This window comes from Salvelinus namaycush, chromosome 16 (assembly GCF_016432855.1).
Source record: "Salvelinus namaycush isolate Seneca chromosome 16, SaNama_1.0, whole genome shotgun sequence".
Taxonomy (NCBI): Eukaryota; Metazoa; Chordata; class Actinopteri; order Salmoniformes; family Salmonidae; genus Salvelinus; species Salvelinus namaycush.
Window position 1 is genome coordinate 17,102,299 of NC_052322.1, and position 144,179 is coordinate 17,246,477.

Consider the following 144,179-nt stretch of genomic DNA (forward strand, 5'->3'; position numbering starts at 1 on the left):
TGTTAAACACTGTTATCGCACACAGAGTGAGTGCACATTTTTACTCCTGAACATATTTAGGATTGCCATAACATATTGACTCAAGACATTTCAGCTTTTCATTTTTAATTAATTTGTAAAAAAATAAATATATATATATTATTTAACATAATTTCATTTGACATTATGGGGATTGTGTGTAGGCTAGTGACCAAAAAAATCTCAATTTAATCCATTTTAAATTCAGGCTGTAACAAAAAGTCAAAGTGTGTGAATACTTTCTGAAGGCACGCACACACTTTGTGTCTCTCCACAATGATTGTCTCCTCACACCATCAGTAAATATGTATGGTTTCTGACCCTCATCTGAATGCAGAGATTCCATAGTAAACACTACTTGTCAGCTCTCAACCCACTTTTCACACGGGTTAATTACTAAACCCTCACATAGGCTACTTTAGACATATATACCTCTTGGGAAATTACAGTGTATAGAGTTACCATGAAATGAGCAGCTACAAAATATATTTTAGCCCTCGCTCGTGTCTTGTGGCTGTGGTAAAATGTGTCTAACACTGATAGAGGCAGTGCTCTTCCCCGGGCGCCGAAGACATGGATGTCGATTAAGGCAGCCCCCCGCACCTCTCTGATTCAGACGGGCTGGGTTAAATGCGGAAGACACATTTCAGTTGAGTACATTCAGTTGGGCAAATGACTAGGTATCCCCCTTTCTCTTTCCCTCCTCTTGGGGAGGGTGGGATTGGATGTTGTGAAAGACTGGTGAGTACAGCAGCAGCGTTGCTAGGCGATGGCACAGCGGAGAGGGGGGTGGGCTGGAGAGTGAGGGTAGGATGAGAGAGAGAGCTACTTCCTGGCTCTAGCCATCATCTAACTTGATTCTGTGACTTATCAGCCGTGTATTGTGAGTGTGACTGTGTGTGTCAGCCATCCATCATGCTGTGCTTGGCCAAGTAGACTACAGTACATCTGGCCGGTGATTGCTGCCTGTGTCTAACTCTGGCTGTGTTGGATTCTCCCTGGTGGTGATGGAGGGGGTTTCCCATCTGTTCTTATAACCAGGTCCAAAACAGTTAAGGTTTTCAGGAATAGTTCACAACATGAACAGTACCTGATTATTCCCTTTGAACAACCCTTACAGTACAAATCAATAACGGATTTCAGTAACATTCCAGTCATCCAAGATGAATGAAAGATATGCATTGCTGGATATTCCATGATGGTATTGTATTGTTGTGTATAATTTAGCATTATTTTAGAGAATAACTCAAAACAATGAACCAAATAATGATTTGAATGTCAACGTCAAAACATCCTATTTTGCATGAAATATTTGAATAACATTTAAGCATCAGCACATCGACAAAGCCATAAAGCCCTCACAGCAAATATATGGATCAAAATCCCTTTCAATAGTTATGCTTTCGAATTTTGCTTTTACTATCAGCGGAATGGCTTGTTGCTGTGCTGCAGACAATGACATGACCGGCAGTAAAGGACATTTGATTTGTGTTAAACGCCCTCCAGTGTTGAAGAAGAGTCAAGACACCCAGAATAGCATATCAAATGCACTGACAAGTGCCACCAATTTGACAAGCTTAGCATCATTTAGTGAGGACACAACCCCCAGGGAAGTATCAAGGATCCAATAAACTATCATGCAAGTTCAGTAGAAGATGCAAGTTCAGTAGAAGATGCAAGTTCAGTAGAAGATGCAAGTTCAGTAGAAGATGCAAGTTCAGTAGAAGATGCAAGTTCAGTAGAAGATGCAAGTTAAGTAGAAGATGCAAGTTAAGTAGAAGATGCAAGTTCAGTAGAAGATGCAAGTTCAGTAGAAGATGCAAGTTCAGTAGAAGATGCAAGTTCAGTAGAAGATGCAAGTTCAGTAGAAGATGCAAGTTCAGTAGAAGATGCAAGTTCAGTAGAAGATGCAAGTTCAGTAGAAGATGCAAGTTCAGTAGAAGATACAAGTTCAGTAGAGGATGCAAGTTAAGTAGAAGATGCAAGTTCAGTAGAAGATGCAAGTTCAGTAGAAGATACAAGTTCAGTAGAAGATACAAGTTCAGTAGAAGATGCAAGTTAAGTAGAAGATACAAGTTCAGTAGAAGATGCAAGTTAAGTAGAAGATTAAATAGTCGGTCAATTATAAAGTAAGTCAATCTTAAACTGACCTTGTGGCAATGGCATGGCTTGCTTGTGTTGACAGCTAGTCCTGTACTGTTATTAATTAGGTCTAGCACCTTCAACAAAAAATAACGAGGCAACGACTTGACAGGATGGTGGGTGTCTGATACAACCCACACACTGAGGAGCACAGTACACGCACTGAAGGTTTCCTGTGTAGCTTGATATAGCACTGAGCACCACCCACTCACACGACAGAGCTCACAAAGAAATTTCCAAGCCCATGACACCAAGCTCATATGAAGGTGTGGGGGAAAACAGACAATGCATGTGTTTAGTGCTCATGTTTATTAGCCTACTGTGTAATAATTCGCGGACTCTTTTTTTGGTGGATTTGTGGATCCAGCAAGTGTTCTTCAGAAACGCAAGTACTTTTTTCTTTAAAGATACTTTATCTTTTACCAACACAGTTTACTTTATTTAGTCATAGTTAAGAATTGTAGCCTATAGTCACAGAATACACATGGTGTTCATAAGTGGAAAAATATCTTGATAGTTTCAATTCGATGACTTAAATGTAAATCAGATAAAGAAATTCAAACAGCAACTTTTTACAATGGAAGCTATGATTGTATTGGTGAATTACGGCATGATAAGTCAAGCAAGCAGAGGATAGGATGAGAAATCTCTTCTGTAAAACATCAACAGTGATAATATCTGACTGTGAACACTTTCACCATAGGTTCCATAATCAGCAAAGGAAAGCAGAAGTAAACTCTCCCACTGGCTCTGTCACCTACAAGCTCATTTTGATTATCCGACCTGAAACAATGAATACATCTGTTGGAGATTTACCTGGCAACTGCAGTACCCCAGCAGACTACCAGTTATACCTCTTCCCAGCCGTCTACAGTCTGGTGATGGCACTGGGCCTGCCAGGAAACGTGGGAGCCCTCTACATGTTCATCTTCAAGATCACTCCCCGCACGTCCTCTAACGTGTACGTGATCAACCTGGCCCTAGCCGACACAGCCATCCTCTGCACCCTGCCCTTCAAGATCCACTACTTCCTCAACAGAAACGACTGGGTATTCGGAGACATGGCTTGCCGCATTACAGGAACACTGTTCTTCGCCAACATCTACATCAGCATCGCCTTCATGACCTGTATCTGTGTGGATCGATACACGGCCGTCGCCCATCCTCACATCTATCTGAGGCTCCGGAACTCGTGGTATACTGTAGTGGTGAGTGTGGCGGTGTGGGTGGTGGCGGGGGTGGCTGTTCTGTCTTTCATCCGATTGGGACCTCTGGACAGCAAACCTGGCGGAGGTCTCCCCCATCGCCGTAGCTGCTTTGAGAACTTTTCAAAGCACGAGTGGGACAGGCGTGTGGCGCCGTACAGCTTATTCAGTCTCGTCTTCGGCTCGCTACTGCCCTCTGTGGTCATCCTGGTGTGTTACCCTCTGGTGGCACGGCGCATCGCTCTCATCCGGACCAACATGGCCCGCGGAGCCCTGAGGGTCATCTACACCATCCTGGCTATCACCCTGCTCTGCTTCATGCCGTACCATGTGGTTCACTTCCTGCACCTGCTCCGCCGTCAAGGGGCCATCCATCACTGTCCCCATGCCAATGCCATCTACAATGCCCGGCAGGTGACCCTGGCTCTGGTCAGCCTCAACAGCTGTCTGGACCCCCTGCTCTACTACTTCACCACTAGTCGCTGTAAGTGGAGTCCCTCCATGGCCAGGTTCAGATGGATTTGGGCCAGGAGGAATAGGGGGCTCTATACCATTGCTGTAGGACAGTGAATGGTTTGGATAAACTGGCTCCAACTGTATCCTATCAACTAATGATATTTGTATGCTTTATATATTCTACTCACAAACTCTGAAGCCAATTGGTGAAGCAATTTTTGCCATCGTAAACCACCAACCTTTGCAAACATGTACAGTTGAAGTTGGAAGTTTACATACACCTTAGCCAAATATATTTAAACTCCGTTTTTCACAATTCATGACATTTAATCCTAGTAAAATTTCCTGTCTTAGGTCAGTTAGGATCACCACTTCATTTTAAGAATGTGAAATTTCAGAATAATAGTAGAGAGAATGATTTATTTCAGATTTTATTTCTTTCATCACATTCCCAGTGGGTCAGAAGTTTACATGCACTCAATTAATTCCTCCTGACAGAGCTGGTGTAACTGAGGCAGGTTTGTAGGCCTCCTTGCTCGCACTAGCTTTTTCAGTTCTGTCCACAAATTTTCTATAGGATTGAGGTCAGGGCTTTGTGATGGCCACTCCAATACCTTGACTTTGTTGTCCTTAAGCCATTTTGCCACAACTTTGGAAGTATGCTTGGGGTCATTGTCCATTTGGAAGACTCATTTGCGACCAAGCTTTAACTTCCTGACTGATGTCTTGAGATGTTGCTTCAATATATCCACATAATTTTCCATCTATTTTGTGAAGTGCACCAGTCCCTCCTGCAGTAAAGCACCCCCACAACATGATGCTGCCACCCCTGTGCTTCACGGTTGGGATGGTGTTCTTCGGCTTGCAAGCCTCCCCCTTTTTCCTCCAAACATAACGATGGTCATTATGGCCAAACATTTATATTTTTGTTTCATCAGACCAGAGGACATTTCTCCAAAAAGTACGATCTTTGTCCCCATGTGCAGTTGCAAACCGTAGTCTGGCCTTTTTGAAGGTAGGCCTTGAAATGCATCCACAGGTACACCTCCTATTGACTCAAATTATGTCAATTAGCCTATCAGAAGCTTCTAAAGCCATGACATCGTTTTCTGGAATTTTCCAAGCTGTTTAAAGGCACAACTTAAAGGTCAACTTAAACTTTAAAGGTCAACTTATTGTCTGTAAACCTCCGACCCACTGAAATTGTGATACAGTGAATTATAAGTTAAATAATCTGTCTGTAAACAATTGTTGGAAAAATGTCTTGTGTCATGCACAAAGTAGATGTCCTAACCGACTTGCCAAAACTATAGTTTGTTAACAAGAAATTTGTGGAGTGGTTGAACAACGAGTTTTAATGACTCCAACGTAAGTGTATGTAAACTTCCGACTTCAACTGTATGTATTCAAGCTTTGTACAACAGACATACTGACCTTTACAGAAAGCTACACTGAACAATGGGATTATATTGAAGACGATCCCGATGGAAGTCCTTTCTTCAGCAGAGTAGACAGAAAGCTCCCCAGACTGTCATCCTACAAATAAAACCAGGTTGACATCATTTGGATTGAAATAAACCATCTGAGAATGTGATGGAGTAGTTTGACTTGTGATTAGTAAATCTTCTCTATCAGGAAACATACTAACCTAAAGTCTATTTTGATCATATCATTGACATTTACATAGTGTTTATCTAAAAAGGGTTAGATTCGAAAAGGTTATGGCTTGTGGTCGCTACATGTACTGCTGTAGCTAAATGTTTTTGGTCAAATAAATAGAAGTGCATCACAGGATATGGCGACGGTGACTCAAGCAACAAGGTATAGAAACCACAGGACTCTTTAAGGTTGTGGGCTGCGCCATAATGTGTATAGTACAACAGGGTTCAGATAGTACCGTAAGCACACTCCAAAGCTTGAACTGCCTCCAATCACATCGCTTTTCAGTGCAACTGGCTAGCTGGTTGTCAAACAGATGGTCACGCGTGTTTGCGATGCAGACCCTGGTTTGAACCATGAATGGACAGTGTACCCAGACATACTAGCAGACACTGTGGTCTGGCACAATAACACTCATTTCCAACACCCGTCCTCCTTACCTGATAGCTCCAGGAGAGCAATAACACCTTGGTGTTGGGCTCTTCAGCTGAAGAGCCTGGGAGGTGCTGGATGGTGTAAACTTTCAGTAGACTAGAACAGAGGCAATACAGAGAGAAATGGGAGAATGAATCATTCATATTAGTCCTTTTACTGTAACTCCTTTTTTGTGATACATATATACTTTCTTTTGCTCAAGACATAGAACAAACTTTGTACATTTTATGCCCAAGCTTTGCCCAAATAAAAATGGTCAACTTTGTCTTACTGTACCCATTGAGGTGTGTGTAGATCCTGGTGAGGGTGTCGGGGTCCCTGTGCGCGTCGTGGGGCTGCACTCGTCAAGTGAAGCGGAGCTGGTGCACGTTGAGGCCCAGCTCATTGAGAGCTTGCTCTGGAGAGACCAGCCGAAGACTCTACACCCAGGGAGAGCAGGGGAACAAATGGGGGAGAAGTGAACCAAGGGCAATAATAGAACAAAACTTGCAAGGCCAAAGGCAGAGAATAAAAAACCCTGAATTACAAACACTAGCAACTGGTCATCTAAATTGTTAAGGTTTTAAAAACAATTGTAATAAATGCAACATTCTTGGACAATGCATGAAAACTCCAAACTATTCACAATTTTGTCATCTATCAGATATCGACTGAATTATAGCACATAAAACATTTTACTGGTAAGTAGAAATAATGAATGGAATTCTGTGATTCGGGTGGGAATTCAGGTATTCAATTCACTGTCAAATGTCACTTCTTTTGTATACTTTTTCTTATTGAATCAGGTCTTTTTTGTGTGTGTGTTAGAAATCAGGAGATTTGTGTCTCATCTGAATAAATACATTGGGACCATTTGTATATACGAATAAATTAACATAAAGGGGAGGAACATGGCTACAAACACCTGTAACGGCAGCCTTCCCTCTCTTCACTAGAAGAGGGGGTGAAACAGGGATTGGACCAACACGCAGCGTAGCCAGTGCTCAACATGTTTAATTAAACAAAAAACAGTGAACACTAACAACGAACAAAATAACAAAGTGTGGCAAACCGAAACAGTCCTATCTGGTGCAGAACACAAACACAGAGACAGGAAACAACCACCCACAATCCCCAACACAAAACAAGCCACCTATATATGATTCTCAATCAGGGACAACGATTGACAGCTGTCTCTGATTGAGAACCATATTAGGCTGGACACAGAAACAGACTAACTAGACACACAACATAGAATTCCCACCCAGCTCACATCCTGACCAACACTAAACAAGCAAAACACATAAGAACTATGGTCAGGACGTGACAGTACCCCCCCCCCCCCCCCCCCTGAGGTGCGGACTCCGAACGCACCCCTAAACTCAAGGGGAGGGTCTGGGTGGGCATCTGTCCGCGGTGGCGGCTCCGGCGGTGGACGAGGACACCACTCCACCACTGTCTTTGTCCCCCTCCTTCGCGTCCTTTGAGTGGCGACCCTCACCCCCGACCTTGGCCTAGGAATCCTCCCCAAGGCCCCCACATGATTTAGGAGACAGCTCAGGACAGAGAGGTAGCTCAGGACAGAGAGGTAGCTCAGGACAGAGAGGCAACTCAGGACAGAGGGGCAACTCAGGACAGAGGGGCAACTCAGGACAGAGGGGCAACTCAGGACAGAGGGGCAACTCAGGACAGAGGGGCAACTCATGACTGGAAGGCAGCTCATGACTGGCGGGCAGCTCATGACTGGCGGGCAGCTCATGACTGGCGGGCAGCTCATGACTGGCGGGCAGCTCATGACTGACGGGCAGCTCATGACTGTAGGGCAGCTCATGACTGGAAGGCAGCTCATGACTGGAAGGCAGCTCATGACTGGAGGGCAGCTCATGACTGGAGGGCAGCTCATGACTGGAGGGCAGCTCCTGACTGGCTGGCGGCTCTGGCAGCTCCTGACTGGCTGGCGGCTCTGGCAGCTCCTGACTGGCTGGCGGCTCTGGCAGCTCCTGACTGGCTGGTGGCTCTGGCAGCTCCTGACTGGCTGGTGGCTCTGGCAGCCCCTGACTGGCTGGCGGCTCTGGCGGCTCCTGACTGACGGACGGCTCTAGCGGCTCCTGACAGACGGGCGGCTCTAGCGGCTCCTGACAGACGGGCGGCTCTAATGGCGCTGGGCAGACGGAAGGCTCAGATGGCGCTGGGCAGACGGATGGCTCAGATGGCGCTGGGCAGACGGATGGCTCAGATGGCGCTGGGCAGACGGATGGCTCAGATGGCGCTGGGCAGACGGATGGCTCAGATGGCGCTGGGCAGACGGATGGCTCAGATGGCGCTGGGCAGACGGATGGCTCAGACGGCGCTGGGCAGACGAGCAGTGCAGACTGCGTTGAGCAGACGAGCAGTGCAGGCGGGGTTGGGCAGACGGCCGACTCTGACCTGCTGAGGCGCACAGTAGGCCTGGTGCGTGGTGCCGGAACTGGTGGCACCGGACTGGAGACACGCACCTCAAGGCTAGTGCGGGGAGCAGGAACAGGGCACACTGGTTTCTCAAAGCGCACTATAGGCCTGGTGCGTGGTGCCGGAACTGGTGGTACCGGACTGAGGGCACGCACCTCAGGACGAGTGCGGGGAGAAGGAACAGTGCGTACAGGGCTCTGGAGACGCACAGGAGGCTTGGTGCGTGGTGCCGGAACTGGTGGTACTGGGCTGGAGACACACACCATAGGGAGAGTGTGTGGAGGAGGAACAGGGCTCTGGAGACGTACTGGAAGCCTGGTGCGTGGTGCCGGAACTGAAGGTACTGGGCTGGGGCGGGAAGGTGGCGCCGGATATACCGGACCGTGCAGGCGTACTGGCTCCCTTGAGCACTGAGCCTGCCCAACCTTACCTGGTTGAATGCTCCCCGTAGCCCGACCAATGCGGGGAGGTGGAATAACCCACACTGGGCTGTGTTGGCGAACCGGGGACACCATGCGTAAGGCTGGTGCCATGTACACCGGCCCGAGGAGACGTACTGGAGGCCAGATATGTAGAGCCGGCTTCATGGCACTTGGCTCAATGCTCAATCTAGCCCGGCCAGTGCGGGGAGGTGGAATAACCCGCACCGGGCTATGCACACGTACAGGAGACACCGTGCGCTCTTCCGCATAACACGGTGTCTGCCCGTACTCCCGCTCTCCACGGTAAGCATGGGAAGTGGGCGCAGGTCTCCTACCTGACTTCGCCACACTACCCTTTAACCCCCCCCCCCAAGAAATTTTTGGGATTTCCTCTCGGGCTTCCTGGCCAGCCGTGTTCCCTCATAACACCGGTTCCCCTTCTCAGCTGCTTTCGCTCTCCTAGCTGCCTCCACCTGTTCCCATGGAAGGCGATCCTTACCAGCCAGGATCTCCTCCCATGTGTAGCAACCCTTTCCGTCCAATACGTCCTCCCAAGTCCATTTCTCCTGGTCCCGCTGCTGCTGCTGCTGCCGCTGCTGCCCGTTGCTACGCTGCTTGGTCTGAGATTGGTGGGTGGTTCTGTAACGGCAGCCTTCCCTCTCTTCACTAGAAGAGGGGGTGAAACAGGGATCGGACCAACACGCAGCGTAGCCAGTGCTCAACATGTTTAATTAAACAAAAAACAGTGAACACTTACAACGAACAAAATAACAAAGTGTTGCAAACCGAAACAGTCCTATCTGGTGCAGAACACAAACACAGAGACAGGAAACAACCACCCACAATCCCCAACACAAAACAAGCCACCTATATATGATTCTCAATCAGGGACAACGATTGACAGCTGTCTCTGATTGAGAACCATATTAGGCTGGACACAGAAACAGACTAACTAGACACACAACATAGAATTCCCACCCAGCTCACGTCCTGACCAACACTAAACAAGCAAAACACATAAGAACTATGGTCAGGACGTGACAACACCAAACAACATTTGCTCTGTCTACACTACCTGCACTCGCATGTGCGGTCTTGACTGGCTCATTAATTACTGTTGTTGTCACATTCTCTTGCATAATTCAACAAGTGTGTCAATAACAGGATACCCTCCGATTAAAATTCAGCACACGTGGCTCTAGGTTACACCTATCTAAACATATTTTACATTATTTGTGAGATCAGACATAATATCACTATAATCCAAGTGTTCATTTTCGGACGTTTCATTTCAGTGCATCGACTGTATTAAATTACTTTTTACACATCCACAAACAATGAACACCGATCAAAATAAAGTTATCTTTCGTCTTTCTTGTGATGTAAGTGTCGAGACGGTGCATTAACTCCCAGACAAAGCTTTAGCTTTCTTATAGATTTAATGAAAAGCCAAAGTATCCCACTGAGCCCATTTCAGCCATTAACAGGGTGTGTTAAATTAGCAAGGCAAGGCCCTGGTTTAACGTTTTATATCATAAACAATAGAGAAAGCAGAATATTTATTTTGTATGCATGGCAGTTGATGGAATTCAGAACTTACTTTATCCTTCATGATCAGGGTCCCATGCATGGTACGAGACTTCTTCGGGTCAGGTAAGGGGCCTCTGAAACATCACAGTGAATAACACACACATTAACTGAGAGTGACATAGATCGAGACTGACTCAGGTGTACTGAAAAATACCTCTAAGGGCCATCTCCCTCTTGAGCAGGTTGAGTGAGATGTCCACCGGGACACTGGGGTTGGTGATCACAGTGGTCGTCTCACCGTTGGCTGGAATGAATCAGTTGATGCCTGTATTCACATAGAATGACTGATGATGGTAATACCAGGGCTGTTCAGTGGGGAGAAAAACCTTTCAAATGGAATAAAACGAGGGAGGTGGAAATGTGAACTTGTCTAATAAGAAGACTGTTGTTTTCTGTTGCAAAACATTTTGCTGTGCCCTACTACTAAACACTACCCAGTGCTCCTCAAACATGTGGCACACACTACAATTCTATATCCTTTTCTCTAAACCCCTGACATTCTTGAAACAGATAGGGTTACAAGGACATCCTGGTGTCACTCCCTGAACTGCTCAATCTTGTCCTTGAAGAACTCCATCTTCTTGGCCTCTCCGTGCACCAGCAGCATGTTGTGAGGCTCTGCCATGCGGATGAGCTGCATGATGCCCTTAGCGTCTGCATGGGCGCTGAACGACATGTATTCCACATGCAGATTCACATCCAACTGCAGGGGTCACAGACAGAGGACAAACTCAGCAGGTTGGCTCACCGATCTCAATTTCAACGTATCCACTTGATATCTATTACTGCAGTAACATCATGATTATACATAAAGTTCAATATAATCTCATCTTGCATTACAGTTTGTCTATTTTCCATCTCCAGTTTCTTTTGACCATTCAGGATCTTGTGTCTGATGGTGCCTTGCACACAATACCCAGTCATGATGATCTGATAAACATAAAATGAAAAGTAGAATTGTTTAAATCATTTTACACACTAGGGATGTGACAAATGGACAATTTTGCTTAACATTTGTTTAACAGGCAGCTCAACCGGGCGGTTGACCAAGTCTTTACAACCAATATTAATAGAAATTAAACCCAAATTTTGTTTGGGATATATTATCATCTCAACAAATACTATTTTGTAAAATGATCATATGGATTTCATTATCGAACTCCCATATTTTTTGAAGGCATTCAAAGTTCCTAGGACGTGAACATGAGCAAAACCAAACCTAATTTATCACACGTTTAGTTTACTAATTGTGTTTAAAATGGGAAATGAGAACGTTGCAAAATGTTGTTGACCTTTAAAAAATTACTTCAGAATGATTAAATTACTAATATGTTGTTGTTTTACAATTTGAGGAACTCTTGAAAAACATGCTCTACCAGTCAGTTGAGTTGCCCATTAACGGAATGGTATTAAGTCAAAGCTAGAGATAATGTACAATGGAGAAATATTATGGGATTTTTAAAATCTGTGCAAATCCAAAAATCCTTTCAAATCCATATCATTATTCACTGTATGACTGTTATCTTCAATATGTTTCACAATATCATTCAGTACGTGTAATTGTACTGGTATTCTAAGCATATAAACTGTAAACGCATTAATTTACATGCATTCTAATATTCATATTTTTACATGTATCATATTTTATTAATATCTGATATTAGTCCTAACTTCCATTGTAAATTAATGAAGCAGACATAATGTAAAATGTATGTATGTATCATTTTTTAGATGACTGAAAAAGTCTATGCAAATTTCAGTACAAAATTAGTTTACGCTAATTGGGCAACAACTGGCTGGTTGAGATGTTTGTGATGCATTATCAAAGTTTAAATCATGCAAACAAACAACATCTTAATTTATGGCCTATATTGAGGCTACATACAAATTTAGCCAAAAAATACATTTTCTCATACTTTTTCTTGGTATGCCAGTTAAAAGGTTAAAAAGCCATTTTTTAAAAACAGTTTTTCCATTAAAAAGGTAAGAAAAAATCATAAAATTATACAAAAATTCACAATGCAGAATAAAGGTCCTATTACGTATGTATGACCACTAGGGCAGGGCAGGGCCAGGCCCGCCTCCAGCCTTTTAGAGGCCCTACGCGAGATTTGATGGTGGATAATATATATTTTGAAGTTAATTCAAAAAATGTCAGTCAAAAACAGACCCCTAGAATTATCCAACATTTTGGTACATTACAGACTTATTCTAAAATTGACTACATACAATTTTTTCCTAATCAAAAACACGTTTTTAGAATAAAATAAAACTACAGAAATACCTTATTTACATAAGTATTCAGACCCTTTGCTATGAGATGTCTCTACAACTTGATTGGAGTCCACCTGCGGTAAATTTAATTGATTGGACATGATTTGGAAATGCGCACACCTGTCTAGATAAGGTCCCACAGTTGACAGTGTATGTCAGCGCAAAAACCAAGCCATGAGGTTGAAGGAAACATCTGTAGAGCTCCGAGACAGGATTGTGCCAAGGCACAGATCCTGGGAAGGGTACCAATAAATGTCTGCAGCATTGAAGGTCCCCAAGAACACAGTGGCCTCCATCATTCTTAAATGTAAGAAGTTTGGAACGACCAAGACTCTTCCTAGAGCCGGTCGCCCAGCCAAACTGAGCAATTGAATGGCCAGAATGGCCTTGGTCAGGGAGGTAACCAAGAACCCGATGGTCACTCTGACAGAGCTCCAGAGTTCCTCTGTGGAGATGGGAAAACCTTCCAGAACCACCTCTGCAGCACTCCACCAATCAGGCCTTTATGGTAGAGTGGCCAGATGGAAGCCATTCCTCAGTAAAAGGCACATTACAGCCCGCATGGAGTTTGCCAAAAGTCACCTAAAGGACTCTCAGACCATGAGAAACAAGATTCTCCGGTCTGAAGAAACTAAGATCGAACTCTTTGGCCTGAATGCCAAGGGTCACGTCTGAAGGAAATCTGTTACCATCCCTATGTTGAAGCATGGTGCTGGCAGCATCATGCTGTGGGGATGTTTATCAGCGGCAGGGACTGGGAGACTAGTCAGGATCGAGGCAAAGATGAACAGAGCAAAGTACAGAGAGATCCTTCATGAAAACCTGCTCCAGAGCACTCAGGACCTCAGACTGGGGCGAAGGTTCACCTTCGGGACAAGTCTCAATATCCTTGAGTGGCCTAGCCAGAGCCCGGACTTGAACCCTATCTAACATCTCTGGAGAGACCTGAAAAATAGCTGTGCAGCGACGCTCCCCATCCAACCTGACAGAGCTTGAGAGGATCTGCAGAGAAGAATGGGAGAAACTCCCCAAATGCAGGCGTGCCAAGAAGACTTGAGGCTGTAATCGCTGCCAAAGGTGCTTAAACAAATACTGAGTAAAGGGTCTGAATGGGGTATTGTGTGTAGATTGATAACGAAAAAAACGATTTAATCCATTTTACGATAAGGCTGTAATGTAACAAGATGTGGAAAAAGTCAAGGGGTCTGAATACTTTCCGAATGCACTGTATTCCATATTTTGTTATAGTCTGAATAAAAAATGTATTAAAAAAATAATCCCCCACCCATCTACACACAATACCCCACAATGACAAAGTGAAAACATGTTTTAGAAAAAAAATCAAATTTATTGAAAGTTAAATACAGAAATCTCTAATTTACATAAGCATTCATACCCCTGAGTCAACCTTTGGCAGCGATTACAGCTGTGAGTATTTGTGGGTAAGTCTCTAAGAGCTGGGCTGTACAATATTTGCTACACCGGAGTAGCTTACCAAGATGACATTGAACGTATCTGAGTGGCCTAGTTAAAGTTTTGACTTCAAACGGTTTGAAAATCTATAGCAAGACTTGAAAATGGCTGTCTTGCAATGATCAACAACCAACTAGACAGAGCTTGAATAATTATTTTAAGAATGTATATTTGGCAATGTGTTTTAGGTTATTGTCCTGCGGAAAGGTGAATTTGTCTCCCAGTGTCTGTTGGTATGCAGACTGAACCAGGTTTTCCTCTAGGATTTTGCCTATGTTTAGCTCTATTCCGTATATATTTTTATCCCCCCCAAAAAACAGTCCTTCCCGATGACAAGCACACCCCTAACATGATGCAGCCACCATCATGCTTGAAAATATGAAGAGTAATACTAAGTGACGTGTTGTGTTGGATTTGCCCCAAACATAACACTTTGTAGTCAGGAAATAAAGTTAATTTCTTTGCCACATTCTTTGCAGTTTACTTTAGTGCCTTATTGCAAACAAGATGCATGTTCTGGAATATTTGTATTATGTACAGACTTCCTTCTTTTCACTCTGTCATTTATACTGAAGAAAAATATAAATACAACATGTAAAGTGTTGGTCCCATGTTTCATGAGCTGAAATAAAGATCTCATACAAAAAGCTTATTTCTCTCAAATTTTAAGCACAAATTTGTTTACATCCCTGTTAGTGAGCATTTCTCCTTTGCCAAGATAATTCACCCACCTGACAGGTGTGGTACAGTGGCTTGCAATAGTATTCACCCCCTCCAATTTTGTTGCCTTACAACCTGGAATTAAAATTGATTGTTTGGGGGTTTGAATCATTTGATGTACACAACATGCCTACCACTTTGAAGACTGTCGTGGAAAATTGCAAGATTATGTTATAATGCTTGTATTGCATTATAATGGTTCTTTTATTCGACAAAATAGAGTATGCTGTTAACTATTGTGTGTGTGTTCCACTGAGGATGGGCCTCTATGAGATAGCACTGACAGAGGAGATTTACGATGTCTTTGGGTGATAAAACCTAAAGAGCATTCCAGATAACATGAGGTAATGTTTTTGTGCTATGAAGTACCAGGAACGAGATTAGAACCTCGTCTTAGGGATCAAACTGAACGATAATTTATAGCGAATGCTATCTGGCAATGGGATACTCCTCTCTCTCAAGTAAAAGTCTTTCTTTGTGAACAGTTCCTAAGATCTGTAGTTCGTCATGTAAGTTGAGAGGGGTGTATCTTGGCTAGAAAAGATCTTTGTACTTTTCTGTTGACACTTTCAATGGTTCATTAGAGATAGCGCATCATTGAAAGTCAAAGGCTATTGCAAAGCTCTTATTATTAAATATGTAGTTTACGTATAACTCTGACTGGTGTGTGAAGTTTGTAACTCTCCTCATTTGGTAAAGCAGAAATATGCCACCACAAGACACACATTTTTTTGGGGGGGGGGGGGGGGGTGAAACAAACAAGAAATAAGAAAAAACAACAGAAAACTTGAGCGTGCATAACTATTCACGCCCCCCAAATTCAATACTTTGCAGAGCCACATTGTTCAGCAATTACAGCTGCAAGTCTCTTGGGGTATGTCTCTATAAGCTTGGCACATATAACCACTGGGATATTTGCCCATTCTTCAAGGCAAAACTGCTCCAGCTCCTTCAAGTTGGATGGGTTCTGCTGGTGTACAGCTTTAAGTCATACCACGGATTCTCAATTGGATTGAGGTCTGGGCTTTGACTAGGCCATCCCAAGACATTTAAATGTTTTCCCTTAAACCACTTGAGTGTTGCTTTAGCAGTATGCTTAGGGTCATTGTCCTGCTGGAAGGTGAACATCCGTCCCAGTCTCAAATCTCTGGAAGACTGAAACAGGTTTCACTCAAGAATTTCCCTGTATTTAGCGCCATACATCATTAGTTCAATTCTGACCAGTTAACCAGTCCCTGCTGATGAAAAACATCCCCACAGCATGATGCTGCCACCACCATGCTTCACTGTGGGGATGGTGTTCTCGGGGTGATGAGAGGTGTTGGGTTTCGCCAGACATAGTGTTTCCTTGATGTCCAAAAAGCTCAATTTTAGTCTCATCTGACCAGAGTACCTTCTTCCATATGTTTGGGGAGTCTCCCACATGCCTTTTGGCGAACACCAAGCGTGTTTGCTTATTTTTTTTCTTTACGCAATGTTTTTTTTCTGGTACTTCTCCACAACTTTGTCCCTGACCTGTTTGGAGAGCTCCTTGGTAGCCATGGTGCCGCTTGCTTGGTGGTGCCGCTTGCTTACCCCTTGCTTAGTGGTGTTGCAGACACCACATTGGTCTTATGGAGATATCCCTGAGTGGTTTCCTTCCTCTCCGGCAACTGAGTTAGGAAAGACGCCTGTATCTTTGTAGTGACTGAGTGTATTGATACACCATCCAAAGTGTAACTAATAACTTCACCATGCTCCAAAAGAATATTAAATGTCTTTACCCATCTATTGGTGCCCTTCTTTGCGAAGTATTGGAAAACTTCCCTGATCTTTGTGGTTGAATCTGTGCTTGAAATTCACTGCTCGACCGAGGGACCTTACAGATAATTGTATGTGTGAGGTACAGACATTAGGTAGTCATTCCAAAATCATATTAAACCTTATTATTGCACACTGAGTGAGTCCATGCAACTTATTATGCAACTTGTTAAAGATGCACTACGAAGAAATTGCTCCACCATTTCCTGGGTGCTAAATTTTTTATAGTTTGCCTAATTTCACTTTATGTGACAAAACAAGCAAGTAGAGCGTTGTTCCATCTAAACAGCTGTGAAATATCTTGTCCATAGGCAAAAGTATTGTATTTTCTAAACTTAAAAACGGGATCATAGAAATAGCACACATAGAACAGATATAACACTTCTTAGACTTGCTTTCAATAAGAATGACAGATCTATAACTCACATTCAATGTCAATTTTGTCAGGTCACCCAAAAAGTTACATATATTTCAGCTTTAAGCAAATTATTTATGCTTGCCATAACAAAGGGGTTGAATACTTACTGACTCAAGACATTTCAGCTTTACATTTATAATTCATTTATAAAAGTTTCTAAAAACATTATTCCACTTGGACATTATGGGGTATTGTGTGTGGGCCAGTGAAACATATCAATGTAATGAATTTAAAATTCAGCCTGTAACGCAACAAAATGTGGAAAAATTCAAGTGATCTGAATACTTTCTGCAGGCACTGTATTTTAATATTTCTAAGGAAGTAGGTAAAGAGCCACAGTCGAGTCTCAGTTCCTGGTAAGGTCAGGTGAGTTTCTTAGGAACTAGGGTAGGGAGATACGTGGCATTCATCACCGAGGTAAGGACAAAGTTGAAGAGAGAAGAAACCTCTGGGAGGGGGGCTAGAACGGCACATCCTAACCATGCGCCAAAAGCAAGCTTTATTTATATTGCACATTTCAGACATGAATGCAATGCAATGCACAGGAAAAATCAGATAAAACTATGAAAAAAACAGATTTACTACACAACAAACATAAGAGGATAAAAAAACAAAAGTAAACAATAAAACTGAAAGACTAAAAAAGCACCCTAAGGAAAAGCAAAGCTAAAAAGTTGTGTTTTAAGAGCTATTTTAAATATGTCCACAGATTCTGTCCCACTCAGGTTCTCTGGCAGACTATTCCAGAGTCTGGGGGCATAGTAACTAAAGGCTGCCTCTCCGTGCCTCTTCGCCATAGGCTTTGAGATAGTTAAAAGGCCAGTGCCAGAGGACTTGAAGGACCTACTGGGTACATAACTCATAAGCATGTCTGATATGTATTTGGGGTGCACAATCGTGGATTGATTTAAAAACCAATGGAAGAATCTTAAAATGTACTCTAAAACTCACAGGCAGCCAGTGCAGAGACTTTAAAACAAGTGTAATTTGTGCTCTTTGTTAGGTCTTGGCCAGTACCCGTGCTGCAGCATTCTGTAGGTTTTGCAGTTGACCAATGGCTTTCTTGGGTAGACCAGACAGGAGAGCATTAAAGTAGTCAAGTCTGCTTGTAATAAAAGCGTGGATGAGTCCCTCTGTACCAGCCTGAGAGAGAAACATCCGCACCATGGCAATGTTCATCAGGTGGTAAAAAGCTATTTTGTTCACATTCCTAATGTGTCTTATCACACACACATCCCTGCCCACGAAGGTTCTGGACTCAGGCTGGCCCACGCTTACACCAATAGGAGGAACAGACTCAGTTCTTGCCTAGCAACAGAGACTGATTGTTTATCCTAGAAATACAAGGACTCCGCCTAATAGGAAGGTATAAACATATGCTTGTATGAATTGTATGTGTGCTTTTGCAGCTGCAACACTCAGTGTGGTGAATAAATCTACATTGAACTTTGCAGCTCAGAATCTCCTAAGGGAGGTGATTCCATAATGGCAGAATCAATGTTGTCATACTATCAGACAATGACCCATGCCTTGCAGTGTGTGTATTCACAGATGAAAGTAGCACACAAGCAACGGAACCCCAGGAGATAACCTCGAGCACGGCCTGAGTCTGGGGGACCGAGTGTACATCAAAGTCCACCAAGCCGGTGTGTTTGAAAAATAAACGCTGTTTCGGACCCCAAACGGTACCCCTGACTGCGCCTACAGCGGTGAAAACCACAGCCTTTCCCTGGTGGGTCCAGACTTCTCATGTGAAATGAGATCCGGCTGACTAATGGGTAAGCTGGAAGAAGCGCTGGAGAAAAGGAGACCGGAGAGTAGGCGTTATGTTAAGAAAAGTGTTGTCATAACAGCATCCGTGTAGTGATAACCGTATTCCTAGCAGTAGTGATTTAGGGGAACAATGATAATGACCGCATTTCAATGCCAGTACAATGGATAGGAGAGTGGACAGATGAGAGGGTGCATTGGGTGAGAAGTGCTGTTAATGTCACAGGTGCGAAACAGAAAATTAATCACTGTGGACATGTTGTGTGGGTTGTACTAGGAGAGTAAAAAAAAAACAGTACTCTGAGGGTGGGTTCTGCCCCGGGTGGAGTAATTGTGTTGCAGAAATGGATCTGGAGAGAGCAGAACGGCACTTCACGTCTGAAGAACTAGACGAGACTGTCCCTCCTACTGTACCTGCGACAACACCGCCCCTGTGTGGAGGAAGCGGTGAAAATGACACTCTTAAAACCATATGCTTTCACATCCTCCCAGAGAGAAGGGAGCAGGAAACCCACCCCAGACACTTCACAGATGTTCAGCCTTCTGAGAGTAGCTCAGGGCTGAGTAGTCAAAAGAATGTTTGTTCCCCAAATGCCGATAGTGTATCAAGTTAAAGATGGAAACACAGACTCTCTTTCGGGGGAAAGCTTCTCCTACCCGATACAATTCTGTTCTGGGATAACACAACTTTAAGAAACATGTTAACCAAGCAATACGCTAACAAAACTACAATTGTAGTGAAACGCGTTGATCAAATCAAGTTTTATTAGTCATATGCACCGAATACAACAGGTGTAGTAGACCTTACAGTGATATGTAAGGTCTACTACTAATATGTGCGAGCAAAACACTACTGGCAGCATAATTTTGGAACAGACGGTTATCTAATGGAAGAGCCTAGAAGCAGATAAACAATCTTATGGGGTGTTAGAATCAGACATGGGTGAACAGGCAATAACAGCACCTTCCAACCATGGTGGTGTTCACCAAGGCACTAGTGGTGAATGACACACCTATAAGAGAAGTGAATGTCACTCAAATTGAATTCATTACAAGTTTCGACTAGCAGCGTGAATAGATTCACCATGTCATTGATAGTGACTGCAGTTGTGGAGGGTGGAAGTGTAAAAAGGGGTAGCCAAATCTGTTCGAGATGCAGTAGTAACCACATGGTCATGGACTATGGGACAAATTATGTGGATAGTTGAATATGCAGCTTGGGCAATGCTAGACAATTGTTATATTGATGAAAGGGGCCTTATTTTACTATGCCATCAAAACCTTAATGTTGAAGTGCATTAATACATATGTCTGGCCGGACTACACGGTGCAATTAAGTAATTACAAAGCTCGTAGTTTGCTATGACACCCAAGTATGAGGATGAAGGAGAGGGAGCGAGTGTGTTCTCTCTGATGATCTGAAGCCAATGTGGGAAGTCTGGGGTAACGTGTGAGGGAAACCAATAGGGTCCCATTTTCACAGAGCCCAGCAGAAGAACTAACATCCCATTGGCATGGAACAGATTAGGTAGATGGTCCTTGTCCCAAACTAATTCTCATCAAGGGTGGTGTGAAATTATTAAGACGCATTTTCTTTCTCTGCTCAAGTCATTGTGTTTTATAGGTGGTGTGGAACATGTGAGTGATCGCTGGTCCAGAGGGAGGACTTTTGAGCCCGTTTTAAGTTGGGTGTATGCTACGTGATTTTGGCCCTGGTTTCGCTGTCCCAGACAAGCTTTTGATTAAAATGAAGTCGTTTTTTGGGGTATCTGTACTTTACTATTAATATTTTTTACAAATTTTACTTCACTTCATTCCTAATGAAAATAATGCACTTTTTACTCCACACATTTTCCCTGACACCCAAAAGTACTCGTTACATTTCCAATGCTTAGCAGGACAGAAAAATGGTCCAATTCACTCACTTATCAAGAGAACTTCCCTGGTCATCCCTACTGCCTCTGATCTGGCGGACTCACTAATCCCACGTTTCGTTTGTAAATTATGTCTGAGTGTTGGAGTGTGCCCCTGTCTATCCGGAAGAAAAAAAACAATAGTGCAAATCCTGTCTCTACCATAGATGGTTCACAAGTTACTCAGAGAATTTAGCATGATTAGTGTGAATAGAATGTCAATATGACCGTGGTCAAAAAGTGGTCGCTGCTCAATAGAACTCTGCCACTGCTCTGCGGCCAGAACAGTGCTAACTTCAAAAATCAACTGACAAGCTAGCTAGTGGCTGCAGGTTCCTGTGTGATAACATTGGGTTTTTCTAAATTAAATCTGCAGAATACAAAACAAATTGGGTCTATGTATTTATTGATTTATAAAGCTAAACAGACTGAATTTCAATATCTACCCTCCCCGAAGACAATCGGTCCAGTTGATTGGTCCAAACTGCGGAAACGCCTCATAATGTGACTCCGCCTAATTGGAAGGTATGAATATATGCTTGTGTGAATTGTATGTGTGTTTTTGCAGCTGCAACACCCAGTGTGGTGAATACATCTATAATGAACCAAAACTATTTTACTGAGTTACAGTTCACATAAGGAAATCAGTTAATTGAATTAAATTAATTTAGCCCTAATCTATGGATTTCACATGACTGGGAATAGAGATATGCATCTGTTGGTTAAAGATACCTTAGAAACAAGGTCAGTGGATCAGAAAACCAGACAGTATCTGGTGTGATCACCACTTGCCTCATGCAGTGCAACACATCTGCTTTGAACAGAGTTGATCAGGCTGTTGATTGTGGTCTGTGGAATGTTGTCCCACTCCTCTTCAATGGCTGTGTGAAGTTGCTGGATATTGCCGGGAACTGGAACACGCTGTCGTACACATCAATCCAGAGCATCCCAAACATGCTTAATGGGTGATGTCTGGTGAGTATGCAGGCCATGGAAGAACTGGGACATTTTCAGCTTCCAGGAATTGTGTACAGATCCTTGCGACATGGGGCCGTGCATTATCATGCTGTCCTTGTGTTATGTAGAAATCTGGGAATCGTCTCTTGAAAGACATCAATGGCACAATAATGGAACACCATAAGGACCAAAAGATTATCTGAATTACATAATGGGACAGTGACATTGAAAATCATGCAGCTACTTACATCATCATTGAAACCCATGTGCATCCCACAATCAAGCATAATATTTTTGCCCCCAATCGAGACAAGGATGCAGCTGCGGCCAACATCCAGCACCTGAGTAGGGACAGATGGACGAGGTACAAACAACATCTCATCCATAATGTTACTGATTTCTTAAACGTGATGGCAACTGACCATTAAGATTGAAAGTCCAGAGCACATGCATAGGATAATCTGCACTACGAACCAAAATTAGCAGTCATTGCATTTTAGTACACCAGAGGTACATTCATTTCCAATGGAACGTTGCATTTGCCTCGCAGCATTGCATTGCTTTGTGGTGCATACGTTGGATTTGTTGAATATATGCGTCAAACTGTACGTGAATGTTGAACTTCAGTTGCACTTATCCAGATAATGCTGCGTACCATTTTGCGCAAAAAACGCTGTAGGTGTGATCAAGGCGAAAGGAATGTAAACTGCATGTGCTTCCAACGCATGCGCATTAACCAAATCTAGCTAGCTCTAGCCAGAGAGAAAGAGGCTTCAAGCTTCACGCCTCGATCACACCGACAGTGTTTATGCGGAAAGTGGTACACAGCATCATCTGTATGTGTGCAACAAAAGTTACACATTCACCTTCTGCTACCATTTCTGTCAAGCCATCTATGCATATGTTCGATACATCCAATCTGTGCACCACACAAGACGTACTGCAACTGCCTCTGCAACGTTCAATTGGAAATGGATGTACTTCTGGTGTACCAAAATGCAATAACACTGTCGGTACTTAGGTAAAAATACTTTAAAGGTACTCGTTTTTCGGGGGGGTATTTATAATGGACTACTTTTACTTCACTACATTCCTGATGAAAAGGTGTTTATTGAACTTTTGTTGCACACATTTCTAGATTATGAAAAGTACTCTTTTGCGAAAAGACACTGTTGGCGTGGTGTAACTGGACCCACAATTGGTCTTCTCCAGCAGGTTGCGTTTTTTCTGCACACCAAGCGATGAGTTTTTGTATGGAGCTCAATGAGAGTTGTTTGGATGTTAAATGACGAGACAGAGTCCTTGATGACAGTAACCAGTCTTGTTCGTGCCATCTTACACCCAAAACAAGAGTGTCTAATTTAGTTTAAAAAAATGGAATGGCTTATTTGCTCGAATATAAATTTTGTAACGATTTGGTTGTTAGGAGTGTACCGATATAAGTAGGACACATGACATCCCGGTAACTTTGAGGAAAAAAACACTGTCGGAGTTGTGCCTGGTCGTCACTAATTACCACGACCATAGTCATAAACCCAACCCATTTCTGCAATTTATCTTCTTAAAATGTGATTTTATACCTAACCTTAGGACCAAAAAGCAAATGTAGATTTCATGGCAACTAGTGGAAACAGTTGTGCCTGTTGTTCCTGCCCTCTCATTGGCTAGAATGGTCTTCTGTTTTTGAAGAAAGGTATTTCCATTGTTAGAGCGGCCACTAGGACGGCATGAAGCGAGACGGTGGATGGAAGAGCGCGCTTTGAAATGGAAAAGTGTTGCGGTAGTGTCACGCCCTGACCATAGAGAGCTGTTTATTCTCTATGTTGGTTAGGTCGGTGTGTGATTAAGGGTGGGTTATCTAGGGTAATTATATATCTATGTTGGCCTGGTATGGTTCCCAATCAGAGGCAGCTGTTTATCGTTTTCTCTGATTGGGGATCATATTTAGATAGCCATTTCCCCATTGTGCTTTGTGGGATCTTGTCTAGGTATAGTTGCCTGTGAGCACTCGTTTGAGCTTCACGGTTCGTTTGTTCGCTTTATTGTTTTTCCCCTTTGAGTTTTCTATTCCAAATAAAAGGATGGAAACATACCACGCTGCGCTTTGGTCCAATCATACTGCATTGTCAGAACTAGAAGCACAAGCATTTCGCTACACTCGCATTAACATCTGCTAACCATGTGTATGTGACAAATCAAATTTGATTTGATTTGATTTTGATCATTATGACGAACGTGACTGGTAGCTTTTGATAAAGAATAACATCAAGTGAGATGCAGTGTTGAGCGCCACATCCCGAGGGGTTCGAGCTGATTGTGACAGACTGTTAAATGGCGTCCCTCGAGAAGACAAGAACAATATGTATGTCAGAAGTGCAGTATTATCATAAGGAGACGTATACTTGGAATACGGAGGAGGAATGGAGGTCTAAGAGAGAGAGGGGGAGTATGAGTCGGTTAAAAAAGGGAGATGGTTTGTTAAAATAGAATGGTAGAAAGCCTTCCAATTTCTCGCATGGAATAGCCTTCTTTTCTCAGCACAAGAATAGACTGACGAGTTTCAGAAGAAAGGTCTTTGTTTCTGGCCATTTTGAGCCTGTAATCGAACCCACAAATGCTGATGCTCCAAATACTGAACTAGTCTAAAGAAGGCCTTTTTGTTTTGCTTCTTTAATAAGCACAACAGTTTTCCGCTGTGCTAACATAATTGTAAAGGGTTTTCTAATGATCAATTAGCCTTTTAAAATGATAAACTTGGATTAGCTAACACAATGTGCCATTGGAACACAGGAGTGATGGTTGCTGATAATGGGCCTCTGTATGCCCACCCGACTAGCATCACTACCCTGAATGGTTCTGACTTAAAATATGTGGACAACTACAAATACCTAGGTGTCTGGCTAGACTGTAAACTCAACTTCCAGACTCATATTAAACATCTCCAATCCAAAATTAAATCTAGAATTGGCTTCCTATTTCGCAACAAAGCCTCCTTCACTCACGCCGCCAAACATGCCCTCGTAAAACTGAGGGAGACTTGACATCAGAAGAGTTACAGAATGTGTTAAGTGGTGGTGTCCCATCCTTTCAGGTTGTTGGCCTGAGGTAGGACTAAATAGATTTGAATAGTAGAGTAGGGTGGTGTAATTTTGTATTTCTTTTGTGAGTAGTGTTAGATGGTAGGGTATTTACTTATTTTTTCATTCAAAGTATATGAGAGTTGTACTCCAGTCTAGCAGGTGGCGGTAATGCAACATTTTATTGGATGCCAACCGCCGTTAAAGCTCAGCTAAGAAGTAGAGAGCGGCCACTAGAGTATCTGGTCAATATAATATATAAATATATAAAATATTATCTGTGTTCCGTCTCTTTAATGAGTGTGAAATCACAGGCTATAGGAGAGTTAGCTAATCTGGCGGTAAACAACGTGCTCAAAAGTTCGTAGCTAGCTATATTTCTGTATTTTGAAGAATTGTCGATTTACCCAGTGGTGTCACTTAACTTAGGCGTCCTGGCTGGGTGTTCAAACTAGAATGGGTCGAAAAGTAGCTGACTAGCTAGCTAATGTAGACTGATTTGCCAGCTAGTAGTTAACCCTAGCGGCTAAATTATGATGGACAAAGCCTTCCCTGCAAACAAATTATTTAGCTCGCTAGATGGCTGCAAGAAGCAGTTTTGTTTTAGAAAGATTGGTTAGCAGCGTGTGTTGTTGCTAGCTAGCATTGGCCCTTATACCAAAGATGGTCTCATGAGCTTATCTGTGTTTATACTGTTTGTTCCAACGCGCTTCACCCATCATTATCGCCACCAATTGACGAGGATGTGCAACTGTACTGCAGTCCCCACGAACTTCGGACCTGCGCAGGGCCGTTCGCAGTGTTTTGGTCTTAAATAGCTTCATAAACCCCGCACATTTCTACAATTTCTCTTTTTAAAATGTGATTTAAACCTAACCACACTGCTAACCGTATACTTTGTTTTTTGTTATTGCAATTTTTGCTATTTTGTGGCTGTGGAATCTGACTTTGTTGCTAGAAGCTAGTGGAAACCTAGCTAGTACTTCGGTGGGACGACAGAGTTTGCAAGTACGATATCAGAATGCAGTTAATTTGTTAGCAATTCTAATAATAACAGGTTATTAAGGATGCCCACAGGTTGAATATAAAACATTCATATGAAGATCTGTATTGGCAAGTAAACAATATTGTATAATTGCTGCACTCATATCATTTTTCACTTCCGTGTAGCCATGGCCGATTCTGTAGCAGTAGAGGACCCGAAATTCACTTTACAAGAGGTTCTTGACACTTTTAAGTCATGCCTATCTGAAAACAAAGAAGTATTCCTCGAACATTATGTAGCAGGGTGGCTTGGTCTTGTAAGGTAAGTCGTTTAAATCTATGCTAGCCTAGATTCTTAGCTAACTAGGTAGCCCTGGGCTAACATTAAACATACAGCTGGCAAATCATTGTGTGCACATAATCTAGTTATATGTACTAAAAATAAATCTGCTATGTACATTACAGGGATTAACATTAAAGTTAGAATCCTTAGTTGAAACAGTAACAAAGCGTAACCCCACCTTTGTTTTGATAAAAAGCTGAGAGATTGGCCTGGAGAAGTGTTACCACAATCAAATTCGTAGAAAGAGCTATTTATGCAAGGACTGACCATCCCTGATATCAAAATTATAGTTTGAACAATGTTTTGGGCCTATAGCAACAGTGTTTGTTTACATTGTTTACAAATAAAGTAAAACTAGCTCATGTTTAGGTTCTGATGGGGTACAACAGTTGAACTAAGCTCAGGAGGCATTTATAAGTTATATTCTTCAAGAATCAATGGGTATACATCGTAATTGAATTATAAAATTTTTAAAAATGGATGTAGCAACTAAGGACTCTAGCTTTAAGTGTTGCCCTATTGCCTGGGGCAAGTGAAGGGAGTTGTCACACAAGTTGAGCCTGCTCTGAGATTGCACCATTGTGCATGTTCATTTAAAAAAAGACAAAACAACCAAACTGCAAAGAATTCCATTAGCCTAAAACTGATCTTTCTGAATCCTCACCATTGTTTAAGTGAAAGACAGACAATGTATGGTATTTATAGACAGGTTGGTTGTAACAGACGGGGTTGGCGTAGACTGTTGATAACATGTAAACTGTATTTAGTCTCCATGTTTATTGAAAACATACATTTTGACAATGAGCAGTTGTTTCTCAAATATATCTTTACAGTTGTTGGTTAGCTAGCTAGCAAATTTGAGCCACATTGGCATATACATGACATCAGTCAAAACAAGACATGGTATCAATAACAAGCTACGAGCTGAAACGAGCCATCTACGATTTCCCACATGGCAGCTTTTTGTCATTGATGCTTGCTATCTGACCGTTCAGAATCATAAGAACGCACGCCACATCAATGCGCACACATAATTTTCGTGATGTCAGCCAACCCGGGCAAGTTGAGCCTGCACTGAGAGTTTTTTATTTACTGATAACAACACAAATACAAAATCCCAGTACTGATCTTAATGGTTCCTTGATGTCAAACCCTGAAATGATTATGGTTGTCTCAATATAGTGCCATTTAGCATAAGGAAACATTTGAAGACTCTTCCAATAAAAAAGCTTTTATGTTGTATTAAATGTGTTTATTGTCCTTTGTATCCAGATTCATGAACAGCCTGGGGAGTGTGTTCTCCTTCATCGCCAAGGATGCTGTCAACAAGATCCAAATCCTGATCAACCATCTGAACGGTGAGAATGGGGCCCACTACGTCACCGTCCAGTCTATGGTCAAATACGAACTGGACAACCAACTGGTGGACCTGACTAAGAGAGGCAGCTTCCCCGAGTCCGGCTGCCGCACCCTTCTGAGGCTGCACCGTGCACTGCGCTGGCTGGAGCTCTTTCTTGAACGTCTACGCACCAGCACTGAGGAAAGCAAGACCTCCGTCATGTGCTCTGAGGCCTATAATGAGTCCCTCTCCCAACACCATGCATGGATCATCCGCAAGGCTGCCGGTACAGCTTTCTGGGCTCTCCCAGGGCGTGCTACGTTCTTTGATGTGATGAATGTAGGTACCCCAGAGCAGGTAGTGGCCATGCTAGGGGATGCCCTGCCGCTCATCTCTGAGGTGTACCAAGTGACAGAGGACCTCTATGCCCAGAACAATATACTGGACTTGCCCTAGTAGGCAGGAAATACTGTAGTAGTAGTTGCCTGGTGGTCCCAGATCTGTGTGTGTCATCTTGCCAACTCCAATGGAATTGTTTATAAGAGTTGGCAAGACAGCATAAATAGATCTGAGATCACCAGGCTACTGTAGGCCTCGTAGTCCAACCAGCACATCAATGCTGGCAAGCCGTGCTGCTCCTTATTGTTTCTTGGTGACAATTTCTGGTGTATAGAGATGGGTGAATTACTGTATGTACATTACATTATTATGTAATAAGGCAGCATTACCCATATATTTATTTCTAATTAGATTTGTGAAATGGGATTTCTATGGCATTCAGTGCTGTTTTTGTGCAACACATCTTTTTGCATTTAAGTCTCTCCTTAATTTGTTTAAGTATGCATCAGTTTTTATCGCTCAAAGTAGGTTTTGTATTACGAGAACAGTATGATTTCATTGCGAATGCAATAGCATATTTTTAGGTTGTATGTCTGTCTTGTCTAATCTAAAGATATGTCCTTAATTGTCCCCCCACAATGAAATTGGGGAGGGGACTGTGGATCTGTCTCTGTCCGTTAATACGTTCGTTCGTCACACTTGATATCTCGGACCGCACTGGCCCAATTTTGACAAATCGACAGCAATTTTGTGGAATGATGCGTCTTGCCATAGAAATCAGGCATTTACAAAATTACAGTGATTATTCAGATGGCGTGACAAAGGAACTGCAGCCCATTGTTCAGATGGGTTAAATGGAAACTGAAATCTGGAGACTGACTGTAGGTCTATAACCTTTCACGTAGTCTTAATATTAACTCCTGCAGAATTAAGCATTTCTTGAAGTAAACTGATACACCAAGTTTTACTCTGGAACAGGAGTGGAGAAATATGATTGGTTTATTTCAGCATCTTGAGAGAATGCAAATGTGCAGTCTGTAGAGGTGCTATCTTTATCAGTGTCATAAAAGCTGATAGTATTTCAACCACATAAAATATACATCTAAGTCGAATGGAAATCTTATCAGAAACATGTTGGGTTGTTTTCACAGCTTTCTATTTCCTTACAACCAGTTAAACTGATGTCATTTGGACATTCTGCACAGAAAATCTTTCCCATTTTCTTTTGTTCTTGCATTTTCTCCCTGGTCCCTAAATGTCTTTGCTCTGTGAAAGAAGCAGAGATGACAGGGGAACTTTACCGTTGTCAACTAAATTTAAGCAATCATTCTATCATTTATACAATTCTGGTGAGCAAGGGTTTATTTAGGGTGTGTTTGTAAATTCACTGGCAGTGCCAGAGTGCGCTCTGGGCAATCTTAAATTCAGAGCATTGTCAGATAGTCGGTTCACAAATTCAGAGCGCTTCCCTCTCGGAGCGTTCAGAGTGCACACTGAACGCTTTGGCCGAGAAGTAGGGTTGATCCGAGCATTCTGACCTCACCACAGCACCCAATCTAACTGGCTAAAGTTGGCTAGCTTGCTAGCTACTTCCAGACACAAATGACAACACCTCACTCTGACCATTTTACTTGGCCCTTGCATAGCTGGTTAGGCTGTTTTCATGTTATCTAGAGCATTGGTGACTAACTGTGCTGCTGGCAACAATTTAATTATGTGTTTTTTGCTGACGTTTACTGACACACCTTACAAAAAAAGATTGCCGTATAACTGCAGTATGTTGCAAATACTGCACCCAAAATATATATATTTCTTTATAACTGCAGTGTATCTGCAGTTACAGTGCAGTGTATCTGCAGTTACAGTGCAGTATAACTGCAGTGTATCTGCAGTTATTCTGCAATTACTGCATCCAAAATACCACAGTCAACTATAGTTACTACGCTTTTACTGCAGTTTCAAAACTGTAATCTTTATTTGGAAGAGACCGATCATATTCAACGAGAGTTGTGCATTCTTAAATTCATCAGTTATTCTGCACTCAGGCATACTCAGAGGTAGTGCTCTGAAATCTTAGTAGATAGCCAGAGTGAATTTACCAACTCACCCTTAGTGTTCTAGGGCAACATAATGACAGAAGAGAAGGTGCATGTAGGCCTATCTAAATATTGACAAGTTACCTAACAAATAGCCTACCAAAATGTTGGAAATTATAAGCAGGAACATATCTAAATTAGGCACACAAAAAATCCTGCACCTCCTGTCAAAAACGTATTCTGCGGTATGACTGTAGCCTACAGGGCATTTTCTATATTTGCTGGTTAGGGTCAGGTGCGGGCCTCAGATTTTCACTTTAACACATATAGTCAGTGGTTGCGGATGGGTTATTAGCAATTGCGGGTAGGTACGTGACAGGTGAACAAACTTCTGAATCGTGCACCACTATCAGACAAGACTGGCTGATTTTTGAGGAAACTTGGGTGAATGATGAGTCTTGCCCAGTGGCGTTCAGTGCCGTTTAAGATGAGGGAGGACAATTATTTTTCATGAGCATGGCCTTATTTCTATTACAGCATATTGGATGACTCTAATTCATATTCCATTCACCTAGTTCAATGTAACAGCGATAGGTTTAGACTACTACATGATACTCAAATTTTCCCTATACCCATCATGAGGTTGCTACAACCTAGCCTATGAAAGACATAGGGTGTCTTAATTAGTCCAACAGTTGCAGACAAGAGTTTCTATTGGACAAATTCAGGTATGTTTGTTTCATTTGATTCCATTTAAGAAACGTTTTTCAACAGAATTGGCTGAATGAATACACCTCTGATAATGTGTAAACACCGTTCACTTTCATAACAGCCACGTTGTATTCCTTCTCGCATCTCCTCTCACCTCTTCCCTTTGTTGTGGACTTCAATGCACAACACATCAGCTGTATGTGACCAGGTGGAAAAAACCTTTCCAAGCCAAACCGCTACACACAGCCTACATCATTGTCACCATATTAGCTAAAGTAATGTCATAGTCAGCATAGATAATAGAACTAACGCGTTAGTAAACCCGCTAGAGTAATTCAGTAACGCTACAGTGTACGGTCAGTAAGAAGTTACATCAAAGAGGCCCCGGGGCAATAAATTAGTAATACCAAAAGCTTACCTTGGAGAAAAAAGAAAAAACAACTTGGAGTTCCAGTGTTAGGTTGGAAAGTCATAGCCAGCTAGCTAGCATAGCATCCCTCTGTTTGAGAAGGGTGTTTCAGTAGGCTAAACTAGCCAGCTGCATTTGCTAGCTAAGTGAAACTGAAAGTGGGGAAAAAGGACAATCTCTATTTCTCTCTTGCTTCCCCTTAATTTGTTAACTGTTCCAACTATTGTCTTTCTCTTTGAGTCAACTACTCACCCCATTGTATACACTGCAGTGCTAGCTAGCTGTAGCTTATGCTTTCAGTACTAGATTCATTCTCTGATCCTTTGATTGGGTGGACAACATGTCCTGTTCATGCTGCAAGAGCTCTGATAGGCTGGTGGACGTCCTCTGGGAGTTGTCATAATTACTGTGTAAGTCTATGGAAGGGGGTGAGAATCATGAGCCTCCTAGGTTTTGTATTGAAGTCAATGTACCCAGAGGAGCACGGAAGCTAGCTGTACACCGGCTATACCATGGAACTATACTACAGAGTGCTGTTGAGGCTACTGTAGACTTTCATTGCAAAATAGTGTTTTAATCATTATATTTAGTATAGGTTTATCTAAAAAGGATAACTTTTTAAATGTTTTACAATTTACATTTTTCTGAAATTCACTGAGGAGGATGGTCCTCCCGTTCATCCTCTGAGGAGCCTCCTCTGGTTTTGCCTTAAAAATCTGTCATTTACAAAATTACACTGATTGGCCCAGGGGGGGGGGGGCTGCATCATTCGTGGGGGATGACATGTTTACTGTTGCCTTGTTTGTTTAAAATATGTACCACTTGATCTTACAGTTTGGCATTTTTTCTGTTGACTATGAATGAATGAAATTAAACACTGAGACCTGATAAGTCTAGACTTTGTCTTTGTTCTATTTCTGCAATGATTTATGTTTCTTCATAATTGTGTCATGGTATTATATAACCTAAGAATGAAGATGGATATTAGCGTTAAATCTGGTGCAATGTTTCAAATACAGTTTGCATAATGCAAAACATCTCTGTCTGGAGTACAGTTCCAAAATTACAGAAACTTTCAATAAATTCTCTGGTATTCCCTAAATCTCAGTTGGAGGGAATCAGGAGGGAATACACAGGAAATCCAGAATCCTCTAATCAGGATTTACGAAAAAACAGGGAATTTATTGAAAGTTCCTGAAATCTTGCAACCCTAGTCTGGAGCAGTGTGATTAGAAATGAAATAGATACGACTGATGCTGCACGCTCCTTGACTTGCACCAGGGGGCAGCTTTGTTGATGTGTGAGGCAAGCAGCGTTGTCAAGGTAACTATAGCTGTGTCGGTAACTGTTACGCTGCCTGCTGAAAAAGCTTGAAAACTTCCCTCGAGTGTTGACAAGCAAAAAAAGAGACTGATCTATCAGCTGAAATGCAAGGTATGGTGCATATGTTTGTTAGTGCACGATAAGAATACTATCTGTAATTCTAGTGGCAAGTATGTCCCCTCTTTGTCACCTACTTGGATCGGACAGCTTAGTTAGCTAACGTTAATTTGGTAACGTTAACTGGTCAACAAGGAAATCAAATGGAAGACATTTTCTGTCATTTGCATGTCAAGATTAGTAAACTTTCAAGCTGGCTAGTGCTCTCAAAAAGGGTGGCCAGTCTCCTCCTTAACAGCTACTGGGCATGAAGACTTTTGCGCCAACCCTGATGAGCAGACCGTAACAGAACTTTCAGCAGGGATGTAACAAAAGCCTGCACACCCAGTGGCTCTCCGCAAGAATGCCATTCACAGTGTGACTATGATGAGAGAGAATGTCACAGAATAGCTATTACATTTATATTTCAGTTCTCTCTTAACTATCTTCCATCTTTTAGAGTTGAGTCACATCTAAAACACTCGACTGCTGTGGAGAAGAATGCATTTGACCAGGCCAAAGTCCTCGAAAGGGCGTAGTCGACCCAACCTGAGCCACACGCCAAACATGGATGTGGTTGACAGCTTCCACAACACACCTCTGATCCCGAAGCCTCCTTCAATGGGCTACGACAGGTCCGGTCGTTGCCTCCGCTCCCACTCTCGCTCTCAATCCCTCTTCAGGCAGAGCAACCAGCTGAGCGTGAAACAAGACCCAGACTACCTAGATACGGTTCCCGAGGTACCCTCTCTTCCCTTCCCTTGGAACAAATACAAGCCCCTCCCCTCCATTGAGAAGAAGCCGTCAGAGGAGGGTGTCTCTTTGAGGGGCATGGAGGAGAAGACATCCAAGCTCAGCCTGTCCGACAGCCTCATTGTCCAGGCTCGGCAAGGGCACGGGGAGCATCAGCTGTCCTCAGTGAGGATCCGATCAGTATCCCGGAGCAACCCGGAGATAGGCAACATGTCAGAGGTGCTTTGCAAGGTCTGCCCCACTCCCAACCCTCCGGGCCTCAGCGTGATGGCCACAACCCCAGAGGCAGAAAGCCCACCAGTATTCTCCCCTGGCACTCCTGATCCTTTGAGCTTACTCCTTGCCATCCGGGCTCCGTGTGGTAGGAGGTTTGAGTACCACTTCCTACCCACAGACACCCTACTGACGGTGCTTGCCAGTGCAGAGGCCAGATATGGGGCCAGATATGAGCATGGTTACATTGAGATCGTGGATGGCTACGTTAAGAGTGGTGCGGATAGACCCCTCCGAAGGACATTCATAGACCTGAACATGACTTTGGCCCAATGTGGCATCTTAAATAGATCAGTACTGTGCATCTTTCAGGAGGATATGGACTCTGCCTGAACTCAAGATAGATGACACAGTATAACAAACATTAAAGTCATCTGACAAATAGGCCTATATATATTAACAATGAAGCCATATGTTTTTAGAGGAAAGAGTGCTTGTTTCCATTGTAAAGAGGAGCTTAGGAAGGTGTGTTTTGTATTTAAGGTAAAACAAAACTAGCCTTTTCGCACAGCCACTGTGCCACAGAATAAGCCCAGACAGACATACTTTAGGTAAGTAATCTTTATTACAACCACCATTTAGAAGTGACAAAACCAAAAAAGTGCAGAAAGTATAAGAGAATAGATTCAGCAGAGGCTATTTTAGCTTTCATAGCCAGGGTAAACACTCTAAACTCTTGTTTAGTTCAAGCAGTCCAAATATAAATCATATTCACCGAGGTACAAAATAAAACAATTCAATGGTGTTTTGCTCAATAAAGCTTTTCCTCTTGAAATAGATCTATTATTTATTCCTAACAACTTAGGTATATTCCATACAATCTTATTTTACTTGGTAAAAGTGACCAACTTCTGTCCGTTGACAGAATAAGCTTGAATGTGACGGAACAAAACTTGTTTCCACTGAAACAACCTCCCGCAATAGAGATTTGCAGAACCTATTGGGGGAAAAAAATAAAAATAAATGAGGGAGCAACTGCTCCAATACTTGCAGTATTAATACAATGGAATCTTTGGATTATTGTGAAGCACACATCTAAATGATCAAGAATGTATTTAGTGTTGTGATCCTGAAATGCTTTATATCACTTGAGGATTGTTAGTCTAGACTGATCATGAGTTGCCTGCCTTCTCATTAATAAGGAATGGACATTTCTCCAGTTTGATTACTACTTCCCATTCACTCAACTTCAAATCACATTACCTTCCACTCATATTATTCTATAAGAAAAGGGTTTTTAAGACCAATCAGCATAGCAAACGTCCCCCATTCTAACAATTGCAAAGTCTTGTTTGATTCAATATATTGTATATTGCTAACAACCAATGGCTACCTATACATGCCTCAGAGAGACTTCAAGATCTAGAGGGTCAAATATTAGTTTAGTGCAACCACTCAATAAAAAAAAAAATATATATAGCAACTGAACACCAACCGTAATGCTAATAGTATCAATGAAGATATCCTGCTTTTGTCAGATTTTACTTTTCATAGCAGGTTATGAGAATTAGGTTAAGGTTAGGGTTCGCTAAAATACAAAAAAAATTCTACTTTTGACATTCATTTGAAAAAAGCTGGATCCCTCCTAGCCTTGACCTCTCTTTGGCATGAACTATTGTCCTGAAAATGCTAAAATGCTTTGCATTTAAGGCATGGCTAACATCTGTAATTTAATGTAAACATTCAAATAAATCCTTAAAGTGACAAGTCCAAAAGCCCAAATGAGTTAATAGTCCAAACTGCATAAATAGTTGCATTAAATGATTAGTGATCAAGGTTAGCAGCATCTAGTTGCTGATTTTCTCGATTTCATCGAGATCATCAGTGTCAAGCTTATTGATCTTCTTATCTATGGAAAAAAAATACAGGAAATTATTAGAACATTGTCTTATAGATCAAAATGTACAACCTTGTGAAGACTTCTAGAAACAGAGTGACGTACTGAAATGTTCCTCGATTTGGTTGAGAATGTTCATGCTGTGTTTGCTGTCAATCATATTGACTGCAAGGCCCCTCTTGCCAAAACGTCCTGTGCGACCAATCCGGTGAAGGTATGTCTCGTTGTCAGCGTTTCCGTCTTTGTCCATGGGCAGGTCAAAATTTATCACCACAGAAACTTGCTCAACATCAATGCCTAGCAATAGAAAGAGAGAAAAAAAACATGCCCGCCCTTAGGCCTATTCAATGTAAAAAAATATATAATTAAAAATGAATTAAACACTCATCCTCACCCTCCTACATGGGATAAATGGTACCATTAATCTAGCTTTCAATGACAGTCTTTATACCTCTGGAGCATACGTTGGTGGTCACCAGGACTTTCTCTTTGCCCTCCCTGAAGCGTTCGATGATGGCCGCTCTCTGTTCCACAGTCATCTCCCCACTCAGCAGCGCCACCACATGGCCCTCCTTGGTCAGCTCTGCAGCCAGCCAGCCAGCTGTCCTTCGGGTCTAGAGGCAAAGAAGCCTACTTTATTTCTTTACTTCATTAGTTTATGTACCGTATCAAATCAAATCCCTCAGAGAATTCCTTCAATCCTAGGATAAGTTGAGGACACTCACGTGACAGAAGATCATAGCTTGGGCGATGGTGATGGCGCCGTAGATATTACAGAGTGCTGTAAACTTTTCCTCCTTGTCGCTGCAAAGCACGTAATACTGCTTGATGGTGTCCAGAGTCTCCTCTTCACGTTTCAGCTTGATGACGTTGGGGTCTGGCACAACCCTCTCAGCAAACTTCCACACGGAGTCCTCAAAGGTGGCAGAGAACAGCAGCATCTGACATTCCTTTGGCAACATTCTGAATGGGGGAAAGAAAAGTCCTTAGATAACTAGACTGTTACACTGTTATTGAGTCAAATAGCATCTGAAAATCATCAGTGGTCATTAAGAGCCCTTTTACAGGTGTCTGTAAACAAAGTTAAATGGCAGCACTCGTGATTACTGGCCTGCAAGATGAACTTGTCTCGTATCACTTAAGTTCTGCTAGATGAGAGTACTGTGCATTTACAACTTTCTATATGGAAAACTCACCTTTGGATCCGGATGCTCTGGTCCTGGTGACCTTGTGTGGCGATCATGACATCAGCCTCGTCCAGGACAAAGACGCTGATCTTCTTGGGGTTGATGATCTTCAGTTTAGAGCACCAGTCCAAGACCGTGCCAGGTGTCCCGATGACAATCTGCTCCTGAAGCTTCGCCCCTCTGTCCACTGCTCAGCACCCAGAGACAAACAGGACAGTTAATGATATTGTTACAATGATGCTTTTCATCAGCATCTTATATTTACAGAACATCAACTCTATAATACACGTGTGGCATTTTCTTCATTGACAGTTATGCTTTCGACATGAAATTTGTGAGAGAGCACTGGCAGTGACAGCATAGGCCTACCATTTCCCCAGTGAAATTAGGCACCCAAACATTACAGGTTGTATTCAAAATAAAAGAGGAATGTTTTGAGACTTACATTTATTGCCACGAATGGCATATGCCAATTTGACCTCAGGATAGAATTTCCCCATCTGCTCAATGACTTTACCAGTCTGCAAAGCTAGCTCGTACGTTGGGGCAATGCAAAGACACTGAGGGGGGAAAATAAGAAGTTTCAGTAATAAGAGGCTTCCATCTACAAAATCAACAAAAAAAGCAACACATTGTGATAGATGTTCTCTAAACTAAGACAATTTCCTGTAACTCTGATCTGTAGGTGCTCTTAATAAAACAACCCATACAAATCCACCTAAAGAGCAAACTCTTTCTGACCTCACTGATTACCTGACCTCTTGAGGTCTAACCTCTCTCATAGCCTGAGTAATGCTAATGGACCATAGCATTGCTGAAGATGGAGATGCCACTCACCTGTGCCCATTTGTTAGTTGGGTCGACATGGCTGAGCATGGCCAGCACGAAGGCAGCTGTTTTACCTGTGCCGGACTGTGATTGGGCAATCAGGTTCTGAGGTCTGGAACCAGAGGGATAATACACGCTGAAGAGAGATTAATGGGGGACTAAAAGGTAGATTCCATTAATTTCACAAATTCAATCAAACAACTATATTACTGTGTACATAAACAATGGTTAATAACTAGTTTGACTACATCTGACTGAAAGTTGAAATTAAATGTGTAACCTCAGAACACACATCACAACAACACCTTCAAATGTCCAGAATATCTAGGCTATTTCCTCTATTATTGATAAATGGGTACTCACGGCTCTGCCAGCATCATGGGCAGGGCATTCTCCTGGATCTTAGAGGGTCTGTTGAAGCCCATGTCATACACTCCCTTTAGCAGCTTATCTTTCCTGAGATGGATGTACAATAAAAAAAAAAGCATTGAGGCCATGAAAAGGACAAAATATAATAAAAAGGCTGACCAAACACCACATGATGCCACAAAAAAAAGCAATGTTGCGGATCCTAACTCAGGTTGAAATACACTGTATAATCTAGGCTTCATGTGAGGTGTAAGCAATGGTGAATTTGAAATCAGATATCACTTACAGTCTCAGCTCTTCAAATGTCTTGACTGAGTAAAGAGGAGAGTTGGGATCCCTCTGAAGAACCTCTACTTGATTGGTAGTGTTCACAAGGCTGGTGTGGATCATCTTATTCAACAATGACTGGGCCGCTTTGTCCTCTAAAAGACAAGAGTGACAGGTGAATGACCTGTCCGACTACACTAATTGAATGGAGACATGACAGGGAGATGAGAATAAACCCTAAGAATTCACACCTTTTTCTTCCCCTTCTACATTGGTGCCATTCTCCACTTGCTTTGTGGTACCTGGCAGAAAAACAAAAACTCATCACTGTATCACAAAAATGTAATGGACAATACATAGAAGAATATCAAGAGCAAATGTTTGATTGACATCAGTGATTTTACCCTTTGACTTATTAGGTGCAGCATCACCTCCACCTCGAGGTGGAGATCTTATCACCAAGGAGCCGAACTGGTAAGAGAAACAAAAATGTTTTATTAGTACGCAAATATCTAATCTCAGAATGAAAGTTTCCCCTCATAAAATCTTGGCAAGCAAGTGTCAAATTCGACCAACAACAAAGCCATGACAAACACAGCTACAGTCAATGACAGCGCTTTCAAAAGGTGTGTCACTAAGTGGAACACCACCAGCACATGGTATGCTAAAGTAATAACTCGGCCACAAATTGCCTCAGTTGCAGTTGGCTGGGCTCGCAAACTAGCAGCCTAAAGTTAGATACTTTTCGTAAAGCATAGCTGAGAATATAGCTGTCTAGCTAATTGTACCAAGCTAGCTAAACTTGCTAGCCTATACATTTAAACTTACTGAGTCAGTCGAATATTCCTGTTTATCGACAGCAAGGGCCCAGGAGTCAGTAGCCATTATTAACCTTTAATGTATATTATTTTAGACCAAGTTTAAGAAGTTTTAGAAACACAAACGATGCAATCAAGCTGGGCGTCGAAAGAGATGCTGCCTGCCAAGCCAAAGAAGCTACCGCTGAAGCGCACCGGCTGTAGCTAACTCAGCTGCACTCATTCCGATGGAAACTCGGAAGTGGAATTCTGAGTTCCAATCAACTTTGTTTTACCCCCAAATGTGTTTGTGTAGGAGGTGGTTTAAAATTAGCAATACCACAGACTATATTGGAATAATACAATCTTTATCAGATAAGCAGGTTTGGCTATTTTTTACTTGTCAGTTTAAACTGTTGTTTGTTAATCGTTAACGTATTACGGCTATAAATTATATGTAATTTCTATCGAATTTGATATGGTTTATTCTTTTTGATTCGTCATCTGGACCCAGACAAATTGAGTAGGAGGAGAAGAGATTATGGATGTCCTGATCAGTCCTAATGAAAGTGACCCAGCCAGGTAGACCTGACAGTCCACATCACTCTCTCTCTCACACACACACACACACACACACACACACACACACACACACACACACACACACACACACACACACACACACACACACACACACACACACACAGACACAGACAGAGATTAAGAGAGGAAAGAGAGAGAGGGGGGTTATGGCCAGCATTATGCTAATTTAATTGAGGAGCGGATGCAGCTTCAGCCAATACCCTCCACCCACACAACCCCCTCCCTCATGCCAACCAAAATGTCTTTTAAGATGCCAGTAGAACTCTATATTGATTGTCATGGTTACCTCCTCAGTGGAAAATAATAAAAGGTGGATCAGACTAACAGTGGCCACAATGCAGACAGCTAAACTCCCACTACCCACATTAGAATAAAAACATTATAGGCTTTCCAATAAACCAGAGACAGAGCACTTGTCGGCGATGGTGAGTGGGAAGGTTGATGCCTGCCCTGGGTGGAGGCAAGAGAGACATGCTTTATGTGTCCCCCCCCCCCCCCACTACTCCTTCATGCCTGGTGCTGCATTTCATCTATTTAGTCTGATCCCCCAGCTATCAAAAAGGATCCATAAATGGGGTCTCCCATCATCGATTGCAGGGAAGAAGAGTGGTGTTGCAGATGCTATAAATGCAAAGAGGAGAGGTAGTAGGGGAAAGGGATGCTAATCTGTTGCAAAGGACTGTCTGTCTCTCTCTTTCTCTCTTTCTCTCTCTCTCTCTCTCTCTCTCTCTCTCTCTCTCTCTCTCTCTCCGTTAGCGAAAGCCTCTAACTCCAGCCACAAGGAGGGAGGACAGCGACTGAGCTGAGAGATACTTTTTATAACCACATGTTGCTGTGCTGACTGAATTGCCGCCACGGTTTCTGCCTGTCAACTGTCCTTTGATTTGTTTAGTCCCTCTGTGAAAAGCCAGAGCCATTTAATTAATAGTAACTCTGCCCACCTGTGACAGCTGGCATTTCCTCTACGCCACATACTGTAGAGGCAAGAAAAAAGGGAGGGAAGAGAAATAGAAGGGAAAGGACATCTTTCATGAAAAGTGGGCATCCAAAAGACAGACATAATTTCACTCCCAGTTGACACAAATGAAAGGTAAGAAGACGTGTTGATATCAGATGATGCCAGTGATTGCTTGACATGATGCTGCTTCCATTCTCTACATTCTAAATATGATTTGTATATTTTAAAAGTTGCTAAATATTGTGCATGTATATTGTATAATGGCATTGATATTTTTTGTAATTATAATGGTCTGCAATGAAATCCAGCAAAAGCAATCAACAGGTGGTTTTTTCAAACCTGTTTCCTTGGAAAGCTGTTGTATTGTGATGTTATTATAACTACTGTATTAATGGTGGCTTCTGGTATATTTATAGTGGATGAAATTAGGTTATGTTTGGATGAACCTTTCTGGAGATTTCAGAATGATTCATACGACAAGAAGAGGGGTCTCATGGGGTCTATCACTTGGACACAATCAATATCATGACTTGTCAGACTGAAAAACAAAAACTCCCATTAAAAGAGAAACGCTAATGGATTGCCTTATGACCACTGGCCAGAAATAATTGGAGCAAGTTTCTAGAATTATTGAAAGGGGATAGTTTTGTTCATAAGATAAATCAAGTTAATTGTGAACATTTTATGTGAACATTCCCCCTCAATTTGAGTTCCTGTTCTCATATTTTATATATATGTGTGTATATATATATGTATGTGTGTGTGTGTGTGTGTATATATATATATATATATATATATATGTGTTTTTTTTTCTTCTTTTCCCCCACCTTGATTGCTTAGCATGGCTATAAAAAAAAGTGGATTTAGTTTATTAATCATGTTTGCATTATAACTGTACATCAATATGAGGCTATCTGATTTCACAATGCATTTCTGTATTTTCCAAGCGAAAACAGTTTACAGTCCGGTTATCCTGTTCAATTTATTTTTAGAATAAAGTAAGAATAATGGCATCAATGTATGCTTCATTGTACTGTGAGAGATTTTAAGTCTTACAGGAACAAGACACTGCATCTCTACCACATCAATATTATAATATATATAATATAATAATATAATTAAATATAATACTATATCAATATTCCCAGCTTGTGCCCCTTAGGACACATGGTGGCACGGTTGACACTGATTGCAGAACAGAGCAGAGCAGACATGAGCAATGTTGATTCATCTGTCTGACCTTTTCCTTTTCAATAAATGACAATGCTGTGCCGGCCAGCCAAAACCTCCTTTTGATTAAGTAGTACGAGGAGGGGGAACGCATTTTGTCAATGAATTATGGATCCTGTAAAGTGTGGCTGCATTATGACAACAGACAGAGTGGTCTGGTCTGTTAAATGTTGTCATCTTATCGAGTCCAGGGAGTCCGGGAGAGCAACAATCTTGAGCTCCATCATGTAGATAATTAAGATCTTGAGGTTTCACAGAAAATACTCTTTGTCTGAAGAAGTAGGTAGAGTTGTTCACTATGTGGAAGTATTGTAGTCTGTGTAGTCTTATAGCCACTAATACTGGTATATTAGGCAGGCAGCCTCTCAGTTTCTATGGAAATTGCTTTCCTCACAACACCTCGCATAAAGCCAGTGTTAGAATCTCAGGCAATGGCTCTCCGGACATGACAGACCCAGAACACCACATACAGTACCAGTCAAAAATGTGGACACACCTACTCATTCAAGGGTTTTTCTTTATTTTTTACTATTTTCTACATTGTAGAATAATAGTGAATACATCAAAACTATGAAATAACACATATGGTACCATGTCATAACCAAAAAAGTGTTAAACAAATCAAAATATATGCATTTTATTTTAGATTCTTCAAAGTAGCCACCTTTTGCCTTGATGATAGCTTTGCACACTCTTGGCATTCTCTCAACCAGCTTCACCTGGAATGCTTTTTCAACAGTCTTGAAGGAGTTCCCACATATGCTAAGCATTTATTGGCTGCTTTTCCTTCACTCTGCGGTCCAACTCATCCCAAACCATCTCAATTGGGTTGAGGTCGTGGGATTGTGGAGGCCAGGTCATCTGATGAAGCACTCCCATCACTCTCCTTCTTGGTTAGATAGCCCTTACACAGCCTGGAGGTGTGTTGGGTCATTGTCCTGTTGAAAAACAAATTATAGTCCTATTAAGCACAAACCAGAAGGGATGGCCTATTGCTGCAGAATGCTGTGGTAGCCATGCTGGTTAAGTGTGCCTTGAATTCTAAATAAATCATAGACAGTGTCACCAGCAAAGCACCCCCACACCATCACATCTCCTCCTCCATGCTTCACGGTGGGAACTACACATGCGGAGATGATCTGTTTACCTACTCTGGGTCTCACAAAGACACGGCGGTTGGAACCAAAAATCTCAAATGTGGACTCATCAGACCAAAGGACAGCTTTCCACTGGTCTAATGTAATTTGCTCGTGTTTCTTGTCCCAAGCAAGTATCTTCTTCTTATTGGTGTCCTTTAGTAGTGGTTTCTTTGCAGCAATTCGACCATGAAGGCCTGATTCACGCAGTCTCCTCTGAACAGTTGATGTTGAGATTTGTCTCTGTGAAGCATTTATTTGGGCTGCAGTTTCTGAGGCTGGTAACTCTAATGAACGTATCCTCTGCAGCAGAGGTAACTCTGGATATTCCTTTCCTGTGGCGGTCCTCATGAGAGCCAGTTTCATCATAGCGCTTGATGGTTTTTGCGACTGCACTTGAAGAAACTTTCAAAGTTCATGAAATATTGCGGATTGACTGACCTTCATGTCTTAAAGTAACGATGGTCTGTCGTTTCTCTTTACTTATTTGAGCTGTTCTTGCCATAATATGGACTTGGTCTTTTACCAAATAGGGCTATCTTCTGTATTCCACCCATACCTTGTCACAGCACAACCGATTGGCTCAAATGCATTAAGAAGGAAAGAAATTCCACAAATGAACTTTTAATTTAACTGTATTCCAGGTTACTACCTCATGAAGCTGGTTGACAGAATGCCAAGAGTGTGCAAAGCTGTCATCAAGGCAAGGTGTGGCTACTTTGAAAAATCTCAAATATATATTTGTATAACACTTTTTTTCCATATGTGATATGTATTATTTCATAGTTTATGTCTTCACTATTATTCTACAATGTAGAAAATAGTAAAAATAAAGAAAATCCCTTGAATGAGTAGGTGTGTCCAAACTTTTGACTGGTAATAAAGGTTGAGCTGCCATGTCACATGACATTTGCATGAACATTTTGGCCATAAGCATTGTCCACTTCTCATTGCCACATCTCATCTCACACACTCATTCATGCAATATTCTACCAGACCAGTGCAACGTTGATGTTGATCCTCTGTTTGTTGGATGAGTCATGCTTTTTCTATAGTGGGAACTTGAAATTTTGTGTCCTAAATATAACCTTGGACAAATGTGTTATATTGTTTTTTGCTGCCTTTGCCTTACATGTAGATCAGATACCCCCACTCATGTCATACTACAGTGATCTCTCTATCTCTAATGGTTTTGTTTTCATTTTCAATCACTTTTGTAGTGGATGGACTGAACTGATAGTTTTAATTTCCCTGTGGTTTTACTGTCTGGGCAGGTATGTAACGTTTTGATGCAGGGGTGGAACGTTTTGGGCTCCTGAGTGGTACAGCGGTCTAAGGCACTGCATCTCAGTGCTAGAGGCGTCACTACAGACACCCTGATTCGAATCCAGGCTATATTACAACCGGCCGTGATTGGGAGTCCCATAGGGCGGCGCACAATTGGCCCAGCGTCGTCCGGGTTTGGACGGTGTAGGCCGTCATTGTGAATAAGAATTTGTTCTTAACTGACTTGCCTAGTTAAATAAAGTTTGGATTTATTTCAAAGGCATTTATAAGGCCCACTCTGTTTTCTTTGATGTTATTGCTGGATATCAGAGCTTATAATGAAAGCTGTTTGTTGGTTGATTTTTTTTTCTGAGTTATTAAAAATGTGTCTGAACAATTTGTTATTTACTCCCAGTCTATGAATGGTAATGAAAAGAAACTCAAACATAAAAGAAGCATCACCATGCCAGGCCTGATCAACAAGGAGAGGCAGAATGCTCTGCCTCTCAGTGTCTCTGAGATCACTTCCTGTGTCAGAGGTTACACTCTAGCCCTGACAGCATCCATGACCTACAACAACTTCGAGGACCATCCTATTGAAGGTGAGAACCTCATTTGTTAGTATATACAACAAAGTAAGATCATTACTACAAGTGATCATGAACATTCTCTGGGGGCCTTATACAAGTGTGCTTAAAATTATTATTCTGAATTTACTTCCCTTGTCTCCTAGGTAGTCTCCAGAGCTTCCACAATGCTTCTCAATGTAAACATTTACATAGGCACTGTCCAGGGGCTGTATTAACATAATTGAGTTAGTTTGACTTAATTGGCTGTTTGCCTATGGTTACTTGTCTTCATTTGATGCAGGTATCTTCATTTACCCACTGGAAGAATGCTCTACCGTTGTGGGATTCGAGGCTATGATCTCCAGCCAAATAATAACAGTGCAAATCAAAGACAAGTCCAAGATGGATGACTGTTACTTTGATTGCTGCACTACAGCTAATGGAGCCCTTCAGAGTGGCAGTGGTAAGAATGTGTCTCACGTCATGTCACCTCTGAAGGTTAGAGGAATCGTCACACACTGTCATGAAGTGGTCAGTGGTTCTGTAGCCTGGCCACAGATCTCTTTGTGCCATCTTGCCAACTCCTATGGTCATTTGTGTGACAATGTCAATTGGAGATGGCAAGACAGTCCAAACACAGACCAGTCTAGTGGTTTTGGTTCCAACTATGTATCTAGAATATAATCCAGTGAATAATGATAATATTGCTCTGAAAAATACAAAACATTACCATTTATGTGAGTTGTTCTGCTATGGTATTCCAGGACAGATAGTGCTGGATGAGGACATGGAGAGGACGGTGTTGGTGGTGAATCTGGGGGTCATCCCACCTCTGGAGACGGTCAACGTGCTGGTCAGCACCTCCTCTGAGCTGCCCACCCTGCCTGACGGGGGAATCCGTGTCACGTCACCCTCCGTGTGCACCCCGAGGGTCCAGAGGACCATCAACGAGGAGCAGGGACTCTCCCCTAACTTCCAGAACAGAACGTAATAATTCTGTGACAGTGTGTCATCATCATAACCACAACTGAATGTCAACGCTGTCTTGTCCAAATAAAAAATCTACAGTGCCATTTTGATCTTTAAAGGATACTTGATCTTTAATTTGTATTTTTTTTACCCCTTTTTCTGCCCATTTTCGTGGTACCCAATTGGTAGTTACAGTCTTGTAACTCTTGAGTCTTGAAGTATCCCTTTGACTGTGAACTTAGAAGTTAAGTTATTCACAACCTTCCGGTATTGGACATAAATTATTTTAAATGTTCTAGACAGAGAAAGAGCTGACTCGTGGACAATACATGATATGATTTTGTATTGTGGTATTTTTGCACAGGAGGGATAGGCATAATTGTGCCCTGGGTCCACATGAACAGACACCCATAAATCCCCAGCTGTGCATGGCCCTGCTGCTGGAGGAAGAGGCCATCAACTCCATCGACTATGAGTTTAGCTTCCAGCTGGAGATCAGAGCCCCCTATCTCCTTGCAGGTCAGAGACACAACACACACCCATCTACACATTGCAGTTTATTTGTATAATAATAAATGCAATTTATGTTCTTGACCAACAGTGACTTGCATAACGATATAGACATCCTTCCACTATGAGTAAAAAGCTACCTCCACACACAAACAGGATTTATTTGAGTATTTTTGTATGTGGACACCTGCTTGTCGAACGTCTCATTCCAAAATCATGGCATTAATATGGAGTTGGTCCCCCCTTTGCTGCTATAACAGCCTCCACTCTTCTTGGAAAGCGTTCCACTTGATGTTGGAACATTGCTGCGGGGACTTCCATTCAGCCATAAGAGCATTAGTGTGGTCGGGCACTGATGTTGGGCGATTAGGCCTGGCTCGCAGTCGGCATTCCAATTCATCCCAAAGGGGTTTGATGGGGTTTCGGTCAGGGCTCTGTGCAGGCCAGTCAAGATCTTCCTCACCGATCTTGACAAACCATTTCTGTATGGACCTCGCTTTGTGCACGGTGCCATTGTCATGCTGAAACAGGAAAGGACCTTCCCCAAACTGTTGCCACAAAATTGGAAGCACAGAATCATCTAGATTGTCATTGTATGCTGTATCGTTAAGATTTCCCTTCACTGGAACTAAGGGGCCTAGCCCGAACCATGAAAAATAGCCCCAGACCATTATTCCTCCTCCACCAAACTTTACAGTTGGCACTATGCATTCTGGCAGATTCGTCCGTCGGACTGCCAGATGGTGAAGTGTGATTCACCACTCCAGAGAATGCATTTCCACAGCTCCAGAGTCCAATGGCGGCAGCTTTACACCACTCCAGCTGACGCTTGGCATTGCGCATGGTGATCTTAGGCTTGTGTGCAGCTGCTTGGTCATGGAAACCCATTTCATGAAGCTCCCGATGACGCTGCTTCCAGAGGCAGTTTGGAACTCGGTAGTGAGTGTTGCAAACAAGGACAGACAATTTTTACACGCTTCAGCACTCGGCAGTCTCGTTATGTGAGCTTGTGTGGCCTATCACTTTGTGGCTGAGCCGTTGTTGCTCCTAGAGGTTTCCACTTCACAATAACAGCACTTACAGTTGACTGGGGCAGCTCTAGCAGGGCAGAAATATGACGAACTGACTTGTTGGAAAGTTGGCATCCTATGACGGTGCAACGTTGTACACTCTCGTTGGCTGGCCCTCGCTTCATACTCGTCGCCAAACCCACTGGCTCCAGGTCATCTACAAAACCCTGCTAGGTAAAGTCCCCCCTTATCTCAGCTCGCTGGTCACCATAGCAGCACCTACCTGTAGCACGCGCTCCAGCAGGTATATCTCTCTGGTCACCCCCAAAACCAATTCTTCCTTTGGCCGCCTCTCCTTCCAGTTCTCTGCTGCCAATGACTGGAACGAACTACAAAAATCTCTGAAACTGGAAACACTTATCTCCCTCACTAGCTTTAAGCACCAGCTGTCAGAGCAGCTCATAGATTACTGCACCTGTACATAGCCCATCTATAATTTAGCCCAAACAACTACCTCTTTACCTACTGTATTTATTTATTTATTTTGCTCCTTTGCACCCCATTATTTCTATCTCTACTTTGCACTTTCTTCCACTGCAAACCAACCATTCCAGTGTTTTTTACTTGCTATATTGTATTTACTTCGCCACCATGGCCTTTTTTATATTTTTATTTATATATATATTTTGTTTGCCTTCACCTCCCTTATCTCACCTCACTTGCTCACATTGTATATAGACTTATTTTTCACTGTATTATTGACTGTATGTTTGTTTTACTCCATGTGTAACTATGTGTTGTTGTATGTGTCGAACTGCTTTGCTTTATCTTGGCCAGGTCGCAATTGTAAATGAGAACGTGTTCTCAATTTGCCTACCTGGTTAAATAAAGGTGAAATAAAATAAATAAATAAATAAAAACGTTGAAAGTAAGGACATTCTACTGCCAATGTTAGTTTATGGAGATTGCATGGCTGTGTGCTCGATTTTATACACCTGTCAGCAACGGGTGTGACTGAAATGGCCGAATCCACTAATTTGAACGGTGTCCACATACTTTTGTATGTACTTTTGTATGTCTTTGTCAAGTGAAATCACAGTGGATGCCACTGTTTATTCCGCACTGTAGATTCTACACTGTAGATGCTTTAGAGGTGTTTTTGTGCAGGTGTGGAGAGCCCCTCTCATGCGATCCGGGCCGACGCAGACCCCCTGGCCCGCTCAGCCACCAGCGTTGTCATCACCCTGGCTGACAAATACACCTACGACTGCCCTGTGGAGATCCTCATCTACCCCAGCGGTGGGTACTGCACTTTAGTAGACACACCATCCACCACCCACCACTCAGCCTGGCAGACACTACGATTACTCACTCCTCTTCAAAATACAGTATCACATACCCAGAATAGACCAGTGTTTACCTATCCTCTGTGTTAAATCATCAACTATCTGCAGCAAACCATTCATTTAGCTAAGCCCTGTTATTTATATGAGGACCGTTAATCAGATCACATGGGGGGAATCATCAGCCTCTCTCGCTTTCTCTGCATATCTGTTCACCCTCAGCCCTTCCCCTCCATCGACCCTCCAACTCGTGCAAATGATGAGCTATCCTCGGGCTTACCCAGTCACCCACTCTCTCTGCATATCTGTTCACCCTCAGCCCCTCCCCTCCATCCAGCCTCCACCTTGTGCAAATGTATGAGCTATCCTCGGGCTTACCCAGCCACCCACTCTCTCTCTCTGCATATCTGTTAACCTTAAGCCCCTCCACTCCATCCACCCTCCACCTTGTGCAAATGTATGAGCTGTCCTCGGGCTTACCCAGCCAGCCACTCTCTCTCTCGCTCACTCTCACTCTCTGTCTCCCTCCCTTTCTCTCTCGCTCTCTCTATCTCTCCCCCCTCTTGCTCTCTTTCGCTGTCTATCTATCCTCTCCTGGTTGTCTTGACCTCTGCATGGACCAGTTGTCTCCCAGAGGCAATAATAAATCCCCAGATTGCTTATTCAATAGGCGCTAAGAGATGGCTTTGTCTACAAACAGACCTGGGGCCAGTTGCTCGCTGTGCAATTTAATTCAGCCCGATGTGGTGCTGGGGTTTCAATCTCATCAAGGAACTTGCTGAGCTCAACCAAATGGATGGCGCAGCGGTCTAACTGACTTGCCTAGTTAAATAAAGGTTAAATAAAAATAGAGAGATGAATGGAGTGCTTGCCGGTTTTTCGTCAGTATTGGTATAGCTAAATTAACTTGAATGATTTTGAAAAACGATTGTCGGTTTTCAAAGAAAACGCCATTGATTTAGTAAATGGTCAATAAAAACAGCTTGCCGTAAGTTCACTGCAAAGAGATGTTTTGAGAGATGCCTGTGGAGAGCAGAATTTGAGCAGGAAATAACAGTAATGGGACTATCATTTTGACTCCGACATCATTACAACTTGGAAATCTAAATCCAAGACGGATTTCTGTGACAGAAAAAATACGTACTATATCTAGCCACTATCTAGCTCATACTGAAACATGCTTGTTGTCTAGGTGATAATGTATCACATTAGTCTAATGGCCACAATCTCCTCTTCTGTCTAGATCCTCATCTGCCACATGTGCTGATTGAGGATGGAGACATGACACTGGAGGAGTACGATGATCACCTCGCGGGGAAGAGTGACTTCATCAAGGCCACCAAGAAGGACTCCAGCAATGAAAATAAAGTGAGTGCTGCATCAGATCTGAAATGCATCTTACACAGCAGCCTTAATGAGAGACACAGAAACAGCTGTCAGAAAATAACTTTTAGATTAAACAGGCTTTGTAAAATGGCAAGATGCTGCTTATAATTAAAGAAGAAAAGGGTGTAGCATAATGAATATTCAATTATACTCATCAGACAATAAGACCTTCTGCAAATATTTGTATTTGTATTTATTTGGACCGCAGCAGCTATTCTTCCTGGGGTCCAAACACATTAAGGCACTTGCATTACACATAAAACAACAAATAAAACAGTACATCATATAACATTATTACACCACTACTTATCTACAATACAAAATGTCCCCGCTGTTCCATAAGGTGTATTTCTATCATTTAAAAAAAATATGATTCTACTGCTTGCATCAGTTACCTGATGTGGAGTAGAGTTCTTTGTAGTCGAGGCTTTATGTAGTACTGTGCACCTCCCATAGTCTGTTCTGGACTTGGGGATTGTGAAGAGACCTCTCGTGTCATGTCTTGTGGGGTGTGCATAAGTGTCCAGTAGTGCTAGTAGTTTAAACAGACAGCCCAGTGCATTCAGCTTGTCAACACTTCTTACAAAAACAAGTAGCGATGAAGTCAATCCCTCCTCCACTTTAAGCCATGAGATATTGACATGCATAATTATTGTTAATGTTAGCTCTCCGTGTACATTTAAATGCCAGACGTGCTGCCCTGTTCTGAGCCAATTGTAATTTTCTTATGTCCCTCTTTGTGGCACCTGACCACATGACTGAACAGTAGTCCAAGTGCGATAAAACTAGGGCCTGTAGACCTGCCTTGTTGATAGTGTTGTTAAGAAGGGAGAGCAACACTTTATTATGGACAGACTTCTCATCATATTAGCTACTATTGTATCAACATCCAGGGTTATTCCAAGCAGTTTAGTCACCTAAAGTTGTTAATTTCCACATTATTTATTACAAGATTTAGTTGAGGTTTAAGGTTTAGTGAATGATTTGTCCCAAATACAATGCTTTTAGTTTTTGAAATATTTAGGACTGACGTATTCCTTGCCACCAATTCTGAAACTAACTGCAGCTCATTGCTGCAGTCATTTTAGTAGTTGTAGTAGCTGAAGTGTATAGTGTTGAGTCATCTGCATACATAGACACACTGACTTTACTCAAAGCCAGTGGCATGTCATTAGTAAAGATTGAAAGAAGTAAGGGGCCTAGACAGCTGCCCTGGGGAATTCCTGATTCAACCGGTATTATGTTGGAGGGGCTTCCATTAAAGAACACCCTCTGTGTTCTGTTAGACAGGTAACTCTTTATCCACAATATAGCAGGGGGTGTAAAGCCATAACACATACGTTTTTCCAGCAGCAGACTATGACCAAGGAACACCTTCAGTGCTCGATTGTCTCCACCAATTCTGTCCCCAAACAATTAGATTTTCTGATTTTAAGCATTCATCTTAAAAAATATATATCTTTGTTGACTGTTGCTGGGTGTTATCATCCACCATCAGCACTGGCCTGTACCCCACCTGTCCTATGGTCTCTCCTGGCCCCTTACACTAAGTCTGAATTTGTTCTGCTACGTGACCTAAACTGGGACATGCATAAACCACCTGACCAGGTCCTAAAGCAATGGGACTCCCTAAATCTTTCTCAGATTATTACCAATCCCACAAGGTATGACTCCAAACACCCAGAAAAGGCTACTGTTGTCCTCACAAATAATCCTGATAGGTATCAGTAAGTGTGTTTTTTGTAATGACCTTAGTGATCACTGTTTTACAGCCTGTGTTCGTAATGGCTGCTCAGCGAAACGACCTGTCCTTATTTGTCATAGACGCCTGCTAAAAACCTTTAATGAGCAAGCCTTCCTTCATGACCTGGCCTCTGTAAATTGCTATAGAATCAGCTTTATCCCTTCTGTCGAAGACACTTGGAACTTATTTTTTTATATTTTCTGTGGTATTGTTAACAAACACGCCCCCATAAAGAAAATGAGTTATTAAAAACAGGTTCAGCCCCTTGTTCGACCGTGATCTGGCAGAGTTACTCCACCTCAAGAATTCCATTTGGTGAAAGGCTTGGCACACGCATAATCAGGCTGACTGGCTCTCGTTCAGGCAAATGAGAAATAAGTGCACTCAGACTATCCGGAAGGCCAAAGTTAGTTATTGAAGGAGCAGTTCTCTCTCTGTGGGTCTAAGAACATCTGGAAAATGGTTAAAGACCTGGAGAATAAACCCTCCTCCTCACAGCTGCCCATGTCCCTTAATGTTGATGTGGTTTTTACTGACAAGGATGGCTGAGCTCTTTAATCACCAATTCATTAAGTCAGGATTCCTATTCGACTCAGCCATGCCTCCTTGCCCGTCCAACATTTCCTCATCTCCCACCCCTTCTAATGCGATTAGCCCTGATGCTCCTCCCTCTTTTTCCGCCTGCCCCGTTACAAAGTTGCTCCCTGCAGGCGGTCACCGAGTCTGAGGTGCTAAAGGAGCTCCTTAAACTTGACCCCAAAAAAACATCTGGGTCAGATGGTTTAGACCCTTTCTTCTTTAAGGTTGCAGCCCCTATCATCGCCAAGCCTATCTCTGACCTTTTTAACCTGTGTGACAATAATACTAGTACGAACTCGGACCCAGGCACAGAGAAACACAGCAGGCAGAGGTAAGGGTAAATCCAGAATATTTACAAAGGTCTTCACAGAAAAAACAAAGCAATAGCACACGAGCACACTAATCATTCTCTCTGGTTTGCAATCTTTTTTTCACTCAGGTTATGGATGTGATCACTACATCCGATGGATCTGAATACTAATTTCAAGCACATTTCTGCAGCATTAGTAAAGATGTGATCAATACATGTGGATGATTTCATTCCTGTGCTGTTTGTAACTACTCTGGTAGGTTGACTCATAACCTGAACCAGGTTGCAGGCACTCATTACAGTTTGAAGCTTTTTCTTGAGTGGGCAGCTTGATGATAGCCAGTCAATATTGAAATCACCCAGACAATATTCCTCTCTGTTGATATCACATACATTATCAAGCATTTCACACATATTATCTAGATACTGACTGTTAGCACTTGGTGGTCTATAGCAGCTTCCCACAAGAATGGGCTTTAGGTGAGGCAGATGAACCTGTAGCCATATTACTTCAAAAGTATTTAACATGAGATCCTCTCTAATCTTTACAGGAATGTGGTTCTGAATATAGACCGCAACTCCACCCCCATTGGCATTTCTGTCTTTTCTGTACATGTTATAGCCATATACTGCTATCACTGTTTCATCAAAGGTATTATTTAAGTGAGTTTCAGAGATAGAATATGAATGTCATCTGTTACTAGCATGTTATTGATTTCATGAACCTTGTTTCTTTCTCTACATATGTTATTGTGGGCTATTTTTAGCACTTTTCTGGGATGCTTGATTGTTTTTATTGCTTTATTGGGAAGCTTATCAGAAGTAGACATGACAATAGTATTTATGTTTGAGCTGTGCAGGGTGAGCTGCACACGGTGGACTTCCTACTGGGCACACTGCCTCATGCTAACAGTATAACTCTGGTTCATAGGCACGTGATTATTGCATACAAAAGCTGTAGGATCAACAGAGACATTCAGGGCAGTTAGAGGGACATAAATTAAGTTACTAACATTGTGTCTGCCAACACCCCTGGGACAATGTACATTTGCAGCAGCACCACGACAACTCAGCGACACAATGATAGGGATTATCTGAGCTTGGCGTGGGTCATTGATAAGTCATTGTCTCAACGCAGCCTTGAAATGCGTCCAGGACCCAAGTCCAGGACCCAAGATGATTTGTATGGACTTTGTCATTTCTGTAGAGCATCTTCTGTTTCCAGAAGGTGCCAAAGTTATCTATAAAAGTGAGCTACAGAGCTACAGTAATCTTTTATCCAGGTGTGTAATGCCAGTAGCCTGCTGTATCTTTCACACCCGCAGCCCATTGATGGTACCGGACGTGAAATAATTGGCCACTTTTTGGAATCTTTCAGTGCTAGAATCAGTTCTTTAAAATACATTTTCAGAAGTTCCGAGCTAGCCCTCCTAATATCGTTTGACCCCACATGGACTATGACAGCGTCAGCTCCCAGAATTTGTCGTAGAACGGTCGGAAGCAGCCTTGTAATGTTCTGTACTCGTGCTCCAGAATAGCACAGGGTTTTTTGCCCCCACACCTTTTGCAATTTTTGCATATTCAGGTATTTTACATTATTCCGGTGTCCATTATTATTCCATAAAAGTGTTTGATTTATTTCCACCTATCTGAAATGATTTTAAAACCACATATGACACACATTGGAGCTACGGTATGTTATTTAAATGGTGAGTTTATCATTTTTCTTGAGGTGAAATTATGTGTCAGTACAGATTGTACTTTATTCTCCACATGTCAGAATGGCACAACGGTGGTAGACACACAACGGTGGTAGACACACACAGTGACCAGTAGACCTAAACGGGAGGGAGAGAGAAAACACTTACGCCCTAAAATGGTGTGTGTGTGATTAAAAAGGGGTTACTATGGAAACAATGAAAGGTCCTCAGCCTTCTGCTTGGATCTACCTGCAAGAACACATTCACCGGTTGATCGAGTGCCCTTTCTTTCTCAAATAATGTGGGTCTCTTAAAGAAAAGGAAATCCTTGAATTATGAAATATTTTTATTTAAAGAAGCATAGCTGTAATTCAGCTTATCAAAAACATTCTGCGTGGAGAATATTTAACTGTTAGATCTATGTATTTCATGCACCTTTTGCATTATGGAAACAGCTGTGTTGTAGTTTAGGTGAACACTGTTTTGTTAAGAACTAGCTCTTTTTAATGCTGATCTTATCAGATGTGATTTGTAAGATAACTATATTTAAAAACAAATGCATGTACAAAGTTATTCCAATATGTGGATATGGCTCTCATTCAAAGCTTGCATGACGTGATTTTGATCTCATTTTCTTTCGTTCACCCTTCTCTTACTGTATCCTGTGGACCATGAGTAGACTAGATCTCAAGCACTTCACTCACCATGTTATCCTCTGGTCATGCGGCCATATGTAGGTGGATATCATTCGCAAGCGTCTCCACAAGGACATCCTTCACAACCCTGTGGTCATGCTCAACTTCTGCCCAGACCTCAAGTCCATGACCTCTGACCTGAGGAAGGTGCATGGAGAGTACATCTTCCTCATTGACCGCAGTGGGAGCATGAGTGGGGTCAACATCAGCCGTGTCAAGGTACTGTACGAGACTTCATAATAACCCATACATAACACATTCATAGGAAATGCATATAGTAAGCATAATTAGCTACATTCTAAACTTGTTAATTCAGGGCAAAGAAAAATGTATTAATGATAAAGGAATGATGTAGTATACTAATTAGGTGTCTTAAGTGTGGTTATACACGAATGGTGTGCTATTAATGACTCAATGACTCACTGCTCATAGAAAGTAGTCTTTACAAAGATGGAGTGAAGCTGCCACACCTTTCAATGGAATAGTCAATGGAAACTCAGCCCAGCTCAGACTTTATTTCCAGTGCATCTGACCGTAACGTTACCTGATTGGGCCAGGCTGAGTGATGTTTGACTAACCTCTCTGTCTGTGATGCAATTCGGGCCAGTGTGACTCAGATAGCTTCTGATTGTGAAGGGATGGGCTCCTCTTCCTTTGACACTCTCTGACACCCAAAGTCTGGCTTTCATCGATGATGATGCAACCATTCCTCCTCTGTTTCTTTGATCAGCCAGAAACTCCCCTAAATTGCCAGGCCCCAATTTGATACCACCTTTGACTGAATATAAAGAGATTGAGAAATTTAACACCCCCAAAATGCCAGACAACTATTTGATACCACCTCTTAAAATAAGGAGGGAAAAAGAGGAGAATATGTGGTTGATCTCTAGTGTTCCGGAACAGAACCGTTATTGTCAAATCTTGAGAATCAGTAAATAATTTTATTTTTAGCTCCAAAAACATGACTCATGTCTAGTATATAATTATGTAATTTGGTGAAGTTATAATGCTAGTGATAGGCTAAACACATTTCAATTCACATCATGTCATGATATTTCAGCTCTTCAAGCCAAGCCAAGTCCACCCCTCTCTCTCGCTCTCTCCCCACCCATGAAATGTCAGTCTCATCTCGTGCCTGCACCAATCAAACATGTAAACAACTATCTTACCCGATCCACAGCAAGCTGCTTTATCTGCATGTAAACAACTATCTTACCCGATCCACAGCAAGCTGCTCTATCTGCAGTAATTGGGGGAATAAATTAATGAGCTAAATGTAAAAACGAAGTTGATTTCAGAGGTTTAAAAAAAAATACTAAAAGGAACTATATGAACCGTTACCTTTTGTTTCGAACCGGTTCAGAACTTTATTTTCTGGTCGGAATACCAGAACGGAACAAAATAAATAGGGGTTCTGCTCAGAACGGAACAATGGAAAATTATTTTGGTGCCAACCCCTGGTGTTGAATACACAATGTGGTGTGACATCCATATTACAGCAAAACTTGAAATGACAGTTTTTTTTTGAGCGTTCTCTTTATAATAATACACTGGCCCCTTTGTCACACAGAGAAAATAATACAAATAAATTGGATTATATGGCACTTCTCTAGTGCACTACAAAGACGCTAAGAGTTAAGATGGTGGCACTGAGGAGGGCGCGTATCTTGCCGATTCCTGCTCGACTTTGCAACGCTGGCAACGAAGAAGAGGATAGAAAGGGAGACTCCAAGCTAGGTTGAAAGGACAGGCTACACGGCCTCCTCTTCCTAGTATCCTGATGGCTAATGTCCAGTCACTAGAAAATACACTTTGTGAACTCAGAGCAAGGCTTCAATTGCAGAGGGACATTAGGGAATGCTTTGTCTTTGTTTTTACAGAGACATGGCTTACGGACAATTCACTTGACTCTGCTATTCAACCAGACGGCTTTTCCATTTTCCATATGGATCGTACGGCAGCTTCTGGTAAGAGTAGGGGGAGGTATATGCTTCCTCATCAACAATTCCTGGTGTACCGAAGTTTAAAAAATCTCGAGCTCCTGTTCACTATATGCTATATATGCCACTATATGCCCAGAGAATTCACTTGTGTTATTATCACAGCTGTGTACATGCCGCCACAAGCAAACATCAAGGCGCAATTCAGCGAACTGTACAAGAACATTAGCCAGCAAGAATCCTATCACCCAGAAGCAGTCTTTATTATCACGGGAGATTTTAACTAACCAAGTGTTACCAACATTTATCCTGCGCCACGAGAGGAAACAAGGTGCTAGACCATGTGTACATAAATATCTGTGACGTGTACAAAGCCATCTCCACCCCAACTTTGGCCAATCAGATCACGTCTCTCCTTCTCCCCGCCTACAAGCAGAAAATCAAGACTGAGCCACCAACACAGAGAATAGTTAGGCGCTGGACAGAGGAGTCAGACTCAATGCTGCAGGACTGTTTCGAGAATACTGATTGGAATATATTCAATGACTCATCCATCCAGGACTCATCCATCAACATTGAGGAATCGTCAGTCACAGGCTTCATTAGGAAATGTGTTGATGAATTGTTGTACCCAAAATAACAATCCGGACACACCCGAACCGAAAACCCAGGATAAACGGAGTAATCCGTACCATTCTGAGAGCCTGTACTGCAGCATTCAATGTCCGCAGAACAAGCCCCAACGACTCAGTGGTGTGAGACGCGTACAAGGCAAGCAGGTATGAGCTCCGCAAATCCATTAGGGACGCAAAAAGATAATACAAAAACATAATACAAACTCAAACTTGAATCGATGTTTAACAACTCAGATTTGCGATGCATGTGGCAAGGACTACAGGCTATCATGGACTACCAAGGCAAATCCAGCTGTGTGGTGCCCACCGAAGCCTCCCTCTCAGACGAGCTTAAGACATTCTATGCTCGCTTTGAGGCAGACAATACCGAGCCATCCAGGAAGGCTCTCGCTGCTCCGAATGAGCAGGTGCTTTTGCTCTCCAAGGCTGACGTAAGGAAAACTCTCAAAAGAGTGAATATTCACAAAGCCGCAGGCCCAGATTGAATCCATGGCCGCATCCTCAGAGTGTGCGTTGGACCTCCCGAGTGGCGCAGACCCGGGTTCAATCCTGAGCTGTGTCGCAGCCGGCTGCGACCGTGAGACCCATGAGGCGGCGCACAAATAGCCCAGCGTCTTCCGGGTTAGGGGAGGGTTTGGTCGGCCGGGATGTCCTTGTCCCATCGCGCTCTAGCGACTCCTGTGGCGGGCCGGGCGCATGCACGCTGACACGGTCGCCAGTTGTACGGTGTTTCCTCCGACGCATTGATGCGGCTGGCTTCCAGGTTAAGCAAGCAGTGCAGCTTGGCAGGGTCGTGTTTCGAAGGACGCATGGCTCTCGACGTTCGCCTCTCCCGAGCCCGTATGGGAGTTGCAGCGATGGGACAAGACTGTAACTACCAATTGGATCTCACGAAAATGTCCACGACCGCAAGGCCCTCCAGTGGGTGGTGGACATCACGGGGGCCGTGTTCCCAACCATCCAGCACATCTACTTGAAACGGTGCCTGAGGAAGTATAGCAGCATCATCAAGGAACCCACATACGAGCTGTTCACTCCCTTACCGTCGGGCAGATGGTATCGGAGCATGAGGTCTGATAGAAACAGTCTCTGAGCCTGTTGGTATCTACAAGCCATCAGATTGCTGAAGACTTGAACTGGACTGACCACCTGCACCTACTCTCCGCACCTTAGCACACATGCAATCAATCACTAACACACACACACACACACACACACACACACACACACACACACACACACACACACACACACACACACACATACATATACATTCATGCTACAAATTTTTTACATTTGACATTTTAGTCATTTAGCAGACGCTCTCATCCAGAGCGACTTAGTCTTAAAATAGCTAGGTGGGACAACCACATATCACAGGCATAGAAAGTACATTTTTCCTCAATAACAGTAGAGTCAGAGCTGGGGGGGGGGTCAAGTGCAAGTGCTGTTTTTTGTTGGGGGTGGTCGAGGTGAGGAGGAGGATTATTTAAGATACTGTTTGAAGAGGTAGGGTTTCAGATGTTTTCAGAAGATGGGCAAGGACTCTGCTGTTCTAGCTTCAGGGGAAAGCTTGTTCCACCAGGACAGAGAAGAGCTTGGACTGGCCTGAGTGGAAGCTGCCATCCCTTAGGCCAGGAGACCTGAGGTGGCAGAACGGAGTGCTCGGGTTGGGGTTTAGGGTTTGAGCATAGCCTGAAGGAAGGGAGGAGCAGTTCCTCTTGCTGTTCCGTAGGTAAGCAACATGGTCTTGTAGTGAATGCGAGCTTCAACTGGAAGCCAGTGGAGGAGTGGGGGTGCCAGGACAGAGAACTAGGGAAGGTTGAAAACCAGGCGGGCTGCTGCGTTCTGGATAAGTTGCAGGGGTTTGATGACACCAGTGGGGAGCCCAGCCAACAGCGAGTTGCAGTAGTCCAGACGGGAGAGGACAAGTGCCGGATTAGGACCTACACACCGCTTCCTGTATGAAGTAGGGTCGTACTCTACGGATATTGTAGAGCATGAACCTGCAGGAACGGGTCACTGCTTTGATGTTTGCAGAGAACGACAGGGTGTTGTCCAGGGTCACGCCAAGCTTCTTTGCACTCTGGGAGGGCGACACTGTGGAGTTGTCAACCGTGATGGAAAGATCTTCGAGCGGGCAGGCCTTCTCCGGGAGGAAGAGCAGTTCCGTCTTGTGGAGGTTGAGCTTGAGGTGGTGGGTCGACATCCAATTTGAGATATCTGCCAGGCACGCAGAGATGTGTGTTGCCACCTGGGTGTCAAAAGGGGGGGAAGGAGAAAGGTAGTTGAGTGTCATCCGCATAGCAATGATAGGGAGAGACCATGTGAGGATATGACGGAGCCGAGTGACTTGGTGTATAGCGAGAAGAGGAGAGGGCCTAGAACTTAGCCCTGGGGGACACCAGTAGTGAGAGTATGTGGTACACACACATCACAACTGCTGCTACCAGACTCTTATTTACTATTGCTAATACTGCACAATTTAAACACTTGCCCCCTAATCCCCCCTTCCCTGATACATAAATGTAATTCATTTACTACAAACTTCCTGTATTATACATATGCTAAAATGTCTATTCTATTCTACTAAGCCATTTACTTTCTGTTCATATTCTTATCTTTTATTATTTCTTATTGTTTCATTATCAAGAAGGAACATGTAAGTAAGCATTTTGTTGGACAGTGTATACCATGTGTATCCTGTACATACGACTAATAACACTTTAAACTTTAAACAGTTTGTAATAACTAGCCTGATGCCAGAGAAGATCGTGTTAGAGGAGCTGTAATCTGGTCAACTGCTGCAGCCAAAAACGTTTTAACACATTTCCTCATATAGGTAAAGAGCACTTGCAGCAGGTGAACAAGGTTGATTGTTAGACAATGACTTAAAAAATTGACTGCCTGGTCTGCCTGTCTTGTTTCTTTTCTTTTTCTCTTTTTGCTCTCTACCTCGCTCTTTCCCACTTTTCTCATTTTGCTCTTCTACCTCTTGACCTTGTGTTTCTATCATGTCTATTCTGTTCCCAGGATGCCATGGTGGTGATTCTGAAGAGCCTTGTGCCTGCCAGCCTCTTCAACATCATCGGCTTCGGCTCCACATTCAAAACACTGTTTACTACCAGTCAGAGCTATGATGAGGTATGAGGCTGGCAGGACATGTAGTGTTTCTGCTTTCAGGTCAATATTAATTAACTGCGTGTCATTAATAAAATCTCTATTAGTAAATACTTAATCTCGCGGGACAGATTTGACAACTACAGGTAATCGAAGTATGAGTCAGAGACACGTTTGTCTATTGAGAGATCACTTTATTGGTCAATTGCAAACAATATCCAACCGAAATTTGACTTCCACTTTTAACCCAACCACTAGGAGAGGTGCAGGGGCTGCCACACTGGGCGCCTGAGGCGCTGTTGTTGTAGGGTGTTAAGTGTCTTGCTCAAGGGCACAACTGCAGGCAATAGCGTCTAGAATTTTATACAAGCAACCCTCTGGTTCCCAGCTCACTTGCCACCAGATTTTTCCAGTCAGACCAGGGATTCGAACTGGCAACCCTCCGGTTGCAGGCTAGCTTTTCTAACTGCTAGGCTATTTAATGCTACTATGCTTTTTCTCTTGCTTTCTACATTTTTCAGGAAACAGTAACCATGGCTTGTGAGTACATCAGGAAGATCCGAGCTGACATGGGCGGCACCAACATCCTGGCACCGCTCAAATGGATCCTGAGGCAACCGATGCACGCAGGTCATCCTCGCATGCTCTTCCTGCTCACGGACGGGGCCGTCAACAACACAGGGAAGGTCATCGAGCTGGTCCGCAGCCATGCCCGCTACACCAGGTAAACACACAATCAACATATACCTGTCCTTCACTTCCTCTTCTTACAGGCACTGGGGGAATCTATCAGTATGCAAACCCAGCATCCCTTACCATGGTGTAAAGGGGTTTATGAGTATTGTTAAATTGCTGTTCATTTTGCCCTAGCTGGAGGCTTCTAATCTAAACCCGTTGCAAAGTGCCCCATTTGATACCACGTGTGAATCAGATGTCCTCGAGCACCGCTTTAAGAGTTGGAATGGAATTGGACACAAGAACAATAGCACCACAACACTAACGAGCACAGTAGTCATATTAAATCTGATTGGGCTTGCTAATGCATTATGCACAAAGCAAATAAACAACAAACCATTCAGACATGTCATCAAGGCTAGGGGATTTTATTGCAAAACCTTCCCAGCTAGCACATTTGGTTGCTTGGAAGTTCACATTGGTTGTGGGAATGAAGCCGTTTCCTGACCGGTAACTTTCTTTAAATGTTCTGAGAACAGAACTGAAAATTTCACCTTTTCTGGGAATGTAAACTTTTAGATTGCAGGGAGGTTCTGAGAATGTTCTGGGAGGTTTTATTAATGAGAAATGATAGGTTATTAGTTTTTTTTTAAATAACTTCCACTGACTATTTCAATAAGACTTTTAATAACACAGCTAGCTTATATTGGCTTAGCACAGATAGGACACATGGACATTTATATCCTTAGGCAGTAATCATGCAAACACAAATATTTTTTTATTGTGACAAGGCATCAGTGAGATTCGAGTCTATAATCTTCTGTTCTCTATCCATAGATGGTGCTAGCATGCCCTTCCTTTTTTTTGACACGTACAAAACTGTTCATTTTTGTCTATTCAAACAGGCCTCATTTCAAACGAATCAAGCACTCATTAAGATCAGGTGTGGCCAATAAGTGGGCATGGTCAACACACCTGAACACACTTAACAAGAAAGAGGATAGAGAGACATTTGTTGATGCTGAGAACAGAATGTATATGTTTTTAAATAACATTCTTAGAACGTTCTCTCAACATTACTAAAGTTTTCTTGTGGTTTTTATGGATAGCTTTCTTAATGTTCTCGGAACAACTGACCCTTCGCTAAGCCCCTCTCAAGAATTTGTGGCAACCAATCGCAGTGCTCCAATGGATAACAACTGTCGTCGAGTCCTACACCTCGGACAAGCTCAAGTTTAAAACATATTAAATTGAGAGTTTTCTTCAAAAAATACATTGTTTAAATGGTTAAATAATTTTACAGTGCACCAGGGGTACTTGCTACTGTGATTCCTGAAATGCAGAGCCTGATGTAGTATTTTTCGAATCGGAAATTATACTTTTGTTACATTGTTTGCTAGCTCAGCTGGTTAGCTAGCTCTCAGTCTCATTGACCACCAAATGTTGCTAATGCTAGCTAGGTAGCCACTTAATATAACATGCTTTTTGAAATGTATTTTAACTAGCTAAATTAGCCATGTTATTAATACAACTGCCATCTGCTGTCGACATCAAGATTTGAAAGCACTAGCTAGTTAGCAGCATTGACTGCATGCTGACAGTGAATTCGGAGCCATTCAGTGGCTAGCCACACCACAAACAAATTTTACCAGGTTCTCGTAAAGCAATTGTAATGACAGTCCACCACAACATACCCGAGCATTTCCTGGTTAGCAAGGGGTAGTCTGTATTTAATTTCATTGTGTATTAAAGACACAATTTGAGATCATTCTGAGGGGATTTCGCCAGTGGTTCGTATGGGGAAATGGGCTTCCCGGGAAAATGTTGTCCAAGGTTGCAACAGTAACCAAGGGAGGTGGGGCTTAGTGAAGGGTTAATATGAGAACATTACTTTAAATAGAACGATGAGGAAACCTGTAGGAAACATAATGCTGAAGTACTGAGATTTCCACAGAAGAACGTTGTTTCTTATAGTTCTCTGAACTATTTGAGAACATTCCTAATGTCAAACCAGTTGGAGAACGTTCCTATAACATTACCAACATTTTAATTAAAAATGGAATTAAATGTACCCATGTTTCAACTTTTAGGTAACGATCTGTTAACCTTTTACTGCAGTGGGCTAAATCAGGGCCACAGTGATTATTGGTAGTCTTAAGCAAATCTACTTTGAAACTAAAGTATACACCTGACACACATGGTTATGGGCTTAAAGAAAGAAGACACCAGTACCATGTCAGATATAAAGTTGAAATGTATTCAATTTTGCATCCCAATATTACACTTTATATACAACACAGAAGACTGAAATATATAACAAAACTGTTTAATATAGAAACACCAGATTGTCAATCATTAAAAAATATATATATCTTTATGAATTATGAAAAATATTAATAACATTCCACCCATGAGGCCAAAGAGGGCACTTTTGGTCATTGGGCTACAGTACCAACAAATGTATGTTTTTTGTCAAGTCCTTAAATGTGTTGCGAATTTTCAAAGCCAAGGAACTATCCTACACCATTCCCAGAAGGTTGTGTGATGGTTGTATGCAAAATAACCACATGACACCAACACGCTCATTAAGCTCTAAGAAACATATGGCTCTCAGAACGTTATATGGTGGCTGTGCTGTTATTGCTCAGTAATCCTTTTATAATGAAGCTTGGAAATATGCACCTTATGCTCGCACAGTACTTGATATTATTTAGTGTGACTTCAAAAACCTGTAGCTCAATCAGGATTGGATATTAGGGGTGCGCGGGTCAGCTGTTTGTTCACCCGCACCCGCAATTGCTAATAACCCATCCGCAACCTTCCGACTATACAGTGCCTTCGGGAAGTATTCAGACCCCTTGACTTTTCCACATTTTGTTACATTTCAGCCTTATTCTGAAATTGATTATATATATATTTTTTTTTAATCCTCAGCAATCTACACATAATACCCCATAATGCCAGAGCAAAAACAGTATTTTATGTGGTTGAAATAGGCTACTATCAGCTTTTAAAGATAGCAACTCCACAGATGGAACTGCATTCACATTCTCTCAAGATACTGAAAGAAAAAAATCATATTTCTCCACTCCTGTTCCCGAGTCAACATTTTGCCTACATTTGGTGTATCATTTTACTGCAAGAAATGCTTAATTCTGCAGGAGTTAATATAAAGGTAATGTAAGATGTTATAGACCTGCAGTGTCCAGAGTTCAGTTTCCATTTAACCCATCTAAACAGTAGGCTACAGTTTCCTTGAGGTACCATACGCCTATTTGAAGTCAGTCTTGCTACTATCCAATTGGTATAATATCCATAGTTTCCAAACTTTACTTTTCTGGCCCCTCCCTTCTCTTTATTTTCAACTCTCCATTTCGCAGCTTTTCTCTTATTGAATTAAAGATGCTCTATGCGGAAATCACTCCTCCATTTCCTGGTTGCTAAAATTCTAATAGTTTGCCTAATTTCAGTTTATGTGACAAAACAAGCAAGTATAGTGTAGAGAATCCTTGTACCATCTAAACCATTGTGAAATATATTTTACATAACCAAAAATATTGTATTTTCAGCTGTTTGAAGCTGGTGTACAAAACCGAAAGTGAAAGATGCAAAAACGAAATGTAAGAACGGGCACATAAAACAGATCTACTGCTTCTTAGACTTGCTTTCAATTAGATTGACCGTTCTATAACACAAATGTTTATGTGAATTTGGTAAGGTCACTCAAAGAGTTACATATATTGCAGCTTTAAACTCCAACATTGTCCTTTTCGCCTCCATAGATAGACATTGACATTTACTGACATTTACGATCCCAAAAGCATTTGTCGTTTAGCTTGTAGGCTGTTTGGCATGCATACAGTTTGGCCTACAAAGTTTAGTCTTATGCGCAAATGCCAGAGCATGAAATGATGAAATAAAAATGCCAATGTAACATATAGATATAAATTGCACAAGAATGATAGGCTACATTTATGGATTTAAGGTATTATTTTCTCTTTGTTCAACCCGCCCACCACCACCCGCCCTTAATCCACACAATATTTCATGGCCCTAAACCCGCCCCGCGCGGACTGCTGGTTATGAATCAACCCGCGCAACACTATTGGGTATGGTAAAGTCAAAGCAACTCAGTGTCAACAAAGTCATATGGTAATATGCTAATATTTTCAAACACTGCAGCATCTGAACATGGGGAGATGCTCTGAACATGCCCCTGAAGAATCAAAACACCAGCTGTTGATAGACCAAGACCGCCAATAACACAATACTGTCTGCAGGGAATTGGTTATTGTTTCACTTTGGTTGTTGCATCTCCAATCTCAGTCCGCAGTCATCCTCTCTTGAACTACAGCTGATGTAATTAACTTTAAATATTGCCCTTTTTAAAGGATGAATAACCCCTAGATGATTGGATTAGATACACAGTGGTCTGGCCAATCCGTCCGCGCGCCCAGAATCATTATCGCTCCACACTCACAAATCAGCACATCCCAGGTCAGTGGACAGAGAAAATACTAATGAACCTCTGCTACCAGGTCTGCATCACAAATAGCACCCTATTTCCTATATAGTGCACTACTTTTGACACTATGGGCCCTGGTCAAATGTAGTGCACTGTATAGGGAATAGGGTGCCATTTGGGACACAGCCCACATCAGACATGTAGCTATGCTAAAGATTGTGCTTCCTTTTTAATCCCCACTGTTTGCCCTCACCAACTATGCAGAGCGGCCATCGCTGGTGCATCTGCTGATGTTGAGATGGAGATTGACATCTCTAATTTGTACTCAGTGTGACATGTGAAGTGAAATTAACAAACCTAATGGGAAATCTGATAAGGAGACATGGCATTAGGCTGCATGATGATGAAAATTGACCATCAACAGAGTCCGATCATTTCTCACTCTCTGTCTCACTCTCGGTCCTCATCAGGCTAGTGATAGGTAGTTCTGCTCTTTTTACTGACTCTGATCTTTTCGACTAATTTAGTCAAAAGAGCGAATCTTTGGACTAATTTCATTCATTTGACTCAATAATGGCCAGAGCCACTAGGACCCCCTATCCATTTTTATTATACCTCAGTGCCCTTTACCGGCGAGCGATGAACTGAAAACTCGAAAAGAGTCATGAATGATTCTACGAGCCTCTTGTCCACATGTGCCGCATTCAAAACAACTGGGAACTCAGATCTGGGAGATCTCCTACTTCCGACTTCAGGGCGTTCAAGACAACTGAGAACTCGGAAGGAAACAAGCTCCAACTGGGAAAATTAGTTTTGAACGGTCATACAACTCAGAATTCCTACTCGGATCTCTTTCATTGACTTCATGAGTCGTCGAGTTCACAGTTGTTTTGAAAGCACCAATGTTGTTCACCATAGGGGGTTTATTGGAGCTGTCATTTGTTACTGAGACTTGTAAACGTGTGCTTTAAACGATGTACATTTGTTGATTGCTAGGCATACAGATTCATATTTCTTGATACATTTGAATCGAGGTCTAGTTTGTGAACTACTCTTGGTGCAATGCATTCATTGACTGCCTTGAGGGTGCCTGACGACACACTAAATTCTTCCTCTGCTCTGTCATTTGCTACATACTTCTCATTGCGGAGAATTAACTACATTTCGCATCATCTAGTTTTCTTCTGCTATGTGCAGCAAATTACATGGACTTATAAAACCAAAACTTTGCGGGGGGGTGTGTTGTAATATACCACCACAACTTTGAGCTACTGGACCATCTCAAGAGGTCTCTGTGAGGGAATAAATGTCTGAGAGATAGGGTGTCTGATGCTTATTAGACTCCGATACCTACAGACATTTTCAGGCCGCTGGTCTTTCCAGGCCACTAAGCCACTGAGATGTGAATCTTGTTTTGGCAGGTGCTACACCTTCGGCATCGGTCAGAGTGCTTGCAGGAGACTGATGACAGGACTGGCGGCCGTTTCCAAAGGAACGGCAGAGTTCTTGGCAGAAGGGGAGAGACTGCAGCCCAAGGTCCTCATTTCCAATGACATGTTTATCCTCCTCTTTGCGACAACCATCTATTCTGAATGTCATAGAGGGCCATTATGCAGTGGATGCAAATTGTTCAGACAGAGTGCTCGCCACTGTTAGCAATTAACAATTCATTTTGTTGAATAAAACGCCCATTAGAATCAGCCTGATTCACAGCATACTTTATGTTTTAAAAGGATCCTTTATTATTCCACACTCACAGGCTTACAGGCTCTAGTCTTGTTTTCACAAAATAAATTGTATTGCACAGACGGAGGGAATGTCCTAATTTCAGTAGACAATGCGGTATTCTAGGAATCTGCGTTTCACCTCTATAATGCTGGCACTCAAGGAAGGCAATGTCATCTGCATCTCTGCCTGTACTCTCCCAGATCACTGAACATCATAAGAATAACTTCAATAGATCTCTGTTTCTATTCTATTTCAACTGTATCTCTCTTATCTGTATATTCTCCCAGATTATTAAATCGCTGAAGAAGACCATGGCCCCAGTGCTGAGTGACATAGCCATCGACTGGTTGTTCCCTGACACCAAGGAGGTGTTGCTCTCCCCAGTGGGCTCCACATTCCTGTTCCCTGGGGACTGTTTGATTGGCTACAGCGTGGTGTGCGACACCACGCGCTACCATCCCAATCCCAAATCTGTAAGTAGCCCTACACCTTGACATAAAGTGTCTATGTAATATGTATTCATATTTCTTAGTGTGATTAAGATATTGAGTCTCCTCACTCCTGAATGAGACTCAAGCACATCATCTGTTCCCCTCTATTTCAATTCAATAGATCTTCTCTATGTTAAGTGATTGAAGTGAAGGATGTGGATTATTTTTTGAAGGCTAAAATATCCTCTCTGAAAGGTGTCGAAAAGCTATATCTTGAAATGAATGGCTCGGTCAGCAACTATCAATTACTCTCTCAAGTGGTGTAGAGATGCAGCACTCAAACATTTCTCCTTCAACTCTTCCGCCAGGATAAAAGGAGGCGATACAGTATGATGCATTCCAATGTGTCAGCTAGCTCAGTGTTTTACCACTCCCAAGAGGAGGACCCAGGGACGACTACAGGCTTCTCTGACGGTCCAGAAATGCACAGGGACATACACTCCAGCCTGCCGTTTGACTCCTATCTGGACTCCATGTCAGAAAGCAGCCCTGGCCCCACAGAACACAAAGCCATGGGTAAGAATCTAGAGGTCTGAGATCATCTCTGCCTTTCCACTGGTTCAAATGCCATTTGTGTTTAGTTGGTCCAATTCATGCGATAACGATCACTTGGTCAGACATGATAACGTGTTCAGACATGAAAACTTGTATTTGTGCACACAAATTAATGTGATCTTTTCACAAACCCATAGGAATGGACAGCAAATCGTCACCTAGAAGACGTGTGTATAGCACCAGCCAGATAGTGGAATACAACCAAAACATGAAGAAGACCTACACTCCCAGTGACCCCAGGTCTGTAGAGGGGAAGAACCCACTGAGGAGAGCTCAGGTCCAGGAGCTGAATGGACAGACCAGCCCTGACTATGGAGCACAGTGGAAGACTGACTACCACGTGAGTGCAGTGTCTGTGATCTTGTGGCACTGCCAACAGATCTGGGTCTCGACCCTGGAAACTGCATTTCGATTCCTATGTCCCCTCTTCCTACTGTGTCTCTGTCCTCATCTATCTCACACTCTACTTATAACCTGAGGAAGAATGACTACGAGGGGAATTGTTCAAAAAGAAAAACATGTATAGAAATCATTAGAAACATGTCTTAATATGATACACATGGTTCATTGATTTCAATCTTCAAATATAATCGTTTAAGTGACAATCCAATTTAACCACACAAAAGCAATTCAAGAAACACCACAGAATACCTAAGACATTGGCGCAAAAATAATAGGCTTTCATGGTAAAAGTAAAAACCATTATTCTGGAAAATATTGGTTTTTACAGGTTGATCTTGCAGCATATGTCATTTTGTACACGAACATGAAAACCCCAAATCTCTTTCGGACAATTATATTGTCTTTTCGATAAGATATGCCAGGAAGTCAGTGTTGAAATTGCAGTGACGGTGGATGAGTAATAATGGCGTGGGAGTTGGAGTGTAATCAAGAATACAAAAGAGGAATGTTCTCTCATCACTAATGAGGGCCACCATCATTTCATGAATGATAATGGACTGTCTGAAAGTTGCCCAGAGCGCATTGGTATAATGAGGCAAGGCTCACCTGTCATTCCATGGTTTCTGCCCTTGTACAAATGATATACTTGGAATTTGACTTTGATCTGCATAGTGTGATAGTTACTAGTGCACGCAAGACTTGGTTCTGGGTGCTGAAATTATTGACCTGCTTATTAAGACAAAACAGGTTTCATGATCATCAACAGAAAGCATATAAAGAAATATAAGAAAACATTTTATACAAATTGACATCAGCTAATTCAAATTATGGCATAACCCATGTCATAAAAGGCGTTGTTCTTGATTTAGTGCAGGTATTCCCAAGCAATGCCGTCGGGGGTACACCAAATAAAAATGTGATTACATTTTTTCTCGCCTAAGTAGCCTCGTTTCACTGCCAAAAATAAAATTAAACCAAGTGTTCAGCGAAATAACAACACAATGTCAAATACAGGTAGCCTAGTCAAATAATTAACATCCAATCACATTAACCGTTACTCTCTCGCGGGAATTCCACTAACGGTCCGTATGTAGCCAAACGTAGCTGCTGATCATGTTGGTATCTGTACTGATGGCGCAAAAGCCATGACAGGGAGGCATAGTAGAGTGGTAACCCGCGTGCAAGTAGTTGCTCCTGGGAAGCCCCTTGGGTGCACTGCAGCATCCACCGAGAGGTTCTTGCTGCCAAGGGAATGCCTGACAGCTTGAAAGACATTTTGGACACTGCAGTGAAAATGGTTAACTTTGTTAAAGCAAGGCCCCTAAACTCTCGTGTATTTTCTGCACTATGCAATGACGTATGCGGGTGATGTTTTTTATCGCCTGAATGATCTGAATCTAGGATTACAAGGACTCTCCGCAACTATATTCAATGTGCGGGACAAAATTCAGGCTATGATTAAGAAGTTGGAGCTCTTCTGTCTGCATTAACAAGGACAACACACAGGTCTTTCCATCATTGTATGATTTTTTTGTGTGCAAATGAATTTAAGCTTACGGACAATGTCAAATGTGATATAGCGAAGCACCTGAGTGAGTTGGGTGCGCAATTACGCAGCTACTTTCCCGAAACGGATGACACAAGCAACTGGATTCGTCATCCCTTTCATGCCCTGCCTCCAGTCGACTTACCAATATCTGAACCAGAGAGCCTCATCGAAATTGCAACAAGCGGTTCTGTAAAAAATTTAATTTAATCAGAAGCCACTGCCAGATTTCTGGATTGGGCTGTACTCAGAGTATCCAGGCTTGACAAATCATGCTGTTAAGACACTGATGCCCTTTGCAACCACGTACCTATGTGAGAGTGGATTCCCGGCCCTCACTAGCATAAAAACTAAATACAGGCACAGACTGTGTGTGGAAAATTATTTAAGACAGACTCTCTCAAATACAACCCAACATTGCAGAGTTATGTGCATCCTTTCAAGCACCTTCTTCTCATTAACCTATGGTGAGTCATTTACAATTTTCGATGAACAAATAAGGTTTTATATGTAAGATGGTTAAATAAAGAGCAAAATTGTTGATTGTTATTATTTGTGCCCTGGTCCTATAAGAGCTCTTTGTCACTTCCCACAAGCCGGGTTGTGACAAACTCACACTCATTCTTATGTTTAATAAATGTATTGTATAGTGTGTGTGTGTGTGGCAGGATTACAATGATGGCAAAAAACAACATTTGAGAGTGCGCTGACCTTGGTGCTAGAGGGGGTACGCAGCTGGAGGTTGAATGTTTGAAGGGGTACGAGACCATAAAAAGTTTGGGAACCACTGATTTAGTGTAATCATTGGAATGGGCAAAAACACTTTGCTCTGATGACTGAGTCTATCATTACTGCATGCACAATACCATCACTGTAATGGTCCTTATTAACACTTAAGTGAGCTTCTTGCCTGAATGGGCATGGTCGCATTAGTCTGTGTTCGGTTCACAGTCGTGGAGACTAAGTCAATGGATGTATTGCAATTATTCTGGACATAAATTAACATTGCAATAAAGTTTAATAACATCTTTGGTCATAGTATTTAGCTAAACATGTATCTTTATGTCTAACCCCTGACAGCCACAGCTGGTGAACCTGTGTGCCACATCTGCCACGGCTTCCAGGGGGCGTACTGCCAACGGGGCTTCTCACAGACCTTCCCCCCATCTGGAGTGGGCTCCCCAAGAGGTGGACCCAGAGCAGGCCCAGCCCCCCGGCTCCAACCTGCAGGCCGGAGCCACCATGAGCAGGGCTGGCCCAGAGCACGCTCCAGGAGGAGCCAGGAGCACCAGTGGGGAGGACTGCTCCTCCTCCACTGACCCTTCTGTCGGCAGCTTAGGAGACGCAGGTGCATCCACAACCACAGCCCTCCCACTCACCCTAACATTGAGCAATGGTAGACACACTAATCTATTAAATAACTGATATCCCAGACAAGATGTCTAACTTCTCATTGTTGTGTTACCAGACTGCTACCCCAATCAGCTGTGTGAGATAGAAACCCCCCAGGAGCCTTCAGCCACGCCAGACCTGAACACCACCCCTGCCTGTCAGGAAGTGGTGAAGGGGGACTGTAAGGCCGTGGTGTCGGGCCTGCTCTGCGGGAAGCCAGTCAAGTGGGAGGTGACCTTTGATATAAACCCCTACCTGAAGGGCAGAGAGCGGGAAGAGAAAGTTCACGAGGAACTGTGGAACGAAACGTTCCATCATCTGGCTGGACGTTCCATTATTCAGGATTTTGAAAACATGGCAGATAAGGAGTGTGAGATTGAGCATGGTGCGTAAGACATGTGTAATATCTCATTGCTCAAATGTGACCGGATTCAGGATCGGGGTGTTTCTTTTTTTTTTTTTTTTTACTAATTTTATACATTTTATCCCCTTTTCTCCCCAATTTTCGTGGTATCCAATCGCTAGTAATTACTATCTTGTCTCATCGCTACAACTCCCGTACGGGCTCGGGAGAGAGGAAGGTCGAAAGCCAAGCGTCCTCCGAAGCACAACCCAACCAAGCCGCACTGCTTCTTTAACACAGCGCGCCTCCAACCCGGAAGTCAGCCGCACCAATGTGTCGGAGGAAACACCGTGCACCTGGCCCCCTTGGTTAGCGCGCACTGCGCCCGGCCCGCCACAGGAGTCGCTGGAGCGCGATGAGACAAGGATATCCCTACCGGCCAAACCCTCCCTAACCCGGACGACGCTAGCCCAATTGTGCGTCGCCCCACGGACCTCCCGGTCGCGGCCGGCTGCGACAGAGCCTGGGCGCGAACCCAGAGACTCTGGTGGCGCAGTTAGCACTGCGATGCAGTGCCCTAGACCACTGCGCCACCCGGGAGGCCAGGATCGGGGTGTTTGATGTGATTTCCTACATCACAGTATGGCTGTGAAAATATATATTTTTTGTTGTTGCAGAAATGCCTTCTTGAACATGTTAACTTTCATATGCCTTACAAATTTGTATGAGATCTGTAAATATGAAAAACAAATCTCAAAATGAGTTTAGCCCAGTAGAAAGCACTGAGCTATATAGGGAGAAAGGCAGGATCCATGATTGGCTGAGATAAGGGATGGGGGATAATAGAGAGACTACATTCTGGAGGACAATATCATGCTGACTCATGCGTTTACATATGAATTCTTAGAGATGGGTGGGGCTAAGGCTTAAGTTGTGAACATTGCTAAATGGTAGTAAAAATAATTTTTTCTCCTACTTATCTCCAAAGTTATATAACACATTGTAGCACGCTCAAGGGTGTGGGGTTTCCACGTAACCAAGTTCAATAACAAAACATACACCACTAGCACAATTAGAATGCAAATGGCAAGTTTATTAGGGATTGTTGTACACTGGGGAAGAAGGGGGAATTCCCCAATTACTTCACAGTCCACAAGCCATTCTCGTTGTCTGTTCCATTCTCCAGGGGTAATCCTAAAACTCGGGTCCTCAGCCAATCCGGTTCAGTACACAAGGGGGTTAATCCGACAGTCCAGGTCACAACGGGTAATCTCAGATAGTATTCTCTCTTCTCCCACTCTTCATAACGCACGTTGCTCTCCTTACTCTGCCCCTTTGTGCAGGTTGCTTCCTCCTTTATCCCCAAGCACTCCCTTGCTTAACGACCTACAGCAACGCCTTGTTGGGGCTGGAAGTCCATATAAGGCTCAGGGCTGGAGCCAGTGGGCTGCAAGATATCTCCCCTCAATAACCACCCCTCCCTGCCGTCTGCCACAGACCCCACCCCTCAGCTCTGACCATGAGGGAGGGGCGGTCCAGCTCCCTAGAGCATCCCTCCTGGAGAGGGCATCTGCATTTCCATGGGCTACACCTGATCTGTGGACGACAGAGAAAGCAAAGGGCTGTAAGGATAAGAACCAGCCGGTGACGCGGGCGTTACTGTCCTTATTCCATGACATCCGAACCAATGGTTCATGGTCTGTTACGAGGGTGAAGGGCCGTCTCAGCGTTTCCAGCGCCCACTTGATCGCTAGACATTCTTTCTCCACCGTGGAATATCTTTGTTTCGGCGGCAACAGCTTCCGGCCAATGTATATGACTGTGATAGGATGGCACCCACCTCTGTTTCGTACGCATCGGTCTGTACCACCAGTGGTTTGGAGAAGTCCGGTGTCACCAGCACGGGTCCAGAACACAGTGCTCCCTTTAGGTCCTGGAAGGCTTTCTCCGTCTCCTCGGTCCACATCACCTGGGAGGGCAGACGGCTCCTGGTCAATTCTGTCAGGGGACTGGCTAGGGAGGCAAAGTGGGGAATAAGTCTCCGGTAGTAACTAGTCAACCCCGCAAACGTGCGTACCTGCTTCTTGGTAAGGGGGCGGGGCCAGTCCCAAATCACCTCCACTTTCTTCACCTGGGGTTTGACACATCCCCTCCCGATCATGTACCCCAGGTACTCAGCCTCTCGCAAGCCGAGCCAACATTTCTTTGGGTTCGCTTTTAGCCCCGCCTCCCGTAAGGCCTGCAATACCGCGCTCACTTGGTTTAGATGTGTCTCCCACTCGCTCCCCTGGATCACAATATCGTTAATGTATGCATCAACCTCTGGAAGGTGGCCGGGGCCCCGTGCAGCTTCTTATAATGGAACAGTCCGTCCAGGGTGGTGAAAGCAGTTTTCTCCTGTGCCTCGAGAGCTAAGGGCACCTGCCAATAACCCTTTGTCAGGTCGAGCATGCTGATAAATCGGGCAGTCCCTAGCCGTTCGATTAATTAATGGTCAGATGCCTACGTCCCAGCTGTCTGACCCTATAGTTAACTACACCCACCTTCTCAATGACTTTGTATGGCCTGTTCCATCGGGCCAAAAACGTACATTCTGAGGTTGGGACCAACACCCTGTCTCCTGGCTGAAAGTCCCTTCATTGTGCTCCTCTGTTGTACACCCGCGCTTGGGCCTCCATCATGTGTTCCCGTACCAGGGGCCACAGGGTTGCCATCCAATCTCTTGTGTCTCCCACGTGCTCCACCAAGGTTCGGTGGGGTGATGGTTGCTGTTCCCAGGCTTCTTTTCTGGGTTATCTCCCTTACAGGAGTTCGAAGGGAGATAATCCTGTTGAAGCTTGGAGCACTTCTCGGATCGAGAACATCAGATAGGGTAGCAGTTGGTCCCAATTCTTTCCATCAGCCTCCATCACCTTCATCATCTACTTCAGGGTTTGATTGAATCTTTCCACCAATCCATCGGTCTGAGGGTGATACACTGAGGTGCGCAACTGGGTTGTTTTCATTAGCTTGCATAGATTCTTCATGATTCGTGACATGAACGGGGTGCCCTGGTCGGTCAGTCTCTCGTCAGGAATGCCTACCCTGGAGAACAGCATGACCAACTCACATGCAATTCCCTTGGTGACCATGGTGCGCAGGGGAACGGCTTCTGGGTACCTGGTGCATAATTCAGAATCACCAGAATGTATTGGTGCCCTCGGTTGCTCTTGGGTAGAGGTCCCACCAGGTCCATTGCGGCCTTGCTGAAAGGAACTGAAATAATTGGTAGGTGGAATTAAGGGACAGTGAAAATGGGGTTTTGGCGCCACTTTCGGGCACTCGGGGTAACTACGGCAGTATTCTTCCACTGCTTTCTTCACTCCTGGCCAGTAAAATTATGCCTTGATCCTGTCTAGGGTCTTCTCAACCCATAGGTGAGCCCCAAGAAGATGGGAGTGTGCCAACTTCAGGACAGATGGTACAAAGGGACGGGGCACCAACAACAACTCCAGACATTCGTCATTCTTCTTCACGGCCTGATATAGAAACTTCTTTATAGAGAAATGGGGGTAGGTGATTTGACTTACCCCCTCCACGGGATTTATGTCCACCACCGTCACCTACTGGAGAGCGCTGGTCAAGTTGGGATCCTCCAGTTGGGCCGTGCCGAACCGGCCCGCTAGAGAGGCGGGCTCTGGTGTCACCTCATGGTCCATTGGGAACATGTCTTCCAGACTCGCCACCTCTCCCTCCAGTCTGGCTTCCAAAGCCACCTGTTGGCCTTCCACCAGTACTACCAGCTTAGCTTGGCTGGCTAACTATTTAGCTTTGAACGGGAGAGAGCATATCAATTTATCTATGACCACTTTTGATGGTCGTGAGCATCAGGGGTTTAGCAGTTAGCCAGCTCTCGGCCAGCCTAATTATATCATGCATTTGTGATCGGGGGATGCTGTAAGATCATACGACCAATCATTGAATCGTTGTGCCCTGCTAATCAAGGTGTAACCATACCGGTGCAGGATTTCCTTTTTCAGCACCTCGATTGTCTTTTATTGTTTTGTTTTGGTAATAGTTTACTTCTTCAAATCAGTTTTATAATGGAATTTATGTAAATCAAAGATGATAAGGTGACAACATGTTATTTTCCAGGTTCTGGCAGAAGATGCCAGTTGTATGCCATCCACACCAGCAAAGCCTGTAACATTCTCAGTAAATACACTGCATTTGTCCCTGTTGATCTGGACACTAATGAATACCTACAGACCTTAATCGACTACAACCCAGGTGAGACACTCCTGTTCATTTTTATTTGTTTATTTTTATTTAACCTTTATTTAACCAGGTAGGCCAGTTGAGAACAAGTTCTCATTTACAACTGTGACCTGGCCAAGATAAAGCAAAACAGTGCGACAAAAACAACAACACATAGTTAAAGCTGAAGCTCGTTTGGAGGTTTGTTAACATAGTGTCCAAAGAAGGGCCAGATGTATACAGAATGGTGTCGTCTGCATAGAGGTGGATCAGAGAATCACCAGCAGCAAGAGCGACATCATTGATATTTACAGAGAAAAGAGTCGGCCCGAGAATTGAACCCTTTGGCACCCCCATAGAGACTGCCAGAGGTCCGGACAACAACGATTTGACACACTGAACTCTATCTGAGAAGTAGTTGGTGAACCAGGCGAGGCAGTCATTTGAGAACCCAAGGCTATTGAGTCTGCCGATAAGACTGCGGTGATTGACAGAGTCGAAAGCCTTGGCCAGGTCGATGAAGACGGCTGCACAGTACTGTATTTTATCGATGGCGGTTATGTTATCATTTAGGACCTTGAGCATGGCTGAGGTGCACCCATGACCAGCTCAGAAACCAGATTGCGTAGTGAAGGTACGGTGCGATTCGAAATGGTGGGTGATCTGTTTGTTAACTTGGCTTTCGAAGATTTTAGAAAGGCAAAGCAGGATGGATATAGGTCTATAACAGTTTGGGTCTAGAGTGTCTCACCCTTTGAAGAGGGGGATGACCGCAGCAGCTTTCCAATCTTTGGGGATCTCAGACGATACGAAAGAGTTTGAACAGGCTAGTAATAGGGGTTGCAACAATTTCGGCTGATAATTTTAGAAAGAGAGGGTCCAGATTGTCTAGCCCAGCTGATTTGTAGGGATCCAGATTTTGCAGCTCTTCCAGAACATCAGCTGTCTGCATTTGGCTGAAAGAGAAGTGGGGGGGGGGGGGGGGGGGGGTTGCTGCAGGGGTTCAGAGCTGTTGGCCGAGGTAGGGGTAGCCAGGTGGAAAGCATGGCCAGCCGTAGGAAAATGCTTATTGAAATGATCGATTATCGTAGATTTATTGGTGGTGACAGTGTTTCCTAGCCTCAGTGCAGTGGGCAGCTGGGAGGAGGTGCTCTTATTCTCCATGGACTTTACAGTGTTCCAAAACTTTTTGGAATTCTTGGTATGCATACGTTCACATTGAATGGATGGGAGTTTTTTTAATGCTTATTTTATCCATTGACACTTCGTCAGACCTTTATTAAAATCAAGGTAACTTTGTCCTTTAATGCCACAAATGTGTACAGTTCTAAGACTTCTGTCATCCTTTTGGTTAGGAAATACACTGTGTCTCTGTTGGGTGTTTCAGGTGAGGGTCTGAAGTGGGGCTCTCGCTCGGGGAGCAGGAAGAACCAGGGTTACTCCATCGGACTGGGCCGCTCCCAGTCTGGCTGCATGTCAGAGGAGGCTGAGGACGGGCATCTGCACCCCAGTAAGACCTTTACCATAGTAGAAGAATGTGTGAAAATGTGTGACAGATGATAGGTTGAAGAGGTCATACGCCTGCCAAACAGACAGATCTGACAGGTTTTAGTCATTTCTATATGAAAAGCTTCATTCCGAAACGCTATTTTCAGAAATGTTGGTAAATTAGCTTTTATTGTTTAAAGAAGTTATGAAAGAGTTTGTGTGTTTTTTGACTATCTAATCGTGGCATGGGGTTGTGCAATGACAGACATGTATTTGTTTGAAATCTATCAATTGATGGTTTCATTTCAGAGAGACAAATATGTTTTTTGCAAAACGCTATATATCCGCCTCACTCTCAGAAAAACAAATAGTACTGCTAGGTTTTAAACAGTCAAATAACTATATTAAAAAAAAATAACTGTACAAAGGACACATTTGTGAACAATATATTTTTTTAAAGTTTGAATCAATGCAGTTATGTGAGATCTGTATGTAAAACATTTACGTTTTATATTTTAGTCATTTAGCAGATGCTCTTATCCAGAGCGACTTACAGTTAGTGCATTCATATTAACATAGCTAGGTAAGACAACCACATATCACAGTCAAATGAATGAATATGCTTTGAGTGTTTTACCTGTGTAGTATACTATTCATGTTGTCCACAGTGAAACTTTTCAAATGACATTGACCTATCTTTTTGCTGGGTTTTAGGTGTGGAAGATGGGGCCTCTCCATGCAGCACCCCCTCATCATCTGGCTGGGAAAGAAGCAGCTTTACAAATGGTGAGTTTTTATCTGGCCTGTTTTGCTTTCAAGGAAAATAACTGGCTCGCAAATAATATTAATGTCTTCATTAAAAAGCCCATTTGTTTTCTTATGGTCTACATTGATAGTGTCTAAACATGCACCCTCACACACACAAACACACACACACAAACACACAAACACACACACACACACAGCTGCTAGATTGTGTTTGTCCTCTGCTGTGGCTTCCAACCTTCTGTGGGTGTCTTATCTGTGTACTGTGTGGTGGTGTCATGTGGAGTGTAGTCGTGATGCTCAGGGGAGAGGAGAGAGAGCTAAATGGAAAACTAACGTGCCCTGACTGACTGTCTCTCTCTTTATTTCTCTTTCTCTCTCTGTCTCTCTCAGCCCCCCAGAGGAGCCCGTCTGTGACCTCAGACCAATCACAGAAGTTGGTGGAGAGCCTCTTCTCAGCCAGGTGGGTGATGGAGAGGGCCAGGATGGAGAATAAAATACTAACTAGACCGCTAGTGCTGTCTCATTGCCAACTGATAATTGTTACTTCCTGTTACTCTATATTCTGAGGGCACATGCTAGGTCTAGTGACTTCGAGTTAGGACTGACCCCATTTAGTCGACTGATTGATTGTTTGGTCGATAGGCTGTTGGTTGACCAAGATTCGTTTTTAGTTTTTCCCACCCTCATGACAAAGCGAAAACAGGTTAACATATTTTTTTTTTTTTTTTTTTTTACAGAAATACCTTATTTACATTAATATTAAGAGAATGTTTTTGCATTTTTGCACACGAGACACCTGTCTGATTCACGCCTGTCTGGGTGGACTAATCCATTGCATAGGCCAAAGGGATGGCACACCAGTATCACCAGTAGTACATTTATCCGATCATTATTTTCTATCATTTCTCATCTACAATGTTTGTTATCCCGGATCCGGGAGCATCCTCATCAAAAAATCTGACTAGCATAGCCTAGCCTAACGGGACAGGGATATCATATAATATAATTTTCATGAAATCACAAGTCCAATACAGCAAATGAAAGATAAACATCTTGTGAATCCAGCCATCATTTCCGATTTTTAAAATGTTTTACAGCGAAAACACAATATGTATTTATATTAGCTAACCACAATAGCCAAAGACTCAACCGCATATTTTCACCATGTTTCTACCGCATAGGTAGCTATCACAAAACCGACCAAATAGAGATATAATTAGTCACTAACCAAGAAACAACTTCATCAGATGACAGTCTTATAACATGTTATACAATACATTTATGTTTTGTTTGAAAAATGTGCATATTTGAGGTATAAATCATAGTTTTACATTGCAGCTACCATCACAAATAGCACCGAAGCAGCCAGAATAATTACAGAGAGCAACGTGAAATACATAAATATTCATCATAAAACATTTATGAAAAATACATGGTGTACAGCAAATGAAAGATAAACATCTTGTGAATCCAGCCAATATTTCCGATTTTTTAAGTGTTTTACAGCGAAAACATAATATAGAATTATATTAGCTTACCACAATAGCCAAACACACAACGTATTTATTCACAGCAAAAGGTAGCTATCGCAAAAACCAGCAAAATATATAAAATTAATCACTAACCTAGAACAACTTCATCAGATGACAGTCTTATAACATCAGGTTATACAATACACTTATGTTTTGTTCGAAAATGTGCATATTTAGACCTGCAAACCGTGGTTATACATTGTGAATATGTAGCAACATTTCCCCAGAATGTCCGGAGCTATTTTGGACACTCACCTAATCTGACCAAAGAACTCATCATAAACTTTACATAAAAATACTTGTTGTATGGCAAATGAAAGATACACTGGTTCTTAATGCAACCGCCGTGTTAGATTTTTAAAAATAACTTTACCATAACATACAGCTTGCGTTATTACGAGACAGCGCTCACCAAAACGGCGGAGAATAGGATTCAACATTTTCCACAGAAATACGAAATAACATCATAAATTGTTCTTACTTTTGCTGAGCTTCCATCAGAATGTTGTACAAGGAGTCCTTGGTCCAGAATAAATCGTTGTTTGGTTTTAGAATGTCCTTTTCTTCTGTCGAATTCGCGCCACAATGCTAGCCAAGGTTGATAACGTTCCCATCTTCTCTCGACGCAAAGAACGGAAAACTCCAAAAGTCCCAATAAACGTTGAATAAACTGATAAAACTCGGTTAAAACCTACTTTACGATGTTATTATCACATGTATCAAATAAAATCAGAGCTGGAGATATTCGCCGTGTAAACCGAACGCTTATCAGAAGACAATGTCTAGGTACTTCGCGCGCCTTGGTAGACAAAGAAAATTCCTGACCTGCCACTCCAAAAGCTCTCATTCGACCTCAGATCAAGCTAGACACCCCATTCGACCTTCCACTGCCTGTTGACATCTAGTGGAAGGCGTATGAAGTGCATGCATATCGATAAATATAAGGCAATTGAATAGGCAGGCCCTGAAACAGAGCCTCGTTTTCAGATTTTTCACTTCCTGCATGGAAGTTTGCTGCAAAATGAGTTCTGTTTTACTCACAGACATAATTCAAACAGTTTTAGAAACTTCTGAGTGTTTTCTATCCAATAGTAATAATAATATGCATATTGTATGATCTAGAAAAAAGTACGAGGCCGTTTCATTTGGGCACGATTTTTTCCAAAGTGAAAACAGCGCCCCCCTATTGACAAGAAGTTTAAGGTCATTTCTGTTAATACATTCAATATATTAACTGATACAGTCTTACCATTGTCATTGTAGGAGTGGACACGTTGTTTTCAGCGCACACAACCTAGGCTACACCTGTTTTTGCTTATTTCGTTCCATTTACGAGTTGTCAATTTATTAATTGTCTTTTTCTTGGAGCGCTCCTGTCGATTTTGAGTAAGGACACCCACCTGATTACGCATAGAAGTAGGCCTAGACTACCTGGCCTGGGCGCAAATGTAGGCCTATAAATGTGCCCATTTTGGGATCTGCTACTATTTCTGATTGTCTTAACTCACCATTACTGTGGAGCTTCTCAAGGTATTTTTTTATTTTGCCTCCAACAGCAAGTAAACAAAGTCTGTTTTTACATCCATTGAGAATGACAATAGTTCCTCAACATAGCCTATTTAAAAATCTTTCCAGATTTCTCCCTTTCGATAACCACTCAGCATGAAGGGGAAAAAAATGTCATGTGTTATTTTTTTACATCCATTGAGAATGACAATAGTTCCTCAACATAGCCTATTTAAAAATCTTTCCAGATTTCTCCCTTTCGATAACCACTCAGCATGAAAGGGAAAAAAATGTCGTGTTATTTTTTACATCCATTGAGAATGACAATAGTTCCTCAACATAGCCTATTTAAAAATCTTTCCAGATTTCTCCCTTTCGATAACCACTCAGCATGAAGGGGAAAAAAATGTCATGTGTTATTTTTTACATCCATTGAGAATGACAATAGTTCCTCAACATAGCCTATTTAAAAATCTTTCCAGATTTCTCCCTTTCGATAACCACTCAGCATGAAAGGGAAAAAAATGTCATGTGTTATTTTTTCTTTAACTAGAAATTTTTACATTTACATTTTAAGTCATTTAGCAGACGCTCTTATCCAGAGCGACTTACAAGTACATACATTCATATATATATTTTTTTTTTGTATGCAAATGAAATGCAAATTGATTTCTGATTCGAATAATATTACTAGACAGATCATACACGTAACGCTAGCTAGTGAGCCAGCACGCTAACGTTCCCTAGCTAACTAACAGTACGCTTTAACTTGCAATAAAAACTACTTTCTGACTAAATTAGAAACGTTTATCTGAAAATGTAGCTAGACTATTACCCATATACATGGATGAACGTTTCACGGCAGACTGGAACCATTTAACTCCGTTTTGTTTGTAGCTACATCTTGTTTGGCCAATGTTGTGTCAAGTCACTCCGGTTCACACTGACCGTGGCGTGTGCAGAAAGTAGTCCATAACTTTTTCCAACTGAACTGTTGATAGTGCCTGCTAAATTCAGGGCATCAACGTTGTTGAGAAAAGTAGCAAAACTTTTGTAGTTCTCGATGGCTAACGTTATATATTCTTTTAAATGGCGCGGTAGAAAGGACTATCAACACATACTGAACAGCTCACGTTACAGACAGAAGCATGCTACATAGCAGACCAATCCAAAGTCATCTCCCGGCATGTCCAGCCCATCCATTATCTCAGCCAATCATAGCTGGCGGTAAGATTCCTGTCTTTTTCCGTGGCTAAACCAACTAGGCTTGGAATTTCAAAAATGTATTTGTATTTATGGATGGAATACAAGTTTGTTATTAAGGCACATGAAAGTTCAGATGTTTCAGAAGGCATTTCTGCCAAAAAACACATTTTGACAACAAAATAAATGTTTATGTTCACATCCCTCTCCTGTGAAGTAGTGACGTGCGACATACGCCTAGTTTCCTTAAACGAATCACATATATGGAAAAATACACGTTTTAACTTTTTGACCAATCAATCGGTCGAGTAAGATTAGTTATAGTTGGGGATAGCCCTACTTCCAGTGCATTGTTTTTGTGTGATGTAATGTCTCCTTTCTCCATTTCATCTTATCTCTCAGGCACACATTACCACTCAGTCGCCTTTTCCCGCTATGCATCATTTGTACATTTCCCAGTGTAGGAAAAATGTCCCTTTCCCCTCCTTTCTCAAAATGAAAACAATTTCACTGTGTGCCACTGCCCTTGTGGTCCATTCTTAAGGATGATATGCATCCTTACTGATGGAAGGATCTTAAAATACGCTTCGACCAATACGTTTCCTTTGTTCCCTTTGTTATGAAATAACATAAACGGAAGAGGCATTTGGTGTTTATTGAGTTCAGTTGTTATTATGTTGAACTATAGGTATGTGCTGAGAATGGCAGGGTTATGCTAGGAGCAGGAAATAAGGGCTGAGTTCAGTTGTTATTATGTTGAACTATAGGTATGTGCTGAGAATGGCAGGGTTATGCTAGGAGCAGGAAATAAGGGCTGCGTATGCTTCGTTATGTCACAGAGAAAATCCAGTGTATGTATTTGTGCTTACAAATGGCAATGAATGAAACTTGAAGTTGATCTTGAGATGCTGCATCTCTCTCCTGTCCTCTACAGGCTGACTCTCAGCCGGACAAGACTCCTGACCCTGGCTGCCAGAGGCTTCATGTTTGGCTCACACAGCAAAACCAGCAACTCTGTAGCGGAGAGCGAGAATGAAAAAAAAGACTACATTCCTCTGGTGCGTAATTCAGTGGTGACAAAACGCCACGTTTTTGAAAATATAAATGTTTATCTTTTTTCACCCTACATCTCCCTCTCTCTGGTACAGGTGTCCTTACAGTTGGCGTGTGGTGCGTTCTGCCTGGACAGCGCTCTGTGTGAGGCCATCAATGTGCACATGGACAAGCTGAAGTGGACATCTCCCTTCACCAGCCACCGGGTCAGTCTGAGTCACCACGTCTCCCACTCAGCCAGTTGCCGCTCAGACAGCAGCACTGCAGAAGACAGCCACAAGTCCACCTCTCTGTCTCCATTTGAGAGCTCAGCTAAGGTAACAGAGACCAGCCTGGCAGGCCACCACCAGACTGGAGACCTGGCTGTCAGCAGCCACAGCCAGACGGGCCACAGCCCCTCACACCTGGCCAGGAGTCTCCGGATGGAGGGTGGGCCAGGATCTTCTCTTTTCTTCCTGGACGGCCCTTCCACCCCTACCACCTACGCCGAGCCCCCTCTCTACCCTCACTCCCTGACTGACGGCGGACGTGGCTCGGAGTCAGAGAGTGTGGAAACCCCCCCAGCAGTGCCACTTGGGTCTGAGAAGAGGCTGGATACGGAGGGCATGGTGTGGGCCACAGCTGTAGCCCTGGCCTGGCTGGAACACAGCTCGGCCAGCTACTTCATAGAGTGGGAGCTGATAGCAGCTAAGGCTAGCATGTGGCTCAGTGCCCAGAGCATCCCTGAAGGAAAGGGCTTAGCCTCGGTCAAGTCTGCTGCCAACCAGCTCTTTATCATCCTCAGACACTGGGACGAGAACCTGCAGCTCAACATGCTCTGCTACAACCCCAACAGTGTCTGAGGCTGATCGCATCGCATGCACCGTCCACCATCCCGACATATCCAACCATACTATGCTAACTGACTAACGCTTTACATACAAAAAATGTGTATTTGCTGTTCTGATGATTTTGTTAGTGAGGTTGTTGTGAGCATTGTGTAGTTGGATTCATTTTGTTGTGATAACTTCTAAACATGTCAGAAGCTTCTCAGAGGCACGCTTGTTGTCTGCATGTAGATGGATACAGACCATGCATTCACTAGCTATGGGTCAGTGAAAGAAATCCGAACTGTTCGAGTAAACATGCTGTAAAGTTACTAGCTGACTGTTTACATATTTGAGAGAAAATATATGTTTTGTTTATGTTTAATATTTCCATCATATTGATGTCCAATGATGAGAGAATCTGCCAAAACAATACCAATTATTAATATTGCATCTAATGTGTTTGATCGTCACCATCATTTCAAAATCCATATTGTGATATGAAAATTAGCCTGGTAGCAGATCTGTTTGTGCTGTTTTGCCAACTTTGCGAACTCCTCTTCTCATGTTTGATGTGTTTTTATTGTATTTTCATCAGCCATAAGTGCCTAACAATGATCAAACACAAACAACGATTGGTTATCTGGAATCCGTATTTAGATGTTTTGCTGATGTCATGCATTGTCCATTCATCAACATGTTGTTTGACATACTGTATTAATTGTGTTTCCTTATAAAAAAATGCTCAGCATGTTTTCTTTGTAGATGGCTTCATAGTTCTGAATAATTTGATATAAACTTTTTCCTTGGTCTTTGTTATCTTTTACAAGGCGTTGTACTTTACTCTCACATTTACTCATAAACTTGTGTTGTTTTACTCAGGTAATATTATTTTCCTCAGGCTTTGAAATTGCATCCATCCCACTGCATGGAAACCAGGTGTTTGTGTTTTAAAAGATGTAGCAACAGTGGGAGCAAAGCAATTCCCCCCACAGTCAACCTATTCTGCTGTATTTGGCTGTCGGAGATGAGATCTATGTGTGTCTTAAATGTCTCCCTATTCCCTTTATAGTGCACTGTTTTTGACCAGGGCTCTGGTCAAAAGTATCTCACTGCATAGGGGATAAGGTGCCATTTGGGACGCATCTCTAGAAATGTCATAATGTAATTGGGATCTGTATAAGCTTATAGTGGTTGTGGTGGCTGGCTTTACTTGTGAGAAGTTGTATTTTTCATGTTTCGAGGTCAAACATACTCTACATGACTAAAAGTATGTGGACACCTCCTTGTCAAACATTTCATTCCAAAATCATGGGCATTAATATGGAGTCGGTCCCCCCTTTGCTGTTATAACAGCTTTCACTGTTCTGGGAAGGCTTTCCACTAGATCATTGCTGCGGGGACTTGCTTCCATTCAGCCACAAGCGCATTAGTGAGGTCGGGCACTGATGTTGGGCAATTAGGCCTGGCTTGCAATCTGCGTTGCAATTCATCTCAAAGGTATTTGATGGAGTTGAGGTCAGGGCTCTGTGCAGGACAGTCAAGTTCTTGTACACGGCATTGTCATGCTGAAACAGGAAACGGCCTGCCCAAACTGTTGCCACAAAATTGGAAGCACAGAATCGTCTAGAATGTCATTGTATGCTGTATCGTTAAGATTTCCCTTCACTGGAAGTAATGGGCCTTGCATAAACCATGAAAAACAGCCCCAGACCATAATTCCTCCTCCACCAAACTTTAGTTGGCACTATGGTAGCATTCTCCTGCCATCCGCCAAAGCTCAATTTTATCCTCCTGTTAGCAATGGGTGTGGCTGAAATAGTCGAATCCACTAATTTGAAAAGGTGTCCACATACTTTTATATATATAGTGTACCTCGCCATTGCTGCTGTGTGTTTTGAAAAGATTGTTGACTGTTTGTTTGGGGCTGCATGTAATAAAATATGTTTACTCATGAAGTCGTAAAAGTTTGTATTGAGACACAGCAAAAACTATTGGTCCCATTGGTCACACAAACAATATAACGAACGTTACCCTGAATGGTGCAGTCGTGGTTTATGTCCAGTTTTATGTTCAGTTAATGACGTTTGTCATTTAAAAAGAATTGCACCCAAAGGCAGTACTCAAAGGTTTTGAGAATGACACAAATATAAATTTTCACAAAGTCTGCTGCCTCAGTTTGTATGATGGCAATTTGCATATATTCCAGAATGTTATGAAGAGTGATCAGCTGAATTGCAATTAATTGCAAAGTCCCTCTTTGCCATGCAAATTAACTGAATCCCCCCAAAAACATTTCCACTGTATTTCAGCCCTGCCACAAAAGGACAAGCTAACATCATGTCAGTGATTCCCTCGTTAACACAGGTGTGAGTGTTGACGAGGACAAGGCTGGAGATCACTCTGTCATGCTGATTGAGTTCGAATAACAGACTGGAAGCTTCAAAAGGAGGGTGGTGCTTGGAATCATTGTTCTTCCTCTGTCAACCATGGTTACCTGCAAGGAAACACGTGCCATCATCATTGCTTTGCACAATAAGGGCTTCACAGGCAATGATATTGTTGCCAGTAAGAGTGCACCTAAATCAACCATTTATCGGATCATCAAGAACTTCAAGGAGAGCGGTTCAATTGTTGTGAAGAAGGCTTCAGGACGCCCAAGAAAGTCCAGCAAGCGCCAGGACCGTCTCCTAAAGTTGATTCAGCTGCAGGATCGGGGCACCACCAGTACAGAGCTTGCTCAGGAATGGCAGCAGGCAGGTGTGAGTGCATCTGCACGCACAGTGAGGCGAAGACTTTTGGAGGATGGCCTGGTGTCAAGAAGGGCAGCAAAGAAGCCACTTCTCTCCAGGAAAAACATCAGGGACAGACTGATATTCTGCAAAAGGTACAGGGATTGGACTGCTGAGGACTGGGGTAAAGTCATTTTCTCTGATGAATCCCCTTTCCGATTGTTTGGGGCATCCGGAAAAAAGCTTGTCCGGAGAAGACAAGGTGAGCACTACCATCAGTCCTGTGTCATGCCAACAGTAAAGCATCCTGAGACCATTCATGTGTGGGGTTGCTTCTCAGCCAAGGGAGTGGGCTCACTCACAATTTTGCCTAAGAACACAGCCATGAATAAAGAATGGTACCAACACATCCTCCGAGAGCAACTTCTCCCAACCATCCAGGAACAGTTTGGTGACGGACAATGCCTTTTCCAGCATGATGGAGCACCTTGCCATAAGGCAAAAGTGATAACTAAGTGGCTCGGGGAACAAAGCATTGATATTTTGGGTCCATGGCCAGAAATGGCCAGAAAACCCAGACCTTAATCCCATTGAGAACTTGTGGTCAATCCTCAAGAGGCAGGTGGACAAACAAAAACCCACAAATTCTGACAAACTCCAAGCATTGATTATGCAAGAATGGGCTGCCATCAGTCAGGATGTGGCCCAGAAGTTCATTGACAGCATGCCAGGACGGATTGCAGAGGTCTTGAAAAGAATGGTCAACACTGGAAATATTGACTCTTTGCATCAACTTCATGTAATTGTCAATAAAAGCTTTTGACACCTATGAAATGCTTGTAATTAGTAACATCTGATAAATTAGTAACATCTGATAAAAATATCTAAAGACACTGAAGCAGCAAAGTTTGTGAAAATTAATATTTGTGTCATTCTCAAAACTTTTGGCCACGACTGTACTATTCATAGTCAGTGGATGTTGCACCACAATTTGAAAACTATGTACACGGAATAAAAATATAAACGCAACGTGCAACAAGTTCAAAGATGTTACAGTTCATATAAGGAAATCTGTCAATTCAAATAAATCCATTAGGCCCTAATCTATGGATTTCACATGACTCGGAATACAGATAACTTTCAAACAAAAGTATGCGCGTGTACCAGAAAACCAGTCAGTATGACCACCAATTGCCTCATGCAATTCACATAAAATTGATCAGGCTGTTGATTATGGCCTGTGGAATGTTGTCCCAATCCTTTTCAATGGCTGTGCAAAGTTACTGGATATTGTCGGGGAACTAGAACACGTTGACGTACACGTAGATCCAGAGCATCTCAAACATGCGCAATGCTAAATTCACAGAAATTACATTGGAGGCGGCTTATGGTAGAGAAATTAACATTACATTTTCTGGCAACAGCTCTGGTGGACATTCCTGCAGTTAGCATGCCAATTGCACATTCCCTCAACACTTGAGACATCTGTGGCATTGGGTTGTGTGACACAACGGCACATTTTAGAGTGGCCTTTTATTGTCCCCAGCACAAGGTGCCCCTGTGTAATGGTCATGCTGTTTAATCATCTTCTTGATATGCCACACCTGTCAGGTGGATAGATTATCTTGGCAAAGTAGAAATGCTCACTAACAGGGATGTAAAGAAGCATCATATTTTTGTTCAGTATAGTTAAAATGCGAAGTTCTCTCATGCAACTGTACAGAATGTCTGTACCAAAAGGCCACTATGTTCACTGAAATGAAAATATGTTTTCATATTTTACAGGATCACTCACTAACGACTGCTTGTCAACTCGGTCAGGTAAGCTAGACCTGACTCATTAACAACAAGTGTAGGAAGGAGCCATGACTTGAGAAAATCAAAGAGCTCATTAGGATAACAACCCACTGGGCAAAAACTGTTTGAATCAATGTTGTTTCTACGTCATTTCAACCCAAAAAATCTATGTACTGACGTTGAGTCAACGTGGAAAACTGATTGGATTTGCAAAAAGTCATCAACGTAAGGGCATTTCGTCTTTTGACCTCGTGCAATTTTCTGTTGATTTCATGTTGAATTCACATTAGTTGAAAACTCAACCAAATGTAAATCAAAACTAGACGTTGACCTGATGTCTGTGCCCAGTGGAAAGGATCTGGTCATGCTACCAACACCACGACCTGGTGAAGCACATATCTCTACATAGAGAGAGAGGTGAAGGTAGGGGGAGAGAGAGCGGGGGGAGAGAGAGGGATAGCGATAGAAAGAGAGGGATAGATGGAGATAGGCGGGAGAGAGAGTGTGGGAGAGAGAAAGAGAGTGGGAGAGAGATATGGAGAGAGAGAGCGTGAATAAAGAGGAAGCAAGGCTCATTAGTGTAAAGACAGGCGATGCAACATAAGTCCATCTTGACCATTTCTTTATGAAGATCAAACACAGAGCTACAGCTGGTCCTGTGGCTGGTACACATGGCACACACTACACGCTGCTTTGAAGAGCTACCCTCCAAAGCCAGTGCAGGGGATGGAAATGTGCCCTTCAATTTGAGATATCTACTGCAGCCTCCACATACAACACCCGTTCTGCCAGTCACATTCTGTTGAAGGTCCCCAAAGCACACACATCCCTGGGTCGCTTGTCTTTTAAGATCGCTGCAGCTACCGACTGGAGCGAGCTGCAACAAACACTCAAACTGGACAGTTTTATCTCAATCTCTTCATTCAAAGACTCAATCATGGACACTCTTACTGACAGTTGTGGCTGCTTTGCATGATGTATTGTTGTCTCTACCTTCTTGCCCTTTGTGCTGTTGTCTGTACCCAATAATGTTTGTAACCTGTTTTGTGCTGCTAAAATGTTGTGCTGCTGCCATGTTGTGTTGCTACCATGTTGTTGTCATGTTGGGTTGCTACCATGTTGTTGTCATGTGTTGCTGCCATGCTATGTTGTTGTCTTAGGTCTCTCTTTATGTTGTGTTGTCTCTCTTGTCGTGATGTGTGTTTTGTCCTGAATTTTATTTTATTTATTTTTGTTTTTAATCCCAGCTCCCGTCCCCACAGGAGGCCTTTTACCTTTTGGTAGGCCGTCATTGTAAATAAGAATTTGTTCTTAACTGACTTGCGTAGTTAAATAAAGGTTAAATAAATAAAAAATATTTTTTTTTTTACATTTGAGTCATTTAGCAGACGGTCTCATCCAGAAAAAATCAAGTGCGAGTGTTAGTTCAGAAAAGGTCGGGGTGAGGAGGGTTTGCAGGCGGTGCTGTGGCTTTATTTAAGATACTCTTTGAAGAGGTAGGGATTGGGATTTTTTCGGAAGAAGGGCAGGGACCCTGCTGACCTAGCTTCAGGCAGAAGCTGGTTCCACCATTGGGGTGCCAGGAGAGAGAAGTGTTTGGACTGGGCTGAGCGGGAGCTTCCCTCCCGTACAGGTGGGGTGGCCAAGAGACCAAAGATGTCAGAACAGAGTGCTTGGGTTGGGATATAGGTAGTGTGGAAGGACCACCAGAGGGCAGGCTGCTCCCACGGACAGTAGCCCAGCCTGTAATGTGAGTCAAGGTGATCAGAGGCAATTAAGCACAGCTGACGGTACTAATGAGCTATTCTCTTTCCCCTACAAGAGAGAGGAGGGAACCGGCAGAGAGGGGAGAAAAGAGTGTTTACTTCTACAAAGGAGAGGACGTACCTTTCAGAAGGGAGAAGGGGACACACCACCTCTTGGGGATGGTCACCACGGATCCGGACGACCATCTGAAGGGAGCTCTCCACGGACGGATCGTGAAGGCGGTGACACACCCGTGATTTATGTTACAGTTTAAAGATACTCACTTTGTGTTCCTTGTTCTTGTGAAGAAGATTTGTGTTTTCCTTGAGATATCATCCTTGGGATATCATCTTTGATTGTGTTGAGGTGTTTGAGAAGGAAAAAAACACCTCAATAGAGAATTTTGTTCAACTAAGAAAACCTGCTCCTGACTCGTTTATTCCACCTTTCCGCTTTAGAGCAACCTCCAAGTACTTGGTCCGCTCACAGTAGGGAAGTTCAGTTCCGCTTGCTGCTCCGTATGCAAGTACCATGGTCTTGTAGTGGATGCGAGCTTCGACTGGAAGCCAGTGGCATGTGCAGAGGAGCGGGGTGACATGGTAGAACTTGAGAAGGTTGAACACCAGGCGGGCTACAATGTTCTGAAAAAGTTGCAGGGGTTTAATGGCACAAGCGGGGAGCCCAGCCAACAGCAAGTTGCAGTAGTCCAGAATTAGGACCTGTGCCGGCTTCCTGTATGAGATAGGGGCATACTTTACGGATGTTGTAGAGCGGGGTACTCATTTCTTACCCTATGAAGTCTGTAGCCAACTGGTTTTCTGTTCTACCTGATAATTAATTGCACATATAGTTGAGTTTGATGTTTGTAGAGAACTAACCTGCAGGAGAGAGTCACTGTTTTGATGTTTGCAGAGAACGACAGGGTGTTTTCAGGGTCATGTCAAGGTTATTTGCACTCTGGGAGGGGGACACCGTGGAGTTGTCAACCGTGATGGAGAGGTCTTGGAGTGGGTAGGCCTTTCCCAGGAGGAAGAGAAGCTCCGTCTTTTCGAGGTTGAGCTTGAGATGGTGTTCCGACATCCAAGCTGAGATATCTGCCAGGCCCGCAGATATAGTGTCGCCACCTGGGTGTCAGAGGGGGGGGAGAGAGAAAAGTAGTTGAGTGTCATCCACATAGCAATGATAGGATAGACCATGTGAGGATATGACAGAGCTGAGTGACTTGGTGTATCAAGAGGAGATGGCCTAGAATTAAGGTGGTCTAGGGCACTGCATCGCAGCGCTAGCTGTGCCACCAGAGACTCTGGGTTCGCGCCCAGGCTCTGTCGCAGCCGGCCGCGACCGGGAGGTCCGTGGGGCGACGCACAATTGGCCTAGCGTCGTCCGGGTTAGGGAGGGTTTGGCCGATAGGGATATCCTTGTCTCATCGTGCACCAGCGACTCCTGTGGCGGGCCGGGCGCAGTGCGCGCCAACCAAGGTAGCCAGGTGCACGGTGTTTCCTCTGACACATTGGTGCGACTGGCTTCCGGGTTGGAGGCGCGCTGTGTTAAGAAGCAGTGCAGTTTGGTTGTGTTGTGTTGTGTTTCGGAGGACGCATGGCTTTCGACCTTCGTCTCTCCCGAGCCCGTACGGGAGTTGTAGCGATGAGACAAGATATTAATTACTAACAATTGGATACCACGAAATTGGGGGTAAAGGGGGTAAACTGTAAAAATATATATATATTTTTTTTAGGAGATCTTTACATTTTTCCGTTAGGTGCCTGCACCTGCTGTCCTTTCAAATTCAAATCCAAATGTTTCAGTTGGGCAGTTAGGTTCCTGCAAGAACCCCCACCACTTAGGCGGTTCCTCGATGAACCCCTCCTCCTTTGGGGTTCTTGGAAGAAACCTTTGGGTACAATTTTCAGTGCCAAGAATCCTAAGATTCTTCGAAGAACTTTGAGAATCTTAGAAAAACCCTTGTTGAACCCCTAATTTTTGGGGTGTAGCCAGTGTGTGGAGGCCCAGAGAAATTAACCTTGTTTATGTTAATTAACTGTCAATTACCGTGAGTCCGGCAGTCTTTTGCATGACAATAACCGGTTGACAGAATTTCATGATAGCTGCTTGGCTATATTGATGAAAAACAGATTCCATATGGGTTGGAATGGTGGGCTTTTACACAGATGGGGCTCCATCCATCACGGGATGGCAAGCAGGTCTCTGCACTCCAGTTATGAATGTATCTCCCTCTGCCATATGGATGCACTGTATGACACACGTCATACACAGAGAGCAACTGGCGGAAAAAGAGCTGAGCACAGAACTCGGAGATACATATACTGCAACAGGTAACTTGATTGTAAACTACATCAAACCACATCGACTGTGCGCATACCTGCTTGCCAAACTACGTGGAGACATGGGATCAGAGCATGACAAGAGCACAGAAAGTCAACCAAATCTGTTTATTTTACATCCATTGTGAATGACAACAGTTCCTCTCTCAATTAGAAAAATCTTTCCAACGCTCGCCCTTGATAACCACCACACATCGGTGTGAAATAGAACATATGTCTACAGTACTTCACACGGAGGCTTGGTGGTTATCGAGGGGGAGTGTTGGAAAGATTTTTCGCATTGAGAGAGGAACTGTTGTCATTCACAATAGATGTACAAAAAAAGACTTGGTTGACTTTCTGTGTAATAACAGAAAACAGCATCAGTAAGTGTCCGGCATGAGTGATGACGGCTCACCTCCAACGCTTGGAAGAGCACTTTGGGACGGACCTACTTCCCAATCCTTTTGACTGTGATCCAGGCTCAGTTGACATGGTAAGTGAAATCGAACAGCTGATTGAGCTGTCATGTGACCGAATGCCGCATACAACGCATTCACACGTCACTACGGTGGAGTTTTGGTTCCTAAAAGGCTCTGCATGGTCAATCTGACATCTGCAATGGCCGTACAGTGTTTACTGCAAAGCGGCCTCTGCAGAAGTCAGAGTAAACATATTTTTTGCACTTTGCAGAGCAGAGCTATCATCAACCAATCATGTCAAGGTGGAGCTATACAGAGCCCTGCACATTGTTACAAAATTTGAGAGGTGAATGACAATGCAGTACGGAGCTTGATTTGGCCACTGCATGCCCCCGGAGGCTCCGCAATTGGATCACACCCTCCATACAAAGCCTCCGACCACATTTTCGGATGAAGCATAAATTGGCTTTGACTCAAAGGGAATACCCTGCCATCTCCCTCTGAGCATTAAATGCAGCATTCAAAACAACTGGGAACTCGGAACTCAGAAATCACCGACTTCTGACTTCAGTGCATTCAAGACTACTAGGAACTTGGAAAGAAACAAGCTCCGTCTGGGAAAAATTATTTTGAACAGTCATAGGGCTGGGGCGGTCAAGAAGGTGATTGTCAAGCAAATAACTGCCAATCTCATGGTAACTGACCGTTAATTAACATAAACCCATTTAGCATCTCCTGGCTTCCACGGCATAGCCTACAAGCCACTGATTCAGGCCTTTGGAACATCTACATTTTAAAAAGTCTAATAAATCTATGTAATATAGCGTACACCTTCACAATAAATCCATTATCCATTACATGTTTGATTAGATTTTCGATCACATTTCCATTAATGTCAGTGTGATGAGGGACAATAGAGTGCTGAGTACCAGTTAGTTAGCAAGTTTAGTAGGCTACTAATGACCATCAGCAGCATCAGAGCTTGGAGAAGCCTAATTACCGTGACTAAACGGTCACGTGGAATTTGACTACCATCATGACTCGTGACCCCCGGAGTGGAGGTAATACTGTCACCGTAACAGCCCTAAGCAGTCAACCAACTTGGAATTCCAACTCGGGAACTCGGGCCTCTTTCTAGAGTTCTGACTTTCCGACTTAAAGATCACTGACCTCATGATTTGACCTTGTATTTTTCTGAGTTCTCAGTTGTCTTGAAAGCACCATAGAACTCATGGTAGGCTACCCTTCCCCAGCTCATATCTGTGTCAAGCTGGATTCACTGCTCTCGTCTGCATGAAAAACAAATATCGATCCAGGTTTGATGTGACAGCAGAGATTAGGTGCGCACTGTCAACCTTGCCCCCTGACTTTAAAAATCTCCGATGTGACATGCTTCAAGTATACCCATCATTAGTGGTGGTGAGATAAGAAACATTATGTCAGACTAATTTGCAATTGACTTCATAGCCCCACATTAAAAGTATGTGATGGTGAGTTGAGAAGACAATCAGAAATACTGTTAGAATGTTTTTCAAATTGACTGCCATAGCCCCAAATAAAAAAGTTAACATTGGTTGGTAATTACATACTTATTTTCAAATGGTTTGGGTCGCTAGAATTTCAGGTATCATAATGGGAACGGGGGCCAAAAAAGTTTGGGAACCCCTGACCTAAAGAAAAAGGAAACCAACGTCTTCCATTAAAATACAGATATATTTTGACTCAGTTTACAAAAAAGTTGCTATGGCTAGATTAAGTTAGTGTTATGTCTCGTGGGTTTCATAACCACATCTTTATGATGAAACGGGAGACGGGAATCAGTTCAACCATTTATCTGGAAAGTGCTCGGTCTATAACATAATAGCGCCCATGATGCTCCGCGGCACAACCACAATACTCCACATCTCCTCCCCTCCTACTAAAATTGTCCCCATTATGAACAACAGTCCTGAGAAGGTGACTGTGAGCCCTTAGGTGATGACTGCTGGGTCAGGGTGTCACCCAGTAACAGTTCTGGACCACTCACGACTGGTGGTTCTGTCAGTGTGGCTTTACTCAACAGTAAATGATCTGTGTGCCTTTTCCAGGTGACATCCTGCAGTCTGTGTAGGACACAGGACCAGTCTGAGACTGACTGTCGCAGGAACCCGCTTTGGTCCGTTGAGGTAGTTCCTAACAAAAACAGTTTCTCCAGGATTATAAACTATGTCCTTTGCTCTCAGTTCACAATATTTGACCTCACACTCCTGTTGACGTCACACTGACTCCTTTGCGTTCTGAGGTTTGAGTAGGTCGAAGCTTGTGCAAAGCTCTCTCTTCAGGAGTAGCGATACAGGCGAAGTCTTGGTGGTTGCGTGAGGCGTGTTCCTGTAGGATAGCAGGAACCTGTTGAAGAGTTGGTGCAGTGTCCCTTGACCCTGAGACGCTGTACAATGCTCTCCGCCAGCCCTTTGGTTGATGGATTATACAGGACGGACCTGTAAGAACATAAGACATTTCTTGCAACACTAGCTACGGTCCATTGTCACTAACGAGTTGGATTGAGATCCGGACCAACAACACTTCTCTTTTCGATGGTCTTCTCTTCAGTAGTAAACCTCATGATAGCAACCTCTGGCCACTTGCTATGAGCATCCACGACCATCAGAAACATTCTGTCTTCGAATGGAGCTGCAAGTTGACGTGTATGTGTTGCCACGCCTCCTCCAGCCAATCCCAAGGATGAAGAGGTGCAAGTTAAGGTACATTGTGAATCTGACATGAGAAAAATGTTTCCACCTTCTCCTCTATGCTTCCATCCAATCCAGGCCACCAGAATTAGTTTTGTGTGATTTCCTTCATGCGAACCATTCCACAATGAACTGAGTGTAGCTGTTGCAACATTGGTTTCCTCAGAGAATGCGGCTGTCTGCCCACTGGACTGGGCCCAGTTTCCCAAAAGCAACTTAAGTCTAAGTTCATCGTAAGAACCTTAGTAGGAGCGTCGTTAAATCTCTGAGCTGTTTCCCAAAACCATTGTTACTAAAGTTGCACTTAAACGCTCTTTATTTACAGACTGCTTCAGACCACTCGTAGAAATACGTCGTTAGAGGCTTTTTTTCCTCTACCGCGTCACTTTATACACTGAAGATCTCTGCTAAACATTGAATAAAGATGTTTATCTGTCTCTCGGTGACCGCTGGTAACTTCACAACAAAGTTGACCATACAAATACAAAGTTGCCAATGTCTTTGCAATTGCTACAAACAAGCAAAGGATAAGATGCTTCAAAGGAAAACCGAGATGACTGCATTAAAATATAAATAGCCTAAAGTATACGCCACATAGGCCTATATAAAGTGCCTTCGGAAAGTAATCAGACCCCTTGATTTATTCCACATTTTTTTAGGTTACAGCCTAACATACTGACCACACCTCTCGCATCGCGCATTTACACATACGTTATTCAATCATTGCACCCACACTGCTCGCGGGCTTCAGCGAGCGTCTGCGTGGCCAGGCGCTAAAATAGAAAGTTATTCTATTTGTGATGCTCAACGCGCTGCAAGTCCGGCCTCTCCCATCTCCTCATTGGATGTTAGGATCATACACCCACGTGGGTGATTGAAAGATGAACTTAGGTCCACACTCCAGTAGGTTGTATTAATGCTGTAAAGTTGGTTGCCAACCGCCACATAAAGTCCAAAGAAGAAAAAGAAGCCTTAAGGAAGGATGACGAGAAACAAATTGTTTACCATTTTAGCTGTGGATTAATTGTCGGAGTTGAGGACCTTGTGTATTTCTGGTAAAATAACAACCCAATGTTTATATACCAGGACAAATTAGCTAGCAACAGCAAGCTAGCTAGCTAAATTGACATAAATGTGTAATGCTTTTTGACCTGTCCCCAAATTAATATAATTGGTTCAGAGTTTGTTTTGATATTTCAACCTATGTGTCCTGATCACTTCTGATGTGGGTGAACAAAATCAACGTGCCCGCGATGGCGCACGCAGACGCACGTACGCGTCCGGTTTGGTCAGCATGTTATCCTAAAATTGATTAAATTGTTTCCCCCCCTCATCAATCTACACACAATACCCCATAATGTCAAAGCAAAAATAGTTTTTTTGCTAATTAATATCACATTTACATACATTTTCAGAACCTTTAATCAGTACTTTGTTGAAGCACCTTTGGTAGTGATTACGGCATCAAGTCTTCTTGGGTAAGACGATATGAGCATGGCACACCAGTATTTGGGGAGTTTCTCCCATTCTTCTCTGCAGATCCTCTCAAGCTCTGTCAGGTTGGATGGGGAGCGTTGCTGCACAGCTATTTTCAGGTGTCTCCAGAGATGTTCGATTGGTTTCAAGTCCAGGCTCTGGCTGGGCCACTCAAGGACATTCAGAGACTTGTCCCAAAGCCACTCCTGCATTGTCTTGGCTGTGTGCTTAGGGTAATTTTCCTGTTGGAAGGTGAACCTTCGCCCCAGTATGAGGTACTGAGCGCTCTGGAGCAGGTTTTCATCAAGGATCTCTCTGTACTTTGCTCCGTTCTTCTTTGCCTTGATCCTGACTAGTCTCCCAGTCCTTGCCGCTGAAAAACATCCTGTAACGGTTCTCTTCGTCCTCCTCTGACGAGGAGTAAGAAATGTCGGACCAATGCGCAGCGTGGTATGTGTCCATAATATATTTTAATGAAATATCACTGGACACAGAAAAACAAAAGGAACAAGAGAATAAATGAAAACCGAACACAGTCCCGTATGGAACAAACACTGATAGGTAAAATAAACACCCACGCAACACAGGTGGAAAAAGGCTACCTAAGTATGATTCTCAATCAGAGACAACTAACGACACCTGCCTCTGATTGAGAATCATACCAGGCCAAACGAAAAAACCAACATAGAAAAACGAACATAGATAACCCACCCAACTCACGCCCTGACCATACTAAAACAAAGAAATAACAAAAGAACTAAGGTCAGAACGTGACACATCCCCACAGCATGGTGCTTCCACCACTATGTTTCACCTTAGGGATGGTGCCAGGTTTTCTCCAGACGTGACGCTTGGCATTCAGTCCAAAGAGTTCAATCTTGGTTTCATCAGACCAGAGAATCTTGTTTCTCATGGTCTGAGAGTCTTTAGGTCCCCTTTGGCATACTCCAAGTGGGCTGTCATGTGCCTTTTATACTGAGGAATGGCTTCCGTCTGGCCACTACCATAAAGGCCTGATTGGTGGAGTGTTGCAGAGATGGTTGTCCTTCTGGAAGATTCTCCCATCTCCACAGAAGAACTCTAGAGCTCTGTGTTCTTGGGGATCTTCAATGCAGCAGAAATGTTTTGGTACCCTTCCCTAGATCTGTGCCTCGACACAATCCTGTCTCGGAGCTCTAAGGACAATTCCTTCAACATAATGGCTTGGTTTTTGCTCTGGCATGCACTGTAAACTGTGGGAGCTTATATAGACAAGTATGTGCCTTTCCAAATCATGTCCAATCAATTGAATTTACCACAGGTGGACTCCAAACAAGTTGTTGAAACATCTCAAGGCTGATCAATGGAAACAGGATGCACCTGAGATCAATTCTGAGTCTTATAGCAAACGGTCTGAATACTTATATAAATAAGGTATTTCTATTTTTTATACATTTGCAAACATTTCTAAAAACCTGTTTCTCGCTATGTCATTATGGGGTATTATGTGTAGATTGCTGAGGAAATGTTTATTTAATGAATTTTAGAGTAAGGCTTTAACGTAACAAAATGTGGAAAAAGTCATGGAGTCTGAAAACTTTCTGAAGGCACTGTAATTAAACAATATTGAAATCAATTTAATTTTTAGTTTTTAATTTAGTTTTATTTTGCTAATTGTAAGCTGCCTACAAATTTGACTTAATATATTTCATGATATGCAACAATCTTGATTTAGTGCATTATTATTGGGTAGGCTAAGCATTAGAATGAGCCGCCTCAATATTTGCAGCCGTGATAATATCTTTCTAGGAGCTGACCCGTTGTCAGTATTTTGGAATAATTTGAATGTTAAGGTAAGATTTTAATGGAGAAAGCTGATCCGAGAGCAGCTCTGACTTTCTTTCGATCCTCAACGAAGCACTTAGTGAATGTTCTCTCTGCGTGGTGTTTCGGGAAACGCATGTTGCATCATGGGCCGTTGTTGGAATGATGCATCGTTAAAACACTCGTAAGCCTAAATTCCATTGCCTTCGGGAAACCGACCCTGTACTGACAGCTCAGTTCTCCTGGAAAATTAAGGTTTCAGTTTCGGAGCATCTCCTGCAACTTTACCTTTCATTATAATGCCCATCACATCAGATAACACCGGGTTGTTTCTTATGTTTTCCACATTTGTGTTGAAGTGACTGGTGTGTTTTCCACTTGTCTGAAGTAGAATATGTCCGCTGGGGGTGACTGGCTTGACCACAGGTAGTGGTAACCTGGAAAGACCATCTGCGTTGCGGTGCAGTACAGACTTGCAGTACTTGATGTTTTAGGTGTGTGCTGACAACAACAAAGACCACCTTTGCATTCTGCTTGCAGCAAATTACAGAATCACAGTATGCGGTCCAAAGATGCTCGTCAGTGGACGATGATCTGTAAGAAGGGTGAACTACCTCCCATACAGATATGGTGAAACTTGTGCACTCCGAAAACAATCCCTAGGGCTTCTCGTTCTATCAGTGCGTAGTGACTTTGTTCTTTTTTCAATGTCCTCAATGCGAAAGCGATCGGCTTCTCTTCACCGGAATGCATGACATGGGACATGACTGCTACCACACTATATGGACTAGCATCATAAGCTAGCTGGATGGGCAGTGAAGGGTCGAGTGCGTCAGTACCTCAGATTTCAGGAGAGTTTCCTTGGTTTGACAAATGCTTCCTCGCATTGTTCTGTAAATGTACATGTTTTGTCTTGACAGAGCAACCGAATAAAGCTTCCATAATAATTCACTAACCCCAGGAAAGAACGGTGTTGGCTGACGCTCTGATGAGCTGGGGCATCCAAGATAGCCTTGACCTTGGACGGAGCCTTGTCAAAGCCCGTAGTGTCGATGACATGTCCGAGGTATTAAGAATGCACATTGGAAGTTATGAAATCACAGTTCGTAGTCCTTCAGTCTCTCTAATGTCGCATCCAAGTTCTGGAGATGGTCCTCTTTGTCCTTTCCAGTAACAAGGATGTCATCCAGGTAGCATTCTACTCCTGGCAAACCACTCAAGATCCAGTCCATCGCCCTCTGGAACAGCGCTGGCTCTTTTGTGATTCCAAATTGTATATGGCAGCAAGCAGCTTCTTTTCATCCACGTGCATATGCAAATACACTAGGACACTGTATGCCAGTGTGCTAGCTAGATAGCAGCGTCAATTGCAGTGGGCGCGGCATGTAGTAAGTGAATGTGTAGGCACAAGTATGTCCTCATCCATGTCATTTGTAAGAACAAAATATTCAAACCGTTCTGTAATACTTTAATCAAACTGTCCAATGTTTCCAACAATTCCAGCCATTTTTCATTTCTCAATAGGCTCCTGATTGTCACTCACTTCAATATTGTCTTCATTCACTTCACTCACTGACGCTTCACCCTCAATTTCACTCATTTAGCAGTTTTAAATTTCAAAGTTTGTCTTCACAGTTGAATAAATGTGTAACGGCTTTCCTCTGTGGACGAAGGAGAGGACCAAAGCGCAGCGTGGTTAGTGTTCATCATGTTTAATAAAGACAATAAACGTGAACACTACAAAATACAAAACGACAAATGAAAAACCGAAACAGTTCTGTCTGGTGCAGACACACAAAGACAGAAGACAACCACCCACAAAACCCAACACAAAACAGGCTACCTAAATATGGTTCCCAATCAGAGACAATGACTAACACCTGCCTCTGATTGAGAACCATATCAGGCCAAACATAGAAACGGGAAAACTAGACACACAACATAGAATGCCCACTCAGCTCACGTCCTGACCAACACTAAAACAAAGAAAACACAAAAGAACTATGGTCAGAACGTGACAAAATGTCCTTTCCTTTACTCACTGTATATTCTTCCCTTTTTAATTACGTTGTTTTCCCGCTCCGACGTCCGTCTCAAACCTTTTCTGAAATCCATGACCATGCTAACCCTCTCTCTTAGCTAGCTCGGCTATGCACTTGCCTCTGCTAGCAATACACCTTGCTAACATTAGCCTAGACTGTACCACAGACAGAGCAGTTCCCGTAGTTTCAGACTTACTCGTCACCAATCCTTTTTTATGTCTCGTGGGTCTTTATAACAATTAAATAATGATGAGACGGGAATCAGTTCAACCATTTAACAGGAAAGTGCTCGGTCTACAACATACAACAGCAAAATGTTCTACTCCAAGGAGTGTTTTTGTGTTATTTTCTTATGGCGTGATGAGGGTGGATGGATCTTTTGGGAACAGGGTTGCTATTGAGTTCAGGCTCAGTATAGAGAAGAAGGGTTAACTTAAGAACAAAACATGCCAAAACATGCCCCAAAACAAAGATATTTTTCGAACGTTTAAACTGTTTATTGCTTTTCTCTAACAGCACAAGGGAATATGAGTATGCCTATATCAGAAAATAATCCCCCACCAAACTTTACAGTTGGCACTATGCATTGGGGCAGGTAGCGTTCACCTGGCATCCGCCAAACCCAGATTTGTCCGTCGGACTGCCAGATGGGGAAATGTGATTCAGCACTTCAAAGAATGCATTTCCACTGCTCCAGAGACCAATGGTGGTGAGCTTTACACCACTCCAGCCAATGCTTGGCATTGCGAATGGTAATCTTAGTCTTGTGTGCGGCTGGTTGGCCATGGAAACCCATTTCATGAAGCTCCTGATGAACAGTTCTTTGGAAGCAACGTCAGCACGAGGCAGTTTGGAACTCGTAGTGAGTGTTGCAACCAAGGACAGACAATTTTTACACGCTTCAGCATACGGCGGTCCCGTTCTGTGAGCTTGTGTGGCCTACCACTTCATGGTTGAGCTGTTGTTGCTCCTAGACTTTCCACTTCACAATAACAGCACTTACATTTGACCGAGGCAGCTCTAGCAGGGCAGAAATATGACAAACTGACTTTTGGAAAGGTGGCATCCTATGACGGTGCCACATTGAAAGTAACTGAGCTCTTTAGTTAGGCCATTCTACTGCCAATGTTTTTGTATTGAGATTGCATGGCTGTGTGCTCGATTTTATACACCTGTCAGCAACTGGTGTGACTGAAATAGCCAAATCCACTAATTTTAAGGGGTGTCAACATACTTTTGGCCATGCAGTGTATGTCAAATGGTCCAATGTGCATTTCTGATTGTAATGTTTGTTTGAGGGCTGTCAATATCTGCCGTTGCATGGAATAGTCAGAACAGAAGTGTCTCAGTGGTAAAAAAAAAACTAACTGGCATACATATTGTTTGGAACTTGGAATGACAGACCTCAAGAATATCTTCTTTGAATATTGTGTATGTTGCACCTCTTTTCAATGAACAAAAGAGGGCAAAAGAGGCCACTGAAGCAGAGCTATATTTGTAAGTACAGTTGGCTAGGAGCTAGAAACAGTATTGAAATAGTAATACATTGAGTTATCTACTGTGTTTTTCTTTGCCCTGGCTGACCCTGAGTCTCTTTGCACTATCCTACAACCAAACAAGCCATTTACAACATATAACCATTACAGCTACCCTGAGACCATTTTTGTTCACAGCACTCTCCATCAGAGGAGGTAACTGACAGCGGTACTCTTTGAGGACCCCAGACTATTCTCAGGTAATCAAGCAAGATGAACCTAATGCCCCTCCTCTCACTGGTAATCCTTTTATGATGACCTAAAAGTACACATCACAGCTACTTGGGCAACTTCACTGATTCAGCAGGCTCCCTCCTTGAAGACCTCCTATTGTTTTTACCTTCTCAGTGTGGCTTGGTGTGGTACCTATACCAGCCTTATATTTTAATAGAAATGTTCTGTTTAATTCAGAAACACCCTTTGGTGTTTCTCTCACTACCATGGGATATAAAGATTCTTACAAAACAAACGATTCACTTGAATATCCACTACTGCTCCAGTAATCATTGTAGCCTTTCAAAGCTACTATTATACTGCCCAATCGGTTTGACAGAGACACAGAGTAATTACACACCAGTGAATGCAATTAGCTCACAGGCAAGGCCCAGGTCTCAAGGAGAGAGACAAAGGTATAATCTGGGCTAGTAGAAAATATAGTACAGAGACTGGTATGCGTACTAGTATTGTTACGGTATAGGTTACAATCGTAAATGACCAGCTATGATTAGTATCCTGATTTGTATCTACAATTATTGTATATAGCTGCATTAGCTTTGAATTAGGGGCATATTTAATGACAATGGATATAACTCCTATTTAGAATGGTGTCTATCCTTACTGCTATAGAAGGGGCAATATTATAAATGATCACTAGGTTGATACAAGCGGGAACCATTTTCATATATAATTAATCAATTATATTTCTAATTTTCCTCATGGTTGATTTGTATAATCTTATGTAGGCAGGTGGACTGGTTGCTTCCATGAATACATAATACATGTAATTTGTTTTCATAAAACAAACAACATCGGCATTGTCAGTGCTCAGTGTGTTTGTCTCAATAGCTCTGTTTGGCCAGTAGGAAATGCCAGCCACAATAGATAGATCATTTGAAATCATGGTTTGGATGTAAGGGCTACATCAATGATATTCAGCTAGATACAGAAGAGCCCACTATGAGCAACTCTACCATATATTACAGTAATTCCACCCGGCACACATAATCCATTACATAGATTTTAACCCAGTATCATGTCATGGACATATTTGTTATTCCAGCACTGTACGCCTGATTCAATTAATCAAAAGCTTGATGATTATGTCTGTTGACTACTTGAATCAGGAGTGCTTGTGTTGGAATAGAACACATTCGTGGAATGACTAGGGCTCCCCAAGAAATAGACCCCAACTCATTTTGAAAGATCATCCTGAACTGAAGTGATTGAGGAACAAAACACACAACGCTTAATCAAAACAACACCTCACTTTCAAACATCTTATATGCAGCCCATACTAAATGTGCATTATTAATCAGAAGGACTTGAAGTGTGTGTGTTACAGAGTAAGAAGATGGGAAAAGAAAAACTCACAATCCATGTTTTATACTGAAGGTACATGTTGCCGATGAAAAGATCTGCTGAATTATTTTTGTCTGCAAAGGAGCCATTTACCAACATTATAGGATGTGGACTCACCATGCTGGGGAAGCTGGTTTCTCAGGTTTCAATGCACAGCACATGACAGTAGATTCAAATTCTTCCCCAGCATGGTCTCACATTGCTTTTCAGATGATCAGGATGTTGCGTTTCTCCATCTTACAGGAGCATGTCAATATAATGAGTAAATGAATTACTGATAAACATTTGAGACATACGACAGGGCAATGAGGCAATTGTGCTGTGTTTACACAGGCAGCCCAATTCTTCTCTTTTGCCACTAATTATCCAATCAAAACAGATCTTTTGCCAATAATTTGGCAAAAGATCAGAATTGGGCTGCCTGTGTAAATGCAGCCTTAGTGATCAATACTGTTGAAAAACAGTGCCCACCATGCATTACATTGTGTGAGACTTTAGCCTTACACTGTCTGGTTGTTGGCTTAATGGAACTTTCCAACTCCTGCTGATATCATTAAAACGTGATAGGAATCATCATGTTAGACACCCTGGGTTCAGCGATTTCCTCAGGAAACTGTGATAACACATGGCGGCACTCTTGGTATGACAACTGTGAGCTGAGAAAATGTAACACATAACACACCACACAGACTGCCAGCACCAGGACAGTTGCCTTGGCAACTGCTCGAAGCCTCCAGCTCCGTCTCGCAGTGCAGTTGTTGCTTCAATGTTGAGACTAGGTAGGATTTATTTTTATAGATCTGCACCATGATGCATCTCTATGGACTGCTGTGTGGAGCTAGACCCTGTAATTACTTGTGTGTGTGTGTGTGTGTGTGTGTGTGTGTGTGTGTGTGTGTGTGTGTGTGGTGGAGGGGGGGGGGGGGGGTGGACATTAAGGTGTTATGATATAATGGACTATTATTTTACATATCTGTCTACATACCACCACAGACCAATGTTGGCACTAAAACCGCGATCAGTATACCGCCATAAGCAAACAGGAAAACGCTCATCCGGAGGCACAAAGCTCTCCCTCGCCCTCCATTTGGCAAATCTGACCATAATTCTATCCTCCTGATTCCTGCTTACAAGCAAAAATTAAAGCAGGAAGCACCAGTGACTCGGTCTACAAAAAAAGTGGTCAGATGAAGCAGATGCTAAACTACAGAACTGCTTTGCTAGCACAGACTGGAATATGTTCCGGGATTCTTCCAATGGCATTGAGGAGTACACCACATCAGTCACTGGCTTTTTCAATAAGTGCATCGAGGACGTCGTCCCCACAGTGACTGTACGTACATACCCCAACCAGAAGCATGGATTACAGGCAACATTCGCACTGAGCTAAAGGGTAGAGCTGCCACTTTTAAGGAGCGGGACTCTAACCCGGAAGCTTATAAGAAATACAGCTATGCCCTCCAATGAACCATCAAACAGGCAAAGCATCAATACAGGACTAAGATCGAATCGTACTACACCGACTCCGACGCGTGTCGGATGTGGCAGGGCTAGCAAAGTATTATAGACTACAAAGGGAAGCACAACCGAGAACTGCTCAGGGCCAGATGCCTACCAGGCGAGCTAAATAACTTCTATGCTCGCTTCGAGGCAAGTAACACTGAAACATTCATGAGAGCATCAGCTGCTCCGGACGACTGTGTGATTACGCTATCCGCAGCCGATGTGAGTAAGACCTTCAAACAGGTCAACACTCACAAGGTCGCAGGAACAGACGGATTACCAGGGTGTGTACTCCGAGCATGTGCTGACCAACTGGTAAGTGTCTTCCATGACATTTTCAACCTCTCCCTGTCTGAGTCTGTAATACCAACATGTTTCAAGAAGATCACCAAAGTCCCTGTGCCCAAGAACACTAAGGTAACCTGCCTAAATGACTACCGACCCGTAGCACTCACGTCTGTAGCCATGAAAGGCTTTAAAAGGCTGGTCATGGCTCACATCAACACCATATTCCCAGAAACCCTAGACTCACTCCAATTTGCATACTGCACCAATAGATCCACAGATGATGCAATCTCCATTGCCCTCAAAGCTCATCACTAAGCTAAGGACCATGGGACTAAACACCTCCCTCTACAACTGGATCCTGGACTTCCTGACGGGCTGCCCCCAGGTGGTAAGGGTAGGTAACAACACATCCGCCACGCTGATCCTCAATACGGGGGCCCCTCAGGGGTGCGTGCTCAGTCCCCTCCTGTACTCCCTGTTCACTCATGACTGCATGGCCAGGCATGACTCCAACACCATCATTAAGTTTGCTGATGACATAACAGTGGTAGGCCTGATCACTGACAATGAGGCGACAGCATATAGGGAGGAAGTCAGAGACCTGACCGTGTGGTGCAAGGACAACAACTTCTCCCTCAACGTGATCAAGACAAAGGAGATGATTGTGGACTACAGGAAAAGGAGGATCGAGCACACCCCCCACATCCTCCAGATGTGACGCTTGGCATTCAGGCCAAAGAGTTCAATCTTGGTTTCATCAGACCAGAGAATCTTGTTTATCATGGTATGAGAGTCATTTTGGTGCCTTTGGCAAACTCCAAGAGGGCTGTCATGTGACTTTTACTGAGGATTGGCTGCTGTCTGACCACTCTACCACAAAGGCCTGATTGGTGGAGTGCTGCAGAGATGGATGTCCTTCTGGAAGGTTCTCCCATCTCCACAGAGGAACTCTAAAGCTCTGTCAGAGTGACCATGGGTTCTTGGTCACATCCCTGACCAATGCCCTTCTCCCCCAATTGCTCAGTATGGCTGGGAAGCCAGCTCTAGGAAGAGTCTTGGTGGTTCCAAACTTCTTTCATTTAAGAATGATGGAGGCCACTGTGTTCTTGGGGACCTTCAATAGTGCAGAACATGTTTGGTACCCTTTCCCAGATCTGTGCCTTGACACAATCCTGTCTCGGCGCTCTACGGACAATTCCTTCGACCTCATGGCTTGGTTTTTGCTCTGACGTGGACTGTCAACTGTGGAACCTTATATAGACAGGTGTGTGCCTTTCCAAATCATGTCCAATCAATTAAATTTACCACAGGTGGACTCCAATCAAGTTGTAGAAACATCTCAAGGATGATCAATGGAATATTTATGTAAATAAGGTATTTCTGTTATTTTATTCTCTTTGTAATTATGGGGTATTGTGTGTAGATTGATGAGGGAAATGTTTTATTTAATCCATTTTAGAATAAGGCACTGTATATACAAAAGTATGTGGACACCCCTTCAAATGAGTGTATTCGGCTATATCAGTCACACACAGATTGGGGAAGGCCTTTTCCTGTTTCAGCATGACAATGCCCCCTTGCACAAAGCAAGGTCCATACAGAAATGGTTTGTCGAGATCAGTGTGGAAGAACTTGACTGGCCTGCACAGAGCCCTGACCTCAACCCCATCGAACACCTTTGGGATGAATTGGAACACCGACTGCGAGCCAGGCCTAATAGTCCAACATCAGTGCCTGACCTAACTAATGCTCGTGGCTGAATGGAAGCAAGTCCCTGCAGCAATGTTCCAACATCTAGTGGAAAGCCTTCCCATTAGAGTGGGGGTTGTTATAGCAGCAAAGGGGGACACTAACTCCATATTAATGCCCATGATTTTGGAATGAGATGTTCGACTAGCAGCTGTCCACATACTTTTGGTGATGTAGTGTATCACTGAGAATAAATTAATGTGCTGGCATCATCTGAGATATTTGGCACAGTTGTGACCTGTTGTGACCCTAGGACAGCACAGTACTCACAAATGTGTTGACTGTTACAATCACAAAAACATGATTTTTTAAATTTTTATTTAACCTTTATTTAACCAGGTAGGCCAGTTGAGAACAAGTTCTCATTTACACCTGCGACCTGGCCAAGATAAAGCAAAGCAGTGCGACTGTCACGATCGTCAAAGGGAGAGAGAGAGGACCAAGGCGCAGCGCGTGAAAAATACATCTTCTTTTTATTATAAGAAGGAAAACGAAACAAAACAACAAACAGACGACCGTGAAGCTATATAAATACAGATAGTGCTGACACAAACACTACACATAGACAAAGACAATTACCCACAAAAACCTAGTGCCTATGGCTGCCTTAAATATGGCTCCCAATCAGAGACAATTAATGACATCTGTCTCTGATTGAGAACCCTTCAGGCAACCATAGACACAGCTAGACTTCTATACTAAACATAAACCCAACTACTCTAATAAACCCCCTAACCTTACAACCACCCTAGACACTACAAAAACACATACATTCACCATGTCACACCCTGACCTAACTAAAATAATAAATGAAAACAAAGATAACTAAGGCCAGGGTGTGACAGCGACAAAAACAACAACACAGAGTTACACATGGGATAAACAATCGTACAGTCAATAACACAATAGAACATCTGTATACAGCATGTGCAAATCAAGTAAGGAGGTAAGGCAATAAATAGGCCATAGTGGCAAAGTAATTACAATTTAGCAATTAACACTGGAGTGATAGATGTGCAGATGAGGATGTGCAAGTATAAATACTGGTGTGCAAAAGAGCAGAAAAAAACTAAAACAAATATGGGGATGAGGTAGGTAGTTGGTTGGATGGGCTATTTAAAGATGGCCTACGTACAGCTGCAGCGATCGGTAAGCTGCTCTGACAGCCAATGCTTGAAGTTAGTGAGGGAGATATAAGTCTCCAACTTAAGTGATTTTTGCAATTCGTTCCAGTCATTGGGAGCAGAGAACTGGAAGGAAAGGCAGCCAAAGGAGGTGTTGGCTTTGGGGATGACCAGTGAAATATAACTGCTGGAGCGCGTGCTACGGGTGGGTGTTGCTATTGTGACTAGTGAGCTGAGATAAGGCAGAGCTTTACCTAGCAAATACTTATAGATGACCTGGAGCCAGTGGGTTTGGTGACGAATATGTAGCGAGGACCAGCCAACGAGAGCATACAGGTTGCAATGGTGGTTAGTATATGGGGCTTTGGTGACAAAATGGATGGCACTGTGATAGACTGCTTCCAATTTGCTGAGTAGAGTGTTGGAGGCTATTTTGTAAATGACATTGCCAAAGTCATTCTAGTTGTTTGTTGTTTCATAGGTAGCTGCCTGATACAAAAATACGTTTTTCACATTAGAATGAGCAGGCAGTTCAGAGCTATGGCATAAGTACAACTAGGAACACCAAAAAGTGCATGATTAATACAAATGGTATTCCTTCAATTGTCATTCTGTAAAAAACAAGTGGTTCAGTATTTCATCACTGCAAAAAGGTAGGGTGACCACATGTCTCGGATTGTGCGGGACAGTGTTGCATTTTGTCCCTTCGCCCCGCAACCAAACAATCATGTCCCGCATATTATCAACAAATTCAAACACCACCAATTTAGAAAGGTTGATTTGTCTCGTATTTCAGTCAGACATTCCAACCGGTCTCTTGCAGTCACGTTGAGCTTACGAAAAAAAATATATATAAGGATGTGGTAGCCTAAGCTTACTGGTGATGCTAAACACTTCTCCAATCATTGTTGAGATCTGATGTCATAGGCCTATCATCAACCAATCAAATTTCTCAAGTCCTTTTTTTTGGGCTATACATCTCAGCTAAACTTGGAGGACAAGTTGCTGAGGATTACAATACCATAACATTCCAAATTGTTTATTTGTTGAGCAAGGAGGGTAGTAGGCCTATATTTGTCCTTCCAACCATCTTTTGGGTTATTTTAGACACCAGCAGTTGTTCCTTTTGTTGGGTCTTTCAGCTCATCATCTATTCTGTCATCTTCAATGACAACTGCTGATAAGAAAACACAATTGTGAGAATTCAGTCAGATTCTGATTCAGGATGCAGGCAAGCATAAACTACGAGATGGTGGATTTCAACTCAGCCTTGATCTATTCATGGGAAAGTTAATTTTACATGCTGTATCCAGTAATGCCACTGGAAAATATGAACACATTTTCCAATAAGAGGCCGACTGTATTTTTGGACACACACACACTAGGCCTATGTCCTATTTTCAAAAGTGTTTATTGCCTTTATTGTAATGATTATTTAGAGATGTCCTATGGTTGACAATAGTCTCTCACCTCTTTTACTTCTCCCAATCTGTCAGAGTTTAGGTGGTTTTTTAGTCTGTGAAGTAGGCTACAATAGAAGTTGTTTGTATCCTGCAAGGAGACCGGTGATGGAGACCTGTCGCCATCAGCACCATGAGTTTTTTTCTCATTGTAAGGCAATACTTTCCGACATGTCTTCACAATAAAAGCTTAGTCAATAATCGATACTGAAAGACGTCGGTGAAAAAGCTGATTTGATAATAAACGGAACATTATACTGTAGCCTATGATATCGCTTCCATAAAACACATTTTATCCAAAATGTTACGTCCTCTTTCCGAATAAATGGATACTTTACCGATGGAATACAGTCATTTACAGAATAAAAGTCTGATGGAGAGAAATGCAAATAGTGTAGGAGAGCGATGCAAAACAATCCCTAGCAGAATTGGCAGAAGAAAGATACGTCACCGACTGAGGTAGCTTTTTCCTGGCGCATTCACTTGTCTCATCACGACACGCTCGTGATATTGCATTCATTCTTTACTTTCTTGGTTCAATGGGCATCCCGTAACAGTCAACACTTCATGAATAAGTTGTTAACACCATTGTGTGTTGCTCCTTATTTTATGATAACTTACTGATTGTCACTTAAAACAAAACTTGATACTTTATCAAATGTTTTTAATTTGAAAATACCTTTATTTTGTACATGATTTCTGTACCTTTTCTGCTTAGATCAAATGCAATGGTTTATATAAATCATAAAATATGATGTACTCTTTCATCCCTGTTGAAAAGGTATGCAAGGCAGACATCACCCTCTCCTGGCAGCCATACACATTTACATAGATGTGTGTGGATAGTATAGGGACTACAGATTTGTAAAATAGGTTGAGGATATATTTATTTTGTTTGTCTTTATTTATTCAAAATGGCTTTGATGTGTGCTTTGGAGAAACATTGAGGTGAAAACATTCAAGTTCTGAGTTGATTCTACAACTAAGAAGGATCCTGGATATTACATGTTTTTATTTCAACTGATATAACTAACTCAAATCAAGCTACAAGTCAGCTTGATCTTTCAATTAAACATTATAAAAGCAAAGAAAACAGAAAAATAAACCGACACAATCCTTTTTTTCAGTGACATTAGATGAGGCCATTTACAATTCCCAGCGGGAATTGAACCCACAACCCTGGTGTTGCAAAGATCATGCTCTACCAACTGAGCCACACAGGACCACACCTTTAGGGCGCTCCCCGCTGATGAAGTGGCCGATGACGTTGGTCAGGGACTGGGCAGTGGGGTGAAAGTTCTCATAGGTGACCTGCAGGTCCAGCTCCGAGGAGTCCAGGGGACGGATGACCCGGATGGTGGCTGCCACAGCCTCATCGTGGGACACCAGGTCAAAGGGCACCGTGTTGGTACGCTGGTGTATGACCGTTTCACTCTTGTTCCTGACAGGTATAAAATATTAGAGATACCTACAGAGATGTGTATCCACAAAAAGATGCAGTATAGAGCATAATGTTTTTCATCATCATCAAGTTTGTTTGTTTTTATATATATATATATATATTTTTTTTTTAATGGTACCATATTTATTAATTCATTCTAGGAGGTAGCATAAGTAGAACAAAAGTTAGCCATTACTAGGCCATCGTCAGTGTGTAAAAGTGTCTCCACACACAAAAAATAAATCCACACAAATTGAGCCTCCTAACAGCCATCAGTAAGAGAGGGTGCAAAATATTATCATAACACTTTAGTGTACTTTAGCACTTACCAGAGATGAGTGGTGCGATTCCACACCATCTTCTACTCCTTTAGAGTTAACCTCTCGATGACCCCTTTGCAGTTGTCCACAAACTGGCTGTTCAGGGTTTCTTTCACAGATCTCACAACACCTTCAATAACAGCGTACTGGACACATGTTCCTGGTGCTTCTGTCAGGATGTTCTTCATATCCTGATCAATACACACTTTCTTGTCTCCCTGTAAAACATAAATGATATTGAATAACAATCAAAAACCTCAAATGGTCATTGTCAATGCAGTTATAGTCACTGTGATTAAGTTAAATAATTTCCTGGTCAACTGCAATGATATAAAAACACTGTCTGAACTATTGATAACGTTACATTGGATTTCTGGGCGCAGTGGTGTGCTCTGGTAAGTTGCAAACAAAACATTTTAAACCACCTTCAATGTGTCACTTGCCAATGTTTAGCCTAACTACTGAACATGCTACTAACAGATTTAAAGAGAAGGTAGATAAGATAGATGAGGCAAGGCTGTAATGTGATTACTTTTAATCTTGCTACTGTTGTTGTCCTCCTGTACACAGAGTAGAAGACTGCAGTAAGTGCTGAGCTGGTGGCTAATAGCAGGAATTGGGCTATGGAGGGTTTCCCACTAGTATCCATCCTGTGATCTTCTGTTTGATCTGAAACAACAAAGAGTATGTCAAAGAACACAAGAGCAAGGTGTATGGATCCACATCTGGGCCGTAAGTCAGATGACAACTGTTGCCCTGCCATTGACAGTCTATAAGGCTATGGTCATGTGATTCAATGTGTTAGTTGGACCTTATGGAATGTATGAATGCCATGGAGTTACAGAATTACACACTGCTCAAAAGAATAAAGGGAACACTAAAATAACACATCCTAGATCTGAATGAATGAAATATTCTTAAATACTTTTTTCTTTACATAGTTGAATGTGCTGACAACAAAATCACACAAATGATCAATGGAAATCAAATTTATCAACCCATGGAGGTCTGGATTTGGAGTCACACTCAAAATTAAAGTGGAAAACCACACTACAGGCTGATCCAACTTTGATGTAATGTCCTTAAAACAAGTCAAAATGAGGCTCAGTACTGTGTGTGGCCTCCACGTGCCTGTATGACCTCCCTACAACGCCTGGGCATGCTCCTGATGAGGTGGCGGATGGTCTCCTGAGGGATCTCCTCCCAGACCTGGACTAAAGCATCCGGCAACTTCTGGACAGTCTGTGGTGCAACGTGGCGTTGGTGGATGGAGCGAGACATGATGTCCCAGATGTGCTCAATTGGATTCAGGTCTGGGGAACGGGCGGGCCAGTCCATAGCATCAATGCCTTCCTCTTGCAGGAACTGCTGACACACTCCAGCCACATGAGGTTTAGCATTGTCTTGCATTAGGAGGAACCCAGGGCCAACCGCACCAGCATATAGTCTCACAGGAACTGCTGACACACTCCAGCCACATGAGGTCTAGCATTGTCTTGCATTAGGAGGAACCCAGGGCCAACCGCACCAGCATATAGTCTCACAAGCATATAGTCTCACTCTGAGGATCTCATCTCGGTACCTAATGGCAGTCAGGCTACCTCTGGCGAGCACATGGAGGGCTGTGCGGCCCCCCAAAGAAATGCCACCCCACACCATGACTGACCCACCGCCAAACCGGTCATGCTGGAGGATGTTGCAGGCAGCAGAACGTTCTCCACGGCGTCTCCAGACTCTGTCACGTCTGTCACATGTTCTCAGTGTGAACCTGCTTTCATCTGTGAAGAGCACAGGGCGCCAGTGGCGAATTTGCCAATCTTGGTGTTCTCTGGCAAATGCCAAACGTCCTGCACGGTGTTGGGCTGTAAGCACAACCCCCACCTGTGGACGTCGGGCCCTCATACCACCCTCATGGAGTCTGTTTCTGACCGTTTGAGCAGACACATGCACATTTGTGGCCTGCTGGAGGTCATTTTGCAGGACTCTGGCAGTGCTCCTCCTGCTCCTCCTTGCACAAAGGCGGAGGTAGCGGTCCTGCTGTTGGGTTGTTGCCCTCCTACGGCCTCCTCCACGTCTCCTGATGTACTGGCCTGTCTCCTGGTAGCGCCTCCATGCTCTGGACACTACGCTGACAGACACAGCAAACCTTCTTGCCACAGCTCGCATTGATGTGCCATCCTGGATGAGCTGCACTACCTGAGCCACTTGTGTGGGTTGTAGACTCCGTCTCATGCTACCACTAGAGTGAAAGCACCGCCAGCATTCAAAAGTGACCAAAACATCAGCCAGGAAGCATAGGAACTGATAAGTGGTCTGTGGTCACCACCTGCATAGCCACTCCTTTATTGGGGGTGTCTTGCTAATTGCCTATAATTTCCACCTGTTGTCTATTCCATTTGCACAACAGCATGTGAAATTTATTGTCAATCAGTGTTGCGTCCTAAGTGGACAGTTTGATTTCACAGAAGTGTGATTGACTTGGAGTTACATTGTGTTGTTTAAGTGTTCCCTTTATTTTTTTGAGCAGTGTATTTGTCAGCCTAAAAACCCATACTTACAGAGACTTGACTGCCACCTAGCTATTATTTGCTAACCCTGGAGTTTTCTCTTTTGGGCTAGCCAAAATCAACTTGGGTTGAGTGATTTTCTGGAGGTGAGTGACCATTTCAAATGCTAATGATAACGTTGTCGCCAAAATACAAAAAAAAAAAAAAAATGTGGTATCATGCAATTACACAAAATCGATCTACTAAACAGGTTTGTTGACATTACTCTAGCTACCTAATTAGTTAGCTACTGTAGTTAACGTTACCTAACATAGCTATGCTAACTAACGTTAGTTAAGGCCGGGCTCTGTAATTTAGCCCTGCACAGACGTAGCTAGCTAGCAAGTTGTAAACACATATTTCTCATCAAGCTACTTTTATATTTTTTAAAACTATTGATTTCATTCCTAGATTAGCTAAATAAAGCCACATCTAATTGCTAGTTTGGGCTCACCCTCCACTTCCTTACATAGTAATCGTTTAAAAAAAAAAAATGTTCTACTTCTTCGATGAGGTTTAACGGCGGTTGGCATCCAATAAATGTTGCATTACTGCCACCTACTATACTGGAGTACAACTCCCGTATACAATGCTTAATTTATATATATATATATATATACACTCACAAGAAAAATTCTAATTAATAATAAATACCATACTCCACTATTTAAATCTATTTAGTCCTACCTCAGGCCAACAACCTGAAAGGATGGGACCACCACTTAACACACCCTGTGACTCTTCTGATGTCAAGTCTCGCACACCCAAATACCTCTCTGCAGCTGCCACCACAACCTCTATTTTCTGTGACTTACGTTCCATCTCTGCATTACAGTTAATAACCATTGCTATAAATTCCAAAAATCCAATCTTACTGAAACATATATCACTTGTTGGTTTATCCCTCTACTGGTACAGATCTACTACTCACACCACTCCTCGCAGGATCCCTCCCCCTTGACCCATCTTCCTCTACTTTCTTCACTGCCTCTGCACTACTCTAACCCTGGAAACCTCAACCTGCCTCGATCGCACGGGACATGCTGATCCTTGATCCTTGACATCTGATCCTTGGGGTTTCGTCCTTTTTCAATTCAAAATAAAAGTCAGTTCAATGTGGCCATTTGACCAGCAGGGAGCAGTGTTCAATCATTTATCAATTGAAAAGCACAGCACAGATTCGTTTTTATCTATATTTATGGGCCCTGTGATAAGAAATGAGATTATATCACGTTTAGATTGGTTATCAAGGTTAGAATGGTCAATAAGAACCATTGATTTCATGACAAATAATATTGTGTAGCCTAAAGGACACATGTCTTCAAAATGTATTGCCTTTCTAGTGGTTTATTGAATTAAAGAAACACAGGAACATAAACACTGAAAACAACTTTTATTCTTGGTAATCTTAACTCAATTCTCTAGTCCAGGTATTCCCAAACTGGGTACACGCGATGCCGTCGGCGGTACGCCAAATAAACATGTGATTCACAAAAAAACGCTGTATTTTTGAATTTTTTTTATCTTCACATTTTCAAACAGTACATGTATATTTTCTAACGGGGCTATACATTTGTGTGAGTTTTTTTATCGTCTGCCAAAAATAAAATGAAACCATCTAACGATAGTGTTTTGCGAAATAACACAATGTAAAATACAGGTAGCCTAGTCAAATAATTAACATCCAATCACATTAACTGTTACTTACTCTCTCGCGGGAAACTTTCACTCTTGCGCAGACATTTACAAATGAAACATGACCATTTGAAAAATAAGCCACGGGAGTTTTTTGAGCGAGAATAAAGACGACTTTCGAGTAGTAACACATGTATAAAAGCAACAGATACCATTAATAAGAAGAATCTAGAAGCGACTTATGTGGTGAGCTACCGAGTGGCTAGGACAGGCAAGGCCCATACTATTGCTGGGGGAAAAGGCCAACAAAAAAAACTATACAGACAATTCCTTCATCAAACAACACTGTTTCACGACGCATCAGTGACATGGTAGGAGATGTTTTGAAAGAATTAAATTATATGCGTTACAGCTGGATGAGTCAACAGAAGTCTTGTGCCTGGCACAGCTCCTGGTATATGTCCGTTACGTTTATGGGGGGTCAATTAAGGAAGACATCCTCTTCTGCAAATCACTGGAAACCAGGACAACATGAGAGGATTTAAAAAAAGTACTGGACAGCTTTGTGACATAAAATTGACTTTGGTGGTCAAGATGTGTTGGTATCTGTACTGAAGGCGCAAAAGCCATGACAGGGAGACATAGTGGAGTGATAACGCACATGCAAGCAGTTGCTCCTGACTACACTTGCTCCTGACTTCTGCATTATGCAATGATATGGGCAGCGACCATGTAGCGTTTTTACAACATACAGAAATGTGCATTGTATTGTGTGAGAGACATTAGTACATGCAGCTACAGGAAACAAGGTGGGAGTTTAAGGAATTTTGTGAAGTATCACTGCACTTTCAAATCAAATAACATTTTATTGGTCACATACTGTACACATGTTTAGCAGATGTTATTGCGGGTGTAGCAAAATGCTTGTGTTTCTAGCTCCAACTGTCACGATCGTCTTTGGGTGAGAGAGAGGACCAAGGCGCAGTGCGTGAAAAATACATCTTCTTTTTATTATAAGAAGGAAAACGAAACAAAACAACAAACAGATGACCGTGAAGCTATAAATACAGATAGTGCTGACACAAACACTACACATAGACAATTACCCACAAAACAGCTAAAGCCTATGGTTGCCTTAAATATGGCTCCCAATCAGAGACAACAATAACCAGCTGTCTCTAATTGAGACCCAATTCAGGCAACCATAGACTTTCCTAGACACCTACACTGAACACTAAACCATCTACTCTACTAAACCCCCTAAACCATACAACACCCTAGACAATACAAAAACACACAAACTTCCCCATGTCACACCCTGACCTAACTAAAATAATAATGAAAACAAAGATAACTAAGGCCAGGGTGTGACATAACCCCCCCCTTAAGGTGCGAACTCCGGGCGCACCAGCATAAAGTCTAGGGGAGGGTCTGGGTGGGCGTCTGTCCACGGTGGCGGCTCTGGCACTGGTCGTGGTCCCCACCCCACCATAGTCACTACCCGCTTTCTTAACCCCACTGGAATAAGGGGCAGCACCGGACTAAGTGGCAGCACCGGACTAAGGGGCAGCACCGTACTAAGGGGCAGTACCGGGATAAGGGGCAGTACCGGGATAAGGGGCAGCACCAGGATAAGGGGCAGCACCAGGATAAGGGGCAGCACCAGGATAAGGGGCAGCACCAGGATAAGGGGCAGCTCCGGACTGAGGGACGGCAGCTCCGGACTGAGGGACAGCACCGGACTGAAGGGCAGCACCGGACTGAATGGCGGATCCTGGCTGGCTGGCTCTGGCGGATCCTGGCTGGCTGGCGGATCCTGGCTGGCTGGCTCTGGCGGATCCTGGCTGGACGGCTCTGGCGGATCCTGGCTGGACGGCTCTGGCTGCTCATGGCTGGCTGACGGATCTGGCTGCTCATGGCTTGCTGACGGATCTGGCTGCTCATGGCTGGCTGACGGATCTGGCTGCTCATGGCTGGCTGACGGATCTGGCTGCTCATGGCTGGCTGACGGATCTGGCTGCTCATGGCTGGCTGACGGATCTGGCTGCTCATGGCTGGCTGACGGATCTGGCTGCTCATGGCTGGCTGACGGATCTGGCTGCTCATGGCTGGCTGACGGCTCTGGCTGCTCATGGCTTGTTGGCGGCTCTGGCGGATCCTGTCTGGTTGGCGGCTCTGGCGGATCCTGTCTGGTTGGCGGCTCTGGCGGATCCTGTCTGGTTGGCGGCTCTGGCAGATCCTGTCTGGTTGGCGGCTCTGGCAGATCCTGACTGACGAATGGCTCTAGCGGCTCCTGACTGACTAACGGCTCTGACGGCTCGGGACAGACGGGCGGCTCTAATGGCTCGGGACAGACGGATGGCTCAGACGGCACTGAGCAGACGGATGGCTCAGATGGCGCTGGGGAGACGGATGGCTCAGATGGCGCTGGGGAGACGGATGGCTCAGATGGCGCTGTGGAGACGGATGGCTCAGATGGCACTGGGCAGACGGATGGCTCAGATGGCACTGGGCAGACGGATGGCTCTGGCCGGATGAGGCGCACTGTAGGCCTGGTGCGTGGTGCCGGAACTGGAGTCACCGGGCTAAGGACACGCACCTTCAGGCTAGTGCGGGGAGAAGGAACAGGGCATACTGGACCCTGGGAGCGCACATTAGGCCTAGTGCGTGGTGCCGGAACTGGTGGTACCGGACTGGGGACACGCATCTCAGGGCTAGTGCGGGGAGCAGCAACAGGACGCACAGGACTCTGGGGACACACAGGAGGCTTGGTGCGTGGTTTAGGCACTGGTGGTAAAGGGCTGGAGACACGCACCATAGGGCTAGTGCGTGGAGGAGGCACTGGTGGTACTGGACTGGGGCGGGGAGGTGGCGCCGGAAATACCGGACCGTGCAGGCGTACTGGTTCCCTTGAACACCGAGCCTGCCCAACCTTACCTGGTTGAATGCTCCCCGTCGCCCGACCAGTGCGGGGAGGTGGAATAACCCGCACCGGGCTATGTAGGCGAACCGGGGACACCATGCGTAAGGCTGGTGCCATGTATGCCGGCCCGAGGAGACGCACTGGAGACCAGACGCGTTGAGCCGGCATCATGGCACCTGGCTCAATGCCCAATCTAGCCCTACCAGTGCGGGGAGGTGGAATAACCCGCACCGGGCTATGAACACGTACAGGAGACACCGTGCGCTCTATTGCGTAACACGGTGTCCGCCCGTACTCCCGCTCTCCACGGTTAGCCTGGGAAGTGGGCGCAGGTCTCCTACCTGCCCTCGGCCCACTACCTCTTAGCCACCCCCCAAGAAATTTTTGGGTAGTACTCGCGGGCTTCCAGCCTTGCCTCCGTGCTGCCTCCTCATATCGCCTCCTCTCGGCTTTCGCTGCCTCCAGCTCTTCACGAGGGAGGCGATATTCTCCCGGTTGTGCCCAAGGTCCCTTTCCATCTAATATCTCCTCCCATGTCCATGAATCCTTGATGCCTTGATCCTGTTGCCGCTTGTCACGCTGCTTGATCCGGGTTTGGTGGGTAATTCTGTCCCGATCGTCTTTGGGTGAGAGAGAGGACCAAGGCGCAGCGCGTGAAAAATACATCTTCTTTTTATTATAAGAAGGAAAACGAAACAAAACAACAAACAGACGACCGTGAAGCTATAAATACAGATAGTGCTGACACAAACACTACACATAGACAATTACCCACAAAACAGCTAAAGCCTATGGTTGCCTTAAATATGGCTCCCAATCAGAGACAACAATAACCAGCTGTCTCTAATTGAGACCCAATTCAGGCAACCATAGACTTTCCTAGACACCTACACTGAACACTAAACCATCTACTCTACTAAACCCCCTAAACCATACAACACCCTAGACAATACAAAAACACACAAACTTCCCCACGTCACACCCTGACCTAACTAAAATAATAATGAAAACAAAGATAACTAAGGCCAGGGTGTGACACCAACAGTGCAATAATATCAAACAAGTCATAACAATTCCACAACCATACACACAATACACACACATCTGAAGGAATGGAATTAAGACTATATAAATATTTGGACAAGCAATGTCAGAGCAGCATTCTGCCATACCAAGCAAAAAGGCAGTAACTGCTCATTTGGTCAAAGATGAGTTAATGTCATTTTTGCTACATTACTGCTTAATCATGTAGATTAAGCAGATTCAATTACTGCTAAATCATGTGGACAAGTATCCTGCCTCTATTGTGTTTTGGAGAAAATGGGGGTCATGTTAGCAGTAACTGCATAAAGTTACTGTGAAACCAAGGTAAATAAAAGTCATTTTTCTCATTTCCACACTATGAGCAGTTACTGCCTTTTGCTTGGTAGGGCAGCATATACTAAAATACAGTAGAATATAATACAGTCTATACATATGAGATGAGTAATGCAAAATATGTAAACATTATTAAAGTGACTAGTGTTCCATTATTAAAGTGGCCAGTGATTTTAAGTGATTTTGCCAATGTTTTCTGTTACCTCTTTCCCATGTAAAGATGTTGGCCTACATAAATGGGTAGGGGAGCCCATTGCAATTTGCTGAACAAGCCAACTAGGATAATACAAAAAGACTCGATATCAAACTGGGACACATCACAACTTGATCTCGTTCATAAAGGACAATGAACAATGATGCAATGGAGAAGTGCAGAGAAGCAATAAAGATGAAGAGCATTCAATAATTCAGGGTGAAATATGGTAAGTGCCAGCATGCAGCAGTGAGAAAAGCAGGCTTCAGTTCAGAACCATTCAATTGAGCCTGTTGTGCAATCTCAGTCTCATAAATCCACCGACTGACTCTCACTCCGTCCAGCCCCACTGTCTGACAGGCAGCAGCCATTCTCTTCTCTCGCACTAGATCTGTTTCCCAAATGGCACCCTATTCTCTACATAGTGCATTACTTTTGACCAGAGCCCATTGTGTCCTGGTCAAAAGTAGTGCACTATAAGGAATAGGGTTCCATTTGGGACGCAACCTACACATTTTTTGGGGCAATCATAATGAGTACAGGATTAGCATAATATCTCTGCTTCGTCAGCTGGTTTTCCACACTCAACAGTCATAGCCAATTTGATATTTAGTTACAGTGTTACAGGCAGGGGCATGTGGGACTTGGTTTCCTAAAAATTATTTGTGGTCAAATAACTAATGCAATGAAATTCGGTAGACACAAGATGTGACAAGGATGCAACATCTACAAACAACATGTGACAATGATGCTAAATGTACAACGCATAGGCCTGTAGAGTACTTCCCTACAACATTTGGGATGAATGTGGATTTATATATTTGTATCTCTACATCACTGTATGCCTGTGCTAATTGGGTGCAGCACAGAGATTTGGAAGCAGGATTAGTCACAGATGGACACAACTCTACTATGGAAAGCTGTTTTAACATGTACTCATTACATTTTTTATATCAATAATTTTATGTTTTATACATCAATAATTAAACAAAATCTATAAACATTATTTTCTCCCCATATATGAAAAAAAAAATCGATATAAATAAAATCTATGGTAATGACCTTCGTGGGGGCAGGATTACATGTGCATGCTCCTACATACAGTCGCTAGTGAAAGTCTACACATCCTTTGCCCAGTCTTCACATTTTGTTGCCTGAAAATTAAATCAATAGAATTTATTAAAATTAAAATGTATTAATTAGGTCTCTTCACACCCCAGAGTTAATACTTGGTGGAAGCAGCCATTACAGCTGTGAATCCTTTTGAATAAGATTATACTAACCGTGTGCTGCCATCCTGTTAGAAGGTAACAGATTATTTTATTACAAATGGTTAAAATGGATTTTCATTGTGTTCCATGGTGTTATTTGCCCCCTAGTGGAGCTTTCTGGTACTTAGACTGTACGCAAACAGGAAGTAGAGAATTCGTTCTGCACGCATAGAAGCAGCTAAAAACAACGTTACGGTGCAGGTCTTACAATGTAGTTATTTCTTGTCACGCTTCAGCCTTGGAAAATATTTGTTTTTTTACTTTTCTGCCCTTGAGTTGCGTTCCCATGCAAAACTAGACAGATAGCTAACAACTAAGTCTTCAATAAAACTCCCAAGGCGTGACTTTTCTTGAATGAATATATTGAAAACGTTTATGTAGTAAAACTGCAAAATACAGAAAAGAATATACTTTAGTATTCAATTCAGACCGACATACTGTAGCTGTACATTATACATTTGAAGTTGCATGAATAGAAAGCACGTGCTAAGGTACCATGCATCTGGCATGATGCCAAACCATATAGCTAATTGCTACTCATATGGTAATTGACTAACTCCTTTCATTACTCTAATAATGTACAACCATCTATGTAGAATAACAAAGCATATTACACTAGAATCGGTAACAAAACTACAGTATTGTATATTTTACAATTCGTTTGCATGATGCACGAGCAAAGTAATACAGCTAACATCATACATGAAAGGCATTGCAATTTGTGTGAGTAAATGCAACCAACCAACATTGATATGTAAGAAACTCTATCAATAACAAGATTATCATCATTAGCTAAATGCTTGAATCGAACTTACAAACAAATATTTTCCAAGGCTGAAGCGTGACAAGAAATAACTACGCTGAAAGACCTGCACCGTAGCGTTGTTTTTAGCTGCTTCTATGCGTGCAGAACGAATTCTCTACTTCCTGTTTGCGTACAGTCTAAGTACCAGAAAGCTCCACTAGGGGGCAAATAACACCATGGAACACAATGAAAATCCATCTTAACCATTGTTACCTTCTAACAGGATGGCAGCACACTCCCCGCCTGGTATAATGAAATTGTGCCACTATGAAATAAAACATATCAAGAAACAAATAATGTCCTTTCTATTTGTATCTTTTGTCTCTAGGATGCTTCAGAAAGAAGAACAACAATCTCTGAGATTGGTCTCAGAAACACCTTAGCAGCTCCTTGCTTGACCATTTTTAGTTCTACTTTCCTAACCTTTTTGTCAGTACTGGGAAAGGTTTTGACCACAAGCCCGACTGGCCAGTCATTTCTGTGTGCCTGACTGTCTTTCAATAAGACAACGTCTCCCACTTTTACATTTGGCTTTTCTGCTGTCCATTTTCTGCGTCTCTGCAGCGTTGTCAGGTACTCCTGTCTCCACCTTTTCCAAAAGGTGTCAGCGAGACACTGGACTTGCTTCCACTGTTTTCCATGAAGGTCGTTCATGCTGAAGTATCCAGAAGGGGCTGAGGTAGCGCTGGTCTTTTGTGTCAGTAACATTGAGGGTGTGAGAATGGCAGGCATGTCAGGGTCGGTTGACACTGACACTAGGGGTCTCGCATTGATTATTGCCATAACTTCAGACATAAGAGTGCTCAAGACCTCATGTGTGAGACGAGTGGAGCCCGTCTGAAACAGCATAGCATCAAGGATACGTCTGGCAACCCCAATGAGTCTCTCCCAAGAACCACCCATATGAGACGAGTGTGGAGGATTAAATATCCAAGTACATCCCTTATCTGAGAGGTATTTCGTCAGTTCTGAGTCATTTGTGTCGATACCCAGTTCCCTGCAGGCACCTATAAAGTTTGTACCTCGATCAGAGCGTAGCACTTTTGCTGGACCACGGATAGAGAAAAAACGCCTCAGCGCGTTGATGAAGCTGGATGTGGACATGGATTCGATGAGCTCGATATGGACTGCTCTAGTAGACATACATGTAAAGAGCACCGCCCAGCGCTTGGAGTCTGCACTACCACCTCTAATGCGACGAGTTATGACATTCCATGGTCCAAACACATCAAGTCCAACGCTGGTGAATGGTGGTTCAGATGAGAGTCTGTCTGCAGGCAAGTCAGCCATCTTTTGGTCAACTAACCTTCCTCTAACCTTGCGGCAGGTGACACACTTGTGAATGATACCAGAGACCAGACGTTTGCTCCCAATAATCCAGAAGCCTGCTGCTCGAATAGCTCCATCTGAAAAATGACGGCCCTGGTGAGCCACTTGCTCGTGATAATGTCTTACCAGCAGGGTGGCGACATGATGTGTCCGTGGGATGATGAGAGGATGTTTTTCGTCTTGTGACATGTCGGCGGAGGATAAGCGGCCTCCCACCCTCAGCAACCCATCCTCATCAATCACTGGGTTCAGCTTTTTGAGTGTACTTTGTTTAGGGAACTCTTTTCCTTTTTCAAGGCATTTGAATTCCTCTCTGAAGGCTTCATGTTGCACACAGTGAATGATTGCTGTTTTGGCTTGTGACAACTCACTTGTACCGCATGGTTTATTACAGTCATGCCAGCCTCTGCAGCTGGTGTTGTCCGCACCTTCATGGAAGGATCTGGCAACATGAATGAGTCGTGCTGTGGCTCGATTGAGAGCTTTCCAGCTTGAGAACCTCTCAAAGCGATGAGAGCCGAGTTGAGCTCCAGAAACCTTAGAGGCGAAGACAGTGACGTCTGGTCGAATCTCTGCGTCTGCGTGAGGCTCTACAAGGTCAAAATTTATGTTCTCAGGCTCACTTGAGTTTGTTTGGGTCAGGAAAGGTGGACCTGAGAACCAACTGGTGTACTTTAAGAGCGCAGCAAGTATAGGCCTGGTTGCATGGTCTGCTGGATTGCTGTCAGTGTTTACATAACACCACTGATCTGGATGGGTAGACTTCCTGATGCGAGTTACCCTATTGGCAACATACACATAGAATCTTTTGGTGACATTGTGGATGTAACCGAGAACTATCTTACTGTCTGTGTAGAACTTGGCCGCATTTACATCAATGTCCATTTCGTCTCTGATCAGTTCATACATCTCAACAGCTAGCAAAGCCGCACACAGTTCTAGGCGTGGGATAGTGTGGGCCGGACGAGGGGCCAATTTTGATTTCCCCATGACAAATCCAACATGGCATTGACCTTCCGAGTCAATAACTCTCAGGTAGGCTACCGCTCCTATGGCTACTGTAGAGGCATCCGAGAAGATGTGTAGCTCTCTTCTTTGAGTGGTAGACAAGGAGACTGGGATGTAGGTCCGCTGAATATACATATGTTCCAACTCCATCAAAGATTCCTTCCACATGTTCCATTTCTCTTCTTTTTCTGGGGGAAGAGGGGCATCCCACTCACTCTGATCAGAAGAGAGTTCTCTGATTAAGGCTTTACCTTGCATTGTTATTGGAGCCACGAACCCAAGGTGGTCATAAAGACTATTCACTGTGGACAGGATGCCTCTCCGCGTAAAAGGCTTCTCATTGTGGGACACCTGGAATGAGAAGCTGTCTGTTTCCAGGTTCCAGGAAAGTCCCAGACTCCGTTGAAAGGGGAGAGGATCCACTCCTAGGTCCAGATCTTTTGTCTTTTGCACGGTCCTCCATAGGGAAGGCTTCCATAACTGTTTTGCTATTGGATGCAATCTTGTGTAGTTTCATGTTGGACTCCGCCAACATTGCTTGTGTTTTTCTTAGAATGTTGATAGCTTCTTCTGTAGTAGCTACTGATGTCAGCCCATCATCGACGTAGAAGTTCCTCACTACATATTGCTTGGGTTCTGATCCGTGTTCCTTCTCACCCTGTAGCGCTGCTCGTCTCATGCAGTAGATGGCTACGGCTGGTGAAGAGCTGTTCCCAAATACATGGACTTTCATCCTGTACTCAGTTATGTTTCTATCTGGATTGTTGTCTTCATACCAGAGAAACCTTAAGTAATCTCTGTGATCCTCACGTACACCAAAACAGTAAAACATTTGTTGCACATCTGCTGTTAGTGCAATGCAATCCTTGCGGAAGCGCATTAGGACACCCAAGAGTGTGTTGTTTAAGTCTGGACCACTGAGCAGAACATCGTTAAGTGACACGCCTTGACACTTAGCACTGGAGTCAAATACTACTCTTATTTGATCAGGCTTTTGTGGATGGTAAACACCAAATATGGGTAGATACCAACATTCTTTGTCTCCCTCTAGTGGCGGTGAAGGTTCGGCTTGGTCGTTATCCAGCATCTTTTGCATGAAGTCAATAAAATGACGCTTCATGTCAGGCTTTTTGTCTAAAGTCCTGCGAAGTGATGTGAGACGGTTTATGGCCTGCTCCCTGTTATTAGGAAGGCGACGTCGAGTAGGGCGAAAGGGTAGTGGAGCCACCCAGTTGTTTCCATCATCCTGGAAAACCTGTTTGTCCATAATGTCCAAAAAGGCTTTGTCCTCCACTGATGGTGCTGGTTTATCATCGTCTTGTGTTTTGTCGAACACGGAACATCCCAGGCTGTCTGTGTTCACAGTTGTGCTCGGATCTCTCGAGTGCACTGTAGAGGGAGAGATGTGTTTCTGAGCTACGCTGTTGTAGTTCTCTTTTACCTGGATGATGTCAGGGCAAGGGCTCAGATAGGATGTGCGACCATTTTGAAGTATGTTTGTCCTGAACACGTTAACATTGGCTGGTCGGTGAGCTGTTCCCAGACAGACCTCACCCACGATGACCCACCCGAGGTCGAGTCGCTGTGCATAAGGAGTGTCGTGGGGCCCATTGATTTGCTCTCGTACCTTGTGTACCCTTAAGATGTCTCGTCCTAAGAGCAGGAGGATGGGAGCGTCTGGGTCCACAGCTGGAATTTTGTCCATAACTGGTTGCAGATGGGGATGATGATACGCAATGTCGGGGGAGGGAATCTCCGTCCTATCGTCTGGCATCATATCACACTCTATCAGAGTAGGGAGAGATAGCTGCATGTGTCCGTCTATAGACTCCACCATGAAGTTGACGGCTCTCCTGCCTGAAGTCTCTGTTACCCCAGAACAGGTCTTCATGGTGTATGGAGCAGAGTTGTCATTGATGTTGAAGAGATTGAAAAACTCTGTCTTGGCCAGAGATTTGTTACTCTGTTCATCAAGCACTACATACATTTTGACAGCTTTCTCTCTTTTCCCAGCCGGATAAGCTTTAACTAGGCATATTTTTGAACATGATCTTGGATTAACTGCCTCACCACAGATCTCCGTACACTTTGAGGTTACAGATAGAAGAGCATCGTCACCTTGCTCCCCGCCATGCTCTTTCTCTGCTGTAGCAGTGTCTGTATTTGAAGGGGCTGGGCCTGGATGCAGAGCAGCAAGATGTCTGTCGCTGTCGCACTCAGAGCACTTGATTGACACCTTACAGTCTTTAGCTCTGTGCTGAGTTGACCCACAACATCGGAAACAAATTCCATTCTCTTTGAGATATGATTTGCGCTCATCTAGAGTTTTGTATCTAAACCCACGACACTTTTTAAGAGGATGAGGTTTGTTATGTATCGGGCAGTGATGGTCAGGGTTTTCAATCTTTGTCTTACTGGGTTTGGTTTGGTGGTCTGAGGGCTCAGATGACACATCGGTTTTGTATACAGTCACAGGTGTCTTGCTGCTGTACCTGGCAGGTTTCTCACTTTTCATAGACACCTGGTTAGTTGAGGTGTAGAGGGTGAAACTGGGGTCGTTTCTAGTTTTCGCCTGGTTCCTGATGAATCTCGAGAAGAACGAGAATGGTGGGAATGCTACCCGATAGTCCTCCTTGTATTTGGATCCCTGTGCAATCCATTTTTCTTGTAAACTGAATGGAAGTTTCTCTACTATAGGGTTTACCCCCCGAGATGTGTCCAGATAAGCGAGGCCTGGAAGGTACCCTTCTACTTTAGCACACTCCAGTTCGAGAAGAATGTCACCTAGTTCTCTTAGTTTGTGATTGTCTTTGTTTGCCAGTTTTGGAAAATCATCAATTTTCTTCAACAGTGCATTCTCGATCACTTCGGGTGTACCATAGCACTCTTCTAGTCGTTGCCAGACCATATTCTGCCCTTGAGTTGCGTTCCCATGCAAAACTAGACAGATAGCTAACAACTAAGTCTTCAATAAAACTCCCAAGGCGTGACTTTTCTTGAATGAATATTGAAAACGTTTATGTTGTAAAACTGCAAAATACAGAAAAGAATATACTTTAGTATTCAATTCAGACCGACATACTGTAGCTGTACATTATACATTTGAAGTTGCATGAATAGAAAGCACGTGTTATGATGATAATCTTGTTATTGATAGAGTTTCTTACATATCAATGTTGGTTGGTTGCATTTACTCACACAAATTGCAATGCCTTTCATGTATGATGTTAGCTGTATTACTTTGCTCGTGCGTCATGCAAACGAATTGTAATTTGTGTGAGTAAATGCAACCAACCAACATTGATATGTAAGAAACTCTATCAATAACAAGATTATCATCATTAGCTAAATGCTTGAATCGAACTTACAAACAAATATTTTCCAAGGCTGAAGCGTGACAAGAAATAACTACGCTGAAAGACCTGCACCGTAGCGTTGTTTTTAGCTGCTTCTATGCGTGCAGAACGAATTCTCTACTTCCTGTTTGCGTACAGTCTAAGTACCAGAAAGCTCCACTAGGGGGCAAATAACACCATGGAACACAATGAAAATCCATCTTAACCATTGTTACCTTCTAACAGGATGGCAGCACAAACCGTGTACAACTCTTTGGGCAACATATCAATTGTTTTTGTCAAAATTACTCAAGCTCAGTACATTTGGTTAGGAATCATTGATGGACATCAATATTCAAAGCTTGTCACTGATTTTCAAGCAGATTTAGGTCAGGACTGAGACTACTCATGAACACTCAACACCTATTGGAAAGCAATTCTGGTGGGTCTTTGGCATTAGAATTTGCGTAATTAGGTTTTCAGAAGACTGACAGGTTTTCAGAAAACTATGACAGGTTTTCAGAAGACTATGACAGGTTTTCAGAAGACTATGACAGGTTTTCAGAAGACTATGACAGGTTTTCAGAAGACTATGACAGGTTTTCAGAAGACTATGACAGGTTTTCAGAAGACTGACAGGTTTTCAGAAGTGTCACGTTCCTGACCTGTTTTCTGTTGTTTGGTATGTGTTTATTGGTCAGGGCGTGAGTTTTGGGTGGGCAGTCTATGTTTTCTGTTTCTATGTTGGTTTTGGGGTTGCCTGGTATGGCTCTCAATTAGAGGCAGGTGTTTGACGTTTCCTCTGATTGAGAGTCATATTAAGGTAGGTTGTTCTCACTGTTTGTTTGTGGGTGATTGTCGTCCGTGTCTGTGTCTGCGCACCACACGGGACTGTAGCGTTTGTTCGTTCGTGTGTTATAGTCTGTACCTGTTCCTACGTGCTTCGTGTTATATGTAAGTTTTCATGGTTTAGGTCAGTCTACATTCGTTTTTGTTATTTTGTAATACTTCCAAGTGTTTGTTTTTGTGTTTCGTCGTTTGCTTTAATAAATCATTATGTATTCACAACCCGCTGCACTTTGGTCGAATCACTACTCCTCCTCTTCGTATGAAGAGGAGGAGGAATGCCGTTACAGAATCACCCACCAAACCCAGATCAAGCAGCGGGTTAACGGACAGCAACGACAGCAGCAGTGGGTCAAGGAGGATTGGACATGGGAAGAGATTCTGGACGGAGAAGGACCCTGGGCAGAGGAGTGTCGCCGTCCCAAGGCGGAGCTGGAGGCATCTAAAGCGGAGAGGCGACGATATGAGGAGGCAGCACGGAAGCAAGGCTGGAAGCCCGCAAGTACAACCCAAAAATTTCTTGGGGGGGGGGGGGGGCTAAAGGGTAGTGTGGCGAAGTCAGGTAGGAGACCTGCGCCAACTTCCCGGGCTTACCGTGGAGAGCGAGAGTACGGGCAGACACCGTGTTACGCAGTAGAGCGCATGGTGTCTCCTGTACGTGTTCATAGCCCGGTGCGGGTTATTCCACCTCCCCGCACTGGTAGGGCTAGATTGAGCATTGAGCCAAGTGCCATGAAGCCGGCTCTACATATCTGGCCACCAGTACGTCTCCTTGGGCCGGCTTACATGGCACCAGCCTTACGCATGGTGTCCCCGGTTCGCCTACATAGCCCGGTGCGGGTTATTCCACCTCCCCGCACTGGTCAGGCGACGGGGAGCATACAACCAGGTAAGGTTGGGCAGGTTCAGTGCTCAAGGGAGCCAGTACGCCTACACGGTCCGGTATATCCGGCGCCACCTTCCCGCCCCAGCTCAGTACCACCAGTGCCTGCACCACGCACCAAGCCTCATGTGCGTCCTCAGAGCCCTGTACGCACTGTTCCTCCTCCACGCACTCTCCCTGTGGTGCGTGTCTCCAGCCCAGTGCCTCCAGTTTCGGCACCACGCAGCAAGCCTCCTGTGCGTCTCCAGAGCCCTGTACGCACTGTTCCTTCTCCCCGCACTCGCCCTGAGGTGCGTGCCCTCAGCCCGGTACCTCCAGTTCCGGTACCACGCACCAGGCCTATAGTGCGCATCGAGAGTCCAGTGTGCCCTGTTCCTGCTCCCCGCACTAGCCTTGAGGTGCGTGTCTCCAGTCCGGTACCACCAGTTCCGGCACCACGCACCAGGCCTACTGTGCGCCTCAGCGGGTCAGAGTCGGCCGTCTGCCCAACGCCTTCTGCACTGCCTGTCTGCCCAGCTCCGTCTGAGCCATCCGTCTGCCCAGTGCCATCTGAGCCATCCGTCTGCCCAGTGCCGTCTGAGCCATCTGTCTGCCCAGCGCCGTCTGAGCCATCTGTCTGCCCAGCGCCGTCTGAGCCATCTGTCTGCCCAGCGCCGTCTGAGCCATCTGTCTGCCCAGCGCCGTCTGAGCCATCCGTCTGCCCAGCGCCTTCTGAGCCATCCGTCTGCCCAGCGCCTTCTGAGCCATCCGTCTGCCCAGCGCCTTCTGAGCCATCCGTCTGCCACGAGCCATTAGAGCCGCCCGTCTGTCCCGAGCCATTAGAGCCGTCCGTCAGTCAGGAGCCGCTAGAGCCGTCCGTCAGTCAGGAGCCGCCAGAGCCGCCAGCCAGTCAGGAGCCGCCAGAGCCGCCAGCCAGTCAGGAGCTGCCAGAGCCGCCAGCCAGTCAGGAGCTGCCAGAGCCGCCAGCCAGTCAGGAGCTGCCAGAGCCGCCAGCCAGTCAGGAGCTGCCAGAGCCGCCAGCCAGTCAGGAGCTGCCAGGGCCGCCAGCCAGTCAGGAGCTGCCAGAGCCGCCAGCCAGTCAGGAGCTGCCAGAGCCGCCAGCCAGTCAGGAGCTGCCAGAGCTGCCCTACAGTCATGAGCTGCCCTACAGTCATGAGCTGCCCTACAGTCATGAGCTGCCCTACAGTCATGAGCTGCCCTTCAGTCATGAGCTGCCCTTCAGTCATGAGCTGCCCTTCAGTCATGAGCTGCCCTCCAGTCATGAGCTGCCCTCCAGTCATGAGCTGCCCTCCAGTCATGAGCTGCCCTCCAGTCATGAGCTGCCCTCCAGTCATGAGCTGCCACTCAGTCCGGAGCTGCCACTCAGTCCGGAGCTGCCACTCAGTCCGGAGCTGCCACTCAGTCCGGAGCTGCCACCCAGTCCGGAGCTGCAACCCAGTCCGGAGCTGCCATTAGTACAGAGTTGTCTCTCTGTCCGGAGCTACCTCTCTGTCCGGAGCTACCTCTCTGTCCGGAGCTACCTCTCTGTCCTGAGCTACCTCTCTGTCCTGAGCTACCTCTCTGTCCTGAGCTACCTCTCTGTCCTGAGCTACCTCTCTGTCCTGAGCTGTCTCCTCTATGTAGGAGGGGCCTTAGTGAAGGTTCCTGGACCATGGTCGGGGGCGAGGGTCGCCACTCAAAGGACGCTAAGGAGGGGGACAAAGACAGTGGTGGAGTGGTGTCCTCGTCCACCGCCGGAGCCGCCACCGCGGACAGATGCCCACCCAGACCCTCCCCTTGAGTTGTAGGGGTGCGCCCGGAGTTCGCACCTTGAGGGGGGGGTTCTGTCACGTTCCTGACCTGTTTTCTGTTGTTTGGTATGTGTTTATTGGTCAGGGCGTGAGTTTTGGGTGGGCAGTCTATGTTTTCTGTTTCTATGTTGGTTTTGGGGTTGCCTGGTATGGCTCTCAATTAGAGGCAGGTGTTTGACGTTTCCTCTGATTGAGAGTCATATTAAGGTAGGTTGTTCTCACTGTTTGTTTGTGGGTGATTGTCGTCCGTGTCTGTGTCTGCGCACCACACGGGACTGTAGCGTTTGTTCGTTCGTGTGTTATAGTCTGTACCTGTTCCTACGTGCTTCGTGTTATATGTAAGTTTTCATGGTTTAGGTCAGTCTACATTCGTTTTTGTTATTTTGTAATACTTCCAAGTGTTTGTTTTCGTGTTTCGTCGTTTGCTTTAATAAATCATTATGTATTCACAACCCGCTGCACTTTGGTCGAATCACTACTCCTCCTCTTCGTATGAAGAGGAGGAGGAATGCCGTTACAAGAAGACTATGACAGGTTTTCAGAAGACTATGACAGGTTTTCAGAAGACTATGACAGGTTTTCAGAAGACTATGACAGGTTTTCAGAAGACTATGACAGGTTTTCAGAAGACTATGACAGGTTTTCAGAAGACTATGACAGGTTTTCAGAAGACTATGACAGGTTTTCAGAAGACTATGACAGGTTTTCAGAAGACTGACAGGTTTTCAGAAGACTATGACAGGTTTTCAGAAGACTATGACAGGTTTTCAGAAGACTATGACAGGTTTTCAGAAGACTATGACAGGTTTTCAGAAGACTGACAGGTTTTCAGAAGACTATGACAGGTTTTCTTGTCATGAACCGAGGGCTCTCTATGGTCAGGGCATGACAATAGCACGATGCTGCCACCACAATACTCCTCTTATTCAAAATTATTCACACCTTTAATGGCTGCCAATGGTGCTTCCACCAAGTAGTAATTATGGCAGGGCCGCTGGAAAACGAATGGTGAGGCGAGATTTGCCCCAGCACTTTTCAATCAGGTGTGGCAGCGCCACACCACTTTTGATTTAGTTTAATAAAATAAAGAGGGCAAAGTGCGTTTCTTTTGGCCGATTTGCCTCATGATTTGTCAACTCTCCCACAATTTCTCTGTCCTTCACATAGCAGTGCTGCTGCAGACTCTGTGCGTGTCTTGACCAATCAGATTCATGGAAATTGCAGGTCATATGGGCCGGGCACAATGCACAAAGCTGAATGCACACTCTCCACTTACCTCCGGTAATTATTCAGCAAGAGTGATAACATCACTCCAGACACAAGTAAATGTCACAGCCTACAGTTTACTGTCACACCCTGATCTGTTTCACCTGTCTTTGTGCTTGTCTCCAACCCACTCCAGGTGTCACCCATCTTCCCCATTATCCCCAGTGTACTTATACCTATGTTCTCTGTTTGTCTGTTGCCAGTTCGTTTTGTTTCATCAAGCCTTCCAGTGGTTTTTCCCGTGCGCCTGTCTGTCTCTAGTGCCTGTTTTCTAGCTTTCCCGGTTTTTGACCATTCTGCTTGCCTTGACCCTGAGCCTGCATGTCGTTCTGTACCTTGTTATACCACCCTGGATTACTGACCTCTGCCTGCCCTGACCCTGAGCCTGCCTGCCGTTCTGTACCTTTCGGACTCTGCTCTGGACTACTGACCTCAGCCTGCCCTTGACCTGTCGTTTGCCTGCCCCTGTTTTTGTAATAAACTTTTGTTAGATCGAAACTGTCTGCATCTGGGTCTTCTCCTGAGCCTTGACATATACACCTAAACATTAGCGATCTGACATGCTGTATTACATGGAAACTCTGGTACTCCCTGTATATAGCTCCATTCGTGTGTATTTTATTTTATTCCTCTCGTGTTACAATTTGCACAATTTCCAACTCTGCATTGTTGGGAAGGGCTAATAAGCAAGCATTTCACGGTAAAATCTGCACCAGTTGTATTCGGCGCATGTGACAAATAAAATGTGATTTGATTTGGTAATGAGGCTATTTTTCAGTCTAATCAACTGTAGGCTACTAACAACATCGGCTGCATAGTCTAGCCTACTATGCACCCTGTCCCTCTGGCCAGGTAAAACAGCGCGGTAACATTTTGTTTGTGAGAAAATGTGAACGGAATCAAATTTGATTTATATTCAAACTTGGGCTGACTAGGCTACCTAGACTTAATCAATAAACACAATAGCTGACATAGACCGAGTAATTATTTTATTAGACCTACAGTTGCATAGGGCAGGACTAGTCTACACGATCCAAACTTGCATAAAGCAAGCTAGGTCCTGTGAGTTTTGTTGATCAATGATGTTGCTTTCTGTGTCTGTGTATAGGAAACCACCCTAGTCCTTTAACATATAATTTATATGGACAAGTACAAGGTTGCAGCAGTTTGACGGGGTTTTCATCCAGGAATTATTTTAAATCATGTGACCTGATTAGAAACAATCTGATCCAATCATAGCCCGTATTAAACCTTTTCACAGCAGATGAATCACGTCATACCGTATAAGGTCCAGAGTTTAACCTGGTTGGGTTACCAGATCAGGAAAAACTACAGGCCCCAGATTTTTTTTGTGCCCCACACCACTCTGGGACATGTGGTACCACCTCTTAATAATGCTAAATATGTGCTAATATATGTCAAATTCAACAATTATTTTGATATAATTTCCTATAGGATTCAAAGGAGAAATACATTTTTGATATTGATAATTACATTTTTGATATAAAAAAAGTTATTGATATAAAAAATTGGTTTCACCATTGAATCCTATGGGGAATTAATTTATAAAAAAATATACAGTGGGGAGTACAGGCCACTCCAGGGCCTTGAGATGCTTCTTACGGAGCCACTCCTTAGTTGCTCTGGCTGTGTGTTTCGGGTCGTTGTCATGCTGGAAGACCCAGCCACGACCCATCTTCAATGCTCTTACTGAGGGAAGGAGGTTGTTGGCCAAGATCTCGCGATACATGGCCCCATCCATCCTCCCCTCAATACGGTGCAGTCGTCCTGTCCCCTTTGCAGAAAAGCATCCCCAAAGAATGATGTTTCCACCTCCATGCTTCACGGTTGGGATGGTGTTCTTGGGGTTGTACTCATCCTTCTTCTTCCTCCAAACACGGCGAGTGGAGTTTAGACCAAAAAGCTCTATTTTTGTCTCATCAGACCACATGACCTTCTCCCATTCCTCCTCTGGATCATCCAGATGGTCATTGGCAAACTTCAGACGGGCCTGGACCTTGCGTGCGCTGCAGGGTTTTAATCCATGACGGCGTAGTGTGTTACTAATGGTTTTCTTTGAGACTGTGGTCCCAGCTCTCTTCAGGTCATTGACCAGGTCTGCCGTGTAGTTCTGGGCTGATCCCTCACCTTCCTCATGATCATTGATGCCCCACGAGGTGAGATCTTGCATGGAGCCCCAGACCGAGGGTGATTGATCGTCATCTTGAACTTCTTCCATTTTCTAATAATTGTGCCAACAGTTGTTGCCTTCTCACCAAGCTGCTTGCCTATTGTCCTGTAGCCCATCCCAGCCTTGTGCAGGTCTACAATTTTATCCCTGATGTCCTTACACAGCTCTCTGGTCTTGGCCATTGTGGAGAGGTTGGAGTCTGTTTGATTGAGTGTGTGGACAGGTGTCTTTTATACAGGTAACGAGTTCAAACAGGTGCAGTTAATACAGGTAATGAGTGGAGAACAGGAGGGCTTCTTAAAGAAAAACTAACAGGTCTGTGAGCCGGAATTCTTACTGGTTGGTAGGTGATCAAATACTTATGTCATGCAATAAAATGCAAATTAATTACTTAAAAATCATACAATGTGATTTTCTGGATTTTTGTTTTAGATTCCGTCTCTCACAGTTGAAGTGTACCTATGATAAAAATTACAGACCTCTACATGCTTTGTAAGTAGGAAAACCTGCCAAATCGGCAGTGTATCAAATACTTGTTCTCCTGTAACGGTTCTCCTCCTCCTCTTCATCCGAAGAGGAGGAGCAAGGATTGAACCAAAATGCAGCTTCGTTATATGACATGATTTATTTAAACAAGACGAAAAAACACGAAACGAAAACACTTGAATAATTAACAAAATAACAAAACGGAGTAGACAGACCTGGACATGGAACTTACATAAATACACGAAGAACTCACGAACAGGAACAGACTACAAAAACCGAGACAGTCCCGTGTGGCGCGACAAACACTGACACCGGAGACAACCACCCACAAACAAACAGTGTGAAAACACCTACCTTAATATGACTCTCAATCAGAGGAAATGAAAACCACCTGCCTCTAATTGAGAGCCATATCAGGTACCCATTAACCAACATAGAAACAGAAAACATAGACTGCCCACCCAAACTCACGTCCTGACCAACTAACACATACAAAAACTAACAGAAAACAGGTCAGGAACGTGACATAACCCCCCCCTTAAGGTGCGAACTCCGGGCGCACCAGCACAAAGTCTAGGGGAGGGTCAGGGTGGGCATCTGACCACGGTGGTGGCTCAGGCTCTGGGCGAGGTCCCCACCCCACCATAGTCAATCCCAGCTTACTTCTCCCCCTCAGAATGACCACCCACCTATTCCACCCACCTAATATAAGAGGCAACACCAAAATAAGGGACAGCTCCGGGACAAGGTAGCTCAGGACAGAGAGGTAGGTCAGGATAGAGAGGTAGCTCAAGATAGAGGGGCAACTCCGGACTGAAGGGCAGCTCCGGACAGAGAGACAGCTCTGGACTGAGTGGTAGTTCTGGATACATGGCAGCTCTGGACGCTCATGACTAGCTGACGGCTCTGGACGCTCATGGCTGGCTGACGGCTCTGGACGCTCATGGCTCGCTGACGGCTCTGGACGCTCATGGCTCGCTGACGGCTCTGGCAGATCCTGTCTGGTTGGCGGCTCTGGCAGATCCTGTCTGGTTGGCGGCTCTGGCAGATCCTGTCTGGTTGGCGGCTCTGGCAGATCCTGTCTGGTTGGCGGCTCTGGCAGATCCTGTCTGGTTGGCGGCTCTGGCAGATCCTGTCTGGTTGGCGGCTCTGGCAGATCCTGACTGACGAATGGCTCTAGCGGCTCCTGACTGACTAACGGCTCTGACGGCTCGGGACAGACGGGCGGCTCTAATGGCTCGGGACAGACGGATGGCTCAGACGGCGCTGGGGAGACGGATGGCTCAGACGGCGCTGGGGAGACGGATGGCTCAGACGGCGCTGGGGAGACGGATGGCTCAGATGGCGCTGAGTAGACGGATGGCTCAGACGGCGCTGGGGAGACGGATGGCTCAGATGGCGCTGAGGAGACGGATGGCTCAGATGGCGCTGCGGAGACGGATGGCTCAGACTGATCCTGTCTGGCGGAAGGCTTTGGCTGCTCCTGTCTGGCGGAAGGCTCTAGCGGCTCCAGTCTGGCGGAAGGCTCTGTAGGCTCATGGCAGACGGGCGGCTTTGCAGGCTCATGGCAGACGGGCGGCTTTGAAGGCTCAATACAGACGGGCAGTTCATGCGGCGCTTGGCAGACGGACAGTTCAGGCGCCGTTGGGCAGACGGCAGACTCTGGCCGGCTGAGACGCACTGTAGACCTGGTGCGTGGTGCCGGAACTGGAGGCACCGGGCTAAGGACACGCACCTTCATGCTAGTGCGGGGAGCAGGGACAGGGCACACTGGACTCTCAAAGCGTACTATTTGCCTGGTGCGTGGTACCGGCACTGGTGGCACCGGGCTGAGGGCACGCACATCAGGACGAGTACGGGGAGAAGGAACAGTGTGTACAGGGCTCTGGAGACGCACAGGTGGCTTAGTGCGTGGTGCCGGAACTGGAGGCACTGGGCTGGAGACACGCACCATAGGAAAAGTGCGTGGAGGAGGAACAGGGCTCTGAAAACGCACTGGAAGCCTGGTGCGTGGTGTAGGCACTGGTGGTACTGGGCTGGGGCGGGAAGGTAGCGCCGGAAATACCGGACCGTGCAAGCGTACTGGCTCCCTTGAGCATTGAGCCTGCCCAACCTTACCTGGTTGAATGCTCCCCGTCGCCTGACCAGTGCGGGGAGGTGGAATAACCCGCACCGGGCTATGTAGGCGAACCGGGAACACCATGCGTAAGGCTGGTGCCATGTATGCCGGCCCGAGGAGACGCACTGGAGACCAGACGCGTTGAGCCGGCATCATGGCACCTGGCTCAATGCCCAATCTAGCCCTACCAGTGCGGGGAGGTGGAATAACCCGCACCGGGCTATGCACACGTACAGGAGACACCGTGCGCTCTACTGCGTAACACGGTGTCTGCCCGTACTCCCGCTCTCCACGGTTAGCCTGGGAAGTGGGCGCAGGTCTCCTACCTGCCCTTGGCCCACTACCTCTTAGCCCCCCCCCCCAAGAAATTTTTGGGGTTTCTTCACGGGCTTCCGTGCTAGCCGTGTACCTTCATAAATCCGGTCTCGAGCTTGATTCTCCGGCTTCCAGCCACGTCTCCTTGCTGCCTCCTCATACCACCGCTCTTGGGCTCTCGCTGCCTCCATCTCCTCACGAGCGCGGCGATATTCCCCAATATGTGCCCAGTGTCCTTTTCCCTCCAATACTTCCTCCCAAGTCCATGAGTCCTGATTTCTTGGCCGCTGCTCAAACTTGCGCTGCTTGGTTCTGTGTTTGGTGGGTGGTTCTGTAACGGTTCTCCTCCTCCTCTTCATCCGAAGAGGAGGAGCAAGGATTGAACCAAAATGCAGCTTCGTTATATGACATGATTTATTTAAACAAGACGAAAAAACACGAAACGAAAACACTTGAATAATTAACAAAATAACAAAACGGAGTAGACAGACCTGGACATGGAACTTACATAAATACACGAAGAACTCACGAACAGGAACAGACTACAAAAACCGAGACAGTCCCGTGTGGCGTGACAAACACTGACACCGGAGACAACCACCCACAAACAAACAGTGTGAAAACACCTACCTTAATATGACTCTCAATCAGAGGAAATGAAAACCACTTGCCTCTAATTGAGAGCCATATCAGGTACCCATTAACCAACATAGAAACAGAAAACATAGACTGCCCACCCAAACTCACGTCCTGACCAACTAACACATACAAAAACTAACAGAAAACAGGTCAGGAACGTGACATCTCCCCACTGTATATAATAAAAACATTGACTTTTTTTATTGATAAACAATTCTAATCATTGATATCAAAATGATATTGTTGATATACAAAATACACTTATTGATATAAACAATTCTAGGAATATATGTTTATAATGAGACAAGAATAACACGGGTTACGACAAAGACAACAACAAAATTCCCTCAAGCAGGCTTTGATATCATTCAACTTTTTAAATGTAACTATGCAAGTCAGTTAAGAACAAATTCTTATTTACAATGATGGCTTACCCCGGCCAAACCCGGATGACGTTGGGCCAATTGTGCGCCGCCCTAAGGGACTCCCAATCATGGCCGGATGTGATACAGCCTGGATTCAAACCAGGGACTGTAGTGACGTCTCTTTCACTGTGATGCAGTGCCTTATACTGCTGCACCACTTGGGAGCCCCAAATACAAGAGAGGTGTAGCATAACATCTTCCATATCAACTGAAAAAGGGAACCAAACATGCCTGAGGTCTTCATGTCAATATTAGTCACCTTGATGCAGTGATGTAGCTCCAGGCCTGGATGTGTAGCCTGCTTACTTGTTTTGATTGGGAATTATGTACATGCTCATCTGGTAGTCAAGTAGATTTGTGCATCCCCCAGTCTTTTCATGCTGTCAATTCTGAGAGAATCTACAATATTATTCAAATCTACCAGCTCTTTCTACCAGCTCTTTCATCAATATGTGCAAAGTAAATCTGTGTGGCGAGGAATGTTACAGAAATTGTAACGGATTCTCTGTTTTCTTCATCCCACATTTGTTATGGTATTTCCCTCGGTTTCGTAAAAAGGGGGATAAGGATCTGTAACACAGATTCAACATAGGACTCAACGATACAATACCATGGATGAACTATGATGCTCTGAGCATGAGTCAGTGTGATGGTGATGCCTGTTACTTCTATTACAGTATCATAACTACTTTACCCTTTTACCCTTTTCCTACTAGCACTGACTTTGTTGATAATTTTGTTATTGAGGAGAAATGTACTGTAATATGTGGTTGTGTCACCTAGCTATCTTAAGATGAATGCACTAATTGTAAGTCGCTCTGGATAAGAGTGTCTGCTAAATGAATCCAATGTATATGTCATGTAAAATTAAGCTTGGCAATATCAAAATAGATTATTGATGATATTACAACGAGAAACATGTCATATCTGATTATGGAGCAGAGCTGGAGATTTTCCCTGTAACTTGTAAACACCCTTAGAAAGAACTAAGGACTCAGTCCTTTTTCTTTCTTCTGCACTTATTATAATGGCTTTGGAGTGTTTCTCTAAAATCGACCCTGTTATTTCTTCTCCTGCATATAAAAGCATTTGATAAAGCATGTGATCAGACAGAAACCACATCACTCAAATATTAAAATCAGATGGCATTCTGGGTAGGTACAGTATGTGCTGAATGTTAAAAGCCTGGAGGGTTGCCTTTGAGGATTACACCAAACAAAAGCAGCACAGGATGAGTAATGAAGCTATTTGGCAAGGCTTGTATTATGGAAGGTTCTTATTTTCTCTTCCTGTCTGTCCTTTAGAAAACGTCAAACGTGGAGCGCATTTATAATACACACGCAGAATGCAGAATTACACAATTACACAATGCAAATGATGCTGAATCATTCCAACAGAGGTGCCATTAATCTAGCCACTGGCATGTGTTTCCATAAGCAGTGGGTTTAGGGAAATGTTTTACATCTAAAGAAGGAGCATTTAAGGATTCTGATTATGAAGCTGTACGTTTGAGATAGAATTGAGCATACTGCATGGAACTTGTTCAGAACACCCTCTGTATACTGTACTGAACATACTGTACGGAACATTTGTATTAAAGTAGGCTACAGCTGAGCTGTATTTATTGCTCATAAGGCTCTTGGGTTCAGGATATATTGAACACAATCAATTACTATTTGTGCAGTGAGTCAGATGTTTCTGTGACGGTTCTCTGTAAATGTCATGTTTGGGAACCTTTGCGTAAGTTCTAAAAGGTGTTTAGAACACCTCAACTCAAAGGTGTTCCAATTTTATTATATGATACTTAGGTGGTTGCTTATATTTGTACAAGTGTGTATTTTTTACCAAAAGGTTGTGCTCGTCAAACATCTCATTCCAAACTCATTGGCATTAATATGGAGTTGTGGAAGGCTTTCCACTAGATGTTAAACATTGCTGCGGGGACTTGCTTCCATTCAGCCACAAGAGCATGAGTGAGGTCGGACACTGATGTTTGATGATTTGGCCTGGCTCGTAGTCGGTGTTCGATGTCCCAGGTGTTCGATGTGTCTGTGCAGGCCAGTTAAGTTCTTCCACATCGACCTCTCTTTGTGCACAGGGGAATTGTCATCCTTCTCCAAACTGTTGCCACAAATTTGGAAGCACAGAATGTCTGTTTTTCATCCTATCTTCATATACAGTATAGTGGGTGGTTGAAATGTTGTTGAATTTCATATTTGATTAGATCTTGTTTAGTGCACTGACAGCTGATTTGACCAAAGGACAACATCATTTCAAAGTGTAGCTAGCAATGCTATCATTCATTCCTGATTGAGCTTTAGATATTTTACCTTTATTTAAGCAAGTCAGTTAAGAGCAAATTCTTATTTTCAATGACAGCCTAGGAACAGTGGGTTAACTGCCTTGGTCAGGGGCAGAACGACAGATTTGTACCTTGTCAGCTCGGGGATTCGAACTTGCAACCTTTCAGTTACTAGCCCAATGCTCTAACCACTAGGCTACCCTGCCGCCCTATGTTGTTGTTTTGAATGTTTTGAAGTGAGCCATTAGCCCTAGCCAAATTCATGATATTAACTTTTCCCTTTTAGATATTGTGTTTTATAAATATGTTGTTCATAACACTTATATATATATATATATATATATATATATATATATATATATATATATATATATATATATATATATATATATATATATAATATCCAAATGTAAATGTTTATAATATTAATATCATATATTTTGTCTTCTATTTATAGGGCTAAGTTGCCATATGACGCTTTGTGATTTACAAATTTACATTGAAGTGAAAAGAGTATCTTTTCAACCTATTCGCGACGTCATCTGACCTGATTGCCTTATTAGTATGGGTAGCCTATGATAATTAACGCAGAGCACAACCAATTTCAAGCTAATCAAGCCCTGTGGAGAAAACAATCATTGTGTCACCTATAAATGCAAATTGAACTTAGTTTGAATGCTTGTTGGAGAACTGCAATTTAGCCATAGCTTATCATAAACGGTCAATTCTAAATTCTGACATTTTAAACCAGTGTAGATGGTAACTTGAGTGACACCTCCTCCAGTATTACAACAAGTGATTGTATGAAAAGGGTGCCTGGAAACCCAACGTTGAATTGCATTGAATTCTACGTCAGGCAGAAATGAGCTTTTGAATCAGGAAAGTTCCGACCTCTACCATCCCGAATGTTGAATAAAATGATATTTTAACGTACTTTACCTGTTGTCCGTGTGGTTGTTATGTAATTATACTTTCCTGTGGCTATATTGTCTCACATTCCTATTAGGGTAGGTACTGTATGTCGCTTTTTATAGGAGCATAGAGTTTAGTTTAATTCGTATTTTATTTTTGCCATGGGAAATCTGGTATCGTTTTATCACAATACTGGTACACTATATATACAAAGTATGTGGACACCCCTTCAAATTAGTGGATTTGGCTATTTCAGCCACACCCGTTTCTGACGGGTGTAAACTCAAGCACACAGCCAATCTCCTTAGAGAAACATTGGCAGTAGAATGGCCTTGTTGAAGAGCTCAGTTACTGTAAGTGCTGTTATTGTGAAGTGGAAACATTCTGTAGAAACAATGGTAAAAAAAACTCACTCCCGAGTTCCAAACTGCCTTTGGAAGAACTGTTCGTCGGGGGGAGCTTCACAAAATGGATTTACATGGCCGAGTAGCTGCGCACAAGCCTAAAATCACCATGTGCAATGCCAAGCATCGGCTGGAGTGGTGTAAAGCTGCCGCCATTGGATTCTGGAGCAGTGGAAACGCATTCTCTGGAGTGATGTATCACACTTCACCATCTGGCAGTCCAACGGACGAATCTGGGTTTGGCGGATGCCAGAAGAATGCTACCAGCCCCAATGCATAGTCCCAACTGTAAAGTTTGGTGGAAGAGGAAAAATGGTCTTTGGCTGTTTTTCAATGTTTGGGCTTAGTTCCAGTGTTTGGGCTAAGTTCTGTGGTTCCAACTTTGTGGCAACAGTTTGGGGAAGGCACTTTCCTGTTTCAGCATGACCATGCCCCCGTGTACAAAGCGAGGTCCATACAGAAATGGTTTATCAACATCAGTGTGGATTTGACTGGCCTGCACAGAGCTCTGACTTCAACCCCATCGAACACCTTTGGGATGAATTGGAACGCCGACTGTGAGCTAGGCGTAATC

General features: G+C 43.6%; 6 protein-coding genes and 1 pseudogene across 6 annotated transcripts; 4 read left to right on the forward strand and 3 right to left on the reverse strand.

The window, feature by feature from the left end:
• The first annotated feature begins 2,951 nt into the window (after nt 1–2,951).
• Nucleotides 2,952–3,935, forward strand: LOC120061162 (lysophosphatidic acid receptor 6-like). Its single transcript, XM_039010748.1, has one exon. The coding sequence runs from the start codon at nt 2,952–2,954 to the stop codon at nt 3,933–3,935; it is 984 nt and encodes a 327-aa protein (XP_038866676.1).
• Nucleotides 3,936–5,800: 1,865 nt separating this feature from the next.
• LOC120061164 lies at nt 5,801–13,353 on the reverse strand (annotated as a pseudogene).
• A 12,016-nt stretch (nt 13,354–25,369) lies between these two features.
• LOC120061090 (ceramide-1-phosphate transfer protein-like) lies at nt 25,370–28,187 on the forward strand. The gene is made up of 3 exons (XM_039010625.1): nt 25,370–25,764; nt 25,927–26,062; nt 27,356–28,187. The coding sequence occupies exons 2-3, from the start codon at nt 25,929–25,931 to the stop codon at nt 27,876–27,878; spliced, it is 657 nt and encodes a 218-aa protein (XP_038866553.1). The 5' UTR covers nt 25,370–25,764; nt 25,927–25,928; the 3' UTR covers nt 27,879–28,187.
• Nucleotides 28,188–32,837: 4,650 nt separating this feature from the next.
• On the forward strand, nt 32,838–33,695 carry LOC120061170 (UBX domain-containing protein 10-like). The gene has a single exon (XM_039010760.1). It carries the CDS (start codon nt 32,838–32,840, stop codon nt 33,693–33,695), a length of 858 nt encoding a protein of 285 aa, XP_038866688.1.
• Nucleotides 33,696–35,149: 1,454 nt separating this feature from the next.
• On the reverse strand, nt 35,150–38,735 carry LOC120060664 (ATP-dependent RNA helicase DDX19B-like). Its single transcript, XM_039010055.1, is given in 11 exon segments — nt 35,150–35,211; nt 35,305–35,496; nt 35,651–35,813; nt 35,925–36,162; nt 36,396–36,573; nt 36,832–36,946; nt 37,224–37,326; nt 37,578–37,670; nt 37,870–38,005; nt 38,102–38,137; nt 38,639–38,735. Coding segments are annotated over 11 exon segments (1,413 nt in total).
• A 5,568-nt stretch (nt 38,736–44,303) lies between these two features.
• On the forward strand, nt 44,304–71,997 carry LOC120061173 (von Willebrand factor A domain-containing protein 5B1-like). Its single transcript, XM_039010765.1, has 15 exons — nt 44,304–44,442; nt 44,711–44,907; nt 45,179–45,396; nt 45,743–45,897; nt 48,066–48,197; nt 49,485–49,609; nt 54,698–54,874; nt 60,264–60,374; nt 60,872–61,074; nt 66,912–67,026; nt 67,506–67,691; nt 68,018–68,225; nt 68,402–68,604; nt 71,293–71,560; nt 71,681–71,997. Exons 1-15 carry the CDS (start codon nt 44,304–44,306, stop codon nt 71,995–71,997), a joined length of 2,754 nt encoding a protein of 917 aa, XP_038866693.1.
• Nucleotides 71,998–111,533: 39,536 nt separating this feature from the next.
• On the reverse strand, nt 111,534–115,618 carry LOC120060665 (mitochondrial ubiquitin ligase activator of NFKB 1-like). Its single transcript, XM_039010056.1, has 4 exons — nt 115,164–115,618; nt 113,138–113,274; nt 112,615–112,823; nt 111,534–112,285 (listed from the first exon to the last, which is right to left on the reverse strand). Exons 3-4 carry the CDS (start codon nt 112,641–112,643, stop codon nt 112,039–112,041), a joined length of 276 nt encoding a protein of 91 aa, XP_038865984.1. The 5' UTR covers nt 112,644–112,823; nt 113,138–113,274; nt 115,164–115,618; the 3' UTR covers nt 111,534–112,038.
• Between the last annotated feature and the right edge of the window lie 28,561 nt (nt 115,619–144,179).

What these genes read in the sequence shown, in the direction of transcription:
- LOC120061170 (XM_039010760.1), top strand. Translation starts at nt 32,838, where the DNA reads ATGCATTTGACCAGGCCAAAGTCCTCGAAAGGGCGTAGTCGACCCAAC.
- LOC120061090 (XM_039010625.1), top strand. Translation starts at nt 25,929, where the DNA reads ATGGCCGATTCTGTAGCAGTAGAGGACCCGAAATTCACTTTACAAGAG. An exon ending in GGGTGGCTTGGTCTTGTAAG is followed by an intron (nt 26,063 to 27,355) that starts GTAAGTCGTTTA and finishes CTTTGTATCCAG; the next exon opens with ATTCATGAACAGCCTGGGGA.
- LOC120060665 (XM_039010056.1), bottom strand. Translation starts at nt 112,643, where the DNA reads ATGGTGTGGAATCGCACCACTCATCTCTG. An exon ending in AATCGCACCACTCATCTCTG is followed by an intron (nt 112,286 to 112,614) that starts GTAAGTGCTAAA and finishes TATACCTGTCAG; the next exon opens with GAACAAGAGTGAAACGGTCA.
- LOC120061162 (XM_039010748.1), top strand. Translation starts at nt 2,952, where the DNA reads ATGAATACATCTGTTGGAGATTTACCTGGCAACTGCAGTACCCCAGCA.
- LOC120061173 (XM_039010765.1), top strand. Translation starts at nt 44,304, where the DNA reads ATGCCAGGCCTGATCAACAAGGAGAGGCAGAATGCTCTGCCTCTCAGT. An exon ending in ACGTCATGTCACCTCTGAAG is followed by an intron (nt 44,908 to 45,178) that starts GTTAGAGGAATC and finishes ATTCCAGGACAG; the next exon opens with ATAGTGCTGGATGAGGACAT. An exon ending in ACCATCCCAATCCCAAATCT is followed by an intron (nt 67,692 to 68,017) that starts GTAAGTAGCCCT and finishes CTCTTCCGCCAG; the next exon opens with GATAAAAGGAGGCGATACAG.